At 49.9% G+C, this 121,896-nt stretch overlaps 3 protein-coding genes across 5 annotated transcripts; 2 read left to right on the top strand and 1 right to left on the bottom strand.

Annotated features, from left to right (window-relative positions):
• Positions 1-1,533: 1,533 nt before the first annotated feature.
• Positions 1,534-32,071, top strand: EHD3 (EH domain containing 3). The gene is made up of 6 exons (XM_068153719.1): positions 1,534-2,120; positions 10,930-11,106; positions 17,241-17,338; positions 27,150-27,562; positions 27,969-28,133; positions 29,986-32,071. The coding sequence occupies exons 1-6, from the start codon at positions 1,894-1,896 to the stop codon at positions 30,511-30,513; spliced, it is 1,608 nt and encodes a 535-aa protein (XP_068009820.1). The 5' UTR covers positions 1,534-1,893; the 3' UTR covers positions 30,514-32,071.
• A 29,664-nt stretch (positions 32,072-61,735) lies between these two features.
• LOC137448832 (carbohydrate sulfotransferase 9-like) lies at positions 61,736-65,368 on the top strand. Its single transcript, XM_068153730.1, has 2 exons — positions 61,736-61,835; positions 63,019-65,368. Exons 1-2 carry the CDS (start codon positions 61,736-61,738, stop codon positions 63,831-63,833), a joined length of 915 nt encoding a protein of 304 aa, XP_068009831.1. The 3' UTR covers positions 63,834-65,368.
• A 2,104-nt stretch (positions 65,369-67,472) lies between these two features.
• Positions 67,473-121,140, bottom strand: XDH (xanthine dehydrogenase). 3 transcript variants are annotated; one of them, XM_068153723.1, is made up of 36 exons: positions 120,932-121,140; positions 114,530-114,587; positions 111,604-111,700; positions 109,807-109,915; positions 108,943-109,020; positions 107,676-107,737; positions 105,552-105,620; positions 105,040-105,126; positions 102,935-103,076; positions 102,017-102,109; positions 100,205-100,356; positions 99,179-99,272; positions 98,236-98,345; positions 95,632-95,816; positions 94,710-94,884; positions 94,182-94,271; positions 93,350-93,519; positions 92,718-92,841; positions 91,449-91,568; positions 89,749-89,845; positions 88,168-88,292; positions 87,338-87,471; positions 84,100-84,187; positions 83,476-83,562; positions 82,151-82,342; positions 81,013-81,158; positions 79,970-80,051; positions 78,029-78,124; positions 76,332-76,460; positions 74,136-74,210; positions 73,266-73,318; positions 72,037-72,151; positions 71,344-71,409; positions 70,890-71,078; positions 69,481-69,648; positions 67,473-68,313 (listed from the first exon to the last, which is right to left on the bottom strand). In XM_068153723.1, exons 1-36 carry the CDS (start codon positions 120,975-120,977, stop codon positions 68,263-68,265), a joined length of 3,954 nt encoding a protein of 1,317 aa, XP_068009824.1. In that variant the 5' UTR covers positions 120,978-121,140; the 3' UTR covers positions 67,473-68,262. The 3 variants fall into 3 exon arrangements, with proteins under 3 accessions (XP_068009824.1, XP_068009823.1, XP_068009821.1); XM_068153722.1 differs by having other exon boundaries at positions 108,943-109,069; XM_068153720.1 differs by having other exon boundaries at positions 108,943-109,069; positions 120,924-121,140.
• Positions 121,141-121,896: the final 756 nt, after the last annotated feature.

The following is a 121,896-nucleotide window of genomic DNA, read 5'->3' on the forward strand; positions in this document are numbered from 1 at the left end:
ATGTGTTGATTTTTACAGGAGTTTCCATCTGAAAGGAGCCAAAATCCCAAAGCCAAAAGTCTCTATAAAACTAAAGAAATAAAGAAAAGGAGTCCTAAGGAAGTTTCAAAACACGAAACTGCGTTTTCGGGGTAGCTGCAGGCATCGGCAGGAGAGCGGGGAAGCCTGACCCTCAGGAAACAGTCAGCTTGTCATTTTCTGCCAGAAAAGGGAAAAGCAGTCCCTGGAGTCATGGCTCACACTTCATGGGTCAGATCGTGCCACAGGGCGTGCAAGCACGTGGGATCACTCAAGGGGGAGAGCCAGGGAAAGGGCTACTCAGGCAGCGAGAGGCATAGAAAGGGAGCTGGACTGTGGGCCACATGCAGCTCTGGGTGTTAGCCCTGCCCCACGATAAACAACCACTGCTAATGCACTGCCACTGCCTCTCTTCCTGCTGTCTGCAAGGGGCTGGGAAGGGCTAGGAGCACACCACACACCAGGGTCACTTCCCACACTGCCCCTTGCCATGTTTCCCACACAGAATCGCAGAGTGGTCTGGCTTGGAAGTGACCTCCAAAGGTCATCCAGTGCAACCTCTGCAGTCAGCAGGAGCATCCTCCACTAGAGCAGGCTGCCCAGAGCCCTGAAGAGCCTGACCTTGAATACCTCCAGGGATGGGGCCCCAACCACCTCCCTGGGCAACCTGTTCCAGTGCTGCACTACCTCCATGGTGAAGAACTTGCTCCTAACATCCAACCTAAATCTCTTCTTCTCTAGTTCAAAGCCATTGTTCCTCATCCTATCACCACAACCCTTTGCAAACAGTCTCTCTCCATCCTTCCTGTAGCCCCTTCAGGTACTGGCAGGCTGCTATTAGGTCTCCCCAGAGCCTTCTCTTCTCCAAGCTGAACACCCCCAGCTCCCTCACAGTCTCAAGCTGTGCCAGGGGAGGTTTAGGCTGGAGGGGAGGAGAAAGGTCTGCCCAGAAAGAGTAATTGGCCATTGGGATGTGCTGCCCAGGGAGGCGGTGGAGTCCCCATCCCTGGAGGTGTTCAAGAGGGGATTGGATGTGGCACTTGGAGCCACGGTTTGGTTGTCAGGAGGGGTTAGGGATTAGGTGATAGGTTGGACTTGGTGATCTCTGAGGTCTGTTCCAGCCTGGTTGATTCTGTGATTCTGTGTCTGTGGGCCCCCGAGAAGGGCTGGGCTGCAGCAATGCAGACGAGTGGTTGGTTCGGAGAGGGTCTGGAGCCGCAGCTCGGGGTATCAGCGCTCAGCCGAGTCCCCGCCACAGCCGCATCTCACAGCGAAGCGCGCAGCACAAGCAAATGGTGGCAGGGCTGCAATTCCCCGCGGCGGCCTCTGGGCGGCGCTGTGACATGCTGCGCCCCACCGCCGTTTCCCTCCGCATCGCGCCCCCTCCCCCCCCAACATGGCGTCGCCCAGCGCGGCTTCACCCGCGGTGTTGAACGGGCGGCGCCTGCCAGGAGCCGTCGACTTCCGTCGCCGGCCCGTTTCCGGGAGCACCGCCCTTTAAACACCGCCCGCCGCGCTCGGAGGGCGCCGCCGCCCCTCCTGCCCTGCCTCCGCGGCGTGCCCACGCCGGCCGCCGGCGGCGTGAATGTAGGCGGCGTCCGCCGGTGCCGCTCGTCGGGGCCCGCGAGGGGAAACGGCTTTAGCATCCTCCCGCCGGCGCCGCTTTCTGACTGAACCGGCGGTGCGGGCCGCGCACGGGAAGGCGTCCCTCGCCGGTGGGCGTTGGAGGGGAGCGAGGCCTGCCAGGCCGTGTCCGGGGCCGCAGCCTGAGGGGGCATGCGGGTTTAGCCTGGGCCGGCAGCCAGCGCTGTCTGCCCGAGCCCCCGCGCCCCGCGCTGCTTGCTCGCTGCGGAGCTGGCTTCAGCTGGCCCCAAAATGTTCAGCTGGCTGGGCACCGATGACCGCCGGAGGAAGGACCCCGAGGTGTTTCAGACGGTCAGCGAGGGCCTGAAGAAGCTCTACAAAACCAAACTGCTGCCCCTGGAAGAGCACTACAAGTTCCACGAGTTCCACTCGCCGGCCTTGGAGGATGCCGACTTCGACAACAAGCCCATGGTGCTCCTCGTGGGGCAGTACTCCACCGGGAAGACCACCTTCATCAGGTAACACCCAGCTGCCTGCCTTCCCCACGGGGTGCCTCCAGCCCTCCTGGCTGTGCGCCTTGCTGGGGGCAGAAGGGGGCCCAGGACCCCTCTTCTGTTTCCTGGCCCATCACCAGTTTTAAACTGAAAGCCGCCTCCCCTCCGACTCTGAGTGTCCCTTCTCAGGGGCAAGGTGGTGGCAGAGGGCTCATGAAACACCGACGTGGCAAGAAGTGCCCAGTGCGGGCAGGACTTTAGATGTGAGTCACTTGGGGCCCTCTTGTCCGTTCAAAGTGCAAAGGCTGCGGGAAGCCTTGCACAGGGTCGCTGCTTGGCTCAGGGTAGCCCTTGCACCAGCCGCTGGATGTAGATTTTGGGTGGTGGGGCAACCTACGGACTAGAGAGCCCTAAAGTGTGTTGGGTGGATCTGTGTCATAGAGTCGTAGAATTGTTAGGGCTGGAAGGGAGCTCAAGGCTCAGCCAGCTCCAACCCCCTGCCATGGGCAGGGACACCTCACACCACAGCAGGTTGCTCACAGCCACCTCCAGCCTGGCTGCAAACACTCCAGGGATGAGGCTGCCACCACCTCCCTGGGCAGCCTGTGCCACACACTGTGTCCTCACACATGTGTCTTTGTGCTGTGCCGCTGTGCTCAGAGCCTGGCGTGAGGAATGTGTGTACCCAGGAGGGACCTGCCCATCCTTGGGGCTCCAAAAGGAGCAAGTCCTGCTCTGATCAGGTGCTAGGAGCAGCAGGTTCATTCCTAACTAAAGAAAGGGTAGGTGCCAGCACAGGTTTGATGTGATGCTGGGAAGAGAGGGTTAAACTTTTCCAGCTGGACTTGCTTGCAAGGATCTCTCCCTTCAGCCACACTCCTAGTCCAACTTGCAGCAGCTGTTCTCATGGGATCATAGCTGAAGCTGTGCTGTCTGCGTTTCCTCTGTGATTCATAAGCTCAGTGTTAAATTCCAGCCTTTTTCTGCTGTGGCTGTGTTGAAATCTGCAGGATTACCCCAGTGCAAATCTGGACATGAGCCACGAGCAGCCAGCCCTTTGTTCCACCGGTGTTTCTTGGTGGAGGAGGGAGCTGTGGGGAGTAGAGAGGCATGAATCAAATTGCTTGTACTGCTCCAGGAGTGACCTTGAGAAGTGCAGAGGGTTCTATGTGTGTGCTGCAATATTCCTGCTGCTTAATGCCCCAGCCAGGAGCCAAGAACAAACTGCACCTCTGCTGCCTTGTCACGTACCTGGCAGCCCAGGCTGAAGAGTAGAAAGGTGCTTCAGTGGTGGGCAGGTCAGGTAGGTGGTGAAGGGGCATGAAGCACCTTGGAAAGCGTTGGGCATGCTGTGAGAGGGGGAGTTGCTCCTGTGGAAAATCAAGCTAGCTTAGATAGCATAGCTGTCTGGTTCTGGTTCCCCCCCAGGTCTTTTTTCTGTGGCTTGCTATCAAGCCTGTTTGAAAGGCTTTTTCTGTCCTCTGGGTTGCTGATGTTCAGAGCAGAGCTTGCCCTGAACACAAGCAGGCTGCTGGTTGTGTAACTACAGCATCTCTTCCCAGTGCTTCTCTGGATTGCCAGCATCAGCGTTTCCCCTGCAGTACTCTTCACCTGGGTGCTGCTCTTAGCAGAGCCTTCCTGCCTTTGCTGCTCTGCTCAGTACAGTCTTTTTCCTGTAGGCCTGAGCTCCTTTTTCAAGGAGTTTGGGTGTCCCAAGCATGTTCCAGGCAGAAGGAGAAGACTGAGTCTTCACTCGTGTGGAATGGCACCAGCCTCTCTGCTCTGCTGTCAGCAAGCTCGCCTGAGCTGCTGTTTCACCACTGCACTGCATCTGGGCTTGTGTCCTCCCAGCTTCCTCTGCACGGGGCTGGGATGAGCCTAACCAAAGGCTATGGTGAAGCTAAGGTGATCAGGAGCTGCTGCTCTGCAGGAGTGCCAAATGGAGCTGAGAAGCCTTCTAGGAAGGCAGTCATCCTCGTGCAAAATGGTGCCTAAGAAGGTGAAAGTTGAGGCCCTGGGGGTCTCGGAGAGTTCCCTCGTAGCAGGAGTGTGAAGCTGTGTTACTCCAATGTGTCCCCAAACAAAGGCAGGAGGTGCCAGAGAACTGTGTGCTGCTCCTGATAGGCTTCCAGTCCGAGCCTGCAGGCAGTGGTCATCAGAGAGCTGGGATAAGCAGATTAGCATCCAGAGTTACTGTGGGCAGGCAAGAGAAGGGGGGAAGTTGAACAGGGGCTGGGGGGGAAGGGAGAAGGGAGGCAACCATTATGGCTTAGTGGTAGAGCAAAGTACGAAACAGCCTCTGGACATCTCTTCCATGATTATATCCGGATGGGAGGTAATTAGGGTTGTCCTCATGTATCCATTCCACTCTTACATTACATCCTGCTTGTACTGCCTGGCAATTTAGAGAGGTGACATAATGCCACTAAGTGCTGCTGTGGAATGAACTCAGTCCCAGGCCACCTGGATCCCAAAGGACCTTAATCACCTGCCTGGGGTGGGTTTATCTCCCAGGTATTTCCTTGGGAAGTGTGAGGTGAGACACATGCACCTAAGGGGCTGCCTCCCTGGCAGGGGCTGGTGGCAGGAGGTAAGGCAGTCAAGGTCAGCAGTGAGAAGCAGAGGTGGTGGTGGGGAGGGCAGTGAGCCTGTGTGGGTTAAAGCCAGCAGTGCAGCAGAGGAGCACTGGCTTGTTTTCAGGGGAGCCAGGATGTTTTCTGCCCTGCTTTCGGGGACCCAGAGAAGGGAGCCTTATTCTGCTCTCTGAAGGATGCAGTGTTGCTCACTGCAGCTTCTCCATTCCTCTTTCCTGCTGTAGCCTCTCCTCTTGCTCACTCCCATTTCTCTCCTCAGCATTCATTTGGCTGAGGCTTTTTCTGCAGGGCTGGAGCCTGGAAGGCTGTGATGGCAAGGACAAGGCAACACCTCTACCTGGGAATATCTGACAGCCATGGCAGGATGTCAGTGAAGCCTTTGTGATGTTATTGCTGTTTATGTTTCCTGTAAGAGGGTGGGAGTGCAGGGCAGAACATGACTCTGCCAATTAGCTTAGATTCCATGGCCTCTTCTAAAAATAATCCTGGCCCCTGTCCAGCCATCCTGCTGATAAAACAAACAAGCCTTGCAGAGCCCTCCTAACTGTCAACAGGCCTTGCTTTTCTGCTGCAGCCTCCCTTTCCTCCTGCAGCTAATCGCTTGCACGTCCTGGCCCCTCCAGGCCGTTCGACACAGGCCCCATGCAGAGCTCTGGCATGACCTCCCTGCATGGCCCTGAACCTTTCCCTTCTGCCTGCACCAGGCAGTTGTCACCATTTCCTCCTGCTCTGTCCTCCTTCCTTTCCCTCTCTGCATCACCTCTGCTGCCACACACAGCAGTATCCTGCGTGGCTCCTGTATGACTCATCAGGTGCAAGCTGCCCCCTTCCCCCACATCCTGCAGAGTCCTGCCCAGAGAGCCTGCAGCCTCCTTGCCTGCCTCCTAGGCTGTTTCAAACCCCCCTGGGCAGGGGGGCCTCGAGGCTAGCACTGCTGCAGCTTGCTTGTCCTTGTCCCTCACAGGGAGTAGGGACAGGCTTGAAATAGGGCAACTAGCACAATGCTTCCAGCCACACACTAACTCCAGACACCTCTCCTAAAAAGCACACTGTTATTAAAGAGAAATCCCCTCTGGTTTGTTGCTCTCTGTGGGCTTCTCCAGCCTGGATGGAGTCACTCCCTCAAGCCCCTGAATGACAGAATCACAGAATGTTTGGGGTTGGGAGGGACCTCAAAAGCTCATCTAGTGCAACCCCCCTGCCAGAGCAGCATCACCCAGGGCAGGTCACACAGGAACACATCCAGGTGGGGTTGGAATGTCTCCAGAGAAGAAGACTCCACAGCCCCTCTGGGCAGCCTGTTCCAGGGCTCTGACACCCTCACAGTGGAAAAGTTTTTCCTTATGTTCACAAGGAGCCTCCTCTGCTCCAGCTTGCACCCACTGCCCCCTGGCCTGTTGGACATCACTGAGCAGAGCCTGGCTCCATCCTCCTGACACTGCCCTGCACATCTTTATCAACATGAATGAGGTCTCCCCTCAGGCTCCTCTGCTCCAAACTATAGAGCCCCAGCTCCCTCAGCCTGTCCTCAGCAGGGAGATGTTCCACTCCATCTCTGTGGCTCTGTGCTGGACTCTTTCAAGGCAGTTCCCTGAGGTCCTCCTTGAACTGAGGGGTCCAGAACTGGACATAATATTCCAGAGGTGGGCTCAGCAGGGCAGAGGAGGTGGGGAGGGAGAACCTCTCTGGACCTACTCACCACTCCCCTTCTAATCCACCCCAGGATGCCATTGGCCTTCTTGGCTGCAAGAGCACAATGCTGGCTCCTGGGCATCCTTCTGTCCACCAGGACCCCCAGGTCCATTTCCCTTACACTGCTCCCCAGCTGGTCAGTCCCCAAGCTATCCTGCTCCATGGGGTGCAAGATTCTCCCATTAGCCATGTTGGATTTCATTTGCTGACTCCCCATTCAGCAGTCCAGAGTAAGGCATGGTTTGCTGGCAGGGGAAATTGCTCACTGTGGTGTTTTCCACAGCTATTGTTTGCTCTTCTCTCCCAGAAATCCCCACCGCTGTGACAACTGCCTGTGCTCTCTGGCTTGCTTCTGCTGGCAGAGGCAGCCCTGTCAGTGCCTAGCAGAAGTGCCTTCCCCCATCACACAGTGTCAACAAATGCCCTTGTGTTTGTCCTGTGCACAATGAGGTTCTTGTGCTTGCAGAGTGCTCCCAGTCTGCCAGAGAAGCCTTGAAATAGATGCTGTGCCACTAGGCAGTGCAGAGCCTCACCCCTCTGGTTCCATACCATTGTTGCACATCAGGTCAGTAGCATTGGCTTGGAGCTACTGCTGGATGAGAGCTTTTGTCAGGAGGCAGCCTGGCTACAGGGCAGCTGCTGCTGTCTTCAGGACTTTTGCTTGGGCAATGGCGAAGCTCAAAAGCTATCATGGTGCATTGATCACAGTCACAGAAACATTCAGGTGGGAACAGACCCTCAGCATCACCAAGTCCAACCCAGAGCCCTACCCTGCAAGGCTCACCTCTACACCATAGCCCCAAGCACCACATCCAAACCACCTTAAACACACCCAGGCCTGGGGACTCCACCACCTCCCTGGGCAGCACATTCCAGTCCCTGACCTCTCTTGATGGGAAAATAATTCTTCCTGATGTCCAGACTAAACCTCCCCAGTCCCAGCTTGAGGCCATTCCCTCTTGTTCTGTCACTAATCACCTGGGAGAAGAGACCAGCAGCAGCCTCTCCACAAGCTCCTTTCAGGTAGCTGTGGACAGCAATGAGGTCTCCCCTCAGCCTCCTCTGTTTCACACTGACCATCCCCAGCTCCTTCAGTTGCCCTTCGTCAGATTTATTCTTCAGGCCCTTCCCAGCTTCCCTGCCCTCCTCTGCCCTGGCTCCAGCACCTCCACATCTCTCTTGTGCTGAGCTGCCCAAAACTGGACACAGCACTCAAGCTGTGGCCTCCCCAGAGCTGAGTAAAGAGGACAATCCCCTCCCTGCTCCTGCTGGAACCCATCTCAAACTCATAGAAAACAGCAGGGGTTGCTATGGCAAGGCTGTGCCCTGGCACAGGGAGGAAGGGCTGTTTCTCAAAAGCACTTGCTGCATTTGACAGTTGTTACAGAGTCAACCAGGTTGGAACAGACCTCAGGGATCATCGAGTCCAGCCTATGACCTAATCCCTAACCCCTCCTGACAACCAAACCATGGCTCCAACTGCCACATCCAAGACTTTTCTGAACACTTCCAGGGATGGGGACTCCATCACCTCCCTGGGCAGCACATTCCAGTGGCCAATCTCTCTGTCTGGGACAAACTTTCTCCTCCCCTCCAGCCTAAACCTCCCCTGGCACAGCTTGAGACTGTGTCCTCTTGTTCTGGTGCTGGGTGCCTGGGAGAAGAGACCAACCCCCACCTGGCTACAACCTCCCTTCAGGGAGTTGCAGGCATCAAGAAGGTCTCCCCTGAGCCTCCTCTTCTGCAGGCTAAGCAACCCCAGCTCCCTCAGCCTCTCCTCACAGGGCTGTGCTCCAGACCTCTCAGATTATCACTACCTGTTTCTTTTCTCTCAAGTATTTGCAAGAGGAGGACCCAAAGGCTGATTGCTAAGGATTCAGTGAGTGCCCATCCCTGAGGCACTGTTAAACAGACTGTCAGGCCCAAAGCAGAGCCTGAGCAGGAGAGAGCCCACAGCAATGAGTGGCGTTGCAGCAATGCCCATCAGGGGCTAACGTTTCTGAATTGCCTTCCAGAGGACTGAGCTTAGTTTCCATAGTCTGGCTAAGTGGCTTCTGACCTAGCAGATGCTTGTTGCAATGTAAAGAGCTTTCCAGGGAACTGAGCCAAGAACATTCATAAGATAGTCTACAGAACCCTGGATGGGACAGAAGCAGCTCCTCCTTGTTCTCAGCTGCCTCAGGCTAGAGCAGAGTTCCTGTAGCTGCCAGGGAGCTGTACTGTGATCACTAGCCAGGGAGGTGGCACACACCAGCATCACCTGCAGCCTGCCTGTGTTAGTTGATGACTGAAAGGCTCAAGGAGCCCTTGTGTAGGCTTTGGGTAGATAGGATGTACCCACCCTAGCATGGGAGGGCTGTTCCCTTCCTGAACTCCTTCCTGGAGTATTTCAGTGTTTTTGGTAACTGCCAAGCAGCTGCTGTTTATCAGTGTTGCCTCCAGAAGGCATTTCTGATGGCATTCATGTGAGGGCAGGACTTGGGAATCACTCTGGAGGAAAGCTGTAAGCAAATAGATGATAGATACCAATGAAGAAGGTGGTCAGCTCCTGAGGGAGTGCTGGGTGTCACTGCTGGAGTGATTCTTGCTGCAGCCATTACCTTTATCAGTGTGTACCTAGGCAGGGAAGTGGCAAGTGGCTTGAGCTACGTGCTGGGTGTGGATTTGCCTTGGTTTGCCTCTAGAGCCAGCTGATAGGGCCTTGGCCATTGGAATCTGAAGATCATAGAATCAATAAGGTTGGAAAAGACCTCAAAGATCATCAGGTCCAACTTGTCACCCAAGACCTCATGACTAACCGAACCATGGCTCCAAGTGCCACATCCAGTCCTTTTTTGAACACCTCCAGGGACAGGGACTCCACCACCTCCCTGGGCAGCAATTTCCAGTGGCAAACAACTCTCTCTCTGAAGAATTTTCTCCTCACCTCCAGCCTAAACTTCTCCTGGCACAGCTTGAGACTGTGTCCTCTTGTTCTGGTGCTGGGTGCCTGGGAGAAGAGACCAGCCCCCACCTGGCTACAACCTCCCTTCAGGGAGTTGTAGAGAGCAAGAAGGTCTCCCCTGAGCCTCCTCTTCTGCAGGCTAAGCAACCCCAGCTCCCTCAGCCTCTCCTCACAGGGCTGTGCCCCAGACCCCTCCCCAGCTTTGTTGCCCTTCTCTGGACACCTTCAGGTGTCTCAATGTCCTTCTTAAGCTGTGGGGCCCAGAACTGGACACGGGACTCAAGGTGTGGATGCTGTTCGTGGTGTCAACAAATAGCTTTGTTGTTCTCAAGGCGCTGGGTTATTGCCTCTGTAAAAATGATGGTGAAAGCAGGACCCCCCCTGCCAAGAAAAAGTTAGCACAAGCCTTCATGCCAGGGGTCCTGTAGTCCCTCATCGAGCTTAGCCTCTTTGATAAGACTCATCTGAGTCAGCCATTGCTGGTCTCAATATTGGAAAATCCTCATCCCCTCTCCCATTTTCCTTCCCCATCACCTGAGTCTTCTTTTAACATCACAGCAATTCTCCGTTTATCTGTTTCTGCTTTCTGCCTCCCAAAGCTGTGGTCAAAACAGGGGAAGAGGAAGTGCCAGAACAAGTAGCAGCAATTCATTACTATACTGACCTCTCTAGCTTGGCAGTCGTTATGGCTCTTAGTTGACAAGCCAGAGCTTATCATCAGGTCAGGAGGTCTGACACCACCCCATACTGAGAGCCAGACCAGTTCCAGCTACCTTCTGCAAGCCACATGGCTACAGTGGTCTTAATTTTCAGCACAGGATCAGCAGGTGGATGTTTTCTGCACCCACACTGACAAATACAGACCTGACCTCCTTCCTGTGCCAAGGGGACCTGTTGCATGGATGCCACTGACACCCCTGAATGTGGCAGGATATGTCAGGATGTGCTGCCAGGGTCCTGTTCAAAGCCCTGCACCCACATGGGAGACTCTTTCCCTGCAGTGTGCCAAACTGTACCTCCAGAGGAGCTGCCAGTGGCTTAGCAAATAAAAAGGGTTGCTGTGCTTCCTCTGCTCTTGACAGGAGATATGGGACATGCTCTGCCACCCACATGTTCCATGCTCAGTGTTCTGGAGCAGTTTGTGATGCAGACCTGTAGCTGCATTGCAGAAGCACACAAGAAGGGAGGCTTGAGGCTCCCAACAGTCAAGTAGAGGAGAAGTGGGCATTTGATTTGGGCTGGGGGCTAAGCACATCAGTTGGATGAGTCTGTTGGAATGAGCAGCAGTGAAGTAGTTGATACTGGCACCAGGGGACAGTAAGGTTGGGGGATTAGCTCTGTACTGCAGGGGAACTTTGATGAGTGTATTCCACATGTCTTGAGGATTAAAGTATCACCTCCATTTCTTAATCCACAGGAAAGAAGAAAGCTTTAACAGTGGACATCCAGAGTGGAAAGGCTCCTGTGACATTTGCCAGATGATTCAGTGACAAAGGCTAAAGAGAGCCTCTGAAGGATCCATGTTCTTGAGCTCCATAATTAAGCTCATTCAGGACTCAGGCAGCTCATGTCTCATGCCCACATACTGTTTATTTGCCTACAGGTACCTGCTGGAGCAGGATTTCCCAGGGATGAGGATTGGACCAGAGCCTACAACTGACTCCTTCATAGCAGTTATGCAAGGAGATGTGGAGGGAATCATTCCTGGAAATGCACTGGTGGTGGATCCCAAGAAACCTTTCAGGAAACTCAATGCCTTTGGCAATGCCTTCTTGAACAGGTCAGTGCTCAAAAACTTAGTTGCTCTGGAGAGTAAAGCTGGAACCTAGTGGAGCTGCCTAGCCAGCAGTTCCCCCCACATCCACATGCCTGGTGCAAAGCCATTCCAGTTCTACTGGGTACACATCAGTCACTCACTGCAGGGCAGATGAGCAAGTTCAAGAGGGACAGACCTTCCCTTTACTTCAGCAAACACAGAATGTGGCACAGGCTGCCCAGCTCATCCTGCAGGAGTCCAGAGAGAAAATTACTACCCTTCACCCTGCCTTGCTGTTATATTCCTAGCTGCTGCTCTTCAGCCATCAGCTCAGTTCCCTGAAATTGCATTGTCCAACCAGACACAGCCACTGAAGGCAGTAGAGACATGGGACTGGCACAACACACAGCTCTTTGCTTGCTTGCACTTCCAGCTGTGACTTGAATGTCCCCTTGTAACAAACCCAGGCTCTCTCTATGCTGGTGCCTCAAACACATAACCTGAGGTGCAAATTGACAGCTCTCCTAAAAACAGCTGTGGCAGGGACAGTGGCTCTGTGATAGGAGGAGTGTGACCTTTCCAGCCCCTCAACCTAGTCCAGCCACACTGAGTTTTGGATCCAGGCTGGCTTGCAGGAAGCCAGCAGCACACACCCATATCCTGGATGAGCACAAGCTGTGCTACAGTAGGCAGATGGGAACCAACTGCCTGACTGCACCCCACAGCAGCACCTTCCCAGCTGAGAGTGTGTGGGATGCTGCAAACACGGCAGCTGCCTTGCCAAGCAGTCAGGAGAGCCTGGGCTCTGGCTCCCTCTCACCCTTTGATCTTAGAGAATTCCTATCCAGAGAGTGCAGCAGCAGCTACTGGCACTGAGCACAGGAGTGCTGCTGTGGGCTGCAGTAAGAGCAGAAGAGGGACCTGCAGAGGAGCATGATGAGAGAAGAGGCATCTGGGTGGAGTTGCCACTCTGCAGGCAGCCTCACAGTGCCTCTGTGAGCAATATTTGATCACTGCACACGCTCACTATTCAAATGCAGCAACACAGTCCTGCATCTGTGAGACTGAGAGGTTGTCAATATTTTATAGGGCCCAGACCATCTGCACTGGGCCAGCAGTTGGATCAGGTGGCCACCCACTCCCTACACCAAGGGAGGAAGGTGGTTTGCCCTGAAGTGCAGAGATAGTAGACATAGAGAATATCATTCAGAGCATCTCTGTTGGCAGCCAAGAGCTGCCACAGCAGGCAGATAGTTCACTGCAGAGGAGAAGCAACATCAGGAAATAAGAAAGCCATGCATAGAGAGCAAAAAAGCCAGCAACCCCAAACTGAACTGGTTGGTGTGTCTTGAGTGCAATTTGCTGCTCAGCCTGCATGGGATCTGTGTCCTGTTAACCTAGTTCCCTGTATCATGCTGTGCTCCTGACTCTCCTGCTGCCCTTCCTTCTCCTGTGAGAAAGCAGTCAAGTATGTTCCTGTGAGAACAGCAGGGCAGAGGGGCAGAGCAGTGACTCAGTAGCAGCAGAAGTGCAGTCTTGCCAGCAGTGCAGGGAGGAGCCAGGGCAGCTAATTAACCCCTTGGGTGCTGACAGATAAGGTGATGTTTTCTAAACTGGCAGAGGAAGACAGGCTGAGGGGAACCAGCTCAGCAGTGTGAGCATCACAGTGCTGAAAGTGCAGATGGCAATGCAGAACTAATTAGGAAAGGAAGTGCAAGCAGGAGTTGACTCAGAGGACCAGGAATTTACCGGAGGTAAGGCAGGGTGCACCCAAGGGGCTGGGTTAAGCCTCCCACTCTTACCACTTGTGTGCCTGGCTTCTTGGCAAGAGTCACTGCAGAGCTGTCTCTGCCTTGCATATGTCTTGCTGCTGTGTGTGTGTGCTGAGGCACTGACCTCAGCCAGGCAGCTGCAAGCAAGGCATTTGGAGGAAGGAGGTGATCTCCCTCACCCACACCCCTGAGATAAGAGAGTGACCATGAGCGAGGCCACTTTATCTGTGGGTGTTAAAGGCAATGCTCTGCTATGGGCACCAGTGGAGAGGAGCAGAGCAGTACAGGGCAGCAGCATTCACACAGACCATGCTGGTCACAGCTGGCAAGTGGCAGCTGACAGCACTGCGTCCTTGGGTGCAGAGCCTGCTGCTCCAGGGGAGCTCAGTGGAGGAGCAGGAGTGAGCATCCAGCCAGCACTCCTTTCCCAGCAGAGACTGGGGTCTACTGCCTGCCAGGAACAAGGGAAGAGTGGTACCATCAGGGTTTGGCTGGGAGACAGGAGCTAATTGTGCTGCTCAGAGCCTGTCTCCTCTCTCCACTGCTTCCCAGGAGTGCTTACCTTCCTGGCCAAGGGCAGAGACAGAGCTGACAAGCTGCCTGGGGCCGAAAGGAGGACAGCAGTTCTGCAGCACCTTGTCCCTTGCCCACCTTTCCTTGCCTCAGGTTGTTCCTGGATACTGAGGGAAGGGCTTGTTTTCCTCATTCCAGCTCTGGAAGGCTCCCAGCAGAGGGATTACAGGTTGCACCTCATTACCAGGAGTTGTTTGGCACCAAAGGCCTGGAGCAAACTCAGGAATCTGTCATTACTTTCATACCTCATTAGCTTGGTTGCAAGATTGCCCTCAGCCCCAAAGTCTGTCCTGGGTGGCTAAGGAGGAGTCAGTCCTGCTTTTGTCTTGTCAGTGGCAGGAGACATCCTGAGTGACAAGCTCCTCCTTCGTGGCCATGCTCTGCCTGCAGAGGTACTGAAGGTCTAGGCTGGCACCATGTTCTTCCCTTCACATGGCCCCAGGCATAACTAGGTCATGCTCACTGAAGTCCTGCAGCTCTGTTGGGACAGCAGGAAGGCAGCAGCCTTAACCTTGCCAGCAGAGCCAGAAGGCACTCACTTGTGCTGGCCTCTGACCTTGTATCTGAAAGCTCCTGTGGAGCACTTGGCCTGGAGAAACTAGTGGGAAATGTCCTTGCCTGAGTCACTTACCAGGACAGGGGCATAACAAGCCCTTCTGAGCCTGTTGTTCTCTATTGCTGTGCCTGGCATTCAACAGGAGAATCAAGCCTCCCATCCCTGGAGGTGTTTGCAGCCAGGCTGGATGTGGCTGTGAGCAACCTGCTGTAGTGTGAGGTGTCCCTGCCCATGGCAGGGGGTTGGGACTGGCTGAGCTTTGAGGTCCCTTCCAGCCCTCATGATTCTGTGAGTCTAAGTGAGCCCTTAGTTTAATACATGAAGTGTTACACATTCAGAAATGCTCCTTGGTGCCACCTGCTAAGCTGTGGATGTGGGAGAAGGAGGCTGTAATATGTGGTCTGAAATAGCTGACAGCTTAGGAGAGAAGTCACTCAGCTAACCTGTGAGGATTCACTTTTGTCACAAGCTTCTTGGAGTAGAAGAATTGGGGTGAGGCTGTGGCCTAGCCTAGAGGAGTTCATAGCTGCAGGGGCTTGAGGAGAACCAGACACAGCAGAGCACTGCAGGGCTCTGTCTGCAGTCCTGGTGCCATCCCTCATGCTTGCTGTGTCTCTGCTCCCTCCCACAGTCACATTTGCTGTGGCTGGGTGTCACACCACTGGCAGCATCCATGTGCACACACAGAGCTGCCTGGAGTGCCATCACAGCAAGGCTCTCCATGGAGTCCTCCCAGGAGCCACAGGAGGATGTAGGCTCTCACTGGCCTTTGCTGTTACCAGCCACTGGAACAGAGGCAGCCTGCTGAGCTTTTCTTAGGCAGTGATTTGCATAGACACAAGATGGGGAGCAGCTAGCTAAAGAGCAGTTACCCAGAAATAGAGCTGCAGAGGGGGAGGAATGAATTACAAACTGAGTGTAAGTCAACAGTGTCAGAGTGCTGTGAAAAAAGCAAACATCTTGAGCTATGTAAACAGGACTGTCCCATGGGAGAGGCAAGCAGCAATCCATCTGCTGTGGTCAGCACTGGCAAGGTCACAGCCAGAATGCCACAGCAGCCTGGGGCATGGGTCCTGAAGAAATACGGTGAGCAGTTTGAAAGCACTCAACAGGAAAGCTGCAGGAGCCTTCGGGGATTTGAGGCACCAGGGTGCATTGGAGCCCAGAAAGCCAATCCCATCCTGGGCTGCATCAGGAGAAGCACAGCCAGCAGGTCAGGGAGGTGATTCTCCCCCTCTGCTCCACTCTTGAGACCTCACCTGGAGCTCTGTGTCCAGTTCTGGAGCCTCTGTTCCAGGAAGGACCTGGAGGTGCTGGAAGGTGTCCAGAGCAGGGCCACGAGGATGAGCAGAGGGCTGGAGCTGCTCTGCTATGGAAACAGACTGAGGGAGTTTGGGTTGTGCAGGCTGGAGAGCAGAAGGCTCCCAGGAGACCTCATTGTGGCCTTCCAGGATATGCAGGGGGCTCCAAGATAGCTGGGGAGGGACTTTTGAGGGTGTCAGGGAGTGATAGGACTGGGGGGGATGGAGCAGAACTAGAAGTGGGGAGCTTGAGACTGGCTGTGAGGAAGAAGTTGTTCCCCGTGAGGATGGTGAGAGCCTGGCACAGGCTGCCCAGGGAGGTGGTGGAAGCCTCCTGCCTGGAGGTGTTTGCAGCCAGGCTGGAGGTGGCTGTGAGCAACCTGCTGTAGTATGAGGTGTCCCTGCCCATGGCAGGGGGTTGGGACTGGCTGAGCCTTGAGGTCCCTTCCAGCCCTGACAGTTCTGTGATTCTATGATTTAGAAATTATCTGAAAAGCAGCTGGAGAGAGCTGAAAGAGGCTGGGAGCGGGGAGGAACACCAGCAAAGTGTTTTCCTTAGGGGAAAGAGAAGGGAGACAGGATGACAACAGTATCCATTGTGACAGGAACGGAGAAATAAATCATTTTCCACAGCTACTGTTTGAGACTGAAAGGCAGTGTGGCATGGAAGGTTTAGATTAGACATGAAGAAAGAGAGGCTGTGCTGGGAGGGATAATTAAGTCATGGAGTAGAGTCCCAGCAAATGATAGAGCTGCATTGTTAGGGCTTTAAACAGCACTTCAGACAAGCACCTGATTGATCCTGCCCTGGGGCAGGATAGGCTACGCAAGCTCTTGAGATCTTAGGCTCCCTGTGCCACAGAATTTCCATGGTGCAAGAGCAGAATGGTAGAGTGTTTTGGGTTGGAAGTGACCTCTGAAGGCCATCTAGTCCAACCCCCTCTTTCTGTTTGTTTCAAGGCCAGATTTGAAAGAGGACAAGAATCCTACCATATTGCTGAGGGGTTTTTGGCTGCTTGGGTTTTTATCTTTCTCTCTTCAACAAGTTAGCTTAGTTCACTTGAGCTCAGGATTCTTGCAGGGCAATGCTGAAGTGCAGAGGGACAAACACCACTTGGTGCTAAACAGCAGATGAAAACATTTGGGTTTCCACAGTTTCATTAATAATTCATCATTTGGAGGGCCACATATAAAAGCCCTGTGATAGATCATGGCTGAGACCTGTGTTCCAGAAGGAGCAAAACAGCCAAAGGGCTCAGATCTGCCTTCTTTCTCATCTCTTCGCATCAGCAGTAGCTCCAGACTCCAGCTGAAGAGAGATCAGAGCCTGGCTTCTTCCATGGTGCCTAGAATCTCATTTATGATCTATTGCACATCATAAATAACCTTTTGCTCTTGTTTTAAACACATTGGAGACCACACCTGGAGTACTGTGTCCAGTTCTGGAGCCCCTCTTACCAGAAGGATCTGGAGGTGCTGGAAGGTGTCCAGAGAAGGGCCAGGAGGATGAGCAGAGGGCTGAAGTTGCTCTGCTGTGAGGACAGACTGAGGGAGTTGGGGTTGTGCAGGCTGGAGAGGAGAAGGCTCCCAGGAAACCTCATTGTGGCCTTCCAGGATCTGCAGGGGGCTCCAAGATAGCTGGGGAGGGACTTGTGAGGGTGTCAGGGAGGGATAGGACTGGGGGGGATGGAGCAAAACTAGAAGTGGGGAGATTCAGACTGGATGTGAGGAAGAAGTTGTTCCCCATGCAGGTGGTGAGAGCCTGGCACAGGTTGCCCAGGGAGGTGGTGGAAGCCTCCTGCCTGGAGGTGTTTGCAGCCAGGCTGGATGTGGCTGTGAGCAACCTGCTGTGGTGTGAGGTGTCCCTGCCCATGGCAGGGGGTTGGGACTGGCTGAGCCTTGAGGTCCCTTCCAGCCCTGACAGCTCTGTGATTCTGTGATTTACTTTTCTTCCAGGTTTGTTTGTGCCCAGCTACCTAACCCTGTGCTAGAGAGCATCAGTGTCATTGATACACCAGGAATCCTGTCTGGAGAAAAACAGAGAATTAGCAGGGGTAAGTCTCAGGTTCAGTTCTCCAAATGCCAGCAGTGGAAATCAAAAGGACCGTGGTGGGTTGTTTATTGACATTCTGCCACTTGCTGTTCAAGATCTGTGGAAAATTTTGAAGGTCCACCCTAAAACTACCAGAAGGACTCTGGTTGAGCTCCACCTCAAGCTGTAGACAAGGCCTAAGAGGTGCCTCTCATGGCTGCAGCATGACTTTGCCAGTGTCCCTTTGGACTCAATTTGCTGCTGTAGGCAACTGAAATGCTTTGAGGGAAAGCTGCTGACAAGGTCAGCAGTACCTGTGCCACACTCCAGCATTTCCCAGAGGAGCAGATTCCATCAGGGAGAGTCCACTGCTGCCTGCCTATCTGCTCTGCAGGAGCACTTGCTTTCAGTGGCTTATTGATCAGCCACAGGCAAGGCTTCCAGGGCAATCAAGCTGGTTTCTTTCCAGCTGACCTAGCTGGCTTCTTGCACTCTCCAGACTTCCTAAATATAGCACAAGACTGGATGGGCTTAAGAACCACAGGCACCCAATTCCTTCATTGCAGTGAGTAATCTGGAGATCCTGGGGACACTAAGTGGATCTGATAGATAGCAGAGTCCCTTAGTGAACTGTGAGCATCTCAGGCTGACCCATCTGAAGTGAGCAACATCTTGATGCTTTAAACCTAACATCTGTGGTCTCTTGATTGCTCTGTAAGGTAGTGGTGGTATAGCTCACATTTCTTGCAGGTTACTTGCAGGAGTTAGGAGCTATGCAGCACTTCACTGGAAGAGAGCCAAGAGTGGTAGTAGTGGCATTCAGACTTGAGAAAGCAGTTCTTACTCACACTGCCTATTAACTGCACAACTCCAGTTCAGCAGCACAGGCTCTGCCCAAAGTGCTGAGGCCTTTCCCATGTTCCACTCTTCTGTCTCAGAAGATTTAGGCTGTATATTAGGAGAAAAATTCTTTACAGTCAGGGTGGTGAGACACTGGAACAGGTTGCCCAGGGAGGTTTCTCACCCTGGAGGTGTTCAAGGCCAGGTTGGATCAGGCCATGAGCTACCTGGTCTAGTGGAAGGCCTTCCTACTCATGTCAGGGGGGGTTGGAGCTAGGTGATCTTTACGGTCCCAGCCCAAACCATTCCATGGTTTCTGATGGATCATGCCTTTCCCCCTTTCATAACACTCCTTGGCACTGAAATTGTTCTTGGAGACTTCATTTTCCCCTTCAATTGAGCAGCCACCTCCCAGAGAGCCAGGTCTGGTTTGTTCTACTGGGATCTTGCACCCCAGGGCCTTCAGCCAAAGAAGTGTTAGCAAAGCCATAGAGGACAGCTGGAGCTAGCTGAAAACTCACACTGAGGTTATTCAGCATAGGTCTCTGCACTACAAAGGGATCGTAAATTCATAGACTCATAGAATGGTTGGGGTTGTAAGGCACCTCTAAAGGTCATTTAGTGCAACTTCCTCTGCAGTCAGCAGGGACATCCTCAGCTAGATCAGGTTGCCCAGAGCCCTGTTGAGCCTCACCTTGAATATCTCCAGGGATGGGGCCTCAGCTACCTCCCTGGGACAACCTCTCCCACTGTTCCACCACCCTCATGGTAAAGACCTTGTTGCTAAGATCCAATCTAAATCTACTCCTCTTCAATTTCAAACCACTGCCCCTCATCCTATCACTGCAGGCCTTCGGAAGCAGTCTCTCTCTCTTCTAGTAGGCCCCCTTCCACCTTCCAGGTGGGCTGCAAAAGGTAGCAAAGTGTGCAAGACTCCATCAGAAGGCTGAAAAACACTCTGCTGAAGAAAGGAATGTTGCACAGCAATTCAAACCTTGATATTACAGGCTGTGAAATTGTTTTCAGCCCAGAAATGCCCCTGAAAGGAGGCAGTTGTGAAGCTGTCCCTGTGAGGCAGACATGCTGCGGAGGAAATGTATTGGTTGTTAAAAAATAGAGTAAAAACTGTGTCGGTCCAAATGGACCTTTTCAGCTCCTCAAAAAGATTCCATATCCCCTTTCTGGCTCCTCACCAGTTCAAATCTTGACATATGGTGCAAAACTTTCCTATTTTCCAGCTATTTGTAGTTCTAGAACTCTCCTCCTGCCAGAATGTGCTGGTGCCTCTTGCAAAATTTCTTGCAGCCTCCCAGTGGGCCTTGGTGTCCCATTCCTCAGCTGCTCTAGTAGATGCCAGCAGTGCCAGCACTCTGACTCACAGCTGTGCACTCTTGGGAAAGCCAGTGGGGCGCTTGGACCCCACACACACCTCTCCAAACAGCTGAGGGAATGTTGCTCTTAAGCAGGGAAGAGTGAAGAGGAGTCCTGATTCATAGATTCATGACATGGGTTGTGTTGGAAAGGACCTTAAAGATCATCCAGTTCCAAGCTCCCTGCCCTGGGAGCCTCACGCCAAACCCAGGCTGCTCAAGGCCTCATCCAGCCTGGCCTTGAACACCTCCAGGGAGGGAGCATCCACAGCCTCCCTCAGCAGCCTGTGCCAGTCTCTCACCACCCTCACTGGAAAGAATTTCTTCCTCATCTCCAGTCTCAATCTGCCCTCCTCAAGCTTCAATCCATTCTCTCTCATCCTGGCACTACAAGCCCTTGTCAAAAGTCCCTCCCCAGCTTTCTTGTAGGTCCCTTCAGGCACCGGAAGGCTGCTCTAAGGTCCCCTTGGAGCCTTCTCTCCTCCAGGCTAAACAGCCTCAGCTCCTGTCTCCCCCTGTCTCATGGGGGAGGTTCTCCAGCCCTCTGATCATTTTTGTGGCCTCTTCTGCACCTACTCCAGCAGTCCCATGTCCTTCTTCTGCTGGGGAGCCCCTGAACTGCACAGAGTGCTGCAGGTGGGGTCTCAGCAGAGCAGATGGTCAGAATCCCCTCCCTGTGCTGCTGCTCTGGATGCAGCTCAGCACACAGCTGCCTGCTGGGCTGCCAGTGACCACTGCTGGCTCCTGGGGAGTTTGTCATCAGCTGACACCCCCAAGTCCTTCTCCTCCAGACTGCTCTCAGGCCACTCCTCACCCAGCCTGGATTTGTGCTTGGGATTGTCCTGACCCGGGTGCAGGACCTCACACTTGGCCTTGTTGAACTGCATGAGGTTGGCTTGGGCCCTCCTCTCCAGCCTGTCCAAGTCCCTCTGGATGCCATCCCTTCCCTCTAAGCTTTTGCATGCTATACCTGCTTGTAGGGCTGAGGGCCTCTCCCAGCACATGGGACAAGTTCCTGCTGGACAGCTTTTCTGCCCTTACTGCAGTCAGGTGCTCATGCATTGGCCCTGTGACCACACTGTGGCAACTCCACCCTTGTGTCAGGAGGGGAGAACCCTGGATGGAGCACAGCCATCCCACCATCATCCTACCATGCCAGGAATTTGTTCTGCTGCATTTCTCACCAGACACTGGGATTGTCACAACCTGGCTGTCCAGGACAGCCTGAGACTGCTCACATAGCCCATGCTGGATGGCCTTTCAATAGCTGCAGGATGAGATCCTGATCTGCTTTAGATCAACAGGGCTGTGTTGAAGCCTGCAGAACCCCAGCAGGTTTTGTCTGTGGGGCATCCAGCCCAGGGAGCAGAGAGTCAAAAGAGTGATGAGCTGCTTAATGTTTAGGCAGATCTGCTGCCAGGCATTGGCTTGGGTTTATCTCAAGGAAGCTGGTGTTTGCAGGGAGTGCTCACCTCCTGGATGCCATGGAAGAGTAAAGGAAAAAGTGGTGAGGCTGCTGACTTTGCCATGAAGCTTGTGAGCCAGCTGCCCTCATTAGCAAGTTGGTTTGGGAGGCAGATAGAGCAATACTGTGGTTTCTATGCAGAAAGCAAGACATTGCTCAAAAGTGCTGACACAACAGAGTGCTCCTGCCCTTCTACACCTTCCCAGGCTGCTCAGATTTCACTTGGGAGTGAAGCAAGACCTGAGGGAGTCTTAGTGAGGTTTCTCAAGAAACACTTTGAAATTTCTTAACTGCCAGGAGCTGGGAGTTCTTACCCACTTGGTTTGCTAGTAGTAGGTTTTAAGGCCCTCAGACTGAGAGGCATGTGATGGGAGGTCGGGGAAGGGAGTAGATAACAAAGCAGCTTTCTGTCACGAGTTTGAGGGGAAGGGTAAAGATGCAAAAGATGTGGCAGACTTTCTCAGCCTGCCGTGCCATGAGAGCCAGCAGCACTTCTGAAAACAGCAAGTTTCTCTCACTGGGAACACCACAGCTCTGTCTCCTCTCCCATTAGACACCAAGAGCATTAGCTGACCTACACACTGCCATCTTAGCAGCATGCTGTTGGATCAAAGCTATCCAGCAGTCTCTGTGGGCCACCTTACACCTCTGAGTTTCAAGGTACTAGCTGTTCCTCTTACTGCATCCATGTTGCAAGGAGCAGGTGCAAGAAAACTGGGTTTAAAGGAATGATTCAGGGCCCAAGACTGGGTTCTGAAGCTTTTCCTTTGTCTGAGCTCAGCTCTGGATTAAAGTCTCTGCCTCATTGCTGGTGGAAGGACCAACCTGACAAATAACAGCCCCTTCTCTGATGGACAGCAGCTCACCAATGAGGCTGCTAGCAGCAGAGTCAGCCTCTTGTAGCCAGCAGCAGACCTTTGGGTAGCAAGCTTTCCTCCAAGGAGTGTTGTGTAATGCAGAGGAACAGAGCTCTCTGCTGGCTCTCTTCCAGGACTCCCCCATGTAAGAGCCACCTTCTGCCTAGAGAGCAGCCCAGGACGTTTCCCAGTAGCAGACCTGCAGGTGGAGGCCTGTCAAGCAGCTGAGAGTGATGCAGACTGTCAGAGCTGAAGTCTCCATCCCCTTGGCATGCAATGAGCTCACCAACACTGCCACAGCTGCTGCTGCCCTCTGCCTCTAGCGTAGCCAAGGAGCCACCTGCAGTGATCTCTTCTGCTGAGCTCCTGTGACTCATGGTGGGCACCCAGGGTGTCACAGCTGTCACTAGACCTCTTAGGGTATAAAAGTTTCATTTACAGGCCTGATGGGAAGTGTTCCTTGGAGGTGGTGGCCCAAAGCCATGGTGGTCTTCACTGCTGCTCTGTTACCCTTGCCTGGAGAGCAGGCATTTCTCATCTGGTCTTTTTCACACACTGGGGCATGGCTCTGTGTCTAGGTGTGAAGAAGGAGTCCTTGCATTGCCTTCTCCCTTTCTTTTGCTGTTTACAGCTGAGCATCAGGCAACAGGCAGGCTGCAGAGGTGCTCATAGAGGAGGTATTTGTAGCAGAGCAGCACAGCTTTGGCTGCTTTGACAGTTCTGTGATAATGTGGCTGCTGTCCATTATGTGACAAACCACTGTCCTGGTTTGTTCTGTCCTGCTGGGAGGGAAGATGACAAGGGGATGACTGTGCTGAAACAAATGAGAACAAAGGAGAGAATCACAGCTCAGGACACACAGTGCAGCAGACCCAGGGCAGGAGTTAGGATTTCCTCACAACTCATCATCTTGAGCAGTCTGCCATGCTGGCTGAGCCACCCTGCAGTGTCTGCAGCTCCTGTGCTTCAGTAGCAGTGCCATCCCTGGGGGGCTGAGCCTCACATGCTCTGCCCACCCTTAGTCTCACAGAATCACCCAATTAACCAGGTTGGAAAGGACCTCTGGGATCATCCAGTCCAACCTATCACCCAACACCATCTCATCAACTAAACCATGGCACCAAGTGCCTCATCCAGGCTCTTTCAAACACTTCCAGGGACAGTGACTCCACCACCTCCCTGGGCAGCACAAACCCACCCCACCCACCAGCCTTGTCCCATTGCCTGGGAAGGAGAATTCCCAAACAGTGAGCAGCTTCAGCAGCAGGGGCATTTAGTCACTCTCCAGTCTGACAGGGTGAACAGCAGTGCTCATGGCAGCAGCCTCGGTCAGTGCAGGGCTCCCAGCCCAGCTGTGCTTCAAAGTGCCATGCTTGGGAGGGAAGAGCAAACACCCAGGGCCTGGTGCTCATCCTCTGCATGCAGTGTTGTTTAGGGTACAATGGCAACAAGAAAATGTTTTGTTTTGCTGGGTTTTGTTTCCTCAAGAGATGAGTCATGTGTGCTAGCAACAGCATGGAATACAGCTGAAAGCATCCACCCTGCAAGCTCAGAGAGAGGCATTTCAAGTATGTGCTATAGTACTCCCTGCTGGGGCTGTTTGCTTATATTTGCTCTTTCCCTCTGCCTGGGAGGGTGAAAGTGCACTGCTTAGCTTTGACTTCCCACTTCACCTACAGCACTGCAGTGCAGCAACTGCTCTGCCAAGCTTGCCTGATTTTTGTCCCAGTCTCACAAACAATTTTTCCTCTAAGAGCAGCACAGAAGTGAGCAGAAGGACCTATTTATCCATAGAAACATGTGAAGCCCTGAGCCTCAGACTGCTAATACAAAACACAGGATTGACCAGGCTGGAAAAGACCTTGGAGATCATCCAGTCCAACCAATCACCCAACACCATCTCATCAATAACCCATGGCACCAAGTGCCTCATCCAGTCTTATTTTCAACACCTCCAGGGATGGTGACTCCACCACCTCCCTGGGCAGCACATCCCAATGGCCAATCTCCCTTGCTGGGAAGAATTCCTTCCTCACCTCCAGCAGCTGATGCACAAGGAAGTGGTAGAGGGGACAAGTTCTGCTGTGTGCACACAGAAGCCAAACAGGCTGCTACAAGCAGCTTGACTCTGGACAATGCTCTATCAGCTTTACTCCACCTGATTTGAATACACTTAGGAAGGTTTCACACATTTTCCACTGACATAAAGCAAGAGTCCTGTCAGATCTCCAGGCTCTTCCCAACCCTGAATCCCCTGCAGTAAGCCACATGAAAGCAAGGTCTGCCACTTGAAGTACTGCTTAATGTGAAGCTTGGTGTTTGGAATCTGACACCCACCCAGCTTTCCTAGCTAAGAGCATAGGCAGATGTGCTGTGCTTTGAGTCCTTTTGCCTTTGCTTTGGAAAGCTTTAAGCCTCCAAAACATCAACGTTTCCATGAGTTGCTGGTACTGAGAGGGAGGAAATGCAGAGCACTGGCTGGAGGATGCAGCTCCTAGTGCTGTGAGTCAGCAGCTGGATGATTTGTGTGTAGGCAAAGGCAGAAGTGATCAGCAAGCTGAGGCCTGCTCCAGAAACTGTGCCATGTGACATTCACAGAAATCTTTTTCATCCTGGAGGACTTCACTCTACTTCCCAACACCCCCACAGATGAACATTGCAAGGATCTCTTTCTATCCCCTTGGAAAGCAGCCACTTCCAGAGAGGAGCACAACAGCTTTCTACAGGGAGGGTTTAATATGAGTTGCAGGGAGGTATAGCCAATGCTCCTCTCTCACTTTCCATCTTCCCTTCTGTCCTCTCCTTGCTGGCACCACCACCTCCTCACCTTGAGAGGAACTTGCCCAAATCACTTTTTTTCCACCCAGCCTCAGCTGTTTCATCTCTCATTCTCTTCCCCCACTCTCCACTGTGCTGTCCCTCCTTATGTCTCAGCAGCCACTTGCCCTGCTTCCCACTTTGTGTGTCCTCAGAGGGGTAGGTCACTTCCCCCTCCCTTCCTCCATTTTCATATGACCATTGTGTCAGCTTCTCCTTTGCTTGCAGCCATCTGTCACACTCGGGTAACACCTGCCCCTCCTGGCAGGTTCTTCCCCTCCAGTGCGGGCTGCCTGCTTGTTCTGCCGTTACATAATCTCCTTCCCTGGACTTCCAAGGACTTTCAGGCACAACATCCCTTTGCCCAGTTAGACTAAGCCTTTGGTCCACTTTGTGGCCCTCCTCTGGACCCACCCCAGCAGCTCTATGTCCCTCTTATGCTGGGAGCCCCAGAGCTGGACACAGTGCTGCAGGTGAGGGTCTCATGAGAGCAAGAACAGAGGAGGCAATCCAAGCTCAGCAGCCCTCCCTCCTGCTGTAGCTCTGGTGTAATGGCTAGGCTGCTAGGCTGCACTGGTTGCCCTCTAGACTTTAGGGAAGACAGAAACAGTAAAGAAGTGTGTGGGGGGTGTGTGTGTGGAAAGCCTTGCCCTAATTGTCACACATTCATTCATGAAAGCCACGACTAAAATAGTATATTAAAGCATCTAAATGCAAATAGCATTCTCTGTCCTGATTTCTCCTAACAGAGTGTAGCACTGATAGCCCTGGATGCTGCCCAGCCCAGGAGAGCCTGGCAGCAGAGGAGAGCACCAGTCTCCCAGTGAGGCTTTAAAGCAAGTGAAAGTCACACCACAGAGCTAAGAACGAAGGTCCTGTCGTTGCTGCTGATTTAAACACAGCTACACAGACACCATTTACAATTCCCAGTGTGGCCTGGAGATGGATAGAGTGATTAAGGGTGGAAAAGACCTTCAGGATTATCAAGTCCAACTGTAACTTGACTCCCATGACCACTAAACCGTGTCTTGAAGCCCACATCTACAGCTTCTTGCACACCTCCAGGCATGGGGACTCCACCACCTCCCTGGGCAGCCTGTGCCGAGCCCTGGCCACTCTTGCAGGAAAAAAAAGTGTCCCTAATGTCAAGCTGAACTTCCCCTGGCACAGCTCAAACCTATTTCCTCTCATCCTATCACTAGTTACTTGGGAGAGGAGACCAACACCAGCCTCAGATGCACCCATCCAAGGCACATGAAATGTGCCCCCCCTGTTTGTATGTTCCCAGAGTGCTGTCTTTAAGCATCAAGTCACAGAGTCACAGAGCTGTCAGGGTTGGAAGTGACCTCAAGGATCATCCAGCTCCAACCCCCTGCCATGGGCAGGGACACCTCATACTACAGCAGGTTGCTCACAGGTACCTCCAGCCTGGCTGCAAACACCTCCAGGGATGAGGTTTCCACCACCTTCCTGGGCAACCTGTGCCAGGCTCTCACCACCCTCAGTCCTTAGCAAAGTCAAGAGGCATCGTTTTGCTTTGTGCACGAGGCAGGTGTGACAGGGTGGTGACTCAGCTGAGGCAAGGTATTTGCACCCTGGGTTTTGAATCAGACGGGAAGTCTTACCCAGCTAGACAAGACCTAAGAGTTGTTAAGCAGTAGAGATGCACATCTCAGACCAGTCTGGGTGCAAGCATTGCAGTTACCTTGCTTTCTCCAGCCTTTGCAGGTTATGCTGATGGCTGTAAGTCGGAAGTTAGACTTCTCCTGTTGCCACATGCCAGACTCCTGCAGTAACTGCTCGAGTTTGGCACTTTCCCTGTGATACATTTGAGGGAAGCCTCTGGCACAAGTTCAAGACTTCTTTGGATGGTCTCTTATGGTGGAGAGGATGAGAGAACTATCTTCAGCTGTGTGCACTTTGGGCTCTTCAGTGTGATGGGCAGTGCCTCATTCTGCCTTCCCTGGGACAAGGCATGATGGTTTAGGTTTCCCCTACCAAGCTACCCGATCTCCTAGGGAAACTGCCTCTTTGTAAGCTTAGCCTCAGGTGGCATAGTTCGGGTAGGGCAAGTAGGGTCTGGAGGAGGGCCATGCAAATGATCAGGGGGTTGGAGCAGCTCTGCTACAAGGACAGGCTGGGGAGATGGGGGTGTTCAGCCTGGAGAAGAGAAGGCTCTGGGCCTTCCAGTACCTGAGGGAGACCTACAAGAAGGATGGAAGGAGACTTTTTAAAGGCCTGTAGAGACAGGATGAGAGGCAGTGGCTTCAAAGTAGAGAACAGCAAATTTAGATTGGATGTTAGGAACAAGTTCTGCACTGTGAGGGTAGTGGAACAGGTTACTCAGGGAGGCGATTGAGGCTCCTTCCCTGGAGATAGCTGGAGGTGAAGCTGGATGACCTTTGGAGGTCCCTTCGGGCCTGAACCATTCTGTGACTTCTCTAGTCCCACAGAGGCTGATCTCTGCTCTTCCTCCCTCCCCAGGCTACGACTTCGCCGCCGTGCTGGAGTGGTTTGCGGAGCGGGTGGACCGCATCATCCTGCTGTTCGACGCACACAAGCTGGACATCTCCGACGAGTTCTCCGAGGTCATCAAAGCCCTGAAGAACCACGAGGACAAGATGAGAGTTGTTCTCAACAAGGCCGACCAGATAGAGACTCAGCAGCTGATGCGGGTCTATGGGGCCCTCATGTGGTCCCTGGGCAAGATCGTCAACACCCCCGAGGTCATCAGAGTCTACATTGGCTCCTTCTGGTCCCACCAGCTGCTCATCCCCGACAACCGCAAGCTGTTTGAGGCAGAGGAGCAGGACCTGTTCCGGGACATCCAGAGCCTGCCCCGCAACGCGGCCCTGAGGAAGCTGAACGACCTCATCAAGCGAGCACGGCTGGCCAAGGTGAGTGCTGCCACCCAGCACCCAGGCACTCGGCCTGCTGCCTAGCAGAGAATCACCCAGGTTGGGAAGGACCTCAGAGATCACCAAGGACAACCTATTCCCTAGTAACTAACACCTCCTGACACCCAAACCAAGTGCCACAGCCAAGCCTGTCTTGAGCACCAACCCCACCTGGCTACAGCCTCCTTTCAGGGAGTTGTAGAGAGCAAGAAGGTCTCCCCTGAGCCTCCCCTCCTCCAGGCTAAGCAACCCCAGCTCCCTCAGCTACTCCTCATAGGTCCAGGCAAGCTGTGGTTGCTCTTCAAGGTGGAACAAGATGGGCTCGAGTCCTAGGCACAAACACTCTCTTGCTGGGAAGAGTTTTCTGAGGTGCTCTTTACTCTTTGTTTTCTTCATTCCATGTTAGGTCCACGCCTACATCATCAGCTCCCTAAAGAAGGAGATGCCCTCAATGTTTGGGAAAGACAACAAAAAGAAAGAGCTTGTGAACAACTTGGGAGAGATTTATGCCCGGATTGAACGGGAGCATCAGATCTCACCTGGGGATTTCCCGAACCTAAGAAAGATGCAGGTAAGCAGTGACACCCTGGCTGGGCACCAGACACCCAAGGGCAGAGCGTTGGAGTGACTGCAGGGAACACCACAGAGGAGTGTGGTTCTTGGTGGCTGTGATGCTGGCATGAGCCTTGCAATGTGTGCAGGCTGTGTTTGGGCAGGAGCACTTCTTGCACACAGGATTCCTGTGAGACTGCAGCTGCCTTCATTCCTCAAATCTTTGCCTGAGGAGCACTTTACAAAATTATTTCCTGTGGTTGTCTTTAACTCCAGGATCCATTTGCAGATTTTTCAGGCCTAAGAGCGCTGCCAGTTTATATTAGAAGGGAAACTGGGTCCTGGAAAACCTGTATTTGCCCCTCTCTCCTCAAGAGCTCCATTGTTTTTCCTATGCCTTCTACTTCACTCTCTAGAAGGAGAGAAAGGAGGATGTGAAAACTTCAAGGCCCTTTTCTGTTCTAAGCAGAGAAGCAAAGTTTCTGCTCTGCAGAGCTGAGACCTGACCCACTGTCCATGTAAGTCAAAGCCTTGAAGGGCCCTTGGATCAGAGCCTTGTATTGTGTGTGCAGACAATGCTGGACGCTGCTATGTGGCTTCACTCCAGGCAGAGACCTGTTCTGAGCTGCTGAAGTCATTAGTACCTCCCTGTGGAAAACACAGCATCTGCTCTTCTTTTTGTTTGTTTTGAAAGTCCATTTCTCATGAGTTCCTGGGAATGAGGTCTGTGGAGAGTGATTCCAAGAGGTCCCATTCACTGCTTGTTAAACTGCATTACCAAGGGTTAGTAATTGCATGTGTCGATCCAGGAAGAGTGAGCAACATGGAGTTAACGAGGGTGAAGGATAAAGCTGGAGGTGGTTTTGCAGATTTTAGAGGAGAGCTACCTGCAGGCACTGCTCCAAGCCCTTTTGCTTAGCTGTGAAAAGATGCCATGCTTCAGTGACCTGCTCACCTCTCTACAGGCACACGGCTGTCTGTAAAGCACCTGAGAGATGCCCTGAATGAGGTGGCCAGCAGTCTTTTGCCAGAGTGGCCTCTCCTTTCCAGAGTGCAGAGCGGGACTGGCTGGATGATCCAGCAAGAGCTGCACAGCCAGTTTGCCTTGCACAATTTGGTCTTTAAGGAGATAGGAAAGGAGGAGCCTTCTTTACAGGGTGGCCATCCTCTGGGCCTTTGTGTAGAGCACTCAGCCCCCCTCTTTATAAGCCAAGAAAGTCATGTTCTGTAGGGTTTAAAGAGGATTTCTCAGAAACATTCAGGTTGGAAAAGACCCTCAGGATCACCAAGTCCAACCCACAACACTACTCTGCAAGGCTCACCCCTAAACCAGAGCCCCAAGCATCACATCCAAACCACCTTCAAACACATCCAGGCTTGGGGACTCCACCACCTCCCTGGGCAGCACATTCCAGTCCCTGACCACTCTTGATGTGAAAAACCTTTTCCTGATGTCCAGTCTAAACCTCCCCAGTCCCAGCTTGAGGCCATTCCCTCTGGCTCTGTCACTAACCACCTGGGAGAAGAGACCAGCAGCAGCCTCTCCACAAGCTCCTTTCAGGTAATTGTAGACAGCAATGAGGTCTCCCCTCAGCCTCCTCTGTTTCACACTGACCATCCCCAGCTCCTTCAGTTGCTCTTCATCAGATTTATTCTCCAGGCCCTTCCCAGCTTCCTTGCCTTCCTCTGCACTCACAAAGCCAGCCAGGGAAACCCCATCCCATGCTGGGGCAGAGCTGTCAGAGGAGGAAAAGCTGAGCTCCCCCCAACTCCTCCTTTTTGAGCCAAGCAGCAGAGAGACACCCCACCCCACACTGTCCCAGCTGTGTGCAGGGCTGGTGGCTGACCTCTGGCTCTTGTCCTGTTTCAAGGATCAGCTGCAAGCCCAGGATTTTAGCAAGTTCCAGCCTCTGAAGAGCAAGCTGCTGGAGACCGTGGAAGACATGCTGGCCAACGACATCGCCCAGCTGATGGTGCTGGTGCGCCAGGAGGAGTCCCAGCGCCCCACCCAGATGGTGAAGGGGGGAGCCTTCGAGGGCACCTTGCACGGTCCCTTCGGCCACGGCTACGGCGAAGGCGCCGGCGAAGGCATCGACGACGCCCAGTGGGTGGTGGCCAGGGACAAGCCCATGTACGATGAGATCTTCTACACCCTCTCACCTGTGGATGGCAAAATAACTGGTGCCAACGCCAAGAAGGAGATGGTAAGGTCCAAGCTGCCCAACACGGTGCTGGGCAAGATCTGGAAACTGGCTGACATCGACAAGGATGGCATGCTGGATGATGAGGAGTTTGCCTTGGCCAATCATCTCATTAAAGTCAAGCTGGAGGGGCATGAGCTGCCAAACGAGCTCCCTTCCCACCTCCTCCCTCCATCCAAGAGGAAAATAGCAGAGTGAAAGGAAGGCTGTGGCGGGGAGGAGGGAAAGGGAAGGGGGGGGGGGGGGGGAAGAGATCTAGAAAAACGTGTTTACTTAAATTATACCTTTAGATGTGAGATCACCCTTGGGTTTTTACCTGTTTTGCTGTATGAAGAAAAACCCACAAACCTAAAGCAGAAGAAAAAAGTCCAACCCTTCCTCATGGCAATCTGCAGTCAACTCTTCCAGTGTGAGATCCCTGCTTTCTAATGGGTGCTCTGTAAACCTGGAGGTCAAGAGCGGACGTGGAGCCTAGGAGGAGCTGATGAGTAAAAGCAAAACACAATGGGTTTCCTTCCTTGAGTGGAGTAGGCACCACCAGAAATCTGCTGACTGCCAGCATCACTCCTGAGCTTTGTCTGCACCTTCTGCTATTTGCTGGGTCTCACAAACACGAGGTGTGGGTAGTGGAGAGGGAAACGACAAGGTCTGCAAGCTGTTGGCCAGCCCAGAGAGTTCTCCAAAGTCACATAAACCCACACTAAAATACCCAGATACTACAAGCCCAGAGTCCTAAATTTTGGGAACCTCAGTTCACTCTCAGATGCAAATTTTATAGAACATTTCCTTGCTGTTAAATAAGCCAAACCTGTAAACAAAACCTGAGATAGCTTTGAGCTGGGCAGATGGAGTTCCTCCTTGTTTGCTGTGGGCCAAGCACTAAGAGCTCCCAATTAGCTCTACCTCCTGTTCAGTCCCTGGGGAAGATTGGTTCTGCAGGCACAGCCAGGAGAGCCACCCCTTGAAGGGAAACAGAAGGAAGGGAGCACTAGAGGCAGAAACCAGGTAGGTTGCAAGTGAGGAAGGCCACTTCCAGGCCCACTGAACATTTCACAGCCACTGGACAGCATTTTGTCCTTCCACAGTGGTGATACTTATCCTTCCTGTGAAGTGCTACGTTTGCTCTCATTGTGCACAGTGAAGGCTGCCAGGTCCCACTCTCTCTGTAAAGATGAGAGCCCCACAGTGCCAGCTGGATGGTCCATCCTAAGAGCAGGCATCACGCTGGAGGCAGTGGGCAGAGCTTGCCCTACCTACTGCCTGTATCCCTACAAACATAACTGAGATGTTGACAGTCTTCACCCCACCCTTCCCCTCACCACACAGTAGCACTTGATCTCCTCCAGAACCTCTCCCCACGGCCAAGAGACCTTCTCCCTCCTCGTCCATGTTTGTGTTCAAGACCCACTTCTGGCAGAAATCCCTCAGCTCCCTATTGTTTTTTTTTGCCCCAGCACCACATACACACAGAGGCACTGCTGGGTTTTGTTGTTGCTTTGGAGCAGCCTGTTGTTCAGTTCCTGTTGTCACTTTATATAAGCTGAGCTCCTACTGTGATGAAAAACAAACAAAACCACACCAACAAGACAAGTATAAGTTATTTTATATCTCTGTGTCCATAATTATCTAGAGAAATATATTCTGTGTATGTAGGATGTGCTTCTTTGCAGTACATTTATCACTTCAGAACATTAATGCATTAACCTTTTTTGTTTTGTACCCTGGTCCTGAAACATTATTAAAAAGAAAGGCCAGATCTGTGTATTTCTTCACATATTCAAATGTAATGCAGCTGGAAAAGGAAAACACAAACCAGACCACCCCCCAGTTCTGGGCACCCTAGCTCAAGAAGGACAAGGGACTTCTGGAGAGAGTCCATTGCAGAGCCACTAAGAGGATGAAGGGACTGGAACATCTCTCATCCATAGATTGCATTGGGTTGAAGAGGACCATTGCCCCTTGTCCTATTTCTCCAAGCCCTCAACAGTCCCTCCCCAGCCTTCCTGTAGCTCCCCTTCAGATACTGAAACGTAGCTCTAAGGTCTCCCTGGAACCTTCTCTTCTCCAGGCTGAACAGCCCCAATTCTTTCAGCCTGTCCTCATAGGAGAGTGCTCCAGCCCTCTGATCACATGAGGAAAGGCTGAGAGAGTTGGGTCTGGAGGGTTGAGTGGGATGGTGTTAATGCTAGCAAATATAGCAGGAGTGGGTGTTGGGAAGATGGGGCCAGACTCTGCAGTGGTCCCCAGTGACAGGACAAGAACTTGAACATTGGAGGTTCCATCTAAACATGAGAAGGAACTCTTTTACTTTGAGGCTGGCAGTGCATAACCAGGCAGCAAGGAGACATTGTGGAATCTCCATCGCTGTAGCCACTCAAAACCTGCCCTAAGTGACCCTGCCCTGATGGGGGGAGGTGGGATTTGATCTCCAGAGTTCTCTTCCAACCCCTACCTTTCTGTGACTATGAGTCAGGGTTGGTGGAGTTTCCACTTAGCATTCAGACAGGATATGAGAGAGAGAGGGGAGAGGAAGTCATAGGGTGGAGGGCAAGAAGCAATAAATGCACATTTAGAAAGAAGTCAGCAGGCTGTATGTCACTGCAGTTCACCCACCCAGTAAGCCCACTTTAACCACCATCACAGCCTGCACATCTGCTGGTGCTGTCCAGGTCTTTTCTGTGGAGCTTGCATCCCTCTGACTCCCAGATTGAGGGACAGGGTTGAGACTGAACAGAGCACCCTGGGTCAGCCCCATCTCTGTGCAGGCACTGTTTTCTCATGGCTGCTCAAACACAGCACCTTGCTTGGGCCATTTGTGTCATGATGAAAACTAAACCTTTCTTAAGGAGCAGCTTAGAACCATGGAATTGTCAGGGCTGGAAGGGACCTCAAGGCTCAGCCAGTCCCAACCCCCTGCCATGGGCAGAGACACCTCACACCACAGCAGGTTGCTCACAGCCACCTCCAGCCTGGCTGCAAACACCTCCAGGCAGGAGGCTTCCACCACCTCCCTGGGCAACCTGTGCCAGGCTCTCACCACCCTCATGGGAACTTCTTCCTCACATCCAATCTGAATCTACCCACTTCTAGTTTTGCTCCATTCCCCCTGGACCCATCACTACCTGAGATTCTACTTACTGGTTCTCTGCTAGAGCACAGAAGAAAGTGAGGGCTGATAGTCTTCTTCCAGCACACACCACCAAGGTCAAAAACTGTGGGCAATAGATGTCAAACAGTTTACAGGGCACAAAGCCTGGTGTGCTTGAATGCTTGGGCACATGAGCTCGCAGCCCAAAGCAGTTTGCCTGTTGAAACAGCTGCAGCAGATGAGTTTTCATTGCTCTGACTGCAGTTGTGCTTCAGGTCAAAAAGAAAGGTTTGCTGTGAAACAGGAAAGAGCAGGAGGGTTTCCTGTGCCTGTGGTGGCAGCTGTGACCACACTCACCCAGCCCAGCTGGGGCATGCCAGCACTACAGCACCTGCCACAGCTCCTGCCTCTGCACCACTTTTGACCGCCCCAGGGTAGGTCAGCAGGATTCTCTCAGAAGGGACAGCAGGACTGAGAGCTCTGCCAGCGCAGGTCAGATGTACAGAACTACTGCAGCACCACAGAATTGGAGGTGGCTTTCAACACTCACCCAGACACCACTTGCACTGTCAAACTGCAACTTCCCCACTCGTGCTGGAGGGGAACGAAACAGCCCCGGCATTTTAGCTACAAACACAACAGTTACTTAACGACTGCAGCACTGAGCAGCAGGGCAGGAGACAAAGCCACCCTGTTAACAGACAGGAAAGAGAAACTACAGAGGCTGTGTTCCCAGAGAGGCAGGTTGCAAGTAGCTCTCCACATTCAGGCAGGTTTACCCAGCACAGTTCACTTTGAATCACAGAATCAACCAGGTTGGAAAAGACCTCTAAGATATTCCAGTCCAACCTGTCACCCAGCACCATCTAATCAACTGAACCATGGCACCAAGGGCCTCATCCAGGCTCTTTTTAAACACCTCCAGGGATGGGGACTCCACCACCTCCCTTCCAGTGGCCAATCGCTCTTGCTGGGAAGAATTTCTTCCTAACATCCAGCCTAATCATCCCCTGGCACAGCTTGAGACTGTGTCCTCTTGTGCTGGGCTCTTCAGCAAATTCATAAAACACAACCAGGACACCAGCACCACACCTTAAGCACCCTGAGGTTCTCTATACAAAAAGGCATGCAATCCTGCCTCTCCATAAGAAGATCCATAGATTTGTCCAGAGCAGGGCCACAAAGATGATCAGAGGGTTGGAGCACCTCTGCTATGAGGATAGGCTGAGGGAGCTGGGGGTGTGCAGCCTGGAGAAGAGAAGAATCCAGGTAGACCTAATAGCAGCCTGCCAGTAGCTGAAGGTACTACAGAAAGTACCTACAGGAAGGATGGAGAGAGACTGTTTGCAAAGACCTGCAGTGACAGGACAAGGGGCACCAGCTTCAAACTAGAGCAGAGCAGATTCAGATTGGATGTTAGGAACAGGTTCTTTACTATGAAGGTGGTGGAACACTGGAGCAGGTTGCCCAGGGAGGTTTAGGCTCCATCCCTGGAGATATTCAAGGTGAGGATCAAGGAGGCCCTGGGCAACCAGACTTAGTTGGGGATGTCCCTGCTGACTGCAGAGGGGGTTGGACTGGATGAGTTCTCCATCCCCTTCCCACAGGCAGCAGCTGCACACACAAACACCCACACCCTTTTCTTCCCTTCTCAGAGCTATGACTCTTTGAGCCACCTGTATTGTTTCACAGGTCTGTGGGCAAGGCTGTGATTTCCCAGGCTCTGCATGCAGCTCTCCAGCCAGCTCTTGCTGGTTCCTGAAGAAGATTATCTGTGTCTAACAGTGCTTCATTTTTCCAAGAACAGTTCAATCACCCAGCAAGGTTTCCCTAGGAAGTTACACAGAGGAACCTGTTCATTTGCTCCTCTCTGTGGGTGGGGGATTCCACCACATGAACTTAACCACTATCACTTGCTTCTCTTTCTCTCATGGCCCTCTCGACCCATCATCAGACAGAAGAACCTCCAGAAGGTCAGAAGAACAAAAAGGTCCTTTTTTTTCCAACTAGGAGCTGCATGTGATATTCTCTTTCTGCTGCTTTCTGGGAAGGATTTGGAGAGCTGTAACCAGTGGAGTCCCCCAGGGATCAGTGCTGGGTCCAGTCCTGTTCAACATCTTCATCAATGATATTGATGAGGGGACAGACAGAGTCTGCTCAGCAGGTTTGCTGATGATACCAAACTGGGAGGCTTGGCTGATAGCCTGAAGGCTCTGAGGCCACCCATTGAGACCTGGACAGGCTGAGAGCTGGGCAGAGAGGAGCCTCATGAGGCTCAACAAGGAGAAGTGCAGAGCCCTGCCCCTGGGCAGGAAGAATAACCTGCAGCAGTACAGGTTAGGAGGTGATCTGCTGGAGAGCAGCCCTGGGGAGAAGGACCTGGGAGTGCTGGGGCAGAACAAATCATCCATGGGACAGCAATGTGCCCTGGGGGCCAAGAAGGCCAAGGGCATCCTGGGCTGCATTCAGAGGAGTGTGCCCAGCAGAGCCAGGGAGGTTCTCCTCCCCCTCTGTTCTGCCCTGCTGAGACCTCCCCTGGAATCTTGCATCCAGCTCTGGGCTGCCCAGCTCAGGAGGGACAGGGATCTGCTGGAGAGAGTCCAACAGAGAGCTGCCAGGATGCTGAAGGGACTGCAGCACTGCCCTGTGAGGAGAGGCTGAGAGCCCTGGGGCTGTGCAGTCTGCAGAGGAGAAGACTGAGAGGGGATCTGATCAGTGTCTATCAATAGCTGAGGGCTGGGGGTCAGGAGGGAGGGCACAGGCTCTGCTCAGCTGCACCCTGGGACAGGACAAGGGGCAGTGGATGGAAACTGCAGCACAGGAGGTTCCAGCTCAGCAGGAGGAGGAACTTCTGCCCTGTGAGGGTGCCAGAGCCCTGGAGCAGGCTGCCCAGAGAGGTTGTGGAGTCTCCTTCTCTGGAGCCTTTCCAACCCCATCTGGATGTGTTCCTGTGTGACCTGTGCTGGAGTCTATGCTCCTGCTCTGGCAGGGGGCTTGGACCTGATGATCTCTTTGGGTCCCTTCCTACCCATGACATCCTGGGGTCCTGTGAAAGGATCTGAACCTACATGCTGTATGGGCTAACATATGGCTCTCCTGAAAGTCTCTGCTGCAGAACACAGCAGGTGAATTGGATCCACAGCCCTCTGCAGCCATTTCTTTGAAGGGAAGGACAGCAATTACACCAAGTTCCTTGAACAGGATTGCACAGGGTGTGTGCCCTTTAGCCAAAGGCAATTAACTCCTGTCAGATGGAATTTAGCCAGCCTGCTGGAATTCAGGGGGATTCTTAATCAAACAGAACAAGTTAGAGTCAGTTTTTCCATCCCCTTAAGTCCCAACACAAACTTCACACAACAATGAAACTCAGATTTAGGTCTGGAAACTGTTCTTCCAACCTGCTCTCCTTGTTATGCTTTAATGCTTTTTCCATACTAGAGCAACCTGTGGCTGGGGAACACAGAGTTACAGGACGCTTGACCTCACACAGAGTGACTGATTCTACAAGCCCAGCAGCCAAGCCTCTCCAGAATTCACCTCTTGCACTACTGATAGCTTCCCCTTCTGCTGTTGTTTTATCTCAGCGTTCCTCCTCTTTCAGGGACAAGCTATGGGAAGAGGGATTAGGTGACTTGACCTTTAGGCTTTGGGAAATGAAGGGACATGATAGACTAACCTCTTCCCAGGCTCAGAACTCCTCAGGTTCATCCTCACTATCAGTACAGACTGGAGGAGGAGGTGATAGAAAGCAGTCCTGAGGAAAAAGGTCTTCAGGGTGCTGATGGATGAGAAGCTGGACAGGAGCAGCCAGTGTCAGCTTGCAGCTCAGAAGGTAAGTCACATCCTGGGCTCCATCCAAAGCAGTGTTGCCAGCAGATCCAGAGAGGTGATTCTGCCACTTCGCTCTGCTCTGGGGAGACCTCACCTGGAGTACTGTGTGCAGGTCTGGAGCCCTTAATACAGGAAGGACAAGGACCTGATGCAGAGGGTCCAGAGGAGGGGCATGAAAATGATCAGGGGGTTGGAGCACCTCTGCTACAAGGACAGGCTGAGGGAGATGGGGGTGTTCAGCTTGGGGAAGAGAAGGCTCTGGGGAGACCTAATAGCAGCCTGCCAGTACCTGAAGGGGAATTGCAGGAAGGATAAAGAGAGGCTATTTACAAAGGCCTGCAGTGACAGGACAAGGGCCAATGGCTTCAAGCTAGAGCAGAACAGACTTAGATTGGATGTTAGGAACAAGTTGTTTACTGTGAGGGTGGTGGAACACTGGAACAGGTTGCCCAGGGAGGTGTTTGCGACCTCCATCCCTGGAGATACTCAAGGTAAGACTCAACAAGACCCTGGGCAGCCTGATCCAGCTGGAGATGTCCCTGCTGACTGAAGGGAGGTTGGACTGGATGACCTTTGGAGATCCCTTCCTGCCTGGACCATTCTATGATTCAGAGCTTGGCAGATGGGCATTTGGAAACACTTACAGAGCACAGCATTGAGTTATTTCAGAGGAGCAGCTTGACTAAAGCATCCAAGTTATTTCTGTGGGGGTTTCATAATGCAATATCTACTGTTTCCTGATCTTTCCTTATGAGCCTCTCCCTCCTCTCCCCACTCTGTGCAAGGCTGAGGGGTGAAAAAAAAACCCACAAGGTGGCTCAGTTTAGAAATTTAACATGCTGAGAAGGTTCAAGGCTAGTGCAGGCAAGTCAGTCCCTGTGGAGCTTTCTGGGTCCTTAGCACTGCCCATAGAGTAACAAAGCCACTATTTAAAGCAGCGGGAGCACGCTTTGAAACAGCCCCTCCCTGCCCGGAGGGGAGAGAGATCCCACAGTACAGTGCACGTTCTCTGTGCCTTCGCTGGCCAGGAGCGCAGCAAACCCTGCACAAGTTGCTAGGTTTCCAATGGGCTCTTCTGCAGCTAGCTACGTAGCACACAAACAAGTGTCAGCAAGGGCTCTGTTCATGGCTTCTGGAGACATGGAAGGTATTTATAGGCCTTGGATTCTAACAGCCGCCTCCCCTGTGCCAGCAAACAGAGGGCATGCGCCTGGAATTCCTCTCCTTCCACCTCAAGGGATCACAGTGAAAGCAAATGCCAGCTAAAAACTCCCTCCAAATGGCATTTACCCACCACTCAAGTCTGCCACCCTACACATTTATCACCAAGAGGAGAGTCACAGAAGCTCTTTATAAGGCTGGGAGGAAGCACAGCTCCCAAGGAAAGCTCTCTGGGGCACTTCCCACAGAGTCAACCAGGTTGGAAAAGATCTCAGAGATCATCACGTCCAACTTATGACCTAATCCCTAACACCTCCTGACAACCAAACCATGGCTCCAAGTGCCACATCCAAGCCTTTTTTGAACACCTCCAGGGATGGGGACTCCACCACCTCCCTGGGCAATCCTTTCACCTCCTTCAACCATTAGCTTTCAATGCAGAGTTTCAGCAGCTCTTTTTCTGGGGGCAGCGAGAGCTCACTGCCTGCCGGCCAATTTGAAGCTATTCACAAGGCAGACAAGGGAGAATTGTCTGCATAACACCACCCTTAAATCTTACACATCACAGGCATCTCCAGTAAGTGCCATAACTGCATAGCTGGAGTCCCAGTTGGCAGCTCAACAGGTGTGCTGCATATTGAAAAGAGAACTGCTCCCCAACCCTTCACTAACGAGTTCCCTCACATGCCAGGCAGGAGCTTTAATTCTCCTCTCTACACAGAAAGGTCATGAGCACCCAGAGGGGGCTAGCAGCCACCAATCCAGCTCTAGAGTGGAGCAAAACACCCTTAGCAAACCAGGGAACTTGCACCATTTGCTGCAAAAGAAGATTAGTTCTCTAATGAATAGCATGATCTCTGCTGACTCACCCTGCCAAAGGGATAGAGGCAGCCCAAAACCATCCTCTCTGCCAAGACATCACAGCTTGCAAAGCAAACTATAAAAAGCAAGAGTGATGTGCTTCCACCAGCAGTCACCACCACACACTGGCACAGCACACCTCAACCCCTCCCTTCTGAGCTGTGCAAGGCCTAACCTTTCTGAGACCAGCCTTGAGAAGGGAAAGAAGGAAAGGAGATGATCTAGTGGTTGCCATTTAATGCTAGCCTGGAGCTCTGTAGGCTGCTTGGGGACAACAGATAACCCAGCAAGTGGAAAAAAGTAATTGAGAAAGATGTGTCTTGTTGCAAATAAGAGAAAGAGTCATGCTGGCAGGGACTATCAACCCCAGGTCCTGCAGGGAGCTTTAGTAAAAACAAACAAAACAAACAAAGAAAACCAACCACAACACCAAAAGTCACAGAGTCACAGAAACATTCAGGTGAGAAAAGACCCTCGGGATCACCAAGTCCAACCCACAACCCTACTCTGCAAGGCTCACCCCTAAACCAGAGCCTGTGGGTTGGACTTGGTGATCCCAGGGGTCTTTTCCAACCTGAATGTTTCTGTGATTCTCTGAAAGTCTAGTCTTGAACAGCTTTCCCTCTCCACTCTATCCTCTACACAGCTCAGAAGCAGCATGCAAGACAGACCCAAGGTCAGAATTTTGCATCCAGTATCTGCAGGGGGCTCCAAGAAAGCTGGGGAGGGACTTTTGAGGGTGTCAGGGAGGGATAGGAGCAGGGGGGATGGAGCAAAACTAGAAATGAAGAGATTCAGATTGGATGTCAGGAAGCAGTTGTTGCCCACGAGGGTGATGAGAGCCTGGCACAGGTTGCCCAGGGAGGTGGTGGAAGCCTCCTGCCTGGAGGTGTTTGCAGCTAGGCTGGATGTGGCTGTGAGCAACCTGCTGTGGTGTGAGGTGTCCCTGCCCATGGCAGGGGGGCTGGAACTGGATGATCCTTGAGGTCCCTTCCAACCCTAACAGTTCTATGATTCTATAGCAATAGTGGCTTCTCAGCCCAGGATTCAGGAGAAGCTGCCATATACACAAAGGGAGCCTCAGGGATTCAGGGATGGGAGCAAGGCATAGGGAAAGCTGCTTGAAAATTGACAGAGGTGCCACATCCATGCAACTCAGATTAGTGCAAGTAGAGCATGCTGAAAGCAGGTTGTGCCTCCATGGAAGGTCTGCCCAGCCCTTCTGGAGCAGCTAGTCTCCACCTAACAGGAAGCATAGATGCCTCCTTCTCAGGGGGAAAGAAAGAAACCCTGCAGAACAGGAGATGATAAACTGCTAGGATGACAAGTGAGGACATGTTGCCCTTTCCAGCTGCCTCTCTCCCAGCCCTGCAGGGATCATGTAAGGTCACAACTATGTCTAACAATCTGCTTCCGACAGGTCTCCTCGCTCATTTCACTCCAGCTCCCAGAAATAAAGGCAGCCTGATGGCCTTTCTCCACTTCCTTCCAGGAGGACAGCTATGAACAAAAGCTGCTGCAGCCCAGCAGAGAGCTGCAGCCTGCTGGTCCCAGCCTGGCAGGTACCTACTGGCTGCAGCCCTGTCCCTTTCCCCAGGAGAGGACCTGATTAATGTCTACAGATATCTGAGGGCTGGGTGTCAAGGTGAAGCTGCCAGGCTCCTTTTGGTGGTGCCCATTGATAGGACAAGGAATAGCAGGAACAAGCTGGAACACAGGAGGTTCTGCCTCAACACAAGGAGAAACTTCTTTACAAGGAGGGTGCTGGAGCCCTGGAGCAGGCTGCCCAGAGAGGTGGTAGTCTCCTTCTCTGGGGACATTCGAAACACACTTGGATGTGTTCCTGGGTGACCTGCCCTAGGTGATGCTGCTCTGGCAGGGAGGATGATCTCTGGAGGTCCCTTCCAAACCCTAACATTCCATGATACTCATCACTGCAGAAGCGAATGTCAGAACTGGGGTTTACATGGAAAGGCTGCCAAAGTCAGGATAAGATGGGGCTGGTGGGCTCAGCCATTTGGAGACCCCTGAGGATGCTCAGACCTGGCTTCCTACACTTTTTCCTTCTCTGTCTGAGAAAATGCCTTTCAAGGACCCCCACCACCCTGGCTGGAGGTCTACAGTTAATCCACTAGACCCATCAGTGAGCTTCATTGTTTATGACTCCTGAGGCACCTCAAAGCATCAGATGCAACTTCATCACCTGCCCCCAAAAGTCCTTTTGCCATAAGGGCAAAGGAGACAAACACTTCCCAGCCCTGCATGCAACTGCTGACTCCAGCAAGAGAGAGCAGGCCAAGAGGTGGTTCCCAAGCTGCTGCTATCAGCTCTCCAGAGATGAGTGTGCAAAATACCTGGCATATCATACCCCTTGGATCATTTGTATTCAGTTGTACAGCCAAGAGGGGAAGGGAGTGGGGAAAGAAAGAGACTCTTGACTTCTGCCCAGGAAGATGAGATAAAGTACAAGGAGAGGAAGAATGATTGTTACAGCCTTAGTAAATTACTATTTACTTCCTAATGAAGTGCAAGTGCAAACACTGAACATAGTCCAAGGAGAGAAAAAGGCCACTGCTTACTGGGGTTCAGACAAATGACTCCAAATGCCCTGGCACATAAGTGCCTATCCAGAGGAAAATGGGTGCAGACGCAAGTGCAGTTGTTATGCTGTACCTCTGTGCATCGACAATGGTTGGCCAAAGACTTCAAGCAGTCATGGAGCAGCCCTATCCCCCAGCAGCACACAACACTGGCCAGATTTTAAAGCACACTCAGTGTCTGTTAAGAGATGAAGGATGGAGATCTCTAAGCTCTCTCACATTGGTTTCACTGGGAGTCCTCCAGCCAAGATGGAATCACAGAATCACAAAGTTGTCAGGGCTGGAAGGGGCCTCAAGGATCATCCTGTTCCAAGCCCCTGCCATGCGCAGGGACACCTCACACCACAGCAGGTTGCTCACAGCCACCTCCAGCCTGGCTGCAAACACCTCCAGGCAGGAGGCTTCCACCACCTCCCTGGGCAACCTGTGCCAGGCTCTCACCACCCTCGTGGGCAACAACTGCTTCCTGATATCCAATCTGAATCTCCCCATTTCTAGTTTTGCTCCATTGCCCCCCAGTCCTATCACTCCCTGACACCCTCAAAAGTCCCTCCCCAGCTTTCTTGGAGCCCCCTCCAGATACCACAGAATGCTAGGGGTTGGAAGAGACCTTCAGAGATCCAGTCCAACTGCCCTGCAAAGCAGGACCACTTAGGGCAGGTCACACAGGAATGAATCCAGGTGGGTTTTGGAGATCTCTAGAGAAGGAGACTCCACAACCTCACTGGGCAGCCTGCTCCAGGGCTCTGACACCCTCACAGTAAAGAATTTTTTCCTCATGTTGAGATAGGATTTCCTGTGATTGAGTTTAATCCATTTCCCCTTGTCCTGTCGCTGGGTATCACTGGAAAAGCCTGGCTCCATCCTCCTGACAGCCACCCTGCAGATATTTGTAGACATTGGTAAGGTTCCCTTTCAGCCTTCTCTTCTCCAGATTAAAGCTCCCCAGGTCTCTTAGTCCTTCCTCATGAGAGATGCTCCACTTCCTTAACCATCCTCCTAGCTCTCCATTGATCTTTCTCCAGCAGTTCCCTGTCTCTCTTGAATCAGGGAGCCCAGAACTGGACACAATATTCCAGATGTGGTCTAACTAGGGCTGAGTAGACAGAGCCCAGGAGCCCACAGATACATGCCCTGCATTGCCGGCAGCTCTCAGTTAGCTTTACCAGGACATTATGACCATCCTAGGATCATCCCTAGGATCTCCCCAGCTCCTCTGCCCAATTGAGCATGGATTGCACACTATGAAATCCCTTTTTCTTCATGGCCCAGAAGCTCAGCTTTCCAGACAAAAGTGTACTTCTCATTTTGAAACAAAAGCTATTTGCCAGCACAAATTCCAAGACAAACAAGCACTTCAGTCAGCCATCAACACAAGCAACACCATGACCTGGCAACAGCATCCTTCTCATTGTGCCTGCCCAGCACAGCTTGCAGGTCACAAAATAGCTCTGCTGGAAAGATTACCATAATGTTGGGAGACCAGAGGGGTGGCAGCAATCCACAAAGCACTCACAGATACACCAGGGCACCAAAAAAAAAGAGGCAAAAAAAAAGAGGCAAAAATAAAAGGGAATACTGGGCAAGGAGCCAGTGCTCTTCAACACAAGTGCCTGGCAGGCTGGAGTTGTAAAGCTCTGATCTCTACACAAATACACACGCAGAGGGTTTCTTAGGTACATTCTGCTACATTGCATACCACTTCTCTTTAAAACCTATAAGGTGATTTGAAGAAAGGTGACTGAAAGAAACTACTTCTGGCTATGCACAAGCTCCTCTGTGCTGGAGATGGGCACAGGACCACAGGAGCTTAGGGGTTGGAAAGGACCTCTGGAGATCATCGAGTCCAACTCCCCAACACTGGGCCATGAAAAGCAGCCCAGCTCCCTGTGTCCAGTTGCAATGGCCCTTTAAATACAGCTAAATATATATGGAGGTTTAGACAGAGGCACCTGCACACATCTACCATACAGGCAGACAGAATTCCATAGGCAATAACCTCAGAATCAGAATCATGGGATTGTTTTCACAGTATCACAATACATGAGAGGCTGGAAGGGACCTCCAGAGATCACTCAGTCCAACCCCCCTGCCAGAGCAGCATCACCCAGGGCAGGCTGCACAGGAATGCATCCAGGTGGAGTTGGAAAGTCTGCACAGAAGGAGACTCCACAACCCCCCTGGGCAGCCTGCTCCAGGGCTCTTGCACCCCCACAGTAAAGAAGTTTTTCCTCATGTTGAAGCAACCTCTTCTATTTTGGTTGGAAAAGCCCTCTGAGATCACCAAGTCCAACCAAATCAACCCAAAAAAAAGCCCTCTAAGATGGTCACATCCAACCATCTCAACCCAACACCACCATGGCCATTACACCGCGTCCCCAAGTGCCATCTCCACAGGTTTCTTGAACACCCCCAGGGATGGGGACTCCACCACTTCCCTGGGCAAGCTATAAAGTAGAAATCCAGCAGGCAGATCACCCCAAGTCTCTCCATTTCTTCTGCTGACAGCCCCTGAGGACTAACCCCATGCATTTTTTTGCTTTATTTTTCTTTTAAGACCCAGGTTTGTTGTTTCCTGAGCCCAATCCAGAACAAAAACAGGATCATAATTTACCACTGAGAGACAATGAAAATCTTATCATTGTAAATATATGCAGTAAGATAAAACAAATCCTGTTCCTTGGCATTTCCCCTCCACCCTCTGCTCCTTACCACTGCTCCCCCCTTCCAGCTTCAGGGCCTCTACCCTGCTCTCCTGGAAGATTGACGCCCATCTCCAAGCCATAAATTACTCACAAACAGCTACTGAAAGGAGCAATGACCGTAGGGTAACACTTCCACAGAGCAATAGAGCTTCCTGGCACGCTGATAAGAGTTTCCTGTTTTGAGTTTTGGCTTGGGATTTGTGTTTTCTGATAAAAATTGACTCTCTCAAACATCTCAGAAAGGAAGGGCCAACAGATTACTCCCTCCCCCCCCCCCCCCCCCCCCCCCTTTTTCTCTTTTTTACCTTTTTCTTTTAGTTCTTCCTCCCCCAAACATGCTGTGTTGCAAAACAGGCTCTGTTTTGCTGAATGTGAGAGGGGGAGCAGGTCCAAGAAACTCCAGCACATCAGCAGAAAGGAGCGTGTTGGACCTGTCTCCACTCAGGGATGATGGATCTGCTGCAGCACACACCTTTGGTCCTGCCTGTGCTCCCTCAAGTTCTGTGCTTTGCCTCTGACAACATCACAGGATCATACAATTGTCAGGGTTGGAAGGGACCTCAAGGATCAGCCAGTCCCAACCCCCTGCCATGGGCAGGGACACCTCACACCACAGCAGGTTGCTCACAGCCACATCCAGCCTGGCTGCAAACACCTCCAGGGATGAGGCTTCCACCACCTCCCTGGGCAACCTGTGCCAGTCTTCTTCTTCACATCCAATCTCAATCTCCCCATGTCCAGTTTTGCTCCATCCCCCCCCAGTCCTATCACTCCCTGACACCCTCAAAAGCCCCTCCCCAGCTTTCTTGTAGCCCCCCCGCAGATACTGGAAGGCCACAATAAGGTCTCTTTGGAATTTTCTCCAGGCTGCACAGCCCCAACTCTCTGTGCTGTGTTGCACTGGGACTTGACATGGTCTGGCTTCCTTTTGGGGGCTACAGGGCAAGGGCCATTGCTCTTCCCCAACTCAGAAGGTCTCTGAGGTGTCAGGATAAACCCTGTGATTCTATGAGGATGCTGTGGCCCAGGAGCACCAGATGCCCACACAGCATTTTAACATTTAGTCTTCAAAACCACCTGACATTAGGAGGGCAACAGGCAGCTGGAAATTCATTCCACTCCAGAAAATGAAGTAAAAATAACTTTAAATGCCCTGTGTGTCCTCTGCTGTGTAGTCCCTACCCTGGGCAGTTTGAAGATGGGTCAGAGCCCCACAGCTTCTACAGCAGAGCAGCAGCCTGGGCAGGTCACAACAGTGAGTTCAAGAGGAACAAAGAGCAAAGTGATGTTTTACAAAGCAAAATCTTTTGTCTGCAAGCCAGATAATTTTCCAGGATGAAGTTCAGAGTAGATTGTACTTCAGAGAGGAAGAGCAGGCCTCCAATCACTGCTTCTACCCTCCAGACTAGGCTCTGTTTCACATCACTTCTCCTTCAAGCCCAATTTCACCACTTCATCTTACAGTAAAATGACAGAAGTGAGAAGCATTTACACAGCACAACAGAGGTCACAGACCTGCATTTTGTGGGCTTTCAGACTTTCATTTCAGTCACTGAGATACGAGGTTGCCCAACACAGCTGAATTTCTTTCCCACATTAGCCACCAAGCCTGGCAGCAGCTCTTCCCACACACCCACCACAGTGCACAAGAGGACAAGCAAAGGAAATGATATCACTGTGTTAAGTTTTAGTACCTACAGCTGACCAGGCCAGCCACAAACAGGAATATAGAATACAGAATTAACCAGGCTGGAAAAGACCTCCAAGACCACCAAGTCCAAGCTGTCACCCAACACCATCTAATCAACTCAACCATGGCACCAAGTGCCTCATCCAGGCACTTCCTAAACACCTCCAGGGATGGGGACTCCACCACCTCCCTGGGCAGCACATTCCCATGGCCAATCTCTCTGTGAAGAATTTCTTCCTAACATCTAGCCTAAACCTCCCCTGGCACAGCTTGAGACTGTGTTCTCTTGTTCTGGTGCTGGGTGCCTGGGAGAAGAGACCAACCCCCACCTGGCTACATCCTCCTTTCAGGGAGTTGTAGAGAGTAAGAAGGTCTCCCCTGAGCCTCCTCTTCTGCAGGCTAAGCAACCCCAGCTCCCTCAGCCTCTCCTCACAGGGCTGTGCTCCAGACCCCTCCCCAGCTTTTTGCCCTTCTCTGGACACATTCCAACATCTCAACATCTTTCTTAAACTGAGGGGCCCAGAACTGGACACAGGACTCAAGGAGCAGAAAGGGATGGTACAACCCTGTCCTCTCCCAAAAATCAAAAAGCCACCTTCTAAAAATCACACTGTGGCTGAACCAAAACCCCAGACAGCTCCTTCCTTCCAGCCCTAGGTGCTCAAGAATCCAAAATCAGCATCAAATGCTGCCTCATTTATCTTTTCTGTCCTTCCTTAGTCTCCAAAGACTGTTCCTCTCCCACAACCTGACTCTACAGCAGCAACCCAACACAGCCATTCTCTCTCCAGCCTTTCAAACTTGTCTAGAATTGCATCAAGTAGGAGGAGGGAAATCCAGCTCCTAAACTGTTCACCTGGCAAGCCAAACTTCTGCCAAGCATCTGCAAGGATCTCCCTGACTCAAGCTACCCCAGGTGATGTTTCTGGGCTTTGCTCTCCTGCCAGGGGCTGCAAACAGTCTCAGGAGCTTCTTCCTAACAAACAACCTTTCAGAGTACATTCTGCAGCCAGCAGTGCAGAGCGAAGCTTTGCTGCAGACAAAGGTCACCACAGGGTTTTGCTTTATCCCCTCTCAGAGTCAGCGGAGCAGAGGAGTTGTTGGGTGAAGCCTGTGTAGGATCTACCTGGGCACAACTGGTTGTGGTACTCCCCATGGGTCAAATGAGGGCTGAGATCTGCTCCCAAGGCTCAGCACATTTGCTCAGTTGAGCTTCCAAACATTCAAGCATTCCAGATGCAGTTTATTATCCCTGACAACCATTTACATTCCTCCTGCCTTCTTTTGGAGCCCTGCAGCTTCTCTGGGCTCTGTCAGTGTGAACAAGTTGTGCTCCCATACCTCACGTTCTCCAAGTCCTGCAGCAGCCAACCTTGGCCAACAAAGTGAGCTGTGGGCATCCTGCCTCCTCTGCCACCCCCAAAGAGCAGGTTATGGCCCTCCAGGGCTTTGGGCATCTCTCACCCAGATGGAGGTATTTAAACAGCACATGGACCTGGTGCTCAGGGACATGATTAAGTGGTGACCTTGCAGTGCTGGGTCAAGGGTTGGAATAGATGATTCATAGATTCATAGAAGAGTTTACATTGCAAGGGACCTTAAAGATCATCCAGTTCCTTCTCCCCTGCCATGGTCAGGGACACCTTCCACCAGACCAGGTTGCTCAAGGCCTCATCCAGCCTGGCCTCACACAACCTCCGGGGAGGGGACATCCACAACCCCCCTGGGCAACCTGTTCCAGGGTCTCCCCACCCTCACTGGAAAGAATTTCTTCCTAATCTCCAGTCTTAAACCACCCTCTTCGAGCTTCACTCTATTCCTTCTTGTCCTATCATTACAGACCCTTGTAAAAAGTCCCTCCCCTGCTTTCTTGTAGCCCCCTTTCAAATACTGGAAGGCTTCTCTAAGGTCTCCATGGAGCCTTCATTTCTCCAGGCTGAACAGCCCCAATTCTATCAGCCTCTCTTTCTAGAGGAGGTTCTCCAGCCCTCTGATTATCTCTGGACCCACTCTGGTAGTTCCATGTCCTTCTTATGCTGGGGGCCTCAGAACTGGACACAGTGTTGCAGGTGGGGTCTCACCAGAGCAGGGTAGAGGGGGCAAATCACCTCCCTCATCCTGCTGATCTCGAGGGTCTCTTCCAACCAAAGATATTCTGTGATTCTCTCATGGTGCAAAGAGCCCCCACATGAGCTCAAAAGCCCTTCCCTGCTCTCCATGGATGCCTGAAAAAGATTTTTCCAAGCAGGAGGTAGATTGTACCTGTGCACAGACACATAAACAGTGTCAGTGTGCCAGCCAGGAGCCTGCCCCTTGTGTCTTACCCAGGGACTTCTCAGGATACATTTGAATTGCTTTTTGCAAGCCAAGCAGAAAACCTTTGGGTCTAAGGTCCAGGATAAGCCTGAAAAGAGCTCCCTGACAGAACTGCTGACAAGGTCCCTGTGAGACTTGCCCCAGTGACACCCTGCCCACAGAGCTCCTAAAGCTGATGCAGCTCAGTTCTGGTCTCCCCAGTTCAAGAAGGACAGAAAACTGTTTAAGAGGGTGTACAAAGGGCTGCAAAGATGATCAAGGGCCTAGAGCATATGTCTTATGAAGAAAGGCTGAAGAACTTGGGGCTTTTAGCCTGGAGAAGGCTGAGAGGGGATCTCATCAATGCTTATCTATAGAGATTTGGGGACTGTAGCTTGGTGCTTGTTCCATTGCCACAGATTCCAAAGAGCTTTGTAAGGTGATGCTCAAGATCCAGATCAGATATGCCAGTCCATTCCTCACAGGGGAGCAGATCCAAACCTGGCAAGGGCAGGGTCACTGGGGCAAGACACCAATACACCATATCTGACCACCTGGATGCAGAAATCTTGGTCAGAAAGGGCTCGGACTGGACATAGAATCATAGAGCCATGGAATGTTAGGGGTTGGAAGAGACCTCTGAAGATCATCCAGTCCAAATCCCTTGCCAGAGCAGGACCACCTAGGGCTGGTCACACAGGAACACATCCAGGCAGGTCTTGAAAGTCTCCAGAGGAGGAGACTACACAACTTCTCTGGGCAGCCTGCTCCAGGGCTCCAACACTCTTACAGTAAAGAAGCTTCTCCTCATGTTGAGGTGGGGCAGCTGGCAGTGGAGGTGGGACACAGACCTGTCAGAAACCAAAGCATACCAAGGAGCCACAGGAATAAGGTGCCTGAGACACAGCTCTTAACAAGAGCAGTGTCCAGGGTGGTTTGTTTAAGCCACAAAGGTGAGGAGAAAAGCACCGCAGCAGAGCAAACCCCACTGAGAGCAGCTCTGAATGTGGACTTCTTCTTGGCTGTTGGCTTCTCCAGCAGCAGGAGGCAGCTATGAGGGGAGAAGCTCAGGGTTTAATTTTAGCCCATGTTCACGGTAGGCACCTTCCCCTTTTATTTTTAATCTGAATTTGGTGTAAAAATAGCATTTCCTGCTGCCTGATAAGGGATTCCTGTTTAGGAGCAGCTCTGCCTTGGGAAGCCAGTGCCTAAGAGGTTACTGATGGGAGCTTCAAAGCCCAGCAGACCAGCTGAAGGACAGGGTTTACATTTCTCCTGAGGGGAAAAAATACAGCAGCCATGCCCCCCTCCCTCCCAGTCTCCCTCCCTACCTGCCTCTGTGACTTGCCACCAGATTTAACATTTCCAGGACACTGCTTTGGAAAGCCTCCCCTGGCCTGGGTATTTTCAGTACAGAGATTTGGGTTTGCATCCTTCCCAGGCAGATCTTTGCAATCTTGCTGGGCTCCAGGGAGGCGTATCCTGCTTTTGAGCTTCATCATCAACTGGGGGAGAAATATTGATGTGGGAGCACAGCAAGTGCTCCCATCCTTCCCGCTCCTCTGAGGTGTGGCACCTGTGGGCATCACCACACACAGCAGCATAAAATCACAGCACCACAGAGTCACAGAGTCACAGCAGCACAGCATCACAGCAGCACAGCACCACAGAGTTATAGAGTCACAGCAGCACAGCATCACAGCGTCACAGCACCACAGAGTAACAGCGTCACAGTGTCACAGAGTCACAGCATCACAGAGACACAGCAGCACAGCATCACAGAGTTATAGAGTCACAGCAGCACAGCATCACAGCAGCACAGAGTCACAGAAGGACAGAGTCACAGAAGGACAGAGTCACAGCATCACAGAGTCACAGCAGCACAGCGTCACAGCAGCAGAGCATTTCAGAGTCAGAGCAGCACAGAATCACAGCGTCACAGCAGCACAGTGTCACAACATCACAGTGTCACAGCAGCACAGCGTCACAGCAGCACAGCACCACAGAGTAACAGCGTCACAGTGTCACAGAGTCACAGCATCACAGCAGCACAGCATCACAGAGACACAGCAGCACAGCATCACAGAGTTATAGAGTCACAGCAGCACAGCATCACAGCAGCACAGAGTCACAGAAGGACAGAGTCACAGAAGGACAGCGTCACAGCAGCAGAGCATTTCAGAGTCAGAGCAGCACAGAATCACAGCGTCACAGCAGCACAGTGTCACAGCATCACAGAGTCACAGCAGCACCATGTCACAGCATCACAGAGTCACAGAGTCACAGCAGCAGAGCGTCACAGAGTCACAGCAGCACAGTGTCACAGAGTCACAGCAGCACAGCATCACAGAGTCACAGCGTCACAGAGTCACAGCAGCACAGAGTCACAGCACCAGAGTCACAGCATCACAGTGTCACAGCGTCACATCACCACAGAGTCACAACGTCACAGTGTCACAGTGTCACAGCACCACAGAGTCAAAGCATCACAGCGTCACAGCAGCAGAGTCCCAGAGTCACAGAGTTACAGCAGCACGGTGTCACAGAGTCACAGCAGCACAGCATCACAAAGTCACAGCATCACAGTGTCACAGCACCACAGAGTCACAGAAGCACAGCATCACCGAGTCACAGCAGCACAGAGTCACAGCAGCACAGCATCACAGCAGAACAGCATCACAGAGTCACAGCAGGACAGCGTCACTGAGTCACAGCAGGACAGTGTCACAGAGTACAGTGTCACAGAGTTACAGCAGGACAGCGTCACAGAGTCACAGCATCGCAGAGTCAGCAGCACAGCATCACAGCAGCGCAGAGTCACAGCATCACAGCGTCACAACAGCACAGCGTCACAGAATCACAGCGTCACAGCACCACAGAGTCACAGCAGCACAGTGTCACAGCGTCACAGAGTCACAGCGTCACAGAGTCACTGCATCACAGCACCACAGAGTCACAGCAACACAGAGTCACAGCGTCACAGCATCACAGAGCCACAGTGTCACAGCACCACAGAGTCACAAAGTCACAGCAGGAGAGCATCACAGAGTCACAGCCGCACAGAGTCACAGAGTCACAGCGTCACAGCACCACAGAGTCTCAGCATCAGTATCACAGTGTCACAGCATCATAGCACCACAGAGTCACAGCTTCACAGAGTCACAGAAGCAGAGCATCATAGTGTCACAGTGTCACAGTCACAGCGTCACAGCAGCACAGTGTCACAGATTCACAGCATCACAGCAGCACAGAGTGACAGAGTCACAGCAGCACAGCATCACAGAGTGACAGAGTCACAGCGTCACAGCATCACCACAGCATCACCGCAGCACAGCGTCACGGAGTCACAGAGTCACAGCAGCACAGTGTCACAGAGTCACAGCAGCACTATGTCACAGATTCACAGCATCACAGAGTCACAGAGTCACAGCAGCCCAGAGTTACAGCAGGACAGCGTCACAGAGTCACATCAGCACACGGTCACAGCAGGACAGCGTCACAGAGTCACAGCAGCACAGAGTCACAGATTCACAGATTCACAGCAGCACAGCGTCACAGAGTCACAGCATCACAACGTCACAGCATCACAGAGTCACAGTGTCACAGAATCACAGAGTCACAGCGTCACAGAGTCACAGCGTCACAGAGTCACAGCATCACAACGTCACAGCATCACAGAGTCACAGTGTCACAGAATCACAGAGTCACAGCATCACAGTGTCACAGAGTCACTGCGTCACAGAGTCACAGCAGGACAGATTCACAGTGTCACAGCAGCACAGGTCTTGAATATCTGCAGAAAAGGAGACTCCACAATCCCTCTGGGCAGCCTGTCCCAGTGTCACCCTCACAGGGAAATAATTCTTCCTCCTGTTTCCATGGAACTTCCTATGCCTCAACTTCCTCCCATTGCCCCTTCTCCTGCTGTTGGGCATTGCTGAGAAGAGCCTGGCTCCATCCTCTTGGCACAAGAGCATTGTGAGCATGCTCATGGTCCTCACCACAGGTGTACCCACGGTCCTCAGTGTCAGCATACTCCTGGTCCTCAACAGGCATGTACTCACACTCCCCAGCACTGCTCCTAGAGCTGTGTACACCTGTGTGGAGAAAAGGCTCCAAGGATACCTTATTGTGGCCCTCCAGGATCTGAAGGGGGCTACAAGAAAGCTGGGGAGGGACTTCTGAGGGTGTCAGGGAGTGATAGGACCGGGGGGGGGGGGGGTGGAGCAAAACTAGAAGTGGGGAGATTCAGACTGGACGTGAGGAAGAAGTTGTTCCCCATGAGGGTGGGGAGAGCCTGGCACAGGTTGCCCAGGGAGGTGGTGGAAGCCTCCTGCCTGGAGGTGTTTGCAGCCAGGCTGGAGGTGGCTGCGAGCAGCCTGCTGTAGTGTGAGGTGTCCCTGCCCATGGCAGGGGGGTTGGGACTGGATGATCCTCGAGGTCCCTTCCAGCCTGGACAGTTCTGTTATTCTCTGGGTCTTCCTCAGCGAGTTGCTCCCCACCCTTGGGGCACCATGCTTTCAGGCCAGGCTGTTCTGAACCTGAAGGCAAATGATTTTCATTCTCCTGCAATGCAAAAGCATCACTCCTCTTAGCTCTGCCTGCCCTAGGTAAGACCCCCTCACACCCTGAAACCTTACTCCAAAGCCACCAAGGTCACCAGCAATGTTTCTGAGAGTAGAATGCTGGCAAGAGCTCTGCTGCCCACTGCCACCTGCTCTCTTGCTTGCTTTTTCTCTGCCACCAGGGAAGAACATCTCAAGTGCCCAAAGGAGCAGTGCCAAGAGGGATGTGAAGAGGAATTCACACATCCTCTGGCTCTCCAGCAGAAGCTTCCCTCAGCCCCCAGCAAGCTGTTCCTCCTGGCAAGTGAGTGCAAGGCTTCCCTCAGGGGAGGCCAAGTGCATATTTTTTCCTTTTAAGAATAAATCCTCATTCTCTCAGTGGGGCTGGGCATGGAGAAGATGTGTCACAAGGCTGAAAGCAGCTCTGGCTGCAGACCACCCCTGAGACAGCCTTCGGTACTGCAGAGGGCTGTCAGAAATGGACAGGCAGCTGAGGATTTCCTCCTCTCACCTGGGGCTGTTCAGCCTGAAGAAGAGAAGGCTCCAGGGAGATCTTATGGCAACATTTCATTATCTGATGGGGGGTACAGGAAAACTGGAGAGGGACTTTTTACAAGGGCTTGTAGTGATAGGACAAGGGGCAATGGTTTGCAACTAGAGCAGGGTGGATTTAGGTTGGACATTGGAAAGAAGTTTTTACCTTGAGGGTGCTGAGACACAGGAGCAGCTTGCCCAGAGGACTTGTGGACATTTCACACCTGGACATCTTTAAGACCAGGCTGGATGAGGCTTTGAGCAACCTGGTCTAGTGGGAGGTGTTCCTGCTCATGGTAAGGGGGTTGGAACCAGTGAAGATCACAGAGCACTGGAACAGGCTGCCTGGGGAGGTTGTGGAGTCTCCTTCTCTGGAGCCTTGCCAGCCCCATCTGGATGTGTTCCTGTGTGACCTGTGCTGGATTCTATGCTCCTGCTCTGGTAGGGGGGTTGGACTTGATGACCTCCAGAGGTCCCTTCCAACCTCTGACATCCTGTGATCCTGTGAACTAGATGATCCCTTTCCACTCAAACCATTCTGTGGTTTGTGACTTAGAAGACAAGACCAAGGGGACAGAAGGGTTGCAGCAGCAGTGAGCCACCATTGCACTGCTTTTGTGAGTCAACTGAAAATCCAAATGGAAGCCTTCTACCAAGAACTTCAGAAGCTGTTCCTCTTGTGACAGCGCCCACAGCCTGGCACCTCACAACATGGTGGTGGGAAGCAGGGCTGTGGCTGCTGGGGACAAGCTCTCTGAATTCATAGCAAAGTATTTATAGAGGCAGCTGGCACTGGCAGCTCTCCTGGGGCATCAGCATGGTCTTCTGCAAAGGGACTGCCAGGGAAGGAGTAAGGGAGTGGGAATGTGCTGGAGCAACACCAAAACAGCAGCCAAGGGTCTAAAAAAGCCTCAGAAGGACCCAAGAGTCAGGTCTCAGGGGCACTTTGGTGCCCTGCTCTAGTGAAACCCCAAGGCCTGGGGCAACACTCCCACACTGACCTCAGCAGCGATACCAATTCCCACTGCTCAGGAGCTGCTGAATGCATTGCTGTGCCATGGAGTCTACAGCATCTTCCCACACATTCCCTGCTGGCTTCTCCTCCCTCAGGGGCTCAAGGGAGCAATGGATGCCGTCTTGTGGGTGTCTTTCCCAAGAGAATTACTTCTCCATCACTCATTTTCTTTCCCACCTTCTTGGTGGCTCAGAAAGGGCAGATTTAGACTGTATGTGAGGAAGAAATTCTTTCCAATCAGGGTGGTGAGACACTGGAACAAGTTGTCCAGGGAAAATGTGGATGGCCCCTCCCTGAAAGTGCTCAAGGCCAGGCTGAATTAAGTCTTGAGTAAGCTGGTCTAGTGGGAGGTGTCCCTGCTTGTGGCGGGGGGGTTGAAACTGGATGATCTTTAAGGTCCCTTCAAACCCAACCCATTCTATGATTCTTCATCTCCAGCAGAAGAATCAGCTGAGGTTGCTCAACCAGAGTTCAGTGAGCAGTTGGGATCACAAACTCCCAGAAGGAAAATGTCCCACCAGGTCTTAAGTAAGACTTAGCCATGGTGCCTCCATAGTCTCTGCTCCCAAGGAGCTCCCAAAATGGGGACGTGTCCCTGCCCATGGCAGGGGTGTTGGAACTGGATGATCTTTAAGGTCCCTTGAAATCCAAACCATTCTATGATTCTCTCTCAAAACAACTTGGACGTAAAAGCCACCTCACAGTCTCCACAGCCCTGCATCCTATAGGACTCGGTGGGAGAGGAGGAAGAGAGAAGGCAACACAGGCTGGCACTGAGGGACAAGCTCTGCCCTTCCTGTGTGCCTGCCTCCAGCCCTAATGTCACCAATGACAAAAATCCAGGTGTTCATGCCCCTGCAGTGCCCTCCCTGTGTGGACTAAAGCACCCAGGCTACCCCGTGCATCCCACAGGTGGCATCAAGAGGCTTCTAGCAGCTATGCCTGGCTGCAGCCAGGTCCAGCTGCCCCACACCATCTCTCCCCAGGAGAAGCACAGATGTGTCATTTTCCTTTCACAGGACGCAGAGCAGCCTTATCCAAACATAAACAGCCTGGGATATTTGCTGTCTCATTGTCTTCACAAAGGAGTAAAACAAACAGACCTCACAACTTTTCCCCCCCAGCTGCCACTTCTGGTACAGTAACCCTGTCAGGGCCAGGAACTGCAGCCTTCCCGAAAGCCTCACCCACGAGCAATGGCATCTCACAAGAGCCAGGTGCAAAGGCAGCCCCCCATGAGCTGCCTCCACTTTAAAAAGCAGCCAGAGATCTCTGAATGCTTTTAAAGAGTTGCTGGATAGAGAATGGAACCAGCCAGTGACCAAGAGGATGTGCTGGTCAGCAGTGTTAGCATGACACAGCTCCCTCAGGAGAGAGGCCAGAACCATGGGCAGATATCTGGGCATGCCCCCAAGCAAGCTCAGCTTTCAAGGAGCATCAGCAACAGGCTAAAGCCTGGCTGCCATGAGCCAAAAGCTGCTCTGGCTGCAGGTGCTCTGGGTTTCTCCCTGTGGTGCTGCTGCATTTTAACAGCCAGAGAGTGGAAGGCCAGGAGGAGCTGGGAGATGCTCAGGATGCAAAGCAAGCCTGGGATCTGGTTAGAGAGGTGCTCAGCAGCAAAAGGGCACACAGTGTTTGGGTGGCACCATGAAGCTCCATGAGGAGCTGCTGGCATAGAGGTGATGGCTCTAGTCCAATGGGCAGATCATGGATGGATAGAATAGAATAGAATAGAATAGAATAGAATAGAATAGAATAGAATAGAATAGAATAGAATAGACCAGACCAGGTTGGAAGAGACCTTCAAGATCATCGTGTCCAACCTATCATCCAACACCACCCAACCAACTAAACCATGCCACCAAACACCCTATCAAGTCTCCTCCTGAACACCTCCAATGATGGTAACTCCACCACCTCCCTGGGCAGCACATTCCAATGGGCAGTCACTCTCTCTGTGTAGAACTTCTTCCTAACCTCTAGCTTAAACCTCCCCTGGCACAGCTTGAGACTGTGTCCTCTTGCTCTGGTGCTGGTTGCCTGGGAGAAGAGTCCAACCTCTGCCTGTCCACAGCCTCCCTTCAGGTAGTTGTAGAGAGCAAGAAGGTCACCCCTGAGTCTCCTCCTCTCCAGGCTAAGCAACCCCAGCTCCCTCAGTCTCTCCACATAGGGCTTGTGTTCCAAACCCCTCCCCAGCTTTGTTGCCCTTCTCTGGACACCTTCCAGCAACTCAACATCTTTCCTAAACTGAAGGGCCCAGAACTGGACACAGGACTGTGGAGGTTGTCCTTGCCCTCCGCTTGCTATTAATATATTTATAGAAGGATTTTTTGTTGTCCTTCACAGCAGAGGCCAGGCTAAGCTCTAAGTGGCCTTTTGCCTCCCTAATTTTCTTCCTACAGGACCTAGCAACATCCTTAAACATTGCATGGGTTGCCTCACCTTTCTTCCAAAAATGGTACACCCTCTTTTTTCCCCTTAGTTCTTTTAGAAGTTTGTTGCCCATCCAGGCTGGCTGTCTGCCCCAGCGGCTCATCTTCCAGCACATTGGATGGATGGATGGATGGGTGGATGGACGGACAGATGGCTGCTGTCCCATGGGTGCTGCCGGCATGGAGGTGATGGCCACTAGTCCCATGGACACATCCAAACACGCTGATTTTTGTGTCCATGAGATTCCCACCTGCTGTCCCAGAGATGTGATGTCTGTAATCCTCTCAGTTTTTAGGACCTTTAGGCTCAGTGAGTCCCCAGCTCACCTCTCCCAGGAAAGATTGACCTTGTCCCTAAAGAAGCAGAAAGAGATGAGCCCTCTGTGTGGGCATGTGGCAGAGGTTGCAGAGCTGCCTCAGCCCCTATCTAGCACAGTTATGTGCTCACACTGATGTGTGCCCAGGTGAATCAATGGAGCATTTAACGTCTTACATAGTAATTAAGCACAACCACTCAACAAAGCATCACTAATTACCCCAATCCTCCCTAAACCACCACTGGCTGATGGAACCTTGTAAAATCATAGAATCATAGAATTGTCAGGGCTGGAAGGTACCTCAAGGATCATCCAGTTCCAACCCCCCTGCCATGGGCAGGAACACCTCACACTACAGCAGGTTGCTCACAGCCACATCCAGCCTGGCCTTGAAGAAGGCAAATGACACTGAGCTGGCAGTGAGCCTACACTGGAGACTGCAAAGCACTTGGGATGTTTATGAACCTTTTCTCTCTCTCTCTTTTTAAAAATTAAATAATAATAATAAAATCTAAAATATAAACATAAACTCTAAAATGTACATTTCCCTCCCACCCCCAACGACTCTGCTCTGAGGAGGACTAAAAGCAGCACCTTGACTCAGCCCTACCACACAAACATCCTGCTGCCCCCGGGCAGCCCGATACTGTCTTCCTCCCAGGATGAGGAGCTTGAATAAGAAGTGACAATCACAGCTCCTGCCCAGGGGAAAACAGGAAGCACTGGAGCTGTATGACCACTCCAAACATTGTCCTACCTGCTGCTCTCCTTGGGTGCTGTGTGAACTTGCTTTGCCTTCCTTTCCGCCTTGCCTATTTCTGGGGCTGGCTCTGGGCGGTCACGGGATGCTGCTGCCTGGCGTAGGTTCTTGAGGCCTCCACCTGCTCCACACCTGCCTGCAGCCAGCCAGCCCGGTGCTCTCTGTCCAGTGTAGAAGAACCTTCCTAACCCACCACCAACAGGGGCAGCTTGGGGACAACACTGAATGCAAGAGCTCAAGAAGATCAGAGGATTGTTTCGGTTGGAGAAGATCTCTAAGACCATCGGCTCCAACCATTAACCCAACACCACCATGACCATTAAACTATGTCCCCAAGTGGCCACACATTTCACAGAATCACAGAAACATTCAGGCTGGAAAAGACCCTCAGGATCACCAAGTCCAACCCAGAGCCCTCCTCTGCAAGGCTTACCCCTACACCATAGCCCCAAGCACCACATTCAAACCACCTTTAAACACATCCAGGCTTGGGGACTCCACCTCCTCCCTAGGCAGCACATTCCACTCCCTGACCACTCTTGCTGGGAAATGATGTTTCCTAATGTCCAGGCTAAACCTACCCTGATGCAGCTTGAGGCCATTCCCTCTTGTTCTGTCACTAATCGCCTGGGAGAAGAGACCAGCAGCAGACTCTCCACAAGGTCCTTTCAGGTAATTGTAGACAGCAATGAGGTCTCCCCTCAGCCTCCTCTGTTTCACACTGACCATCCCCAGCTCCTTCAGTTGCTCCTCATCATATTTATTCTCCAGGCCCTTCACAGCTTCCTTGCCCTCCTCTGCCCTGGCTCCAGCACCTCCACATCTCTCTTGTATTGAGGTATCCAACCTAGCTTGAACACCCCCAAGGAGGAGGTATCCACGACCACTCTGGCCAACCTTTTCCAGAGTCTCACCACCCTTGTAATGAAGAGCTGCTTCCTCAGCTCCAGTCTAACCCTGCTCTCCCTCAGCTTCAAACCATTCTCCCTTGTCCTGGCTCTCTAAGACACCTTTACAAAAAGTCCCTCTGCAGCCTTCCTGTAGGTTCCCTTCAGGTACTGGAAGGCAGCTATTAGGTCCTCTCTGGAGTGGCCAAGAAGAATACAAATGAGTGAATAATTTCTCTCTTCCAGTGTTGAACATGCAGGAGAGTCAGCCCAGGTGGTAAGGTCCATTCACAGCGCCTTGGGGAGGGGCAACAGCTGATTACACAGCGCAGGGGCATGGTACTTGTCGAAATTAAGGAGAGGTGGTTTCCTATCTGCTCTTCCTTTGCCTGTAGGGAGCAATGATCCCTCCCAGGCTCAGGCAGGGAGTTCACATTCCCACATGCGCGAGCGGGCGCAAGGGTGGGGAAGTGCCGCAGCAGCTCCCGTGGGTCACGGCTGCACAGGACAATACTCTGCAGAATTTGGAAGTGTGGGAGGGCTGCGGGAAGGCTGAGGACAAGGATGTTTATCAACATGTGAGCATATCTCCAAAGCCTCTGCATCCTAGGAGGAAAACAAAGGGGAGCCCAAGGCAAGGCAGTTGCAGCCATGGCTGGGGCTAAATCTGGAAAGCTTTATTCAGGCCTCCCTGATGCTGGTGCAAGGCAAAAGAGGCACAGTCACAGATTTCATCAGGGTGGAAGGGATCCTCAAAGGTCATCTGGGCCAAGCCCCACTGCAGTCAGCAGGGACAACTCTAACTGGACCAGGCTGACTAGGGCAACTCTGATCTTGAATGCCTCCAGGGACAGGGCCTCAAGCACATCCCTGGGCAACCTCTTCCAGTGCTCAGACACCCTCATGGTGCAGAACATGCTCCTGACATCCAAGCTAAATCTCTTCTTCTCTAATTTCAAACCATTGCCCCTTATCCTATCACTGCAGGCCTTTGGAAACAGTCCCTCTGCAGACTTCTTCTAAATGCCTCCAGGTACTAGCAGGCTTCAGGTACAACGCATGGTGGCGCACCAACTAACCTAGGCTGGGGTCAAAGCAAGGTGCGCTGCCTGCTACAGAGCCCTGTGCTGCAGACACTTCACCATGATCATGCAGCCTCTGCAGTGGGTCAGCTCTCCAGCAACACCACAAACATTGTTTTCAGTTAATGTCCATCTTTCATTTAGGCGTCTTCCTGCCTCAAGTAACTCCTCCTGCTTCAAGTAACTAGCAATAGGAGAGGAAGTGTCATCAAGTTGCACCAGGGGAGATTTAGGTTGGATACTAGGGGGGAAAATCATTCTCCAAAGAGTGCCCAGGCATTGGAACAGGCAGCCCAGGATGGTGGTGGAGTCACCATCCCTGGAGGTGTTCAAAAAACATGTAGACCTGGCACTCTGGGGCATGGTTTAGTGGCCATGGTGGTGTTGGGTTGACAGTTGGCCTTGATGATCTTAGAAGTCTTTTCCAACCTGAATGATTCTATGATTCTAAGACACATTGGGCTGGGAGGGTTAAGCAGAGCGCTGCAGCTCAAAGTAAAATGCATGTCTTCTGCTGGGAAAGGAAGCAAAAGGTGGACCTGATCTAGTTGAGGATGCTCCTGCTGACTGCAGAGAGGGTTGAACTAGATGACCTTCAGAGCTGCTTTCCAACCAGACCATTCTATAATTCTAAGGCATTCACTCCTGCCCCACCTTCAGGCTGTAGTATGCTTCTCCTAGATTTGGAGGGGGGACCTTTTGCCAGAGCATGTGCAGCGAGGGCTGGCCACAAGAGCTGATCTCCCAGCATGGGCATCCCAGCATCCTGTCACGTAGAGGAAACATATCCTCCTCACCGAGAGCTGAAAAACGCTTCACAGCCATTCCCAGAAGCACAGCATCTTTCCCATGGCTCAAAGCAGACCCAGATGAGTTTAAAAGTCACACATGTGGCCGTGACAGCTGTGAAATAAGCTCTTACACCTGCAGCGGGGAAGTGTCACACAGAGACCAGCTCCAGCTGCAGCCCAGCGCTGGGCAGCGGTTTCCTGGGCAGGGAGCACCCTCTGCTGGGCAAACCTCGGCTGTCCAAACAGGATCACAGGATCTTAGGGGTTGGAAGGGACCTCCGGAGGTCGAGTTCAAACTCCCCCTGCCAGAGCAGGGGCATAGAATCCAGCACAGGTCACACAGGAACACATCCAGATGGGGCTGGAAAGGCTCCAGAGCAGGAGACTCCACAACCTCTCTGGACAGCCTGCTCCAGGGCTCTGGCACCCTCACAGTGCAGAAGTTCCTCCTCATGCTGAGCTGGAACCTCCTGTGCTGCAGTTTCCACCCATTGCCCCTTGTCCTGTCACAGGGTGCCAGTGAGCAGAGCCTGTCCCCTCCCTCTTGATACGTGGCCATGGCACTTTGGGACATGGCTTCCTGGCCATGGTGGTGTTGGGCTGATGGTTGGACTCCATGACCTTAGAGGTCTTTTCCCACCCAAACAATTCTACGATTCCATGATTTCCCTGCCCTCAGCCAGGCCACTGCCCAAGCAGGACTTTAACCCAGCTCTGGGTGTGTTCCTCTTGAACAAACACAGGAGGTTGGGTACCCATCTCCTCAGGGGCAGAGCTCTTGGCTGCAGCAGCAGCAGCAGGCGGCCATGCGCTTCCTTCCCCGCCTCGCCACCTTGGCTGCCCTGGCTGTTGCCACCTTCCTCAGCTGGAGGCTGCTGCTCTGGAGCCTGCTTACTGGCCAAGGAGGTAACACCTGGGTGCTGTGGGGATCCTGCATGGCTAGCAGCATTTCTGTACCTTGGGGGAAACAACCTAGACATTGGGTTTGGAGGTTCTTGGTGGGCAAATGCCTGTAGCACAGAAAACATTGTTGGCACAGCCCCAGAGGCAGGGTAAGGTATGGAGCCCTGCAGCTTTAAGTCCTTGGCGGGGCCACTGATGTCAGGTTTGGTGAGGAAAGCCAGTGTTGAGCTGTTCCTTTGATGGGAAATGCTGTTGGAGAGGCAGAAGGGAGTAGGGGAAGCGGTAGGAAAGTCAGTGGTGAATGCCTCTCTTGCCTGAAAAATTAATCCCTTCCCTCTAGTCCTGGCCAGTCCAGGGCAAAGCCAGCAGCAGATTCTGCAGGCATCATCAGGCTGGGGTTGGGAGAGTGAAAGAGCAGCTCAGGCTAGTTTCAGACAATTCTCTGATTCTTTCTACCTTCCCAGTGTCCTCTTCCTAATTTTAACTGTGCTTCTCCTCCCTGTGTGTCAACCTCCCCAGATCAGTGGGAAATGTTTAACTTCCCAAGGACCCAGGAGAAACCACCCAACTGCCTGCCTCCCTGGGGCTCCTCCTAGCAGGTGATGTGAAAGGCAGATGTGCTGCTGCTCCAAAAGCCCATAAAGAAGCAAAGCAGGCACAGATCCTCTGCCTTCAAACCCACCGTGGCCTCTTCACCTCAAAAATAAGAAGATTAAAGAATACAAAGCAAAGATGAAATTTGAGAGATGAAACTGACTGCCACAGAGCCTTTTGCTTTTGCCTTTTGTATTTGCTTTTGCCTTTTGTATTTGCTTTGCTGGTTCCTTGCTTCTGTTTGCTCTTTTATTTTGCTTTGTATTTGCTTTGGCCTTTTTATCCACAGGAGGCAAAATTTGCATAAGGAAGTGATGCAAGAAGTTGCATCATCTGGGCCCTTCAATCACCTTGGGCCATCTGCAGTGGTTTGGGTCTCCACCATCTCACATGTTCAAAGGGACAGAAAGCCATCTTCTGGTCTTTGCCAGGCTGGGCTATTCTCCCTCCTCCTGCTCATCTTCTATGTTCATGCTGTGTCTTTTCCACACAGCAGTAATTGGAAAAGAATCTGCCACAGCATCTTGTGCCAGCTCTGGGCAAAAGTCTGCTCTGGGCTTTCTTCACCAAATCTTCAAATGCTGTTTTCCAGGTGACCTGGCCCCCGAGGAAGAGGAGAACTTCACTTTGACACTGGACACCTTCCTTCATGTGCAGCAGCTCAGGAAGAAGAGGCTGCGAGATTTCTGCAGCCGATCAGGCAGAGGCAGCACACTGCCAAGGAGCCAGGCGGAGAGAGCCCACCTGCTCTCACATTTGAGGGTAAGCACCAAGCTTGACCTCCTCTACTGCCAGGTGCCATCTACAGGGATGGAGGAATGGCAGCAGCTTTTGGAGAAGCTAGAGGAGAAGGCAAACCTGACACTCCCAGTGCCACTTCCATATCCCCGGCAGCATGCTCAGGGGACACAACTGAGAGACTTCAACCTGACGGAGACAGAAACCATGCTAAGGTCTTACACCAAGGTGCTATTTGTCAGGGACCCTTTCCACAGGCTGATCTCCACATTCATGCAAGGCATGGGAAGCAGCCCTTCCTTCAGCAGCTTCATTCAGGATGTGCTAGGCAGTGGCCAGCACAACGCCAGTGCTGCTTGGGAACCACTCGTCAGCCTCTGCCAGCCCTGCTCTGTCCACTATGACTTTGTGGTGGTGTTTGGCTTCTTCAGGCAGGAGCTGAGCCACGTGCTGCAGCGAGCTGGGTTGCCTGTGGACAGCCTCCTCCTCCTGGACTTCACCGACACCCAGGTGAGGTGGACCTACAGCTGGTTGTCAGAGCAGATGTTGAAGGAGCTGTCCCCCCAACAGAAGCAGCAACTCTCTCGTTTCTACCAGTGGGATCTTTCTGCTTTCCCATTTTCTAGCAGTTTTCTGACACGCCTCCCCAGCACCCCACAGCCCTGGTAGAAACAACCCAGCCAGAGCTTCGAGGAGCATTGATTCCTGGGGAAGTTGGTTGACAACCCCTCAGGCTGTGCTGCCATCTAGTGAGAGCTGGACAGGCTGAGAGCTGGCTACAGTCAAACCTCATGAAGGTCAATAAGGACAAGGGCAGGATCCTGCATCTGGGGAGGACACCAGGACAGGTTAGGAGCTGCCCTGCTGGAAAGCAGCTCCATGGAGAAAGACCTTGGAGTGCTGGTGGGCAGCAAGTTCTGCATGGGACAGGAATATGCCCTGGTGGCTAAGAGAGACAATGGTACCCTGGGGGGCATCAGGCAAAGTGTGGCCAGCAGGGCCAGGGAGGTTCTGCTCCTCCTCTGCTCTGCCCTGCTGAGACCACACCTGGAATACTGAGTCCAGTTTTGGGCTCCCCAGTTCAGGAGAGACAGAGACCTGCTGGAGAGAGTCCAGCAGAGAGCCAGGAGGATGCTTAGGGGACTTGAAGAGAGACCTATGAAGAGAGACTGAGAGGCCTGGGGCTGTTTAGTCTGGAGAGGAGAAGACTGAGAGGGGATCTGATTGATTCCCATCAGTATCTGAGGTGTGGGTGTCAAGGGGAGGAGGCCAAGCTTTTTTTTGGTGGTGCACAGTAATAAGACAAGAAATAACAGGTTCAAACTTGAGCATAGAAGGTTTCAGCTCAAGATGAGGAGAAACTTCTTTACAGTGAGGGTGACAGAGCCCTGGAGCAGGCTGCTCAGAGAGGTTGTGGAGTCTCCTTCGCTGGAGACTTTCAAAACCCACCTGGATGCATTCCTGTGAGGACTACCCTGGGTGATGCTGCTCTGGCAGGGGAGTTGGTCTCAAAGATCTCTGGAGGTCCCTTCTGACCCCTGACATCCTGTGATACTGTGAGAATTCTGCCTTCCTTCATGTGACACTGACTGGACACTGCTCATTAAAGAACAACAATGAAAGTTGCCAATTAGAACTGACCTAAAACAATCACCACCACCTTGATGCCTCTCTTCCATGCAGGGACATGTGATTAATGGTGTTAAGACATTGGATGGCCTCCTCCATTCTCCTCACAAACTAACTATCCAGCTGCAGCAATAACTGTGGGTAACGCTCCGCAGCCTAGCCAGATGGCATGGTTCCTCTTGAGGAATCCCCTCTGCGGGAGAGCAGCAGCAAATTCCCAGTGACAGGTGACATTAGAACCATGCATCCATGCTGTATTTTGCTGGCAGCTACTGGGGAAGGAACATTTTCTCCTCATGGGTAGCTTTTTCCTTCCAGTGGTTACCTGCTGAACTCCCATGTGCTGAGATGTGCATGGAGGGATGAGGCACAGCACCCAAGCAAAGCATAGTGCTGTGTGCTTGCACCTGGAGAGCTGCCCTTGGACAGCTCTGTAGTGCAGCCCACATCTTAGGTTGGATCATCTCTTCCTGCCAGCCCTTCACAACATATCCCAGCCCTTCTCTAAGGTGCCTGGCCATTAGTTCCACGGGAAAGCAATGCATGAAATGCTAAGACCCAGAGAGGTGAAATGAAAATCGCAGCTTTGTGTTCTTTACTAGGGTCCCTGTCTTCCCCCACAGCCCAGCCAAGTGTTACAATGACCTCTTTGTAAACTCCTTCTAGTACCCAAGCTTCCATTTCCCCCTCAAGAGCAGTTTCTGTGATTACTGGAGGTTAGGAGGAAGTTCTATACAGAGAGAGGGATTGCCCATTGGAGTGGGCTGCCGGAGGAGGTGGTGGAGTTGCCATCACTGGAGGTGTTCAGGAAGAGACTTGCTAGGGTGCTTGGTTGCATGGTTTACTTGATTAGGTGGTGTTGGATGATAAGTTGGACACGATGATCTTGAAGGTCTCTTCCAACCTGGTTTATTCTATTCTATTCTTCTATTCTACTTTGCTGTGCTGACTGTACTAATCACCTCCTTAGCAGAAGCTGTGCGGGTTTTGATTATTGAACTCATCACTGGCCTCTCAAGATCCTGTTGGGGTTGTCAATGAATGCTCAGGTCCATGTAAATGAGGTCAGTTGCTCAGCCTTCATCTATTGATGTTGTGATCTTGTCACAGAAGGCCACCAGGTTGGCCAGGCAGGACCTGCCCCTGGTGGAGCTGTGCTGACTGCACCCAATCACCTCCTGTGCTGGGTGGGGTTTGTTTATTGATCTTATCATTGGCCTCTCAAGATCCTGCTGGGGCTGTCAATGAATTCTCTCCTCTCCCAGAGGAGTGCAACAGCCTGGGAGCAGCCACATGAAGCACCCAGCAATCACTGCAAGCCAACAATTCACACCTGAATGTCATTTTAATCTCCATTCTGTCTCAAGAGCACTGGTTTCACACCCTGCCCTTTTGCCACCCCTCCCACCCCAATTTCCCCCTTTTTCCCCTCAAACCCAGGGCACCTGGGCTCTGCTGCAGTCTCCTCCCACCCCAATTTCCCCCTTTTTCCCCTCAAACCCAGGGCACCTGGGCTCTGCTGGTCTCCTCCCACTCCAATTTCCCCCTTTTTCCCCTCAAACCCAGGGCACCTGGGCTCTGCTGCAGTCTCCTCCCACCCCAGGGGCGGCCACTTTGCCCTCCCCACCCTCTCCACTATTTAGTGCCTCCCGGGAAGGGCAGCAGCCCTAAGCTGAGCCCTTCGGGGCTGAGGATCCTCCTCTCACCTCAGGTCAGTGCCCACGGTGCACACTGGGTGATGGTGGTGGTGACAAAAGGCCGGGGGGCCTGCTGGCCCCCCGGTTGTTAGGGCCAACATTGACTCCCCCCATCCCCTCCACGGGTGCTGGCTGGGGCTCCTCAGTGGGGCAGAGCTCTCATCATGCCCACTGATACCCTTGGAACTCCCAAGGGCTGCTGCAGCCCCTTTCACTTAGCTGAGAACCTGCCAGGCAGGCTGCAGGATGGAGCAGACAGCCAAGTGCCTGAGGAAGAGCAGCCTCCAGCTGGACACAACAGACCTGGACTCTGGCTCAGTCCCCCAAGGTAAGTGAGCTGCCCCTGGCTCTGCTGGGGCTGGCCCTGGACCCTTCAGGAGGAGGGATGTCGTGCAAGGGGGGTACAGCACAGCCAGGGCAGGCACAGCTCCCCACTGCTGACCCTCCACAAGCTATCAGCTTCCCCCCAGGCCTGGGGAAACCACAGACTCACAAAGGCTGGGAAAGCTCTCACAGCTAACCCTGAGCTCAGCAGTCCCCCCAGCACCACCATGGCCACACAGTGCTGGAACACCTCCAGGGCAAACAACCAGCAGTGTGTGGGTTCAGCCTGGATGTTGGGGAGAAGCTGGGCAGCTCTTCAGCCCCTCTGAGCCAGGGCTCCCCAGCAGTCTGGCCTGCATCAGCAGTGGTGTGGGCAGCAGGAGGAGAGCAAGGATTGTCCTCCTCAACTGGGCACTGGGGAGGCCACAGCTAGAGTGCTGGGTTCAGTTTTGGGGCCTCACTCCCAGAAGGACCTTGAGAGCTGGAGCAGGGTCAGAGAAGGGCAACAGAGCTGGGTGTGGTAGTTTTAGGCTATTCCTTTAAAATTTTTCACAGATCTTGAGTAGAAAAGTAGTAAAATGTAAATAAGTCACTATTGGGTGTAAAGAGGAAAACAAAGGTAATTCCAAACAATCCCACTGGAGAGATGTCTAAGATACTGTTCTCAAAACAATTTTCTCTTCTTAGCTCTAGAGAGATACTGACTTGCTTCTGCTTGACCTTGGCTGCATTCTTTTGGTATTAACATTCCTCTGCTCCTTTCTCCCTCCTTTTTTTCAGGGGGAGGCAGGGAAGGAGAATTTAGTAGCTTCCCCTGGCTTCTGACCAGGGGGGTTCATTAATTGTAAGTACCTGCAGATATTGTAACTACTGCATATTTTGTACACATTCGTGGCTTTTCATTGTGGATTGTAGTTTTGGCTTGTAAATGCAGCTTCCATTTGCTCCCAATTGAGCTGGTCCAGTAAAGTTAAGGGTGTGTGTGTGTGTGTGTAATTTCAACCCACTACACTGAGGAAGGGTCTGGAGGGTCCAGCCATCAACCCAACACCACCCCCTACCCCTTTCCAATGGCCACTAAACAATATGCAGAACTGGTGTGGAGCTCTGCTTTCCTGGAGAGGGCTAAAGGTCTGCCTGTTAGTGAATGAATTCACCCATTGGCACTTCAGGCTTCAGCTTTCTGGGGAAGGTGGGAACCAACCTCCACTTATTCTCACACTACCTCCATTTACTCTTCATATGAATTTACACCATAGCAGCAGTTCCCTCTCCTGGAGAAAACAGTGATTGGACAATTAAATATGAAAGCTCCATGAGTCAGTGGGTGAGCCACAGCAACATAGATACTCTGTACATATATTTTTTCCTTTGCAGTCCTAGTGTCTTGTGGGCCTTCAGGTGTAAGCTCAGTTTCTTGAGGAGAGTTTTCTCCTCAATCTTCCTCTTCACACACGCACACACCACGGCTTGAAGGTTCCTGGCTCAGCAGAAGGGCACTAGAGAGAGAGAGTGGGGGGGGGGGGGGGGGGGAGGGGGAGGGGAGGAGAATCACTTTAGCAAGGACAAAACTAGAAAGGGGGAGATTCAGATTGGCTGTGAGGAAGAAGCTGTTCCCCATGAGGGTGGGGAGAGCCTGGCACAGGCTGCCCAGGGAGGTGGTGGAAGCCTCCTGCCTGGAGGTGTTTGCAGCTAGGCTGAAGGTGGCTGTGAGCAACCTGCTGTGGTGTGAGGTGTCCCTGCCCATGGCAGGGGGTTGGGACTGGCTGAGCCTTGAGGTCTCTTCCAACCCTAACAGTTCTATGATTCTAACTGAAGGTCCTGGCCTGGGTTCAGAGTGCCTTACCACACTCCCATTGAGGTGGATGATTTGGCACCCTCAAAGATCTGAGCTCATGGCTCTTCAGTTAGCTGTTGGAAGGCCTGATGGATGTGCAGTGTGTGCCCCAGTCCTTCTCCCCAGGCAGTGGTGCCTGCCCAAGCAGGTGTTAGGTGAGAAGGGCTGAGGTACCTGGGTTTTGCTGCTATCCACAGCTGGGTCCCAGCTCACAAAGCCTGGAGGATGCCCACATGGTCAGGCAGCTGTGGTTTTCTAAGTCACAAAGGAGTCAGCAGGACTATGTGTAAGGACCCACGTCTATGTAGCACTTTCACAGCACTGAGTAACCCATGGAGAGAGTGAAAGGTTTGACTGTTTCACTCCTTCCTACCAAGCTCACAGCCCTGAAGGAGACTCCTGTGGCCTTAACATTCAGGAGATTAGAACATTTTCAGTGGCACTTTTCTCTCCCTCCCTGAGGGACACCACTAAATCACAGGGTGGATCTGCAAAGTCAGTGGTGGTGACTCCCTAAAAGATTATAGGAGAATTAGGTCAACAGGTTAGTGCCTTTGTTCAACAGGCAGCACTGGGAAGATGAAGGGATGAGCAGCAACTTCCTGGATGTTGTGTGGCAGCACCTCCTGCAGTGGGAGCCTGAGCAGTGTGGGTCTGTGGAGTTGTCTCGTTTGGAGGCATGTTAAAGGAGGGATAGCACTCATAAAATCAAAACATCTGCTTAAGAAGGGCCCCATCCTCTCCATCCTTCTCTAAAGCCAGACCAGCACACAGACTCCCTGGGGTGGAGGCTGGCTAAGGAGCAGGCAGTGGAGCCAGGAGCTGTTACCATTTTGGTGAAGATGTCCACGCAAGCGTTGCGGATCCTCTCAGGGGTGGCAGGGCTGTCCATCCTGAAGGGTTCAGTCACACCAGAGTCCTGCCTTGCTGCATAGATGGCATCTTTGATGGCATAAAACACTGAGGCAGACAGGAACAGAGGTGGCTCTCCCACAGCCTAGACAGAGCAACAAGCAAAGAGTGAGGTTGGAGCCCAAAACAGTCCTGGCTCTGGAAAGGCTTTAAAGAGGCTAACAGAAAGCTGAGCGAGCCCTGGGAGAGAACTGGGAACTGTTTGCATTCCCCATTCCTTCTTCTTTGTAACTGCTCAGAGAGGAAACACAACTTCAAAACAGACACCAGTTTGCCAGGTGTGATCAGTGAGGAAAGCCTGAGGTCAACCTCCAGCCAGTTTAAGAAGAAACAGCAGGAAAACACAAGCTCCCTGACACAGCAAGGCTGTTATGGAGGAGAAATGGACTAACCCCTTCCCATAACCTTTTGGGTGGTGCTGGAATTGCAGCAGAGGGAATTCAGAGAAGGCAGTGGTGAGCTGTCTGGGCAGAGGCATGATGCTCCATTACTGGAGGTCCCTGCAAACCAGCAGGAATGCCTTCCTCGGGGATTACATGAGTATTATCCTGTCCTGGGGTCCCTGGCAGCCTCTTTTTTTTTTTCTTAATTCTGTTATCAGCACTAATCATCACAAAGTTCTCCTCATTTACAGAGATGCTCCTGTGGGTGGAATGGAAATGGAGATTGTAAGGAGGCTGGCCAGATGTACTCAGAAATGGATATTGGCAGTTGAATCCTAATCATTGATGCCATCCTCACAAACAGCACTGACTGCAGTAGAAGCAGCTGAAGGGCAAGTGGACATTTAAGGGTGACAGGAGCACTGTGAGACTGTAAAGAAAGTGAGACATGAAAACTCAGACACAAAGTCTTGATACATCAAATGTAGGGAAATGGCACTGCTGGAGCAGGCTGCCCAGGCAGGTGGCAATCACCAGCCCTGGATGAGCTTAAAAAAAGGAGTAGATGTGGCACTTTGAGACATGGTGTAGTGGTCATAGAGGTGTTGGGTAGAAGGTTGGACTTGATGATCTTAGAGGTCTTTTCCAACCTGAGTGATTCTACGGTGCTGCTAAATGTTATCTGGTGCCAGGAAGGGCAACCAGGGAGCTGACACACAGAGGGAGGTTGGCAGTTTCAGCAGAACTAGCACAGCAAAGTCACTTCATTTCTCTCTAGCGGACAATCAGGGCAGCAATGCACGGCTTGGTTTGGTTCTTCCTCCCCGTAAAGGAAGACAGCAGGAAAAAAACCCAAGATTAATTATTTACACTCAGGCATCATTATCACACTCAGCCCTACAGAGCTAGACAGCCATGAGAGCTGCGGGTCACCCAGGCATACCTTGGATGAGTAAACTGCCTTGCTGTTTGGGCAGTCACGCAGAAGGGACACGTAGAACTCCGTGGGGATGTCTCCAAAAGCTGGGATCTTGTACATGCCAGGTCCTCGAGTGTACAAGTTCCCTTCAGGAGAGTAGCGTAGCTCCTCCATGGTAAAGAGCCCAAGGCCTTGGACAAATGCTCCTTCTATCTACAAACACATCCAAACAAGGTTACATTCAGGGTTTTATTGCTGTTGTCCTTCCCTGCACTAGAACAAGCATTGATGATTTTGCCGTCCCCTCCTGATTTCACAGAATCACAGAACTGTCAGGGTTGGAAGGGTCCTCAAGGATAGGACCCATCTTATCACTCCCTGATGCCCTAAAAAGTCCCTCCTCAGCTTTCTTGTAGCCCCCTCCAGATACTGGAAGGCCCTCCCAACCCCTAATATTCCTTGAAGCAGCAACACTTACCTGCCCTATATCTATGGCTGGGTTCAGACTGGTGCCAACATCCATCACAATGTCTGTACGAACATTCTGAAGGGCAGAAATAAAGAACAGATCACCACAGAACACTGAAACCGGCACACCAGGGATTTGGAGGAGGAGGAGTAATGCAGCCAACCACTACCTTCACTTGGCCAGTATTCAACAACCTATTTCAGCTCAACTCTTCATACTGATTTCTAATCTGATTTTGTCCCAGCAGTAAATCAAAGGAACTCACTGCAGTTTTCCCTAGGGATCCAACAGACCAAATTTCTATTAGTTCCCAGATAGGAGTGTAACCAACTAGGTCACATCCTCTGCTCCCCACTCCCCTTTCCCCTCTCCTCTTTCTAAAAGTGCTATTTTAAATGATTAACTCAATTCCAATATGTTTCTGTTCCTAAGTGCTAACACAGTGCTGCTATCTCTTACTTAAGCCCACCCAATAACTTCTGCAATCATTCATTAAGTCTCTTGCTATCCCTGCAGGGCAGATAATGATCATTTTATTATACTTCATGGATTGTTGCACTGTGAAACAGAGGAGTTAAGAAACTTACTGAAGGTCACACCACACCAATGGCAGAGCTGAGAACAGGCTGACACCCACCACTTGTTTGTGAACGTTTCCTTGCCTTGAACACAGAAGACAATTTCAAGTGCTGACCTCCTCACCTTGTGGTCACCTGTCAGGCAATCTATCTCCACCTCGGAGCAGGCCACACCATAACTGAAGTAGCAGAATGGTTTCCCTTCGTTCTTTTCAAAGTTGTAGCCGAGGTCAGGAATTCTTGAGACAAAGGAAAACAAAACCAGGTTTATTTCCATGAGCATTCAAAGTGAACACAAACACATTACAGCTCACAGTCCACTGCCACTTAGTCACTTTTGTTTTGATCACCGAGCCCTTGCGGCAATGAAAAGTGTAAACAGCTATCAGCAGAAATCTGCTAAAGCTGCACTGTCTTCCCAAACCTCACTGAACTACCAAACTATCACAGCATCAACCAGGCTGGAAAAGACCTCAGAGATCATCAAGTCCAACCTGTCACCTAATCCCTAACATCTCCTGACAACCAAACCATGGCTCCAACTGCCACATCCAATCCCCTCTTGAATACCTCCAGGGACAGTGACTCCACCACCTCCCTGGGCAGCACATCCCAATGGCCAATTACTCTTTCTGGGAAGAACTTGCTCCTCGCCTCTAGCCTAAACCTCCCCTGGCACAGCTTGAGACTGTGTCCTCTTGTTCTGGTGCTGGGTGCCTGGGAGAAGAGACCAACCCCCACCTGGCTACAACCTCCTATTTTGGCCATCTCTCCTTTTTCCAGGAATCTCAGGGCTTGTGCTGACTGTTGTCTGGAATATTGTGTACAGTTTTGGGCTCCCCAGTTAAAGAGGGAGGGGGAAATGCTTGAGAGAATTCAACAGAGATATGGGGATGATTAAAGCAATGGAACATCTGCCTTGTGAGAAAAGGCTGAGACAAGGAACAGTGGAGAGAAATACTTGACCATAGAAGGTTTCAGCTCAACATGAGAAACTTCTTTACAGGGAGGGTGATGAAGCCCTGGAGCAGGCTGTCCAGAGAGGTTGTGGAGTCTCCTTCTCTGGAGACTTTCCAACCCCGCCTGGATGCATTCCTGTGCAGACTGCCCTGGGTGATCCTGCTCTGGCAGGGGGGTTGGGCTGGATGATCTCTGGAAGTCCCTTCCAACCTCTCATGTTCTATGACTCTATGATGATTCTAACCTAAACCTAACATTTCTAGGTGAGGAAAGGAAGGTAGCCCTAAGTCAGTGAGACTGGGATAGGAGATGTAAATCCTCCCAGAATTTCTCTGGGAGCAAATCCATTCCACAGAGTAAGAGCTGTACTCTGCAGTATGGCTACTCACTCACCTATAGAACCCCGTGGCTGACAGGCTAACACAGTCCTCATAGGCAGCTTTAATCTGGCAACGTAAAACAAGAGTTTGAAAACATTAACTGTCCAACTGCAAAATAGCTGCCCCAAGACAGATTTCCAGGAGAACATGAACAGAGAGAGCCCAGTGGCAGACACCTGGTATGTCACCCGGCCCCAGCAGTGCCAAGAGAAACGTCATCATGCAGCTGCTACCCCAAACTGCCCAGTCAGCAGCGACCAGGGGCACTGGCAGAGGGATGAGATTTGCTCTTGTTTGCTCAGCTTTCAGCTGCAGGTTAGACTTCCAAACTCAGAGGCAAAGGTTAAACTGACAGTCATCTTGGCTTCAGTGAAGCCAGCGGAAATCCTATCCTGACTTCCAAATGGAGAGAAGAACTTGGGTCTGAAAATGGCCTTAGAGCCTTACAGCAAACCAATCTCTCATTATTGAGGAGACAGAGATGCTGCAGCCAAGGAGCATTACAGGAGGTGGGTGGTAGCTCAACAAAGAGTCATCTTTGTCACAGAAGCTCTTCATTATAAGTCAGTTTTCTTCCTGCCCAAGATTGTAGGCTGACTAGAAGGATACAGGGAACCACTCCAGACATTTATTTGGTCAAGTTTGTCATAGGTAGGTCCCAGGATCTGGAGAAATCTCAGTATTAAACTCCTAAATGATGTTTTGGGGATGACCTCTTCCAAGCTTGGTTTACTTCCCTTGTTGGGTTTTTGTTTCAGCTCTGCTTAGATCTTTGTTAGTGAGATGCAGGAGGCCTGGAGGATATAGCTGCATACAGGGTGACCCAGTTAAGACAATCCCTGACCATGCCCACTTGACTCATGACAGATAAGAAGCAGCTTACCCACTCTTCCCAGGATCCTTTGGGATTAGACTGTTTGATGGGCTCAAGTCTCTTTAAGATAGTCTGACAAGCATTCTAGAAACAGAGAGAGAAGCAGTATTTTAAGGTTTGAAAAGTCATAGTATTGAGAGCCCTGTAAGAGTCTCAGAGAATCTTCTCTTTAAATCAGTGTTCAGGACTTTGGGGTAGCTATATAGGAAGAAACATTGACTATAAAGGATCTTAAAGCAGATCAATTGTGTTGATAGCAAAAGGGAATCACAAATACAGTACAGAACTTTCCAGACCATGACACACAACCTCAGAAATCCACCCATTTATACAGGAACTTCATCTGCACTGAATCACAGCCGGACAGCTTGGCATACCTAGAAAGATGAGCCTATAGCACTGAAAAAAATAATTAATATTCTTGCCAGAAATCAACTTCCTCAGGCAAGCTGTGCAGAGACTTAAAAACAGGCTGAGGGGTTCACTTCTCAGGTGGCATTTCCCTTTGTCTTCAAACCTGAGAATCACCACTACTAAATGAGTCTTTTTCAGTCACATAGCTTGAAAATATATGCTGCACCAGGTCAGATGTGGCCGATTGAGCCTGTCCCCTTAAGAAAGGGAATATGGTGGACGGAAGTTGATAAACGAAAAGAACGGATCTAAACTATTTCATTGGTGAAGTGGGAGGAAGCACCTTCTGAACTGGGAGTGCAGGAGGAGTATCCTGGGCACTCCAGCACTTCTATCTTCAGTCTTGCTTCCGCTCCTCCACAGTGCAGCAGCTCTCTCTGTGCTGGGCTGTCTGCCAAGGCTTTGGCCTTGAAACCGATAAGATATAAGGCCTGTATTAACTGCTTTCCAATTAACACAAAACTGCTTTTAACTTCTTTCTTTCTCTTTCTCTCTCTTTTCTGACCTACTCTGGGGAAAGGGGGGGAGAGAGGGGAGAGCGGAGGTGGGGAACCCCCTCTGCTGAGGGGGGAGCTCTCATTTCTGTGTTACTTTATTGTATATCTTTGTATATATTGTAAATATTGTAAATTTGTATATATTCCCCTGCATATCCTACATTGCTTTGTAAATATACAGCTCCACTGCTTTGCTAATTCAGCTGTGAGTTGTTTTTTTTTCCCTTTCCCTTCAATTTTCCTTCCCTTTACTTTACAGTGGGGAGGGAAGAGGTTTCTTGGCCTTACCCTTCCAACCCCACGACATCAGAGAACTGTGCCCATGTCATTGCTCCAGAAGGATGATTGCTCTGAGTGCATCAACACTTTGAGGGCTTTGATTCTGGAGTCTGGCCCACAAACCATCTGCTATTCATATTTGCAGAATAGTGCATTTGTTACACAATCTCCAACCTAAGCCTCCCCTGGCACATTTTCAGGCCATTTCCTCTCATCCTATTACCTGATACTAGGGAGAAGAGACCAACACCAAACTCACTCCAATCTCCTCAGGGAGTTGTAGAGAGCAATGAGGTCCCTCCTCAGCCTTCTATTCTCCAGACTAAACAACCTCAGTTGCCTCAGCTGCTCCTCACCAGCCCTGTTCTCCAGACCCTTCACCAGCTTTGTGGCCCTTCCCTGGACCTGCTCCAGCCCCTCAATGTTCTTCTTGCAGTGAGGAGCCCAAAACTGACCCCTGTTATTTGAGGTGCAGCCTCACCAGCACCCAGTACAGGGGCATGATCACTGCCCTGCTTCTACTGGCCACAGTATTCCTGATCCAGGCTAGAATGCTGGTGGCCTTCTTGGCCACCCACTGGCTCATAGTCAGTCAGCTGTCAACCAGCACCCTTAGGTCCTTTTTTCAGCCAGGCAATTTTCCAGCCACTCTGCCCCAAGCCTGCAGCATTGCTGGGGGTTGGTGTGAGCCAAGTGCAGGATGAGGCCACATTAATTATTAAGAGGCTACTTGTTTAAATGGATGCTTTGTTCTGTTAATTTGGAGCAATCACAAACACTCCAATTTAGAACTACAAAACTGAAGAGAACCTGAAAGAGCTTGAAAACAAATGTGGTCATTCTTCCAATACCAGCAGTGGCTATAGCAGGTAAAAGAGTTCTGAGTCATCCTTAGCCTTGGAACTGCCTTTTGGTGGTCATATTTTCCTTGAGCAATAGATAAATACCCATCAACCTGTCACGCTGTGGAGCCCTAGCTCACAGCCCACTAGTCTGAGTAACTTGGTTTCCATACATGGACGGCCATGCCGTTGATGTCCGCACTGACAGATGCAGCTGTCGGGGAGGTGTTTGGGACGGTGTTTGTGCTGGTCTCGCTGATGTAAATCTTGGAGGTGGGGACTCCCAGGGATCTGCTAGCCACCTGCAGAGCAAAGGTAAAGAGCTAGTAAGCAGCTGCTCTTATACAGAATCACAGAATGTTAGGGGCTGGGAGGGACCTTGAGAGATCATCCAGTCCATAGCAGGAGCACCTAGCGCAGGTCACACAGGAACTCATCCAGGCAGGTTTTGAATATCTCCAGAGAGGGAGACTCTACAACCCCCCTGGGCAGTCTGCTCCGATGTTCTGTCACCCTCACAGCAAAATAATTCTTCCTCCTGTTTCCATGGAACTTCCTAAGCCTCAACTTCCACCCATTGTCCCTCATGCTGGCACTGGGCATCACCCAGCAGAGCCTGGCTCCAGCCTCTGGGCACTCACCCTGCACATCTTTATAAACATTGATGAAGTCACCTCTCAGTCTCCTCTTCTCCAAGCTGAAGAGCCCCAGCTCCCTCAGTCTCTCCTCATAGTTATCATTCATTGCTTATACTACTGGGATCCACACTGCAACCTCTACCCTCCCTCCCAGCCTAAATGTAACTTTTCTTGCAGGCTCAGCTGATGTGGTGTCTGAGGGCTAGCCAGGACATTGGTATGCTTGCCCTTCACAGCCTGAGTGTGTGAGAGACACATACACATGGCCGCAATTACTTACACTTAGTTATTGTCAGACTAGAATCATAGAAGTCATAAAATACTAGAATCACTAAGCTTGGAAAAGGCCTCCAAGATCATCCAGTCAAACCATCAACCCAACGCTACCATGACCATTAAACCATGTCCCCACGTACCCTGTCCACAGGTTTCTTGAACACCTCCAGGGATGGTGACTCCACCACCTCCCTGGGCAGCCTGTTCCAGTGCCTGACCACTCTTGCAGCAAAGAAATGTTTCCTGATCTCCAACCTAAACCTCCTCTGGCACAATTTTAGGCCATTTCCTCTCATCCCATCACTGGTTACCTGGGAGGAGAGACTAACACCAGCCTCACTCCAATCTCAGGTTGTTGTAGAGAGCAGTGAGATCTCCCCTCAGCCTTTTCTTCTCCAGACTAAACAACCCCAGCTCCCTCAGCCACTCTTCATCCACCATGCCCTCCAAACCCCCTCACCGCTCTTCTCTGGACACCCTCCAGGCCCTCAATGTTCTCTTTCAACGGTTACAAGAATCAGAGAATGAAAAGTGCTATTAGGCTTCCTTTCATTTCCCTGCCAAAGCAATGTTGTTCCCTTAGGCCTTTTTAACTACAAATGCGTTAAGCATAGGCAGAGAAACATTTGCAACAGGACTAATTTGTGTACAAAATAGGCGTAAACCATATTATAATGGGATGAGATTATGTAGCCAGAGTAGCTAGATTGTAAACATGACCTGCATTACCTACATAATCTGGGGAAGACAAAGAAGAATCTAATTCTCCCACTCAGTTGTGATAATCCCCTGGAAATGTAGCACTGCTGCTAAAACAATTAAGAGGAATTAGGCATGATTTGTTCCCTTGGCATGCACACAGAAGAAGTGTCAAGCTTTCTGAGGCAATATGCAGGCTGAGTGTAATTTTCCTGGAAGGATGTCTCATTCCTTTTTAAGCCCAAGGTCATTGTTACCTGAATCATTTTGGTGTGAAGCCCTTGACCCATCTCGGTGCCGCCATGCGTGATTAACACAGATCCATCTGTATACACATGGACCAGAGCTCCAGCCTGTAAAAATGAGAATTAATCCAAGAGTCATCACAAATGAACTGGTGAACTACTTAAAGCGTTTCAATTGCAAACTACAGAGATAAATCATTTGGAAGCAGATCAGTGTGGTTCTTTGGTGGCATTAAGGCCATTCATTTACACTTGAGGTGAGTTCAGTTTAAGTCTCACCGGCTCACTAGAAATTCTAATGACCTAACAAACCTCAGGTTGTATTTTCAGCTCAAAAAGAAAGTGAGGTAACCCAAACCTGGCCCTGTGAAAATGACGCAGCCTTCACCTTGTCTTGGTCTAATGAGCAGCCAGGCAGAAAGGGACCTGGGGATACTGGTTGACAGTAGGCTGAACATGAGCCAGCAGTGTGCTCAGGTGGCCAAGAAGGCCAAGGGCATCCTGGCCTGCATCAGGAAGAGTGTGGCCAGCAGGAGCAGGGAGGTCATTCTGCCCTGCGCTCAGCACTGGTTAGGCCACACCTCGAGTCCTGTGTCCAGCTCTGGGCGCCTCAATTTAAGAAGGACATTGAGACTCTTGAAGGTGTCCAGAGAAGGGCAACAAAGCTGGGGAGGGGTCTGGAGCACAGTCCCGTGAGGAGAGGCTGAGGGAGCTGGGGTTGCTTAGCCTGCAGAAGAGGAGGCTCAGGGGAGACCTTCTTGCTCTCTGCAACTCCCTGAAGGGAGGGTGTAGCCAGGTGGGGGTTGGTCTCTTCTCCCAGGCACCCAGCAGCAGAACAAGAGGACGCAGTCTCAAGCTGTGCCAGGGGAGGTTTAGGCTGGAGGGGAGGGCAAAGTTCTTCCCAGAAAGAGTAATTGGCCACTGGGATGTGCTGCCCAGGGAGGTGATGGAGTCCCCATCCCTGCAGGTGTTCAAAAAAGTCTTGGATGTGGCACTTGGAGCCATGGTTTACTTGTCAGGAGGTGTTAGGGTCATAGGTTGGACTTGATGATCTCTGAGGTCTTTTCCAACCTGGTATATTCTATGATTCTATGAATTGTTCTTTTGCAGCAAAAGGGGCAAAATAAAATTAAATCACTGACACAAAGGATTGGATAGGATGGAAAGTTTAAATGGAAAGGCTGTTCACAGCTACATACAGCAGTACAAAGCATATAATACACAAAGATCCACAGTCTGAGTTTAACACAGAAGCTCATTAAGCCAAAGCTTCACACAAACCTCCCTTTAAACCAGGCTAACAAAACCCAAACCTTCCTGCCCCCCCAACCAAGCCTCTCTGCCCTCTGTACCACACCATTGTGATGCAGCACAAAATTCAGCTAGGCAACTCCAGGCCCCAATTAGGCAGCTCCAGGCCTAATTGTCAGCATTGCCAAGGCTGACACCAGGCCTTACTCCCCCACCAAGAGAGATAAGAGCCTGGGCATCCTTCCCAGGAGGAGAGAGGGAGGGAAAAGTGAAGCGAATTGATTTCGCAGCCAGATTTATAGGGATGCAGGATTTATGGGTAGGAAATACATCTTCCAGTCCCCCTCCTGGACAGCCTAGCCCCTCTGGAGCTCTGTCACTTTGTGGTTCTTAAAGGCACCCACAGCCTCTTAAAGGCCACACAGCTGAACTTGCTAACAACACTGGCAGGTCAGACACAGGAACAGCATTTTGACTATTGAGGAAGAGGGACCAGGCAGGGAAATGAACAGAACACAATATCAGCTGCACTGAGGTGTCTGTGAGACAGGCTAAACTGTTGTGCTGCTCATTTTGGCATGAGCAAAGCAGGCTCTCTCTTAACTATTTCACTCCTTCTCTGATAAGCCCCAGTTCATTTCAAATGGGGGAGGCAGCATAAATCTAACTTCTCAGCTGAAAGGCTGAAGGACACTCACAGACCTGGTTGAGAAATGGGACAGTGAAACTGATGCCAAATTTGGTAGGAGTGATGCACATCCCTCTCTTCTTCCAGCGATTCTGCCTGCAAGGAGAGAACGTTATTCATATGCCCAGGAAGCTTTCATCACAACTCAGTTCTTTCCCTCTGGCAGCTTGGGAGTCAAAGCAGCTATGAATTTAGAATTAGAATTAACCAGGCTGGCACAGCTTGAGACTGCGTCCTCTTGTTCTGCTGCTGGGTGCCTGGGAGAAGAGACCAACCCCCACCTGGCTACAACCTCCCTTCAGGGACTTGGAGAGAGCAAGAAGGTCTCCCCTGAGCCTCCTCTTCTGCAGGCTAAGCAGCCCCAGCTCCCTCAGCCTCTCCTCACAGGGCTGTGCTCCAGACCCCTCCCCAGAGTTGTTGCCCTTCTCTGGACACCTTCAAGAGTCTCAATGTCCTTCTTAAATTGAGGTGCCCAGAGCTGGACACAGGACTCGAGGTGTGGCCTAACCAGTGCTGAGCGCAGGGCAGAATGACCTCCCTGCTCCTGCTGGCCACACTGAAAATACCTGAGTGAGATACAGATGGAGTTAATCAGTAGATTTTATGAAAGGTTGCTTTCGTTTATGGGTCCCAACATGAAGAAATCCAACCCGACCATGCTCCTTCAGGCATTATGGAAGCAGTTGTCTGCACTAATAACTATTCAGTTGTATACAGGCAAACTGGGGGGAAAAAAAGACTTTAAGGTGGTGTAAAGCCTCAACAAATTGTCTTGGCAGTTCCTTTGAAAAGTCTAGCTGGACTTAAGAGCCTCCCCATCTTTTCCTACATTTCTCTTCACAAACCATGCTGTGCTAGGTCTGATCACTGCCTTATTTAAGCTATCAGCTCACTGATGGAATGAAAGAATTCATGAAGGAGTCCCAAAAGGAGACATTTTTAGAAGTCACTCTGCAGCTACGGGGTCTATCTGGATGTCACTCAAATTGCTAAGAGAACTTCAAAAGTTAACAGGCAACAAATGCACTCAGTACCAAGACAGCTCCACAACACCTACTTGTTGAATTCTTCAATCAGTTTCTTCCTGGCATGATAGCTGGAGCTTGACAAACACTCATCCCAGCATCTTCGTAGAGTAAATCCCTCCAGCTTTTGGTTAAAATGAGTCAGGTCTCCTTCATGATAGAGATTGAGCTTCCTCACCTGGCCAGAGAGACATAGACAGGACATGCCAAGTTCAGTGCTTCAGACTAGGTCTTTGCATTGGATGACATCAAAAGTATGTTGAGTCCCAGTTTTACTTCTCTGCTTACTCTATAAACCAACAGAATTAACAGACCCATATCTGTGGGCCACAAGGATGATGCAAGGGCTGGAGCACCTCTGCTATGAGGACAGGCTGAGGGAGCTGGGGGTGTTCAGCCTGGGGAAGAGAAGACGCCAGGCGGACCTTAGAGCTGCCTTCCAATACCTGAAGGGATCCTGCAGGAAGGCTGTAGAGGGGCTTTTCGTAAGGGTATCTAGAGACAGGACACGGGGAATGGTTTGAAGCTGAGGGAGAGCAGGGCTAGACTGGATTTAGGAAGAAGTTCTTCAGACTCTGGAAGAGGTTGCCCAGGGAGGCTGTAGATGCCTCCTCCCTGTGGGTGCTCAAGGCCAGGTTGGACAAGGCCTAGAGCAGCCAAGTCTAGTTGAGAGGTGTTCCTGCCCGTGGTATGGAAGTAGGAGGTCTCTTTCAACTGAAGTCATTGTATGATTCTATCGTTTGTGAGAAAATGGAGCTAAGACATTAAGGTTGGGAATTTTCAAGAGATTGGGAGTTAAGCACATTGTTAGCAAGATTAAGAGTGGTCAGGCATTGGAATGTGCTGCCCAGGGAGGTGGTGGGGTCCCCAAGCCTGGATGTGTTTGAAGGTGGTTTGGATGCAGTGTTTGGGGGATATGGTTTAGGGGTGAACCTTGTACGGTAGGGTCGTGCATCGGACTTGGTGATCCTGAGGGTCTTTCCCAACCTGAGTGTTTCTGTGATTAAGGTATCTGGTGCCTCTCCCTAAAGCAGGAGTTACAAATGGAGGCTACTGGGGGGGTTCAATGAAGCAGAAGATAACCCATGCTATGATACGGCTGTCATGGGCAGTTCCCAAGAGCTTGCCCAAGGACAGCAGCCCCCTGAAAGGGTGTGGGTGGAACTATACCTCCTCAGGTGGCAGGCCACACTTCTGAGCAATGTCGCTCATCCAGCACTCAGCAATCATCATTCCCTGTGGCCCCCCAAAGCCACGGAAGGCTGTGTTGGAAGGCAGGTTGGTCTTGCAAACAAAGCCTGTGCTGCTGACATTAGGGATATTGTAGGAGTTATCCAAATGTAAGAGGGCTCTGTCCAAAACCTGGCAAAGAGAAGAAGTGGAGGTGAACACTTTTTACATGACTCACATATCAGACTTCTCCCTAGCTGCCAAAGCCAGGCTGGAAAGCTCTGAAGCTGATTTGCAATAGCCAGCACTTCCTCTTGCACCCTGCAGCTCCACTGCCAACATTGCTGGGTGAGCAATGACGTGCAGCCAGTACTCCCTCCTGTTTGCGAGGAAGTGTTCAGTGGTATCCTCCTGAGGGACAGGACAATAAGCACACTTCTATTACAGGAAGGAGCTGGACATGCTGGAGCATGTTCAGAGAAGGGCCACAAGGATGATCAGAGGGCTGGAGCTGCTCTGCGATGGAGAGAGACTGAGAGAGTTGGGGTTGTGCAGTCTGGAGAGGAGAGAGCTCTGACGAGACCTTATTGTGGCTCTTCAGTATCTGAAGGGGGCTCCAAGAAAGCTGGGGAGGGACTTTTGAGGGTGTCAGGGTGAATCGATCCAAGCTAGAGGAGGGGAGATTCAGATTGGATGTGAAGGAGAATTCTTCCCCATGAGGGTGGTGAGAGACTGGCACAAGTTGCCCAGGGAGGTGGTGGAAGCCTCATGCCTGGAGGTTTTGAAGGCCAGGCTGGATGTGGCTGTGAGCAACCTGCTGTAGTGTGAGGTGTCCCTGCCCATGGCAGGGGGTTGGCACTGAATCAGCCTTGAGGTCCCTTCCAACCCTAACAATTCTATGATTTTTGTCTCAGTTCTTGTGAATCCAGGGTTCAGCCAGTCCTTAACAAGCTTGTTGATTTAGGCACTCTGCCCTGATCAGCCTACTGATTAGCTTTCCTCCAAATTTGGGACCTCTCAGTCATCCTGCATTGCGCAACAAGTTTCCCATCACAGCTCTCTGTAATGCAAAGAGCAATCTCTTGACCCTTGTTGCCTAATCCAGGTTATTGCAGCATTAATAGGAATTAAGTGGCACACATCAAGGCAGGTCACTTAGCTCAGAAAGCAATTGTAGAAGCTGAAAAAAAAAAAATCAAGGTTTGCTTTCAGTCCTGTTGGAGAGCAGGATGCGTTAGCAATGCTGTAGGTATCAGTTCTGTGGAGCAAAAGGTTGCACAGGTAAATGTCTTCTGCCTAGTTAGGCACCAGAAAATTTTACTTACACCATAAGAGAGGTCTACAGAGTTGCCCCCGTTGCAGTAGTATGACACCTCCAGGCTCTTGACTTTCCCATTCTTCATGAAACCAACCTGTCAAGAGCAACTCCTCAGTAATCCGTTTTCTCCAAAATGTTCTATTTCGTGCTTCCCTCCCAAAGCTGAATGGCCCTCACAGAGGGCAAAAGGCTGCCTGTCCTTTGCTGCAGCATATTACAAGCAGCACTGAGGAAGTAAAGGGCCATCTGTGCACACTGGTGATCCCTTTTTGTGACAGCTACATTTTCCTGAAGAGGTTACTGCTTTGGAAAGCAGAGGCAGCTGGAATGGGAATTAAGGAAACAAACAGTGGCACAAGACTGTAAAGGAGTGGGGGAGCATCTTAGAGCAATTCACCTGTCAAATAGGGGCAGTCTCATTTCCAAGGGAAAGGGAAGTGTCTATGCTGAGGTCACAAGAAAGGAACCATGCAAACCTAAAGAACTTTTGCAAGACTTGAACAGCTGGCCCAATCCATCTGCAGCAGGGGAGATGAGCAGTTAAACACCCAGCGCAGTGATTTTTTCAGGGTATTTATGTTTCAGGTAACAGCACTGAGGCACCATGAACCTATTTCCTATGTTTGCATACCTTGTACCTCCCCAGGAAAGGATGTCTCCCACCACTTATCAGCATGTCCTCATCTCGATCCAGCATGCACCTGACGGGGCGCCCAGTTCTGTTGAAGGACACATTGATCAAGCAAAGCCTGAAGTGCACACCACAGTTCCTACAGAGCAAGCCACTCCTGTCTTTGGTGGGCATTGGCTTTCCAGAGTGACAGTGGGGAGTTAAGAGTAAGGTGCTTAGAATCATAGAATCGAGCAGGCTGGAAAAGACCTCAGAGATCATCAAGTCCAACCTATGACCCTAACACCTCCTGACAAGTAAACCATGGCTCCAAGTGCCACATCCAAGCCTTTTTTGAACACCTGCAGGGATGGGGACTCCACCACCCTCCCTGGGCAGCTTGGTTCATCTATCTTCCTCTTAAGAAAATGGCAAGAATGAGCAAAAAACCCACCATAAAGTCTTAGAAGTTGGGACCTGTTTGTGAAAACTCTTGCAGAGACTCATACATTAAAATGAAGGGTAGAATCACAGAATAATAGAATGCTAAGGGTTGAAAAGAACCCCTAAAGATCTTTTAAGGATCACTAGGGGCAGGCCACACAGGAACACATCCAGGTGGGTTTTGAAAGTCTGCAGAAAAGGAGATTCCACAACCTCTCTGGGCAGCCTGCTCCAGGACTTTGTCACTCTCACTGTGAAGAAGTTTCTCCTCATGTTGAGGTTGAATCTCCTGTGTTCCAGCTTGTACCTGTTGCTGCTTGTCCTATCATTGGGCATCACCAAAAAGATCCTGACACCTTCCTCTTGACACCTGCCCCTCAGATACTGATAGACATTGATCAGATCCCCCCTCAGCCTTCTCTTCTCCAGTCTAAATAGCCCCAGGGCTCTCAGTCTCTCTTCATAGGAGAGGGAGTTTCTTACAGAGATAGATACTAACAACTCAGCAATCACTGTTTTCTAGGCTACTTCTCAAGGCATCCCCTTAGCTTTGCAATAGAGAATGAGATGTGAATTATGTAATAATGCTAAGTACAGTGCTTATACTGTGCTTACATCGCTCTTCAATTTCTATTGATTCCACCTTCTTAGTGCCTCACTTAGGATTGTAAAAATATCTAGGGACTGCTATAAATGTTATTCCATAACCACTGGGATGTAAAATAGTGGTTTGGCTGGCAAAGATAAAGAGAAAAAAATACACATGTATTACTGATTAGTTAGAGAAAGGAGGTGGTTTGCTCAGAGCAGGGAAAATTCAGCTGCTTTAAGTACAGGAGTTTCATCCTAGCATAGCCAGCAGCTTTTAGAGGATTGGAAAGCATGGGTTACTGCTCAGTGGCTTGCCACCCTTCCTAAGGTGCTGTAGAGATTTTAATCTTTCTTTTTTTCCCTGGGGATTTTAGCGCAGCTTATTTGCATTGGTGTTTCTAGAAATCATGGGAAACTGCTATACAGAAAGAGTGATTGCGCTATGGAATGGGTTGCCTGGGGAGGTGGTGGAGTCGCCGTCATTGAAGGTGTTCAGAAGGAGACTTGATGGGGTGCTTGGTGCCATGGGTTAGCTGTTTGGGTGGGTTGGATTGGTTGATGGGTTGGACACGATGATCTTGAAGGTCTCTTCCAACCTGGCTTGGTTTATTCTAATAAAGGTTTATTCTAATTTTATTCTGCTAGCAGGAAATGTGAGGAATCAGTAAGAGGGATAGTAAAATCTAATCATAATGAAATACATCATCCCATCATAATTAAAAGAATCATAGAATCTCTGCCCTGGTGAGACCATGCCTGCAATAATACTGTATCCAGTTTTGGGCTCCCCAGGTCAAGAGAGACAGGAAACTGCTGGAGAGAATCCAGCAAAAGGACATTGAAACACTTGAGCGTGTCCAAAGAAGGGCAACAAGGCTGGTGAAAGGCCTTGAACACAAGCCCTATGAGGAGAGGCTGAGGGAGCTGGGATTAGAATAAACCTTTATTAGAATAAACCAAGCCAGGTTGGAAGAGACCTTCAAGATCATCGTGTCCAACCCATCAACCAATCCAACCCACCCAAACAGCTAACCCATGGCACCAAGCACCCCATCAAGTCTCCTTCTGAACACCTTCAATGACGGCGACGGGATTGTTTAGCCTGGAGAAGAGGAGGCTCAGGGGTGACCTTATTGCCCTCTACAACTACCTGAAAGGTGGTTGTAGCCAGGAGGGAGTTGGCCTCTTCTCCCAGGCAACCAGCACCAGAACAAGGGGACACAGTCTCAAGCTGCACCAGGGGAGGTTCAGACTCGAGGTGAGGAGGAAGTTCTTCACCGAGCGAGTCATTCGGCATTGGAACGGGTTGCCCAGGGAGGTGGTTGAGTCATCGACCCTGGAGGCGTTCAAGGGGAGATTGGACGTGGCACTTGGTGCCATGGTCTAGTCATGGGGTCTGTGGTGTCAGGTTGGACTCGATGATCCTCGAGGTCCTTTCCAACCTAAGTGATACTGTGATACTGTGATACTGTGGGATCTGATCAATGTCTATCAATATCTGAAGGGTAGGTGTCAAGTGGAGAGGGCCAAGCTCTTTTGAGTGGTGCAAAGTTGTAAGACAAGGAACAATGGAGACAAACTTGAACAGAGGAGGTTTCACCTTAACATGAGGATAAACTTCTTCACAGTGAGGGTGACAGAGCCCTGGAGCAGGCTGCCCAGAGAGGTTGTGGAGTCTCCCTCTCTGGAGACTTTCAAAACCCACCTGGATGCGTTCCTGTGCAGACTACCCTAAGTCATCCTGCTCTGGCAGGGGGGTTGGACTTGATGATCTCTGGAGGTCCCTTCCAACCTCTAATGTTCTATGATTCTAAGAAAAAAAATCCAAAGAGCAGGGCAATAGTGGTGCAAGGCTGGTGTAGTAGAGTTTTGAGCAAGCAAGAGACCCTCACACCTCTATTATACAAGTGTGGCTAGTGCTGAACTTTTAGAGAATTTGGGGTGAAGGGGAGAGGCAGATGATCTGAGATAGGAGAACTGCCAGAGAGCACCAAAGGAGCAGCGAAGGAAAGGGGTTTTCCCCCTTTTCCTAATAAAAGCTGACACTCCCACATAAGCTTGGCCCCTCTGAGCAGGTTCAAGTCCTCCCACCAGCTAAAAGCCTATTAGACATCTCTTCTGAGAAATCCCAGGCTTGCTATCAGCTGTACAGTAACCAGACTCAGCAAATGGGGCTCCAGGCAGTCTGAGAGGAAAAAGCCCTGTGCCCCACACCCAGACTTACTTGAAGGCTGAGACAGCCACTGCAGTTGTCAAAATTGTGCTCCTAGTCTCTTTCCCTCCAAATCCTCCTCCCATTCTTTTCACTCGAACCACAATCCTGTTTGAAGGGACTCCCAGTGCATTAGCAGTGAACTCCTACAGAAAAAACAGAGCAGCAGAACATCTGCAGAGCTCAGCTGAGTGCTAGCAACCAAGTATCAGCACATGGCCTTTCTGCAACCACTGCCAACAGTGCAAATACTCTGTTATGGTGCAGGTGCTATTGGTTTTGCAATTGAAACCACTGAGTCCAGCATTCCATTTCCAGTGTGGGAAGGCACACAGTGGTTCAGCAGACAGCACCACGTTCAGGAAGGGACTGACAGGAGAAGGAGTCACCAAAGATATATGTCTCCTTTATCATAGGGTCTGGTGTTGGTACCATTCCATCCATTTTCCTCACTTTTGGACGGTCTTGGTGAGGCAGTAAATAGGCCAAAGACAATCCATAGTGCCAGCAGCCTCTCTCACAAGAGGTGAGATTTGGTATACACAGTCAGTGCCTCTCTTTCTGACCTGTAGGCCATGCCTACTGAGCAGCTGACTCCCCCTGCAGAAAAGGCTAAGCACAAAATCCCTGGAGACAAAGATGTGTCACCAACAGAAACATCTCTGCCACCTGGGAAGCAGATTCAGGACACCAGCTGAATGGGTATGAACTATAGATCCCATCCCTAGCTCTAAGTCTTTTTAATTCAAGACAAGGTAGGACCAGTCATAGAAGAAAGCATTTATCTGTTCCGAAACTGAGAAACTAAATGCGTTTTAGGTAGCAGGGCAGGGAGATGGTACCTGTGTTTTCGCTGGGTTTTGGGTTGATACAAAGAGTTCCATCTCACCATCTTCCCCCTTTGGTACAGCCAGAGTACTGTGAGTTTCCAGATAGAAATGCTCCTGGCCACCAAGGTACATCTCTCCTAGAAAAGTGAAAGAGGTGACACAGCGGTAGGGTGTCCCTGGTCTAGAAGGCGCTGCTTGCAAGCTGCTGCCCTTTTGACGCCTGTTAAATGACAACACTTTGCCCTGCACAGCATTGAATATCCTTGAATAAGATTTCTTTGGAGCCTTCTCCTCTCTAGACTGAGCAGACCCAACTTTCTCAATCTGTCTCCACAGGAAGGATGGAGAACCTTTCCTGTGGAGACAGACTGAGAGAGTTGGGGTTGTGCAGTCTGGAAAAGAGAAGGCTCCCAGGAGACCTTCTTGTGACTTTCCAGTGTCTGAAGTGGGCTACAAAAAAGCTGGGGAGGGACTTTTGAGGGTGTCAGGGAGTGATAGGACTGGGGGGGATGGAGCAAAACTAGAAATGGGGAGATTCAGATTGGATATCAGGAAGAAGTTCTTCCCCATGAGGGTGGTGAGAGACTGGCACAGGTTGCCCAGGGAGGTGGTGGAAGCCTCATCCCTGGAGGTGTTTGCAGCCAGGCTGGAGGTGGCTGTGAGCAACCTGCTGCAGTGTGAGGTGTCCCTGCCTGTGTCAGGGGGTTGGGACTGGATCCATGTGGTCCCTTCCAACCCTGACAATTCTATGGTTCTATGACTCTAGATCAAAAATTGACACATCTGGTTTGAAATTTGCAAAATTCTCAAAGCCAAACATAAACACACACTCTAACAAAACAAAAAGTAAATAAACAAAAAACCCCTAAACAAATTCAAAACCCAAAACCAACCTCAAACCAGGCATCCCCTCCCCTTTCTAGAAATCTTCATTCCAAAACACAAATGGGAGACATTTGAAAAAGAAGCCTGCACACCATGTCCTTGACCCAGCATCCCTTCAGAAGGACTATTTGGTGCCTTTCATGATAACCCCACTAGGATGAAAGCTTAAAACAAAATCAAGCATAGTCTAGCTGAGCAGAGCAAATACAAGGTTATTATACAAGGACTTTGAAAGAGGAAAACAAAAAGCATAAACCCAAAATGCCTTCAGAAAATCCAACTGGCAATCAACTGTCATTGCAAGCAGCTCTTTCCCAGGACATCTTACCTGACAGTGCCAAAGGTACAACGTGCAGTGATGCTACATACTATTAAATCACAGAAGCAACCTCCTGTCTCAGTCCTGGCCCTGGTTTAGTCATAGAATCATAGAATTTTTAGGGTTGGAAGGGATCTTAAGCTGCTTCAGAAAAACCTGTCCTTACAGGGCAGCGCTGGGAGCATCCAAGACTGTTTGATACTGAAATTATACATAAATAGCTCATGAAAGATGTAAACAGTTGGTTGAAACGTAGTGTGGTCAGTTGAGTCCCACAGGCCTTACTTTCATGAGGTCAGTACATTAGGCACGAAAAGGAAGCTGATAGCTAGACTTCTTTTGTCACGAATTATCCTATTTCAAAAAGGGGCGTGAGTGCTTATTCTCACCTTCCAAAATGTGATCAGACTCTTCAAATCCTTTCTTCACATCTCCCTTCTTAATCCTCTTTATAGACTTAAAAAAGGATTGTTTCTCAATAGCTTCCTAGGAGACAAAATCATATGGTGAAATGTTTGGGGAAGCGGAGAGCAAACAAAGCTTCCTCTGGCAGAAGAAGAAATATCCAGGGTAAGAAACACAAGAACTCATCAAACACTAACTATGATAGCAGCCAAGAGGCTTCACTCAAAGCTACACAAAGTGATTTTTGGCAACACAGCAATTCACTATAAACACCACACCTGGACAATCTCAGATTGCTTTGGGACCCATTTTGCATTACAGACCCAGAACTTTGAGGTCTGTAGCCAGAGGTATGCCTTACAACTTACATGAACTGTGGTCTGTGCACAGAAGGGACAGGAAAAGGAAAAAATAAAGGGAAAAAAAAAAAAGAAAATAAAAGGAAAAAGAACAAAGGGAAACAGAAAAGGAAAAAAAGGGAAAAGAAAAAGGTAAAAAGGGAAAGGAAAAAAGGAAAAGAAAAAAGGAAAAGGGAAAAAAGGAAAAAGAGGAAAAAAGGGAAAAACAGGAAAAATAAAAGAAAGGAAAAGGAAAACAAAGAAAAAGGAAAAGAGATCAGAAAGAGAAAACTAAATCTCTCAGAAAAGAGGAGAACTTCTGCAGAAATAGTGTGCTTCTAAGCTAATGCACAATAATCTTTCTCGTGAATGTTTTAGGAATTCATTTCCCTTTTGCCAAAACAGGAGCTTTCCATAATGAAAAAAAACAACCCACCACAGAGTGATGACAACAATGGCAACAAATCATTTTAAGAGCATGCACATTTTTGGCTCCACTCTCAGCTTTCCTGGATGAATAAATAACTAAAAGCCTCCAAAAAAGGCAAAGTTCTCACACATCATCTGTGAAGCCACAAATCATGCAAAGAACACAGAACCTCTGCCCTCAGATGACAGTACCAATATCAGTCTAGACTAGACAAGGCACAGCCTCCTCATAATGGCCTGGATACAATTCACGTTACAAAACACATGGCATGAAACACTGACCAGCAAACAAACTCATTTGAATTCCATAGTTCTCATGTTTTCCCAAGAAGAATGACTTCTGACATTTTGTTCACATTTCTAGATACATAGATCCATAGGAACCTTAAGGATCATCTAGTTCCAACCCCTCAGCCATTGGTAGGGATAGCACACACTAGACTGTATTGACCAGAGCCACATCCTTAAAAATACTTCCACCACCTCCCTGGGCAACCTGTGCCAGGCTCTCACCACCCTCATGGGCAACAACTTCTTCCTCACTTCCAATCTGAATCTCCCCATTTCTAGTTTTGCTCCATCCCCCCCAGTCCTATCCCTCCCTGACACCCTCAAAAGTCCCTCCCCAGCTTTCTTGGAGCCCCCTTCAGATACCAGAAGGCCACAATTAGGTCTCCTCAGAGCCCTCTCTTCTCCAAACTGAACAATCCCAACTCTCTCAGCCTATCCTCATAGGACAGGCGCTCCAGCCCTCTGATCAAATTCTATACAAATTACTCCTTCATTCCATACCCTGCTGCACCTCCAAAGACTAACAGAAGCTGTAGCTAAATAACCTCCTCCTGTGTGAGAAGGGAAGTTAGCTAGACAGCAGAGAGTCCCGACCTAACTGCAGAAGCAGATCTGAGGTATCTTACCTGAATTGTGACGATAGGTTTGAGCTCTTCATATCTAATCTTCACAGCTCTAGCTGCTCTTCTGGAATGTTCTTGTGTGTCTGCAAGAACTGCACCGATGATATGGCCAACACAAGTAACCTACAGGCAAGATTAGGACCCATCATCATAATTTGGTGTGTGTATCTATGTGCTGAGAGGCTCTTGATAATTCTCTTCACCTATTCCTTTTCTGCAGCTTTTCATCTGTTTGTTCAGTCTATTTAAAACCAGTCAAGGGAGGACTATGACAAATAACTCTGGGCAGTAACTGAGTGAGGGAGCCTGTCCCAGTGACCTCCATCTTAGGGAACAATAGTGCAAATAAGCCAGGGGAGAGAGACATGGGGCAAAGGATCACAGGATCAGAGGATGGAAGGGACCTCTGATGGACATTGAGTCCAACCCCTCTGCCAGAGCAGGACCATAGAATCCAGCACAGGTCACACAGATGGGGTTGGACAGGCTCCAGATAAGGAAACTCCACAACCTTTCTGGGCAGCCTGCTCCAGGGCTCTGGCACCCTCACAGTGCAGAAGTTCCTCCTCATGCTGAGCTGGAACCGCCATCCATTGCCCCTTGTCCTATCCCAGGGTGCAAGTGAGCAGAGCCTGTCCCCTCCCTCCTGAGCCCCAGCCCTCAGATAGTTATAAACATTGATTAAATCCCTTCTCAGTCTTCTTTTCTCTAGACTAAAAAGCCCCAGTCTCAGCAGGGCAGAGCAGAGGGGGAGGAGAACCTCCCTGGCTCTGCTGGGCACACTCCTCTGAATGCAGCCCAGGATCCCCTTGGCCTTCTTGGCCCCCAGGGCACATTGCTGTCCCATGGATGATTTGTTCTCCCCCAGCACTCCCAGGTCCTTCTCCCCAGGGCTGCTCTCCAGCAGATCACCTCCTAACCTGTACTGCTGCAGGTTAGTCTGTGCAGGACTCTGCACGTATCCATGAGGCTCCTCTCTGCCCAGCTCTCAGCCTGTCCAGGTCTCACTGAATGGCCTCAGAGCCTTCAGGCTATCAGCCAAGCCTCCCAGTTTAGTATCATCAGCAAACTTGCTGAGCAAACTCTGTCTGTCTGTCCACTCATCAATGTCATTAATGAAGGGACTCAGGCCTTATTGAACTTGGCACCAAGATTTCTCTTGAGTGCAGTTGTGTAAGGTAGAGGATTTCATTGGGCAATATGAGAAATTTTATCTCCTGAGCTGTGTGATGAAGAAAGAAAGGGGGGGAAAAGCTATTTTTAAGCACATACCATATCCTCAGCAAAGACAGTCTCATCATTAGCAATGCCAGTGATGTTACTGCCAGGAACATCCTTGGCAGATACAAAACACACAAAGCCAGGAACACTCTGGGCTTCAGAAGCATCCACAGACCTAAAGAGAGAAAGAAGGAGAGGCACTGTTAGCCTTTCTCATCCTGCTTTTGGTCAGTGTTTATGACCTACCAACACATTCTCATGGTTCCCTGGGCCTGGCTGTGCAAAAGAGGAACAGTTTGATGCACCAATGTGATGTGAGCCCAAGTCAGAAAGGGCAACAAATTAGACTAAAACCATCTGGATTCTGAATGGGGGTTTGATCACCAGTCTGCTTCAGCCCTCAGCTATTGATAGACATTGATCAGATCCCCTCTCAGTCTTCTCCTCTCCAGACTGCACAGCCCCAGGGCTCTCAGCCTCTCCTCACAGGGCAGTGCTGCAGTCCCTGCAGCATCCTGGTAGCTCTCTGTTGGACTCTCTCTAGTAGATCCCTGTCCCTCTTGAACTGGGGAGCCCAAAACTGCATGCAACATTCCAGGTGAGGTCTCTCCAGAGAGAGTAGAGGAGGAGGAGAACCTCCCTCGATCTGCTCTGAACATCTGAAACGCAGGTGCAGCACTTACAGGATCTTAGCATGGGCTTTGGTGCTGGTCACCAACGTCAGGTAGAGCTCATTCTCATAGTGAGGGATGTCATCACAGTAAACAGCTTCTCCACAGGCTTGCTTGGCAGCTGAAACATGCACCAGAGGCCGGCCTACCATATCTTCAACTGCCTGACCCTTGGGCACTTCCTGGAGTAAAACACACAACTGACTACTACTGTTTGACTTGCAGGGCTCAGAAGCATTGAGTGCAGAACAAAAGACACTGTGAGACATTCTGGTGAGATGGGGAATGGGATGAGGGATCAGACCTGAGGGAAAGGAAGGTAAACAAGATAGATTGACTGCAGAAAGGGAGCTGTAGAGAATGAAGTGAAAAGGATTCAGGTTTTGAAACTGCTATGGAAGAGAGAGGTTTGATGTGACAGCTTGCATAAGGGTTCCAGTTCAGAACCTAGCTTCTACTCTCAAAGCAGAAGAGAATGGGACACCAATGGAGAAATAAAGACGAAGATACATCCCAAATCTGAAGGCTGAGAAATGCAAAGAGAAGCAAGCTGTGACTGGGGAAAGGAGAAGGGCAATTTCAGTTTGGGTATGGAGCTGGCTGCAGGAAGGAAGTGCTGCCCAGCACAATTTTTATGAAGCTGTGCACATCAGGAACAATTTTGAGCAATGGCAGGGGACAACATTGTATCCTAAAGCAAGGAAGGGACTGAGAGCCAGGGAGAAGCCTTATCAATGGCATTATGTAAGTTCACATGCTGCTCCTGCTGAGACAGATAAGAGGATAAGCGCAGTCTGAGACACAGAAAAGCCTGGGTCCATGTCATGCAGGCACTGCTACTTACTTGGAAGAGCTGGGCATTTGCAATGGGATCTTTGTGAAACAGCTCTGTAGCACTGAGGTAGTTCAAGGGCATGGGCTCACACAGATTTTTCTGCCAGAAACATGTTAAAGAACAGTCATCTTCCCTGCTAGTCCCTTACTCACATTCCCCAGTAGCCCAGGATATCCCTCCATTCTCCAGTCAGATAATGCATCTTTGACTGGTTAAAAGGGAATCGGGGCTCAGGCTCTGTGCAAAAAATAGCCACAGACTCACTGAAGTAGTCATAATGCAAGGGAGAGAAGAAGTCCAGGAACCCTCCTGCTGAACCCACAGATCAGCATCCTTCCACAGCATGGTGGGAATGCCATGAGGCAGCAAGAGGGAAGATTCACCACCACCACCACTGCCTTACAGGTAAGGAGCAGAGCAGCTCTGGGAGCTATTGCAACACTTTGCTTGAATCCAAACCCTCTCCACGCCTTCCCAAACAAGACAGCACACCCAGGCCCCTTCTTCCCCAAATCTGTCTCCCCTAGCAGCACTCACAGTGCTACTATGGCTCTTGCTGAGTTTCTGGAGGACTGTCAGGTAGAACTTGAAGAAGAAGCTGAGGGTGAGAGTGCGTCGGAACTCCACCATCCCGCCGGGGGCAGAAGGAGAGAGCTCCATCTCACCTGCCAGTGAGCGGCACGCATCCTGCAGCAGCTTCTCGTTCCAGTCTCTGCAAGGGAGCCAAGGGGATGCAGAGCCTGTGATCAGCACTAAATATCACCAGGGCAGACCAATTCTGCTGACACAGCAGCCTCGCAAGCTCTCTGTCTCTGTTTATAGTCTGTATTAGCTGTGCTCTCATCTTGTGCTCATGTCACAGAGTCACAGAAACATTCAGGTTGGAAAAGACCCTCAGAATCACCAAGTCCAACCCAGAGCCCTACTCTGCAAGGCTCACCTCCACACCATAGCCCCAAGCACCACATCCAAACCACTTTTGAACACATCCAGGCTTGGGGACTCCACCACCTCCCTAGGCAGCACATTCCAGTCCCTGACCACTCCTGCTGGGAAAAATCTTCCTAATGTCCAGACTAAACCTCCCCAGTCCCAGCTTGAGGCCATTCCCTCTTGTTCTGTCACTAATCACCTGGGAGAAGAGACCAGCAGCAGCCTCTCCACAAACTCCTTTCAGGTAGCTGTAGACAGCAATGAGGTCTCCCCTCAGCCTCCTCTGTTTCACACTGACCATCCCCAGCTCCTTCAGTTGCTCTTCATCAGATTTATTCTCCAGGCCCTTCCCAGCTTCCTCCTCTGCCCTAGCTCCAGCACCTCAATATCTCTCTTGTACTGAGGTGCTCAAAACTGAACACAGCACCCAAGCTGTGGCCTCACCAGAGCTGAGTACAAAAGGACAGTCACCAGTACAAGGGCACTGCTCCACCAGATAGCCTTTCTGTCACAGATTAATTCCTACCTGCCAGTGAGGTCTTTACAGGTTTTCAGTGCCAGGATGGTTGTAGGAGCCATGCCTCCATAGCTTAGTTTTATCTCTTCCACTCGGCTGGTGCCATCCTGGAACAGGACTCTCATCCCACATGTCACAATGGCAATGTCATCCTCCCGACGGGAAGCCTGCTTGAAAGCTGAGAAGTATTCACCCTGGAAGACAGGAAAACATTGCTGTGTTCTTTGGCTTGGCATGCCCTGGAGTATAAACAGGAACAAGCTGTTAATCTCTCTCAGTGTGGATGTGGTGTGTACTGTGTACAGGTCTGCAGCCCTCAATACAGGAAGGACAAGGACCAGATGGAGAGGGTCCAGAGGAAGGCCACAAAAAGTGATCGGGGGTTGGAGCAGCTCTGCTACAAGGACAAGCTGAGGGAGCTGGGGGTGATCAGCCTGGAGAAGAAAAGGCTCTGGGGAGACCTAATAGGAGCCTGCCAGTACCTGAAGGGGTTACAGGAAAGATGCAGAGAGACAGTTTCCAAAGGCCTGCAGTGACAGGACGAGGAACAATGGCTTCAAACTAGAGAAGAGCAGATTTAGATTGGATGTTAACAACAAGTTCTGCACCATGAGGGTGGTGGAACACTGGCACAGGTTGCCCAGGGAGGTGGTTCAGGATCCATCCCTGGAGATATTCAAGGTGAGGCTCAACAGGGCTCTGAGCAACCTGATCTAGTTGGAGATGTCCCTGCTGACTGCGGGGAGGTTGGGTGACCTTTGGAGGTCCCTTTCAGCCTGGACCATTCCATGATTCTATCCCAGAGAGCTGCACCTAACTGATTGATCTCGCAAGGCCAAGCAGGACATGTTCAGGTAGGGCTGGGTGTTTCCACATGATCCAAGAATTAATTCCAATGTATCAGATCAAATCAGCCTAGAACCACGTGGGAAATATCTTTGACAGATATCTGCTCATAGCTGTCACATTTTGTCTATATCTTGAGAAGAAGAATCAGGACAGATTTTGTTAGTACATAAACAAGTTTACATTTCCTTAGCAACTCTTTCTTTTTCCCAGGCTGCTAAGCTGGAAGCCTAATGGGTTAAAGATCACATCCTAATCCCCTTTCCTTCAGAAGTCTTTGAACTCTGAAAGACCTGCAATAACAAATATCTTTCAGTTCTAGAATAGAGCAGACTAATTAAATAAGACAATTTCAATCTGTTACTGCAAATACAGTGCTCAGTAGCTCCCTTGAATCCTCTGCTGTTCTCTAAAGAATGAGGAAAATCTTTGAAAAGCATCAGCAACTATAACTCACTGTGAGGGTCCCAGAGCCCTGGAGCAGGCTGCTCAGAGAGATTGTGGAGTCTCCTTCTCTGGAGCCTTTCCAACCCCATCTGGATGTGCTCCTGTGTGCCCTGTGCTGGATTCCATGCTCCTGCTCTGTCAGGGGGTTGGACTCGACGATGATCTCTTTGGGTCCCTTCCAACCCCTAACATCCTCTGATCCTGTGTTCCAAACCACCAGTCTAGCTGTGTGCTAGCACAGGCCCTGCTTCCAGTTGTGCGGAAGTCACAGTTAAAGACAATTTTGCCACCTTCAATGCTCCACTGAAGAATTTTAGTCTTCCTGACTTCATGTTTGCGAACAAAGTTCAGCCAAGAAACCATGAAGCAGAGAGTTCAAAAGTTGCTTTAGTTTTTCAGATCAGTGAGCAGCATATGACCTGAGGATACACATCTGTTTGTTTGCCCTGTGATACTGTCATGTGGAAGGAGGAATATGGAGTTGCCCATTCACTACCTCAAGCATGTTTCTCAGCCTGTTCTTGAAGCAGAGGTGCTCCAGCCCCCCAGGAATCTTTGTGGCCCTCCTCTGGACCCCCTCCATCAGTACCCTACACTGTGAATCCTTGCATCTTTCAACTTGTAACCTCAATCCCTAAGAAACAACCTTCACAGACATAAAACAACATTTTGCTGTTCTCAGCCCTAAAGGGAAGAAGGAGTTATACCTCATGTCTGTGATTCATGCTGCTGTGGAAGGGAAGTGTTCATCGCTCCATCTGAAGGAAGCTTTGCAGCTTCATTTGAAGTTTCAAGTCCACATTGCCAAAAGCCCTAAAAATCAGTCCCTGTGCTTTCAGTCTTGCGAGGCAAGGATGCAGAAACTAAACTTCTTTCTTACCCATACAGACTTTCCCCCACTCCCCCCCTCCCACCTCCCTTCAATTCAAAGAAATGAAGCAGGAACCTTGGTAACCTTCACTTCAAGAACTGCTAGCATTTTTGCTGCTGACTCTTCTGGGAACATCACTTTGACACCTTTCATCCTTACTGAATGCACTGAAAAAGCTCCAGACAATAAAGTAAAATTTGTATTGCTTGCACTAGGAAAAGCTCTTGGGCTTGCTGGACTTCATCAGAGAGCCCAGCTCCCCTTGCTTGTCAAAAAGTGTGTGTTGCTAGGTTTTCTCCATGTAATGTACTCACTTCCTGGACTTCTTGGGATTACAGAAGCTATTGGAGGTCAGTCTCCAAGGAGAAAAAGTGCTTAACATTGAAACTAACACTGAAACAGCAGCATTTTAGCTCCACAGACTTTGAAGTCTTTCCCTCCAAGCTTACCTTCTTGCTGTAGGGGATTTCAACAGAGAGAAGTATTTCTTCAGGCTTAACTATTGTCTTTCTGTAGCCAGTGAAAAACTTCTCGTCCATTGTAATGGTTCTTTTGCCCTCTGTAGAGCAAGGAGATGTGAGTAACTTAAATGAAGAATGGCAATAGTATGTGTGAAAGAGCCTTTAATCTACACAAGTCACACTTGATTTGCTCTCAGTTTTCATTTCTCCCACCTTCTTTCACCAAATCAGGAAGGATTGTTTCAGATTTACTTGGTCCTTATGTAATATAAGAGAGCCTCTGCCTACACACAAAATTCTATTTGTTCAGGAACTAATCAGAGAGACCTCCCTCCTTCTTTATCCAATTAAAGCTGAACCTCCAGGTGAACCAATTTCGAACACTCCAATGTAATTCCTTCTGTCCCCTCTCCTCCACACAAACCAGTACAAGAGAGAGGCACTGATCACCGTGGGCACAGCCCACTTTCTTCGAGGACCCTGTTTAAAACAAAAACCTTCCTAAGAGCAAAACACAGACTGAGACATTTGCCTTTCTTCAAAGTTAAAAAAAGCAAACCACAACTTTCAATCATTATCTGAGAATTGCACAAGGATCCCCATGTGATAGTGACAGAAACAGTTTCAGCCCTGTATATTTCTCATGAACAGATAACTTCAACCAGCTCATCACAAGGATGTGTCTTTGAGCACATACAGAGTACCAGAGGCTCATTCTGGCAATGAAGTTAGAAACTCTTTAGGAAGCCATCCTTAGGCATGGCCTTGTGACTCCTCCCACAAAAAGGACAAAACCCCTGAGGACTCTGACTAATCCTGTTTTACACAGTGCTAACTTCCACTTTCAAGCTCTGGGGTGACTTAGCAGTCCACAGCAGAAGACTGCTGACTACCCCCACTACTCTCCTCACCACAGGGAAATGTAACTTACCATTTGATGCCAGAGTCAGTTTGCTTCCACTTGCCATTAACACAGGATTTAAGTCAGAAATTGGGCTTGCTGTCATTATGTTGCCACCAAGAGCCTGGAGGGATAACACAGGCATCAGAAAAAAACAATAAACCTCCTGAAGACGCAGCCCTAGCATCTTGTAATCCTGCATTACTCCGTACACTAGAGGTTATCTCTCCATGAGTTTGCTTTGATAAATCCTGTTTGCTCACTCAGCAGTTCTAGGTGTTGGATGAAGTGGGAAAGCATAACCCCTACAAAACCAGCTGCTGTCCCTGTCAATCCCAGCATTTGGCTGGAGCAGGTTTAAGAACAGTCATTGGATAATGCATCAGAATTATCTTATACTCAAATCATGTGTGCTCAACAATGCCAAAATTCAATCACTGTAGCTGCAATTAAGGGAAGATCCATGAAAGCACAGAGCAACATTTCAGTAACATTCAGGACCCCAAAGTTTTTTTGGCTGCAATGCTAACGTAGGGCACAGCATCTTGTGGAATAAAGTCTTGTGCTTGGCAGGTTGATTCATGTGCTTGATGGATGGTTTTACTTCCAGTAAACATGGTTTGAAGATACTGAACCCATCTCCTCATTCCCTTTGAAACCAGAGGAAAATTTGCCAGATGTGGTGCATTAACACTAGCTGTGCTGTCAAAACCTACCTCTCGCAAGTTTGTCCACTACTCTAAATCAATTTCTGTTAAATTAGAGAAATCTTAGCTGCAGTTTCCCCCACGTATCCTGATAACAGCGGTGGAGGACCTGGACAACTGCCACGTTTCCCTTGCTTGCTAAATCCCTGATACCAGTGTAGCACGTACAGAAGCTGAGATCCCTGTTGCTGTGAGTTCCTGGGGTTTATTTCTGTGTTCTAGCTTCTTTACCTAGGTTTGCAAATGTTCTTATGTGAGAAGCACAAGCACACCAACAGCTGAATGAGGCAGGCCAGCTCCTGCAAACTGACCTTTAAACTCCAGCCCTTGACGCTCCCAAGTCACTTACAGCAACATTCCTGATCTGGGGCCCTGCAAACCACCGCAGCTGCTCGAGGACAGCCTGGAACACCTCTGTTCTGTAAGGAGGAAGCTCTACTATGACTTTTTTCAGCACCTCCTCTACTGAGCTCAGGGTACAGGCAGCACCAAAGGCAACCCCTGTAAAAAAAAAAAGTGAAAAGAGTGGTTGTTCCCCCCAAATGTCAGGGTACAGGAGAACAGTTCTGACTATCTACAAAACTTAGGTGTCACGGAGAGCTGGGTTTAGAGAAGACATTCAAGTCACACCAGACTATTTTGCATGCACTGCATGTAAATATCAAAACCTCAGATCAAAATTCCCCTTTGCACCATAGCTCATGAGACTAGTGTTTCTCACATAGAATCAGTGAATTGTTAGGGTTGAAAGGGACACCAAAGATCATGCAGTTCCAACCCCCCTGCGATGGGCAGGGACACCTCACACTGCAGCAGGTTGCTCACAGCCACATCCAGCCTGGCCTTCAAAACCTCCAGGCATGAGGCTTCCACCACCTCCCTGGGCAACCTGTGCCAGTCTCTCACCATCCTGCTGGGGAAGAACTTCTTCCTCACATCCAATCTCAATCTCCCCACTTCTAGTTTTGCTCCATTCCCCCTAGTCCTATCATTACCTTACACCCTAAAAGGTCCCTCCTCAGCTTTCTTGTAGGTTGCATGACAGTAGCCACACTGCCCTTTTGCCTCTGAGCATTAGGGATAATATTGCCCTCCTACAGGTATTAGTTTATCATTTGAGAAGTCCTTTGGAAACTCCTCTCCAGTTTCCACACCTTAAATGTGCTACCAGGCATTGGGCCATATGCACTCCCTTGTCCTAATTACTTCTAACTATTTATAAGGTTGACTTGTTCCCACACTGAGGATAAATGCAGTATTTCATTTAGTCACTTTAGGCTGTCAAAATCCAGCATATTTCCCCCAGTTAATAATTAAAAAATATTTCTATATTAAAAAAAAAAAAAGAAAGAAAGAAAAGATTGCCCTTTGAAACCCATTATTAACCCAGTTAAATCACATACAACATCATGCACAAAACAGATTAAATGTTTACCTTCTAATGACAACCCTCTTTAATTCTCAGGCTTAGGGTAGAGTGGCTGGAAAGTTGCCTGGTGGAAAAGGATCTGGGGGTGCTGGTTGAAAGCTGGCTGAACCTGAGCCAGCAATGTGCTCAGGTGGCCAAGAAGGCCAACAGCATCCTGGCCTGGATCCACAGTGGTGTAGCCAGCAGCACCAGGAAGGGATTGGGCCCCTGTACTCAGCACTGGTGAGTTTTGGGCCCCTCACTCCAAGAAGGACATTGAGGGGCTGGAGCAGGTCCAGAGAAGGGCAACAAAGCTGGGGAAGGGTCTGGAGAACAGGGCTGGTGAGAAGCAGATGAGGGAACTGGGGTTGCTTAGTCTGGGGAGGAGGAGGCTGAGGGGAGACCTCCTTGCTCTCTACAGCTCCCCTGAAAGGAGGTTGGAATGAGGCAGGTGTTGGGCTCTTCTCTCTAATATCAGGTGATAGAATGTGGACATGACACTTTGGGGACATGGTTTAACGGCCATGGTGGTGTTAGGCTGATGGTTGGACTTGATCTTAGAGGTCTTTTCCAACCAAAATAATTCTGTTATTCCATGATTATTTTTTTTGTATCATTCACTGAGTTCCCTGGATGAGAGGGGCATGCATGCATACAGAAATCAGTTTTCAGTTGGGAGGTTTCCTTCATATCTTCTTTCTTGTCCATGGAATCCTCACTCACTCCAGAGGCATTCTGCCTCTTTTTGCTCACCTGTTTCAGTTTGCTGCACAGCATTCATCTCAGGGATCCACGCTGGTGCTATTATCACCGGATACAACATATTCTTTAACCTCATCTCAATACCTTAAGGAAAAGTAAGACTCCTTCAGTTGCACACAGGTGACAGAGAGCCCAAGTTCCCTATTTCTCACTGAAGTGGCAGCAGGTCAGGTGGAGCAGAGTCAGTTCATTCTCTTACATAGATTAAAAAAGGTCCCAGAGATATCAAACAGCTGTTTTCCACTAACACCAGAATCCTCACAGGGAAGCTTTAGACACTCTTTTCTAGGCTTACAATAACGTTAAACACACTGTGGCTAGTACTTGTGGAACCTGGCTACCACACATAATCCCTCGGGAAAGAACAATGAACGGAATGATCCACACAAAGCTTGGGGGCTTGGCTCCTGAACCAATTGCCCAGGATAACAGAATGACTAAGCACATCTGAATTCTCTTCTTCAGCACCTGTGTTTGCATAAGTATATAATTTGGGGGGAGGAAATCAGTCAGAATTTATGTCTTGGGAGTTTACTCACTGAAGAAGTCTTTCTAAATGCAGGTTTGACAACTGAATTTATTCGATTGTCAGGACATTTTACTCTGTGCTGCTCCCTGCCCTCTTCTCAAAAGTCCACTAAAATAGCAGAAAAGCTCAAAGGTCTAGATGATCTTTGTTTTTTGTTTGGTTTTTTTTTTACCCCACACAGCAAAGGACAAGGAAAAACATTCACCCTGAGATGAATCTACTTGAGAAGGAAATTTGTTCCGAGCACAGTCTTGAGGGTTAAACAGCTACACAAGGGCAGTGCCATCAAGAAGGTTTACTTTTGCATTGTTCTCACTAAATACTCCATGGAAAGCTTTTCCAGCTGCTCTTAGCATGAGTCAGCTCTTCCTTTCTCTTACCCACTTCTGTGTTCCCCACAACCAGCTTGGCATTGGGGTGCTGGGATTTGAGAGCAACCAGTTCCTTGAGAGTCGTGGGCTGGATCCACATCACGCGCTCACCTTTGAAGCACAGCTGCTTCTGCTGTGCCTGGCTCTGCATCTGCAAAAGGGAATTCAGGGAGAGCTCAGACCCTGCACGAGCCAGCAGCTTCTGCTCACATGCAACCCCAGGCTTGTGCCAGGCCAGGCTCCATCTCAGGCAAACTACTGACAGGGTGGCTGTGATATCCACAATGTTGTTGGCAGTTAGCTGTTCCCCATCCTTTTCCTACAAGGGACAAGAGTCTTTGTCACGCTGACAAAAGTCTTCCCCTCCTGATGTGTGCCAGGTGCATCCTGCTGCCACATCTCCCTAGCAAGACCCCCAACAGCAAGTTCCAGCTGACCAAAATTCTGGCCTATACTTGTGGCTTCAGCTATTTTCATAGAATCACAGAAACATTCAGGTTAGAAAAGACTCTCGGGATCACCAAGTCCAACTGAGACTCTACAAGGTTCACCCCTAAACCATATCCCCAAGCACCACATAGAATCATAGAATTGTTAGGGTTGGAAGGGACCTCAAGGATGACGTAGTTCAAACCCCACTGCCGTGGGCAGGGACACCTCACACTACAGCGGGTTGCTCACAGCCGCATCCAGCCTGGCCTTAAACACCTCCAGTTGTGGAGCTCCTATTACAGGAAGGATCTGGAGGTGCTGGAAGGTGTCCAGAGAATGGCCATGAGGGTGAGCAGAGGGCTGGAGCTGCTCTGCTATGAGGACAGACTGAGGGAGTTGGGGTGGTGCAGTCTGGAAAAGAGAAGGCTCTGAGGAGACCTAATTGTGGCCTTCCAGGATCTGCAGGGGGTTCCAAGAAAGCTGGGGAGGGACTTTTGAGGGTGTCAGGGAGGGATAGGACTCAGGGGGATGGAGCAAAACTAGAAATGGGGAGATTCAGATTGGATATCAGGAAGAAGTTGTTCCCCATGCAGGTGGTGAGAGCCTGGCACAGGTTGCCCAGGGAGGTGGTGGAAGCCTCATCCCTGGAGGTGTTTGCAGCCAGGCTGGAGGTGGCTGTGAGCAACCTGCTGCGGTGTGAGGTGTCCCTGCCCATGGCAGGGGGGTTGGAACTGGATGGTCCTTGAGGTCCCTTCCAGCCCTGACAGCTCTATGATTCTATGACATCTGATGTCAGTGTGGAGATATAAATCACACTCCTTCTTCAGTATGAGGGTGGTGAGACTCTGGAACAGGCTGCCCAGGGAGGTTGTGGATGCCTTCTTCCTGGGGGTGTTCAAGGGCGGGTTGGATGAGGCCTTGAGCAACCTGGGTTGGTGGAAGGTGTCCCTGCCCACAGCTGGGAGGTTGGAGTAGGATGATCTCTGAGGTCCCTTCCAACCTGCGCCATTTTGTGACTCCTCTTTGGGGTTTCCAGCAGAACAATCACCAGCCTTACTTTGCCTTTGCACGTGCCATATGCTGGTCTAGATTCCTGGCTTGGGCACATTTGCTTAGGTGAAAAACTGCCCCTGAGAGAAACTAATCTCACCTGATTTTTGATGTTAGTGTGAGCCAGCCAACTTCTACTCCTGCTACACTGAGTGGAGAAAAGCTGGTGCTTTTGGGAAGTCATCTGGTTGAAACATATATTCAGCTACATCCCAGAGCTCCTACTCCTATTCCTACACTGTCAGGGAGGCACAGGGCAAATAGCTCAGACTTGGGTGTACTCAATGTATAAGAAGTAAATTGAAGTATAGATGTCAGCAACTGCCCCACCCCTGGATAGGCAGTGAGCAGAATGGAAGGCAACCCAAGGGCAGGCATGTATGATGAGAGACAGTGGAAAACCAGCCAGCTGGGACAAGAACTGCATGTCTTTTAGGCCACTCTGGCTTAGAAGCCTTCCCTTTTATCGAACAGGGAAGAATTAACGCCCATGCATCTTCTTTTCTCAACAGCCACCTTTTGCACTGTCGTTTCCATAGGGCAGAGACACAGAATAACTCAACCCCCATGCAGAACAATGAAACCAGTGGACAACTGAATGACATTGAGGGTGGTTTTTTTCATGAACTTACCATTAACTCTGGTGGGAAAATTGGCTCCTGTGTAGGGTCCAATGGCTGGAACTCAGAGGAATTGAACAAGCTGGAGGACAACATTGTCTATGACAGAGAAAATGCAAAGCAGAGAAGAAGGTTATCCATACAGAACCCTACCTCCTTCCTTAACTCCTTCCTTTTTCCAGTCAAATACCTATTACTGTTTCACAGAGTAAAGAATGACAGACAGTAAAAAAGATGCCACCTGATTCAGCATTCCAGGTGCTTCAGACATATTTTTCTGATCCTAATGTGTGTTGGTCAAAAACCTGAACCCTGAACACACTAACAGGTTTCTGCCAATCAAAAATGACATCTCTTTCACATTGGCATGTTAAATTACATCAAAGAACCTTTTCAGATGCAAGACCAGCAGAAAATACAAATTAGTCTAATTGGTGTTGCACGAATGCAGCTAAGTTAAAAGCACTAAGACTTAAAAACATCAGAAACAGAGGGAAAAACTTAGTATTTCAGAGGCACCTTACCACACTGTCTCCCATTCCATTCATGCAGCAGCCTGGACCATTGGCTTTTCCTCCACAGCAACCGCCATTCTGAAGCAGAAGGATGCACACTTCTGTTATTCTACTCAAAACTGGAACATTCCAACATTTACAGGATATATTTCCCCCTCCCTCCCCCCCATACCTTTTATCAATCTCCTGATTCCAGAAATTTGCATTAACATTGTTTCATTAATAAAGTACTTTGACAAAAGAACTCCAGGCACTCTTAGTTGCTGGAGTATTCTATGCAACACTGGATGCTTCCTAACAGAGGATCCACAGGAATCTACTGGAATTTCCTGGCAAAGAATTTCATGATATTCTCTCTTCCCTAAATTCATTTTATACTCACATTAGTTTATGCCTTAACTCCTTGTTTTTATCCTTCCACTGTTTTTACCTTACTTGGTACGTGAAATGTGACGAACATTTTTTCCCCCTTCAGATATCCCAAGAAGTTCCAATTGTACAATTTATTGGGATGCTTATTAAGTTACCTCATTTGTCTGCAAAATTTGGGAAAGATAATAGTGAGGAATTAACTGAGCTTTCTGTCTGTTCTCACAGAAAGATGGATTGCTTCAATGTACCAGGACCTGGTAACACATTGCTTACAGCTGTCATAAAACTGCTCACAGGCTCACAGGGTGCAAGGGGTTGGAAGGGACCTCTAGAGATCTTCAAGTCCAACCCCCTTGCCAGAGCAGGAGCAGAGAATCCAGCACAGGTCACACAGCAACACGTCCAGACGGGGCTGGAAAGGCTCCAGAGAAGGAGACTCCACAACCTCTCTGGGCAGCCTGCTCCAGGGCTCTGGGACCCTCACAGTGCAGAAGTTCCTCCTCATGCTGAGGTGGAACCTCCTGTGCTGGAGTTTCCATCCATTGCCCCTTGTCCTATCCCAGGGTTCAAGTGAGCAGAGCCTGTCCCCTCCCTCTTGTACCTCCCAGATTCAGAAGGAGAACATGTGTGGTGGTGGTGGACCATGCTAACCAGGACATAGGCAGCTGCAGTGCTTTCCAAGAGACTGGCATTCAAACCACCTCAGGTGGTTCTAAGTAGATGCACCAGGGAGGTGTTTGTTCTCCTGTACTCTGCACTGGTGAGGCCACACCTCGAGTATTGTGTCCAGTTTTGATACACCAACACAAGAGAGACATTGAGGTGCTGGAGCCAGGGCAGAGGAGGGCAAGGAAGCTGGGAAGGGCCTGGAGAATAAATCTGATGAAGAGCAACTGAAGGAGCTGGAGATGGTTAGTTGGAAGAAGAGGAAGCTGAGGGGAGACCTCATTGCTTCCTATAACTACCTTTCAGGACCTTGTGGAGGTTGGTGCTTGTCTCTTCTCACAGGTAATTAGTGACAGAACAAGAGGGAATGGCCTCAAGCTATGACTGGGGAGGTTTAGACTGAACATCAGGAAACATTTTTTCCCAGCAAGAGTGGTCAGGCATTGGAATGTACTGCCCAGGGAGATGATTGAGTCCCCAAGCCTGGATGTGTTTGAAGGTGGTTTGGATGTGGTACTTGGGGCTATGATTTAGGGGTGACCATGTAGAGTAGGGTCAATGGCTGGACTTGGTGATCCCAGGGGTCTTTTCCAACCTGAATGATTCTGTGATTCTATGACCATGGTAGGGCCAGAGAGGTGAATAACATCCAAACTAACACTCTATTGCAGATTTTAGGTTATAGCTTTGAAAATCCAGCCTACCATGCTATTTTCCCTCCCGTGTCCCATCACGACAGCATCCAGTATCATTGGCTACTCTGCCACAACAATTTGAGTCCTTTCAGGGACAAAAAACATTCTGAGAAACACCTGCAGATTCCAAGGAAATCAAGCAGGGTTGTCTGCCTTTTTGAGAGAAACAGACCCCCCATTTAGTGTATCCAAAGCTGAAAGAGGAGACAGGACATGGCAAGCAAGTAGGTGTTTCCCTTGCTAATGGAAGGCAGTATCCTGCAGTGTGATGGCCAGGTTGGAGCTGACCTGTTGCAGCATGTTCCTTCCTGCTCATTTCAGCTCATAAGGTGCTTCAGTATCAGAGGGAAAAACCGGTCAGCTTTCCAGGTTGTTTTAAACACCATTTGAAGCCACTTACTGTAGCGAATGTCCTGTATCCTTCCAGAATGGGTCTGTACCCTGTACACCGACACAAGTTTCCTGCATTGCCAGAGTAGAAAAGGGTAAAAAATTAGTGCCATTTGGCTGCAAACTTCTCTTCTTTGAGAACATTTTAGTGTTTCTCCCCAAAGCTTGTCACATCTAGATAAAACTACTGGGAAAAAACCCAAAACCCTGGCACAAGTAAAATTCCATTAGTGATCTTGCAACAACTCTACCATCACTTTTGGTAGAAATTTTAAATTGAATTTAATTTAGGGGGGAAAAGCAACAACAGCAACAAAACAACCACAAAACACAAGCAACACCCCCAAAATGAAACAAAACCCACCAAACAAAATCTGCCTTGTTCAGCACTCATTTACTTCAGCTGTGGAAGTCTAATCAGTACACGCTTCTGAGTTACAAAGAGGTTGTGTTCTTGGAGGCCGAGGAGACCTTATTGTGGCTTTCCAGCATCTGAAGGGGGCCTACAAGAAAGCTGGGGCTTTTGAGGGTGTCAGGGAGTGATAGGACTGGGGGGAATGGATCCAAGCTAGAGGAGGAGAGATTCAGATTAGACATTAGGAAGTTCTTCCCCAGGAGGGTGGTGAGAGCCTGGCACAGGTTGCCCAGGGAGGTGGTGGAAGCCTCATCCCTGGAGGTGTTTGCAGCCAGGCTGGAGGCGGCTGTGAGCAACCTGCTGCAGTGTGAGGTGTCCCTGCCTGTGTCAGGGGGGTTGGCACTGGATGACCCTTGAGGTCCCTTCCAGCCCTGACAATTCTATGATTCTATGACTCTGTATGTGCCTTTCTCTCAAGTCACTGCCAGAAGCATGGTAACAGCTCTAACCTCAGCAATAGCAACAGATGATTTCTTCAGCTGTATTCTGCCCCATTCCAACTCTCTTGGTCCTTCACTTAGATGCTCTTTGTCACCTCTGCAAGATCTTGTGACAGCAATGAATAAACAAAGAGATGTGGAGGCTCACGCAAGATCCCCAGGAATGGGCCACTTGTTCTGTGTTAAGCTTAGTGGGATCCTGATCTAAGATTGAAGGTACTTGCCCCTGCTTCACTGAGGGTTTCCAGAGGCCGTTTTTGTTCATATCATAGCACCTGGCCATTCTCCTAGTGGAACAATTAGTTTCTTAACCTCCACCTTCAACAAAATACATCAAACAAAGGTGCACCTCCATCCCATTTGGTGAAACAGAGGTAATGAAAACAGAACAGACTGTATCTCAGTAGGTCTAAGAGTATTACCTTGGAAAGCATCTTCTATGTCCTCCATTTTGGGTTCAGGCTTGTTCCGAAGCAATGTGTACATGGACATGACAATGCCTGGAGTGCAAAAGCCACATTGAGACCCATGGCTCTTTGCTATTCTCTCCTGAGAAAAAGTAACAACAGCCATCAGCTCACAGTATCAAGGTGGGTTCATCATTGTGCTTGTTTCTGCAATATCTCTGGAGCTGCTCTGCTGTGAGGACAGACTGAGAGAGTTGGGGTTGTGCAGTCTGGAGAAGAGAGGCTCTGAGGAGACCTCATTGTGGCCTTCCAGGATCTGAAGGGGGCTCCAAGAAAGCTGGGGAGGGACTTTTGAGGGTGTCAGGGAGGGATAGGACTGGGGGGGATGGAGCAAAGCTAGAAATGGGGAGATTGAGATTGGATGTGAGGAAGAAGTTGTTCCCCATGAGGGTGGTGAGAGCCTGGCACAGGTTGCCCAGGGAGGTGGTGGAAGCCTCATCCTTGGAGGTGTTTGCAGCCAGGCTGGATGTGGCTGTGAGCAACCTGATACAGTGTGAAGTGTCCTAAATACCTCAAGGAGGCTTTCAACACATTAGCCTTTTCAGTTCCCAGGATTTGGTCCAGGACATGGACCGAATACAGCCATGCAGCCCTAGAACACAAGCATTAGCAACCCAGCCAGCAGTTAGTTTGCTAGGGCATAGCAGAGCTTGCAGCACTGACCAAGGATACTGATTCTGTCACTTAGCCATTCCTGCATGTAAAGGCCACTCATTTGCAAAGTCAAACTCCCAGATTTAACATGATGATGAAGGTCCCAGGTTTCCTCAAGAAGAAAATATGGACAAAGGTTTCAAGTTGGCAGCATTCATAGCTTACCTGGGCTGGGTGCAGCCTGGATTTTGTGTTTCCTATGCCTTCCACAGTAGTCACAGCTACATGATGCAGGGCACAGACAGGGAAGAGGCAGGCATTGGCAGTATGGTGGCTAAAATAACAAATTAAGGTCATTTCATTTGGCAGGGCTGATTGACAGATGAAGAGAGGAACAGGAGGACTGAAGAGTATTCAGAAACTGGAGCAAGTGGATGCAAGAGGAGCACTTAGATGTGATTTGTTAGAAGTCAAATCCTACAGCACCTCCTCAGACAAATTTCCCTTCAACTTCTCTTGAAGTTTAAATTGAGTATGCACCATAGCATTTGACTAGAAGGAGCAACTTCGCACATCCTCATTGCATGTTAAGCTGCAGAATCCATGTAATCAATTTATAGAGGCAGGCTACAAACACCAAGATGTTAGACAGTGGCCTGGCCCACTTGCACCTACAAGAGAGCCTAGATCTCCTGGCCTTTTACCCAGGAAACCATCTCTAGCAGCTACACATGGGGGAAAAGTCCAGGCTAAAGGTAAAAGAGAGCAGTGTTGCAAAAATTCTTATAGAGACTAGCCTAGAGACTAGACTATTTTCTCTCTATCGAGAGAAAATAATGACCCTAAAGATACCCTGTTTAAGGCCAAGTTAAAGTATCTCCCAAGTATTATTCCAATTATATCCAAGATTTCAGAGCTTTCCACTCCTCACAGTACAGAAATGGGGCCTGTCCCTCTGCCTCATTATCCCTCCCCATTCCCCTTTTTCATAGAATCATGGAATTATAGAATCATTAAGTCTGAAGAAGACCTTTAAGATCATTGAGTCCAACCATAACCCAACTACCACAACCAGTGAACTATATCCTGAAGGGCTACATCTACCGCTTCATGAACACCTCCAGGGATGGTGACTCCACCACCTTCCTGAGTAGCCTGTTACAACACCTTCAGGAAAGAAATTCTCCTAATATCCAACCTAACCTCCCTCTGGCACAACAAAACCCCATTTCCTCTTGTCCCACCACTAGTTACCTGGGAGAAGAGACCAACACCATCCTCAATGCAACCTCCTTTCAGGTAGTTGCAGAGTGTAATGAGGTCTCCCCTCAGCCTTCTCTTCTGAACAACCCCAGCTCCCTCAACCACTCCTCATAACAATGTCCTCCAGACCCCTCACTAGCCTCATTGCTCTTCTCTGGACACCCTTCAACACCTCAATGTCTTTCTCACCCTGTGTGCCCAGAACTGAACACAGAACTCAGGCTGTGGCCTCACCAGGACCAAATACAGGTGATTCCACTCCCTCAGTCCTCAATTAATTATAGACAGAACATGAGGAACATTTATGTCTCAGGGAATAAGAGTAATTCTGAAGGTTACAAGAGAAAGAAAGTTAATATCTGTTGGTGTACAGAAACCTGATTATTGTAGTAGTAGAACAGCAATAAAGATTTTATCACAGTAATCACCATTTGATTCACCACAGCAAAAAGTCATATTACAATGAAAGAGAGGAAGAGGAAGATTCGATGAGCTGGGAAAAGGTAGATGATCTGAGTGCTAAAGTCGGTGCAGATATTTCAGGGCACGAAGAAGGAGTTCCCTGGCAGCACTGTGCAATGCTGTAGGGAAAAACACCTTCTTGTGTTAGGCTTCTGAGTTCTCGTGGAAAATCCTATTTTGGCAGAAACACACATTATAGAACATTTTTCTTTTAATAGTACCACCTCTGAAATGTCAAGAACCTGGATCTGTCTCCACTTCATTTCTCTGCTGAAGAGTTCAGATTGCAAAGGATACAGGATTTTCTTCCGAAAGGGATCGTACTTGGATATCATCACAGTGCAAGCACCACATCCACCTTCTCCACAGCCTAGTTTTGTCCCACACAGGCCCACTGAGAGAACAAGAATCAAGGAAAACACACAGAGTTTGGGCAGAAGCCTGCTCCAAGAGCTGTCAGTCACGCTTCTGCAACAAGTTCTTGCTGGAAACCTGAGCACTGAGTGTTATTTTTTTCTGCTTAATAACTTAATTTAACATAAGCAAAGTTTCATATGCTGGCATGTAAGCTTTGAGATCATGACTCAAAAACCCTAATAAGGAGGCAAGGCCCCATTCCAGCAGACTCTCAGAATAAACAAAAGATTTCTGAACTTCAACAATTCCCGCTTTCCATTAGACTCAGAAAAGGAAATGACACAAGGGAGACCACTGAGTCACGTGCCTAAACACCATGCCTATTTCTCCCAGGACCACATGCATGCTTCCACAAAGATACAGCTTTCTTATGCCATCCAAGGTTTCTCTTGACAGAGTCTTAATCTGCCTCAGAACAAAACACGTTTCTCAAAGTATTTGTCTGACCTTAACCAGATAACTACAAAAAACTTCACCAGAATGCTTTTGTAGAAGATCAGAAGGTTTGGAAGAGCTTACATTACCTCTTTACAAAGCTATTTGCTTCATGTATTAATAAGCTCAGGCATAAAAGGGCTCTAGAGGTGAGGTGTGAATGCGGGCAAAAAAGTCATGCCACTTATCTTCCCTCTTGAACCTTAGCCACCCAAGGAACGGCCAGGCAAAGTAAAGCTGGTGATAGGTCTGCTGGAAACCCCAAAGAGGAGTCACAGAGTGGCTCAGGTTGGAAGGGACCTCAGAGATCATCCTACTCCAACCTCCCAGCCGTGGGCAGGGACACCTTCCACCAACCCAGGTTGCTCAAGGCCTCATCCAACCCGCCCTTGAACACCCCCAGGAAGAAGGCATCCACAACCTCCCTGGGCAGCCTGTTCCAGAGTCTCACCACCCTCATACTGAAGAAAGAGCGTGATTTATATCTCCACACTGACTTCAGATGTCATACAATCATAGAGCTGTCAGGGCTGGAAGAGACCTCAAGGACCATCCAGTTCCAGCCCCCCTGCCATGGGCAGGGACACCTCACACCGCAGCAGGTTGCTCACAGCCACCTCCAGCCTGGCTGCAAACACCTCCAGGGATGAGGCTTCCACCACCTCCCTGGGCAACCTGTGCCAGTCTCTCACCACCCTCATGGGGAAGAACTTCTTCCTGATATCCAATCTGAATCTCCCCATTTCTAGTTTTGCTCCATCCCCCCCAGTCCTATCCCTCCCTGAAACCCTCAAAAGTCCCTCCCCAGCTTTCTTGTAGGCCCCCTTCAGATACTGGAAGGCCACAATTAGGTCAACAATGTCTAGACAGAAGATGGTAGCATGGTGAAATAAGCGTGCACCATTCTTTTTAAGGAGTACATCAGCAGGGATGTGAACAGTTTGGCAAAGGTACTGTGGTAGTTTAAGGCTATGCCTTTAAAATTTTTCACAGATCTTAAACAGATCTTCTCCCTTTTGTACAGGGGGTCTGGGTAGGCAGGGAAAGTTGCTGTTAGACTTAACCAAAACAGTGCAGCCAAGGTCAAGCAGAAGCAAGTTAGTATCTCTCCAGAGCCGAGAAGCAAGAAGAAAAAATTGTTTTGGTACAACCAATCTTATGGTAGATCTCTCTCCAAGGGGACTGCTTAGAATTATCTTTATTTTCTTTTTACACCCAATAGTGATTTGTTTACATTTTACTACTTTTCTGTTCAAGATCTGAGAAAAATTTTAAAGGCATAGCCTAAAACTACCACAATACACACCCACCTGGCCAGACAGGACTCAGAAAACAGGGAATAACATCACCTACCAAGCCAGACCTGGCAGAGCCAGCCTGGGCATCACAGTAATAGCTATCCAGCTCCTGAAACTCATCTGACTCATGTGGTGACCAGTTTCCAACAGGAGTGAAACGTGACTGCTTGCATGTGCTCATGTAAACATGCTCACGGTGTGTGGTGGCAACCCTGCCTCTTGAGTTTGCATCCCTCTGTCATATGATAAATGAGCCACAGGATCATCAAGTTATTGGATATTAACTATCCAGTACTATCCAAATTATTGTACATCAAGTAGCTCCAGTGGCTGGAGAGTCTTGGCCCGAAAATTCTTTACAGGTTGTGTGGAACACACACAAATTTACTTCAATTTTATTGTCACCTCAGTATTGCTTTTTCCATCATATGATGTCTAAGGTCCCTTCCAACCTAAGCTATCCTATGATTCTAGTAATTCCAAGCATTTTCCTCTTTAAAGTATTAATGAATTATTTAAACTTGATTTGTTTAAAGTTTATTATTCAAAATTTGCTGCGGCTTAGGCTTGGATAAACAGCTGCGACCACTTTTTCACTGTGAGGATGCCAGAGTCCTGGAGCAGGCTGCCCAGGAAGGTTGTGGAGTCTCCTTCTCTGCAGACTTTCAAAACCTGCCTGGATGCATTCCTGTGTGACCAGCTCTAGGTGATCCTGGAGGTTTTGAACCCCAGGCTGGATGTGGCTGCGAGCAACCTGCTGTAGTGTGAGGTGTCCCTGCCCATGGCAGGGGGTTGGAACTGGATGATCCTTGAGGTCCCTTCCAACCCTAACAATTCTATGATTCTGTGATCCTGCTCTGGCAGCAAGATTGGACAAGATGATTTCCAGAGGTCCCTTCCAACCACTAACACTCTGTGATTCTGTGACACTAGACCATGCAGGGCACTATCCTCTTACACTCTGTGCCTGAGCTCTGCCTAGCACTCAAGTGGCAGACAGAACAGTAAGCAATTCTGAAATGGTGTAGGCATTTGAAGCCTTCTGCAGTTTCTTCTGACATTCTTCTGGATACGTTTTCTTCGGAGATAGGTTAGCAGAGTTGTCTCTGGATCCACATTTTTTTCCACAACCTGCAAGAAGGGACAGGTATTGTTACCGAGTGCTTTACAACGCACATTGGAAGGAGAAAGTTTACTCTTTCTGCAAATTCTTTTCCCAAGCAGGAAGTGGCACCAGTGGTTAACTCCCTGTGCTAGGTTCAACAATGCTGGTCACGTATCCAGACACAGCCTGATCTAGTTGAGGATGTCCCTGCTGACTGCAGAGGGGATTGGACTAGGTGACTTTCGGAGGTCCCTTCCAACCCAGAACATTCTGTGATTCCATGATTTCCTTGAATTTATTGTGGCAGAAATTAAAGTAGATGCATCACATAAGTCAGGGGTTTTCAGATACAGCACAGTGAGGCAAATATGAAAATTAAATGAAAAAAAAAAAGTAAAATGAAATAAAATAAAGTACAATGAAATAAAGGAAAATGAAGTACAATAAAATAAGATAAAATAAAATTAAATAAAGGAAAATAAATAAAGTAAAATAAAGTAAAATACAGTAAAGTAAAACAAAATAAAAGAAAATAAATACCAAGCAGAATTAGTGCTGAGCAGAGGAAGAACTCTCTTGTGTATCCAAATTTTGAACTCCTGACAGCTTCCCAAGCTGCATCTCATCTTTACTGACCATTCACAGCTCACTTCTGCCCCTTCTCCCTTCTTACAATTAGAATAAAAGAAAATGAGCAGGTAGTCACAGAACCATAGAATTGTCAGGGTTGGAAGGGACCTCAAGGATCACCCAGTTCCAACCCTCCCTGCTATGGGCAGGATGACAGAAACAGCATCAGGGACAGACTTTCCAGAGGCCAAAAAAGCCAACAGTGGAAACTCTAATGTGACCAACACAGATGCTGCAAGACAGCCAGCAAGCTCCTATCATTACCTTGAAGTTTCTTGTCCCTCCCTGCTAGCATTAAATCAGCCAGTGTTCAATTAGTAGCCGTCCTAAATGTGGCAATGGGAAATGCCAACCAGGAGAGATTTTTTTCCCTGCACGTTGTGAGTCGGTGAAAAACACTCTTAGTAGTTATCCATTAGACATAAAATCAGACTCCACTTCAACCTCTGCCCCACGGTCAGAAACCAAAGTTCTGCACTCGCCTCCTGAAGGCTGCAGAGCTTGTCTTTCAATTTCCTGTTATTAATTGAGCACCAAGAAACTGTTCCAAGCTCAGTGTGTGCCAGAATGGAATCCTGAGCTTCTGGCTCTTACAGTGTGCAAGTCCTAAGTACAGCAGTTATAGTTTACTTAAATTAATCCCTTCTAGTTTGAAGGGCAAACTGAAAGAGAGGCCATTTAGGTGAGACCTTTTTTTCTTACTGATAAGAAACCTTCACAACATCTGCACTGCTTCTGGTTTATGCCTTTCACACGTGATGTTATTTTAAACAGGCAAGGTTCATGCTTCCTCTTTGAGACCTTGTTTTTAGAGCTGTCCAATAAGGCTGCTGCTGCAAAACACAACTGGTCATTTTTTGCATGTCTCATTCCTGCACTGGGGGTCCTCCTCCCCCTCTACTCAGCCCTAGTTAGATCTCATCTGGAATATTATGTACAGCTCTGGGCTCCCCAGTTGAAGAGGGATGGGGAACTGCTTGGGAGAGTTGAGCAGGGAGATATGAGGATGGTTGAGACACTGAAGCACCTCTCTTACCAGGAAAGACTAAGAGACCTGGGGCTGATTAGTCTGGAGAAGAGAAGGCTGAGAGTCTACAAATATCTGCAGGGTGGCTGTCAGGAGGATGGAGCCAGGCTGTTTTCAGTGACACCCAGTGACATAAACTCAATCACAGGAAATTCCATCTCAACAGGAGAAAAAAAACTTCTTTACTGTGAGGATGACAGAGCCCTGGAGCAAGCTGCCCAGAGAGGTTGTGGAGTCTCCTCCTCTGGAGATATTCAAAACCCACCTGGATATGTTCCTGTGTGATCTGCCCTGGGTGATCCTGATCTGGCAGGGGGCGTTGTGCTGGATGATCTTTTGAGATCACTTCCAACCCCCAACATTCTACGGTTCTGTGACTCTGTGAACTCTGAACTCATACTGAAATTGTCAAGCTGAGTTTCTTTCTCAGGACTGTGTCAATGGACATTGCAAACTCTTCCAAAGCAGCTTCTAAGATAGCCAGGCACAGAAAACGCTTCAGGACAGTTTTCCAGACAGTTAAAGACTATTTGAATTATCCTTTGCTTAGATCAAAGTAAACGTCTCAAGAAGTTTTCTTGCAAGCATCCAAGAAGCACTCCACTATGTGCTCAAATTAATCATCATCTGGCACAAGTGCTTCCTTTCAAGAAGTTAGAAAGAAAACACAGGCCTCAGCTTTGATTCAGCAAAGCATTTAGCCACTCAGCTCCACACATCTGTTGAGCCCCAAAGTCAATCCTATGCTCAACTTTATAAGAAAGTGGCTCCCACTACATAGTAGAACATGTCCTTCACAAACCACACTCTTACCCGGCTCAAACCACCATGCCCCGTTCCTACTGGAGGCACTTCAAACGCCTCCACTGTAGCTGTGTGTCTTCAGGGCTTGCAGAGACTTGGGATGAGAGGGAGATAAGGGGTAAGAGTTTGGAGGATGTTCTGGGTTAAAGCAAATCTCACGCATCAGAGATCAAGGAGACGTTTCTTTGCATTCAGATTACAGGACCACAGGATGTCAGGGGTTGGGCAGGACCTGGAGGTCATAGAGTCCAACCCCACTGCCAGAGCAGGACCACAGAATCGCAGAAGTCACACAGGAGCACATCCAGATGGGTCTTGAAAGTGCTGGCCACAGCAGAAGAACTTTTCCCTGTTCCTGCCTTTTGTTCTCTGTCATTGATCTGGTTTTGTTCTCCAACATGTCATTCCTCCAGTGGCTTCTTGCAGTCACCTGTGGTGATTTGTTCTTCAAATGTTTTACAACCCCGTGGGTGGGGATAACATCCTCTCTTGTCTGATGCCCAGAACAATATGATTCACAGCTCAATATCTCAGTATCTTACCCATCAAAACAATTCTTGCCACCACCTCTCTCAGTGTCTTTGTGCAGGAGGAAACTGAATTCTACCCACTGCCTTCAATGAGTAGGATCAGCCTAACTGTGTATCACCATTAAGGAAATATTTCCTTCTTGCTCTGTTACTGGGGTATTTTTGGTTTTTTAAAACCAAATATCATATTGACAGGCACATCAGCACATCTGAGCAACCTGCTGTAGTGCGAGGTGTCCCCGCCCATGGCAAGGGGGTTGGAATTAGATGATCCTTGGGGTCTCTTCCGACCCTGACAATTCTATGATTCTATGATTTGGTGGGAGTGCAACTCAAGCCACTTTGGCAGCACACCCAAACAGGGAAGAGAAAAAGAAAAAGAAAAAGAAAAAGAAAAAGAAAAAGAAAAAGAAAAAGAAAAAGAAAAAGAAAAAGAAAAAGAAAAAGAAAAAGAAAAAGAAAAAGAAAAAGAAAAAGAAAAAGAAAAAGAAAAAGAAAAAAGAAAAAGAAAAAAGAAAAAAGAAAGAGAAAAAGAAAAAGAAAAAGAAAAAGAAAAAGAGAAAAAGAAAAAGAAAAAGAAAAAGAAAAAGAGAAAAAGAAAAAGAAAAAGAAAAAGAAAAAGAAAAAGAGAAAAAGAAAAAGAAAAAGAGAAAAAGAAAAAGAAAAAGAAAAAGAGAAAAAGAAAAAGAAAAAGAGAAAAAGAAAAAGAAAAAGAAAAAGAAAAAAAAAAGAAAAAAAAAAAAAAAAAAGCTGTGGGTTGCATACAATCCAGGAAGCCCTCTCTGTTCTGATCAAGTGGAACCTGCTTCTTTGCTAGCACTGCTGGTTCCATGAGCCAGCAGAGACAGATGCTGAGATAGCCTTGAGAAGTGGAAGGAGTTGTTACCATTAGCTGCATTCAACATAGAATCACAGAGCTGTCAGGGTTGGATGGGACCTCAAGGCTCATCCAGTCCCAACCCCCCTGCCATGGGCAGGGGCACCTCACACTACAGCAGGTTGCTCCCAGCCACTTCCAGCCTGGTGTGCTTCTTTTAGCCCACAGCTGCCAACATCACACCATGACAAAGCCCTTCATACAAGCAGCAGCTCACCTCTGAGACGTGCCCTTTGTAAGCAGGAACTGCAGTGCCATAAAAACTGCTGAAATGCCCCAAGGACAATGCCATTCACAGCACATTCCTCAGCTCCAGGATATCACAAGAGCAGACAGCAGATACAAAAGGATCTGGTTGCTCTCTGCTCAGAGTCTAAGCTGCTCTTTCTCCCCCATGCCTCACTCCACATGCATATACAAACCAGTTCTGTGCTGCTCAGGCTATTCTCTTTTGCTTTGGCTACTACACATTTGGCTGTGTTAGCCAAGAATCTCCTCCAGAAAGGGCTTTACTAATGATTCACACAGAACAAGGCTCCTGTAACACCTAAGCACCAACCAGTGCTGCAGCACCAGCTGAAAACACAGACAGAAATTTATTAATTAATTCTTCATACCTACTATGAGTAGCATATTGGTTCTGAACCTTAGCCACTCTGGCACCAGAACTGCAATTCTTTAATTAGAGCACAGCAGAAAAAGAAAACAAAACTGTACTCTTGGCCTGTATCAAGGTCTGGATTGCCCAAGATGTTTGTGCCAACCTCCTTCTGCAAAAAGCTCCCAGGTCACCCTCCAAAGATTGAGGTTCTCAGAAGAAGGGTTTGAAGTCTCTAGAACCTTCACAGAGCAAGAAGACAAGTTAATCATATACCACCTTTGCCCATCATAGGAGAAAGATTAATCAGATGCTGCTCACAGGTCATCCTATGCCTCTGCTTCACAATTTCAGTTACCAGACTCAACTAGCTAGTCATGATTAACTAGGAGCTTCAGGTTTTCACCTCCACTTAGAAACAATGGAAGGCTGTGTATGTCAATTAAAGCTGACATATGAACCATTACTGATCTGTGTCAGAAAAGTTTTCATTGTCATCCTTCTTCATAAAACTTCAGAACCAGGGTTGGGTTCTATGTCAGTAACACATTCAAGAGTTCCTTGACTGATTTACAATCCACTGCAGATAAATTTCATTCTTCACCTAGCTATTGGTTGAGAAAACTTTGACATCAAATGCTCTAGCACCTTGGAAACTTCAAATTCCAAACCTGTTTGGGATCCAAATTCCTAAGTAAAACACCCTAACTGAAGCAAGAGTCTTATCCACATTTAGACTTGGATAAATTAGCAGGAAAAGATCAACAAAAGCAAAACTGATGGTACTCCTGTGCCAGTCTATAGGGCAGGGCATGGGGCTTTTTAATCAGCTATTATTCTGCAGTCCCTCAGGAGGTTAAAAAAAGGAATTCTCCATCCCAAAGTTAGCGCTGCCTATTATTTACACCCGAGCAGTGTACAGGGAAGGTCCAAAAAAGTCTCAGCTGCACGGTACCCAGTGGATATGAAACCCACTCTCCTCCTCAGCTTTCCCAGCTGCAAGCTCCTTTGGCACAAACTTCCCTGCCTGAGTATCTCAGCAAGGGGGAGGTGGTGAGGCAAGATTAGCATTGAGCTGAGCTCAGAAACAGAACCAACTTGCTACTCAATCCAAAACTGAGGCAGCCTTGACTTGAAAAACTTTTGAAGAGTCAAGGGTAGTCCAAACTGACAAAGGGGGCTCTGGGACAAAGTATTCAAAGGTGTCCCACATGTGCAAGCCTCCTGTGAGACAGCCACTTCCCAGCACCTGCTCTGGGAAAGAGGATCAGGTGGTGGGCTCAGATTTTAAAGTGTTTTCTAGCTTCTTAAATGGGAAAGGAATGAACATTTCACTTCAGTCCCCTTTGAAAAATCAAATGTCAGAGCGACTTACTTGAGCATACAAATTCTGTATGGATGCCTACACTTTCCATATCTGTGGTAATTACCGACATTACTCCTAGTAGCAATGCCTGCACTTAAGTCAGTGCATCTTCATTTAAGGGCAGTTATGTCAGAACTGCAGTAAATCCTTGTTGACAAATCTAAAATGCAAAAGGGGCATTCTGTAGTTGTGTCACTCTTTGAATACAGAATTGACCAGGTTGGAAAAGACCTCAGAGATCATCGAGTCCAACCTATCATTCAACACCACCTAATCAACCAAACCATGGCACCATGTGCCGCATCCAGGCTCTTTTAAAACACTTCCAGTGATGGTGGCTCCACCACCTCCCTGGGAATAATTCACAAGGTAAAGTCAAAGAAGAGCAAAAGCAAATAAATAGCCCTCACAACTTAATATTTTAAAGTCAAGGCAATTAGAAAACTCCAGAGGAGGAAAAAGACTGGAAAAAGAAGTAATGAAACCACAATCCAGGAGCAAGCTGGAGAGAAAGCTGGAATCTTCCTTACCTTCTTACCATTCACAAAGAAAATCAATTCATCCCTCGTCTCATTGGGAGCCATCCTGCACACCTCCCACAGGTCACTCCAACAGGGCCACAGATCACCCCCTCAAGAGCAGCCCTACACCCCTCAGCCAAGGGAGCACCAGCGATAGGACAAGAAATAGGAGTCTCCCTCAAGACTGACTTTGTTTCTGCATCAGCACCCTGTGCAACCCTGTATTATATAAGAGACGAGGAAGAGGCGTGCCAGCTGCCTTTCATTGGTGCTTCTGCAGCAGCAGTCGTGACAGAAAGGGAGCTGGGACTTCAAGAGTGGCCCGCCCCCTTTTATACAGTGACAGGTCACAACTCAGCTGCATTTCCCTTGAGGTTACACTGCCAGGCTCAGGGCACCCAGAGTGTGCCACCACCAGGGCTGCCAGGAATTCACAGTGTTTTGCAATCCAGAGCAAACTCCAGGGGAGGAGAGGTTCTCCCAACTGTCCCTCACCTAATGTTGACATGGAAGAGCTACGTTTCCCTTGCTCTGTGCAGAGCCATCCACGTGGCATTCCCTACACAGAGGTCTAGGAGGAGACCACCTGTTTACTCCAATCTTCTTCCATCTGTGCACATCAGCTAGCTGACTGACAGCAGCAATATTTCACTACTCTTCTCTTTTTGGTTTTTTTCCTTACAGCACCTTCCAGTTGCCAGGACATGATTTAAAGAGGTGTGTATTTGCCCAAATCAAAGCTGTTCCAGAGAACCGACACTCGGATCAGAAGTGGTGGGGGCTAGGAAAGACGATCATAGAATCATAGAATTGTCAGGGTTGGAAGGGACCTCAAGGATCATCCAGTTCCAACCCCTCAGCCATTGGTAGGGACACCTCACACTACAGCAGGTTGCTCACAGCCACATCCAGCCTGGCCTTAAACACCTCCAGGGATAAGGCTTCCACCACCACCCTGGGCAACCTGTGCCAGTCTCTCACC

This window comes from Melanerpes formicivorus, unplaced genomic scaffold, assembly GCF_026170545.1.
Source record: "Melanerpes formicivorus ecotype bairdi unplaced genomic scaffold, bMelFor1.0.p_v2 SCAF_26, whole genome shotgun sequence".
Classification (NCBI taxonomy): domain Eukaryota; kingdom Metazoa; phylum Chordata; class Aves; order Piciformes; family Picidae; genus Melanerpes; species Melanerpes formicivorus.

Coding starts and splice junctions, on each gene's coding strand:
- EHD3 (XM_068153719.1), top strand. CDS start 1,894: ATGTTCAGCTGGCTGGGCACCGATGACCGCCGGAGGAAGGACCCCGAG. Junction 27,563..27,968: donor AGCGAGCACGGCTGGCCAAG/GTGAGTGCTGCC, acceptor ATTCCATGTTAG/GTCCACGCCTACATCATCAG. Junction 28,134..29,985: donor CGAACCTAAGAAAGATGCAG/GTAAGCAGTGAC, acceptor TCCTGTTTCAAG/GATCAGCTGCAAGCCCAGGA.
- LOC137448832 (XM_068153730.1), top strand. CDS start 61,736: ATGCGCTTCCTTCCCCGCCTCGCCACCTTGGCTGCCCTGGCTGTTGCC. Junction 61,836..63,018: donor CCTGCTTACTGGCCAAGGAG/GTAACACCTGGG, acceptor GCTGTTTTCCAG/GTGACCTGGCCCCCGAGGAA.
- XDH (XM_068153720.1), bottom strand. CDS start 120,977: ATGGCTCCCAATGAGACGAGGGATGAATTGATTTTCTTTGTGAATGGT. Junction 105,621..107,675: donor GATACAGGACATTCGCTACA/GTAAGTGGCTTC, acceptor CTTCTGCTTCAG/AATGGCGGTTGCTGTGGAGG. Junction 68,314..69,480: donor TGGACATCTTCACCAAAATG/GTAACAGCTCCT, acceptor CTCTCTCTCTAG/TGCCCTTCTGCTGAGCCAGG.